The sequence below is a fragment of the Eretmochelys imbricata genome, chromosome 1, assembly GCF_965152235.1.
Source record: "Eretmochelys imbricata isolate rEreImb1 chromosome 1, rEreImb1.hap1, whole genome shotgun sequence".
Taxonomy (NCBI): Eukaryota; Metazoa; Chordata; order Testudines; family Cheloniidae; genus Eretmochelys; species Eretmochelys imbricata.
The window spans coordinates 154,064,474-154,208,652 of NC_135572.1; the positions used below are offsets into that span (position 1 = coordinate 154,064,474).

A 144,179-nucleotide genomic window follows, 5' to 3' on the forward strand; every position below is an offset into this window, starting at 1 on the left:
ATAAATGTCCTTCCTTCAACCTCTGATAAGCAGCATTATTCTTCTTTTTGCCCAGCTCTAAATTTTGATCATTATTGGCTGAAATGTTTTTTCATTGGTTTGTATGTTGTATGTGCGGTGAAATAGATGTTTATTAGCATTTACCAGTAAAAATTTAATCCTTCCCAGCCTATTTATAAAGCATGTTTGGATGAAGGCTATGGTAGACGATATTACTGTATTATTACTAATCAAGCTATGAGATATCTTTAAAAGAAATTAGGATATTTAATAAATAAGGAACTACCTTCCTCCTTTAGTGGATTAAGGTGCACTATTCACGAGGTTTCCACATTGATACTACATAATCATAGTCTAAGTCATTTAATGCCTATCCCTAGTTTGTAAATAAATCTGATTTTAATTACATGGATTTTTGATTTAGGTATTTGTATTTGATCAGTCAACAATGTTGCAAAACTGATGGCATGGTAAATAAGACACTTCATCCATTGTATGTGTTCCTAACGCTCCCATCCCGAGGAGCCACATGTGAACGTTCTTTTTTTAACTTCACGGTATCCAGAAAACCCTAAGCCCATCCCCAGTTCCCGCTTCTGACTTCAGAAAACAGTCTAAATTGTATTCGCACAAAGAACAGGAGGACTTGTGGCACCTTAGAGACTAGCAAATTTATTTGGGCATAAGCTTCAGCTCACTTCATCGGACGCATTTAGCCGACTAACCAACTTATTTGAGAATAAGCTTTCATGAGCTGCAGCTCACTTCATCGGATGCTGTAGCTCACGAAAGCTTATGCTCAAATAAATTGGTTAGTCTCTAAGGTGCCACAAGTCCTCCTGTTCTTTTTGTGACTACAGACTAACACGGCTGCTACTCTGAAACCTAAAATGTACAGTGAAGTGCTAATGTGGACCTGTTTACAATAGCATTATTGTCAACTTTTACTTTCACAGGTCTTGTATATCATGCCAGCCCACAGAGATATGTGTAAAATGCACTGTTAAAATGAATACCTGGAATCTGTAGCTGTTGCCTTGAAGTTACCGGGGATACATCATTAAACCTGTAGCACTGGGGTTAGGATTTGTGGACTCTGTCTGCTATGGTTAGTAACTCTAAGAGTCTACATTTTAAGGTTAGTACCAGGAAATCAACTCTCCTGGTGTCATGGGGTTAAACAAATACCTGATAAGTAAATTTATTTGACAGGTTTATTTCTTTTACAGAGAGGCCTGGCACTGGAGGAGTCTTCACTGTGTATTTTAAAAGTATATCTTCCATGTTCACTCACAGAAACCGACTGAGATGCTGAATCACTTTGGGGGTTTGAGTGAATAGTGACAAAAAAGGTGAAGAATTAAGATAAGTAATAAACTAGCCCTTTTTTGTGATTAAATAATAACTATTGGGCAGGGACTATCTTTTGCACTATGGCAGCAGTGCCTAACACACTTTGGGTGTTTCTGAAGTATCAGTAATAATATTGCAAATGTTGTGCTGCAACACACCATAACCTTGTTAAAAAGCAACTTGCCCCTCAAAACTCCACTGAATTTATATATATATATTACACACACACACACACACCTGGAAAGGGCGGATTAGTGTGTTTTAGCCATGAACACTCATCTCAGAAGTAAGCCCTTGCTGGAACTGGGCTTTTTTCGGGGCGCAGTCTTGTTTCGTTTTCATTGAAACTCCTTATATATTCTGGAAATAATGAAAATATGAACATTTCAACAGCCTGATGCCCAAATGGGTAGATTTTCTCTACTTCAAACAGCAGTTGTGTGCTATGAAATAACCTTGGTGACAGATAAACTGTTTTGTCTACATCAAGATAAGATCTGTTCTGAATCGCCAGTGTCTCCCAAATAACACACCCTTTCCTTTTCTGTGCTTTCCAGCACCAACAATCACTGCTTGCCTCGAGGAAGGGCATTTACTTTGAAAATAACAATGTGCCTTTATAATGCATTGTATTGACATCTATTTATTGACTTTGCTAATCAAACTTACTTTTAAGGCTTTGAAAGCAATGATAATCAAAGGCCCTTTGTTCTCTGGACACAGCTGCCATTTCAGTCACTGCAGAGACTGCAGGCCTTGCACCACTGCAGCTCTGACAATTTACACCAGCTCAAGCCCCTGCAACACTCAATGTCTAGAGTCACTTGTGACATGGTTCTGTTTTGGTCCCTTGGTGTTGACAATGGCCATCCCCTGGTAAATTGCCTTTAATGGTGAGGAAAACGACATGAAGCCAGCTAGTGTTTGATGTCACGGGTGAAGTGGCTGTGCTTAACTCTATCCCTAGAGTTAAGGATGTGAATTTTGAAATGGTTCTAATAACATCCAGGGTGAGGCTGAACTGTAGTTGTAGTTCTCCACCATGATGAGTAGGTTAATGAGACCAGCTGACAACTTGCCAACTCCACCTACATAAAGAACTCAAATAAGACCCCCCCACACCACAATTTACCAGGAACTTAGAGATATCATCAAATCCTTCCCCAAACAACTGGAAGAGAAACTCTACAAACTCATTCCCCACGAACCCACCCCAGGGACTTTCTACATGCTTCCCAAGATACACAAACAAGGGAACCCAGGCTGACCCATCATATCAGCCATGACACTCTTACTGAAGGAATATCAGGACTCATAGAAATCATCCTCAAACCACTCACCACACAAAGGGTCAGTTTCCCCAGGACACAACTGACTTCCTCCACAAACTCCTCAACATTAACAACCTCCCTCAGAACACCAGCCACACCACCATGAATGTCACCTCCCTATACACCGACATCCCTCACAATGACGGCATAGCTGCCAGCTTCAAATATTTACAAGACAATGGACAATCTTCAGATATCCACCCCAAACACATCACCAAACTCATCCATTTCATCCTCACCCACAACAATTTTACATTCAAGAACAAACACTTTGTCCAAACCCTAGGAACAGCCATGGGTACTAAGATGGCTCCCCAATATGCCAACCTCTTCATAGGCCACCTTGAAGAAGAATCTCTGGACAAATGCACCATAAAACCAATGATCTACCTGAGATACGTGGATGATATTTTTATCTTCTGGATGGACGGCTTAAACGCTCTCATAAATTTCCACCACAATCAGCTCCACAATGGAGCCCTACAAACAACTGTATAAAAGAAACCCACAGATCACCACATCTACCTGGATAGATTCAGTAACCACCCCAAGCACACCGAGAAATCTGTGATCTACAGCCAGCCACTCAGAGACCATACCACAGAATATGCTTCGAGCAGAAAGTCTGGGATATACACCTTAACACATGTAAAACTGTCTTCACCAAACAAGGGCACGCCACCAGAGAAGTAGATCACACCATGGAACGGGCCACTCAAATACCCTGAGAGAACCCTGCTTCAACACAGAAATAAAACCTTTTCCGATTGCATACCCCTAGTTGTCTCCTATCACCCCACACTGGAACCCCCACGGAGTAGCATCAAACAACTACCTACCCAATGGGGGCCCCATCCTGAAATAAATCTTTCCTGAATCCCCTCCTCTGGCCTTCAAACAATCCTCCCCCCTAACCTCTCCAAGCTCATCCTCAGAGGCAAGCTGCACACAGCCCAGGATGCACCAACTCATAAATGCACCAGCTCCTGCCAGAACAACAGATGCGAAACCTGCAGACATCTTTCCACTGCTACAACAGCCCCCACAACACACCTTTCAGGACCCATGAGTCCTACACATACCTGTCACAACATGTAGGGTACCGCATCCAGTGCACCAAATGCCCCAATAACAACTATGTGGGTAAAACCAGACAATCACAACGCTCTTGAATGAACTCACAGTAAAATGATAAAAGACAAAAACCCTCTGGCCTGTCTTTGAACACTAGTCACAATGCGATCACGCTATATCTGACCCATTATTCCTCAGCCTCAAAGGAAACCTGCACAGCATTTTTGAAAGATGAACCTGTGAGTTTGAATTCATAACTTTGCTAGACACTAGAAATCATGGGCTGCACATGGACACTGGATTTATGGCTTATTACAACAATCTGTCATCCCAACCCCTACTTTTTGTCCTAGAATTTCAGTGGTGTTAAGGGGCCCCTCTACCTTGAATGGGCTCTTAGGCTATGTGCTAACTACTTACACTAAACAATCTGCTACGCCTTGCATATAGCTGTGACACTGTCTTGAAGAAGAGCTGTGTGTGGCTCAGAAGTTTGTCTCTCTCACCAACAGAAGGTGATCCAGTAAAACATATTACTGCCTGGATCTTTGTTTCTCTAATATCCTGGGACTGACACAGCTCCGACGCCACTGCATACTGTAATCACATAAGGCAGTGTCAATCATCTGCTGAAACCTTGCGGCTGTATCTACAAACTCATCACTGGCATTGTGACTGAGAAGAATAAATAAAATATGAATAACTCAAAGCCTCACTTTGGTTCAATTTTTGTACTTTACTGTACAATGTCCTGTGGTAATATGACCAAGGGCAATATAGGAGAGGTGAAGTGGTACGCGTAGCTGTGATCTTGGACCTAGCCATTGGTGGACCAAGTGTTGAGAAGCAGGATTTTGGGGGCTAAACACAAACGTATTTGGAACTGATAATCTCAGGGCGGGGGGAGGGAGGGAAAGGGGTGTCATGTGATGTCTCAAACAGTTTAAAGCCAGGTTTATGTCTTTGTAGTGTTATAGTGATTTCCAGCCACTGATCTCAATGCAAACCGTCATCATCACCATTTTACAGAAGGGGTATCGGCAGGACAGAGATGTTACATGATTTGCCCAAGATCACACAACAAATCTGTGGCAAAGTTAGGCTTAGCAACTAGGTCTCCTGACTCCCAACGCCATGCTCTATCAATAAAAACATAGATGCCCTTTACCTAGACTATTTAAGAGCTATTCAAGACTAAGCCAGACTATTTAAGAGCCTCATCTTTTGAGCATTCTAGCTATGGAGTTACATTTGCATAGTATATTTGCCAAGGGTTATTAATGTTGATGAGTTGTTAAATAATCTGCCCTTTTCATTTCAGAAGGCTCTCAGGACAGGCCTTCATGTAAATTGTACATCAACAACGGTTTTACGGCACACAGGCACAGGGCTTTCATTACAGAAATGTCTACAGCTACAAACACTGAACTGTAGCTCTGACACCGTGAGTGTCTGGTCCCTGTGTTGACTAGCTCTACATCGACACCCACAGTACATTAAAATGGCTCCAACCAAGGAGCCCAGGAATCAGCCCTTAGAACCACTGACACGGAACAGTCCCGAGGAAGAGCTCTGTGTCAGCTCGAAAGCTTGTCTCTCACCAACAGAAGTTGGTCCAATAAAAGCTATTACCTCACCCACCTTGTCTTTCTAATAAACACGCTGGAATTCCTACCTCTACTGGAGAAAAACCTTACAGATTAGATGAAGATAAAACCATCCGCACTTGAAAACAGAATTATTCTCCTTTAGAGAAAGAGCATGGAGATGTAAAGGTTGAAAATGTTCTTTAAAACTGTCCCACCTTGCACCATGCCCCCAGGGATACAACCTCTGAGGGAATGCCTGCACTACAGCAGCATCCTAGACACTTCCTACATAGATGGAAGGGTTTTTTTCCATCAGCATAGTTAATCCACGTCTCTGAAAGGTGGTAGCTAGATCAATGAAAGCATTCTTCCATTGCCCTGGCCTCATCTACACTGCAGGTTAGGTTAACCCAAATAGAGTGATTAGTATGTACAATTTTTCACAGCCCTGAGTGATGTAGCTAAATAGATCTAATTTTTAAGTGTAGGGGAGACCTGAGATTACAGTTCTAGTATATGTTCTTCACAGAGGGTGAAACTACATCCCACCATGGCCATAAAGTCCTTGGGTATCTTGAGATTAGTCAGCAATAGAAAACCTCAAACTTGAAAGATTTGGGAGTGCAGACTGGGCTTGGTTTCATGTCCAAAAGAGACTTCACTTCAGCCTTTGACCTGTGACCGGTACAAAAATGGTGGGGGCTAAGTCAGAGGGCACCAGAAAAAGGAAGAGCTGTAGGGACCACTTTCCAGTCGAATAGTTGGATAGCTCTGCAAAATCATCTGGAAATTCTAAAGAGAGAAAAACAACATGTGACAATTGAGCAGAACTTTGCAGTAACCGATGTGTTCCCATGTGCCCAGTAATATTCATTACCTTATCAAAGTCACAAAGCCAGAAAGAAACTCAAATACAGGTTTAATGAGGCAATGGTGAATTTAGAGTTAGTGGGGCCCTGTGCTCAGCTTCATTTTTGGGGCCCCTCCTTGGGACCTATCCAAGAAAAAGAACATTCTCTCATCTCTCCCCAGCCCCCGTTTTTCATTCTTTTTTTCTTCATCCTCCTCCTATAAGTAATAGCAAATAAATTAAAATAAAGTGAGGTACCTCGATTGTTCTTGTAGTCTAACTTATTTTTCCACAGACCACTTGAAAATCGCAGAGGGTCTCGCTGGACCACTTAATGATCTTTCCAAATATTGTCTGTACCTTTAGCTAATGATTGTAAAGCACTTTGGATAAGAGTGCTTGATAAAAACAATGTAAAAAGACACTGGGGTACGGGGTCTGGCCAGGAGTTAGCATGCAGGAGGGGGCTCAGGACTGGGGGTTGGGGTGTGGAGCACTTACCTGGGGCAGCTCCCATTTGGTGTGAGGGATGCAGGTTGGGATGGGGGGGTGCAGGAGTCAGGGAGCTGGGGGTGTGGGCTGGGGTCTTCGGGATGCTCCCACCTCTCTGCCCAGAGTGGCTCACGGCAGAGGGCGGGGAGGGTATGTGTAGGGGGTATGTGGGGGCCCTGCCTTTGCTCTGCCCTGCCCCGATTCCTTCCCCAAGGCCCAGCCCCCGCTTCTTCTCTGCCTCCTTTCCGAGCGCGCTATGACCCCGCTCCTCCCTCTCCCTCTCCCTCCCAGAGTGACCTGAGCACTGGCAAACAGCTGTTCGGCAGTGGAAGTGTGGGGAGGGAACGTGGCATGCTCTGGGGAGGAGGCGGGGAGCTTGGCTGTCGGTGGGGGCAGAGCCTGCAGCAGGAGCCCCAGGACCAAGCTTCTGTCCCTGCAGCTGCCCGGCCCTGGGGCCTCCTGTCATTGGGGGGGCCCATGCCAGGGCACCCTGTGTTTTACTGTAAATCCGCCTCTGTAATGAGGTATTTAAGAGGGATTTCAATATGCACTGGGGCAATGAAGGAACCATCCCATCACCCTCATTTCTCAACCTCAGCTGAGTCAATTTTGTTCTTCTTTCTCTGCTTCTAAAATGCTGGCCATGCTCAGGGGAAAAGAAAGCTCGTGTTTTTCTGTGTTTAAATCGGCCCACAGACAAAAAAAGTGTAAGTAAGCTGAAAGTGACTACCACAGATTACTAGCTGATGAACCACAATACAACTATTCAATACGTAGCCCTTCATACGCATCCCATCTCCTCTCCCCCAGCATGGGCCAGTAGAGTTCAAGTGGCTATTGAATTTCTGAGTTTTTAAATTGATTTTCTGCAGAGCATAAAATAATAGTGGTGCTTTAATAGCATATTCTTTGCACATGGGCATTTTCCCTTATTTCGCTCACCGTCCCTGCTTGGCATGTTATCAATGGTCAGGGATGAACCACAATTACCCAGCGCCCTGTGAGTTAGACGGGACACTGCAGTTAGCACCATCTCCCCAGTCCTGACTGGTGTATAGGCCTAAGATCCTACCTTTGGCTGAACCTGAATTTCTGAATGGCCAGCCACTCTAAAATGCAGAGCTTTATTTTACACTGAATACATTGCCACCACCATAATGGTGGTCTAGTCATATGTACCGCTCTCCCTGTGTGGGACTGACTTAACAGAACACTAGTAAATGTCAACAGGTTCCATGGGGGGAGTGCCTGACTGCAGAGATACGGGTGAGTGGTGCAGGTCCCTGCATAGCTGTGAGTGAAACGGTTCCCCATGCCAGCAAAGGACAGGCTATGGTGAAGCGAGAGTAAGGGTATGTCTACACTATGGAATTAGGTCGAATTTATAGAAGTCGTTTTTTTAGAAATCGGTTTTATACATTCAAGTGTGTGTGTCCCCACAGAAAATGCTCTAAGTGCATTAAGCGCATTAACTCGGCGGAGTGCTTCCACAGTACCGAGGCTAGAGTCAACTTCCGGAGCGTTGCACTGTGGGTAGCTATCCCACAGTTCCCGCAGTCTCCGCTGCCCACTGGAATTCTGGGTTGAGATCCCAATGCCTGATGGGGCTAAAACATTGTCGCGGGTGGTTCTGGGTACATATCGTCAGGCCCCCGTTCCCTCCCTCCCTCCCTCCATGAAAGCAAGGGCAGACAATTGTTTCACGCCTTTTTTCCTGAGTTACCTATGCAGACGCCATACCACGGCAAGCATGGAGCCCGCTCAGGTAACCGTCACCCTATGTCTCCTGGGTGCTGGCAGACACGATACGGCATTGCTACACAGTAGCAGCAACCCATTGCCTTCTGGTAGCAGACGGTGCAATACGACTGGTAGCCGTCATTGTCATGTCCAAGGTGCTCCTGGCCACATCTGCTGGGAGCGCCTGGGCAGACATGGGCGCAGGGACTAAATTTGGAGTGACTTGACCAGGTCATTCTCTTTAGTCCTGCAGTCAGTCCTATTGAACCACCTTATGGTGAGCAGGCAGGCGATATGGATTGCTAGCACTCATACTGTACCATCTTCTGCCAGGCAGGCAAGAGATGAGGATGGCTAGCAGTCATATTGCACCATCTTCTGCCGATCAGGCAAGAGATGAGGATGGCTAGCAGTTGTATTGCACCATCTTCTGCCGAGCAGCCATGAGATGTGGATGGCATGCAGTCCTTCTGCACCGTCTGCTGCTAGCCAAAGATGTAAAAGATAGATGGAGTGGATCAAAACAAGAAATAGACCAGATTTGTTTTGTACTCATTTCCTTCCCCCCTCCCCCCGCCGTCTAAGGGACTCATTCCTCTAGGTCACACTGCAGTCACTCACAGAGAAGGTGCAGCAAGGTAAATCTAGCCATGTATCAATCAGAGGCCAGACTAACCTCCTTGTTCCAATAAGAACAATAACTTAGGTGCACCATTTCATAGAATCATAGAATATCAGGGTTGGAAGGGACCCCAGAAGGTCATCTAGTCCAACCCCCTGCTCGAAGCAGGACCAATTCCCAGTTAAATCATCCCAGCCAGGGCTTTGTCAAGCCTGACCTTAAAAACCTCTAAGGAAGGAGATTCTACCACCTCCCTAGGTAACGCATTCCAGTGTTTCACCACCCTCTTAGTGAAAAAGTTTTTCCTAATATCCAATCTAAACCTCCCCCACTGCAACTTGAGACCATTACTCCTCGTTCTGTCATCTGCTACCATTGAGAACAGTCTAGAGCCATCCTCTTTGGAACCCCCTTTCAGGTAGTTGAAAGCAGCTATCAAATCCCCCCTCATTCTTCTCTTCTGCAGGCTAAACAATCCCAGCTCCCTCAGCCTCTCCTCATAAGTCATGTGTTCTAGACCCCTAATCATTTTTGTTGCCCTTCGCTGGACTCTCTCCAATTTATCCACATCCTTCTTGTAGTGTGGGGCCCAAAACTGGACACAGTACTCCAGATGAGGCCTCACCAATGTCGAATAGAGGGGAATGATCACGTCCCTCGATCTGCTCGCTATGCCCCTACTTATACATCCCAAAATGCCATTGGCCTTCTTGGCAACAAGGGCACACTGCTGACTCATATCCAGCTTCTCGTCCACTGTCACCCCTAGGTCCTTTTCCGCAGAACTGCTGCCTAGCCATTCGGTCCCTAGTCTGTAGCGGTGCATTGGATTCTTCCATCCTAAGTGCAGGACCCTGCACTTATCCTTATTGAACCTCATCAGATTTCTTTTGGCCCAATCCTCCAATTTGTCTAGGTCCTTCTGCAGCCTATCCCTCCCCTCCAGCGTATCTACCACTCCTCCCAGTTTAGTATCATCCGCAAATTTGCTGAGAGTGCAATCCACACCATCCTCCAGATCATTGATGAAGATATTGAACAAAACCGGCCCCAGGACCGACCCTTGGGGCACTCCACTTGATACCGGCTGCCAACTAGACATGGAGCCATTGATCACTACCCGTTGAGCCCGACAATCTAGCCAGCTTTCTACCCACCTTATAGTGCATTCATCCAGCCCATACTTCCTTAACTTGCTGACAAGAATACTGTGGGAGACCGTGTCAAAAGCTTTGCTAAAGTCAAGAAACGATACATCCACTGCTTTCCCTTCATCCACAGAACCAGTAATCTCATCATAAAAGGTGATTAGATTAGTCAGGCATGACCTTCCCTTGGTGAATCCACGCTGGCTGTTCCTGATCACTTTCCTCTCATGCAAGTGCTTCAGGATTGATTCTTTGAGGACCTGCTCCATGATTTTTCCAGGGACTGAGGTGAGGCTGACTGGCCTGTAGTTCCCAGGATCCTCCTTCTTCCCTTTTTTAAAGATTGGCACTACATTAGCCTTTTTCCAGTCAGGACTTCCCCGGTTCGCCACAAGTTTTCAAAGATAATGGCCAATGGCTCTGCAATCACAGCCGCCAATTCCTTCAGCACTCTCGGATGCAACTCGTCCGGCCCCATGGACTTGTGCACATCCAGCTTTTCTAAATAGTCCCTAACCACCTCTATCTCCACAGAGGGCTGGCCATCTCTTCCCCATTTTGTGATGCCCAGCGCAGCAGTCTGGGAGCTGACCTTGTTAGTGAAAACAGAGGCAAAAAAAGCATTGAGTACATTAGCTTTTTCCACATCCTCTGTCACTAGGTTGCCTCCCTCATTCAGAAAGGGGCCCACACTTTCCTTGGCTTTCTTCTTGTTGCCAACATACCTGAAGAAACCCTTCTTGTTACTCTTAACATCTCTTGCTAGCTGCAGCTCCAGGTGCGATTTGGCCCTCCTGATATGATTCCTACATGCCTGAGCAATATTTTCCAATATTTCTTATTAGAACCCTCCGTGAAGTCCTGCCTGAAATGCTCCTTGATGTAAAGCCACCCCCTTTGTTGATTTTAACTCCCTGAAGCCAACCCTTTAAGCCATGTCATCAGTCACCCCTCCCTCCATCAGAGCAACGGCAGACAATCGTTCCGCGCCTTTTTTCTTATGTGCGGACGCCATACCAAGGCAAGCATGGAGGCCGCTCAGCTCACTTTGGCAATTAGGAGCACATTAAACATCACACGCATTATCCAGCAGTATATGCGGCACCAGAACCTGGCAGAGCGATACCGGGCTAGGAGGCGACGTCAGCGCAGTCACGTGAGTGATCAGGACATGGACACAGATTTCTCTGAAAGCATGGGCCCTGGCAATGCATGCATCCTGGTGCTAACGGGGCAGGTTCATGCTGTGGAACACCGATTCTGGGCTCAGGAAACAAGCACAGACTGGTGGGACCGCATAGTGTTGCAGGTCTGGGATGATTCCCAGTGTCTGCGAAACTTTCGCGTGCGTAAGGGCACTTTCATGGAACTTTGTGACTTGCTTTCCCCTGCCCTGAAGCGCATGAATACCAAGATGAGAGCAGCCCTCACAGTTGAGAAGCGAGTGGCGATAGCCCTGTGGAAGCGTGCAACGCCAGACAGCTACCGGTCCGTTGGGAATCAATTTGGAATGGGCAAATCTACTGTGGGGGCTGCTGTGATGCAAGTAGCCCACGCAATCAAAGATCTGCTGATATCAAGGGTAGTGACCCTGGGAAATGGGCAGGTCATAGTGGATGGCTTTGCTGCAATGGGATTCCCTAACTGTGGTGGGGCCATAGACAGAACCCATATCCCTATCTTGGCACCGGAGCCCCAAGCCGGCGAGTACATAAACAGCAAAGGGGTACTTTTCAATAGTGCTGCAAGCTCTGGTGGATCACAAGGGACGTTTCACCAACATCAACGTGGGATGGCCGGGAAAGGTACATGACGCTCACATCTTCAGGAACTCTGGTCTGTTTCAAAAGCTGCAGGAAGGGACTTTATTCCCAGACCAGAAAATAACTGTTGGGGACGTTGAAATGCCTATATGTATCCTTGGGGACCCAGCCTACCCCTTAATGCCATGGCTCATGAAGCCGTACACAGGCAGCCTGGACAGTAGTCAGGAGCTGTTCAACTACAGGCTGAGCAAGTGCAGAATGGTGGTAGAATGTGCATTTGGATGTTTAAAGGCACGCTGGCGCAGTTTACTGACTCACTTAGACCTCAGCGAAACCAATATTCCCACTGTTATTACTGCTTGCTGTGTGCTCCACAATATCTGTGAGAGTAAGGGGGAGACGTTTATGGCGGGGTGGGAGGTTGAGGCAAATCGCCTGGCTGCTGGTTACACGCAGCCAGACACCAGGGCGGTTAGAAGAGCACAGAAGGGCGCGGTACGCATCAGAGAAGCTTTGAAAACCAGTTTCATGACTGGCCAGGCTACGGTGTGAAAGTTCTCTTTGTTTCTCCTTGATGAAACCCCCTGCCTCTTGGTTCACTCTACTTCCCTGCAAGCTAACCACCCTCCCCTCCTCCCTTTAATCATTGCTTGCAGAGGCAATAAAGTCATTGTTGCTTCACATTCATGCATTCTTTATTCATTCATCACACAAATAGGGGGACGACTACCAAGGTAGCCCAGGAGGGGTGGTGGAGGAGGGAAGGAAAATGCCACACAGCACTTTAAAAGTTTACAACTTTAAAATTTATTGAATGCCAGCCCTCTTTTCTTTGGGCAATCCTCTGTGGCGGAGTGGCTGGTTGGCCGGTGGCCCCCCCGACCGCGTTCTTGGGCGTCTGGGTGTGGAGGCTATGGAACTTGGGGAGGAGGGCAGTTGGTTACACAGGGGCTGTAGTGGCAGTCTGTGCTCCAGCTGCCTTTGCTGCAGCTCAACCATACACTGGAGCATACTGGTTTGGTCCTCCAGCAGCCTCAGCATTGAATCCTGCCTCCTCTCATCACGCTGCCGCCACATTTGAGCTTCAGCCCTGTCTTCAGCCCGCCACTTACTCTCTTCAGCCCGCCACCTCTTCTCCCGGTCATTTTGTGCTTTCCTGCACTCTGACATTATTTGCCTCCACACATTCGTCTGTGCTCTGTCAGTGTGGGAGGACAGCATGAGCTCAGAGAACATTTCATCACGAGTGCGTTTTTTTTTTCTTTCTAATCTTCACTAGCCTCTGGGAAGGAGAAGATCCTGTGATCATTGAAACACATGCAGCTGGTGGAGAAAAAAAAAGGGACAGCGGTATTTAAAAAGACACATTTTATAAAACAGTGGCTACAGTCTTTCAGGTTAAACCTTGCTGTTAACATTGCATACATAGCACATGTGCTTTCGTTACAAGGTCGCATTTTGCCTCCCCCTCAATCCTTCCCCCTCCCCATGGCTAACAGCGGGGAACATTTCTGTTCAGCCGCAGGCAAACAGCTCAGCAGGAACGGGCTCCTCTGAATGTCCCCGGAAGAAAAGCACCCTATTTCAACCAGGAGACCATGAATGATATCTCACTCTCCTGAGGATAACACAGAGATAAAGAACGGATGTTGGTTGAACGCCAGCAAACATACACTGCAATGCTTTGTTGTACAATGATTCCCGAGTACGTGTTACTGGCCTGGAGTGGTAAAGTGTCCTACCATGAAGGACGCAATAAGGCTGCCCTCCCCAGAAACCTTTTGCAAAGGCTTTGTGAGTACATCCAAGAGAGGCACGAATGCCAGGGCAAATTAATCCTTTCACATGCTTGCTTTTAAACCATGTATAGTATTTTAAAAGGTACACTCACCAGAGGTCCCTCCTCCGCCTACCGGGTCCAGGAAGCAGCCTTGGGTAGGTTCAGGGTGTACTGGCTCCAGGTCCAGGGTGAGAAACAGTTCCCAGCTGTCGGGAAAACCGGTTTCTCCGCTTGCTTGCTGTGAGCTATCTACAACCTAATCATCATCATCTTCGTCCCCAAAACCTGCTTCCATGTTGCCTCCATCTCCATTGAAGGAGTCAAACAACACAGCTGGGGTAGTGGTGGCTGAACCCCCTAAAATGGCACGCAGCTCATCATAGAAGTGGCATGTTTGGGGCTCTGACCCAGAGCGGCCGTTCGCCCCTCTGGTTTTCTGGTAGGCTTGCCTCAGCTCCTTAAGTTTCACGCGGCACTGCTTTGGATCCCTGTTATGGCCTCTGTCCTTCATGCCCTGGGAGATTTTGACAAAGGTTTTGGCATTTCGAAAACTGGAACGGAGTTCTGATAGCACGGATTCCTCTCCCCATACAGCGATCAGATCCCATACCTCCCGTTCGGTCCATGCTGGAGCTCTTTTGCGATTCTGGGACTCCATCATGGTCACCTCTGCTGATGAGCTCTGCATGGTCACCTGCAGCTTGCCACGCTGGCCAAACAGGAAATGAGATTCAAAAGTTCGCAGTTCTTTTCCTGTCTACCTGGCCAGTGCATCTGAGTTGAGACTGCTGTCCAGAGCGGTCACAGTGGAACACTCTGGGATAGCTCCCGGCGGCCAATACCATCGAATTGTGTCCACAGTACCCCAAATTCGACCCGGCAAGGCCGATTCAAGTGCTAATCCACTTGTCAGGGGTGGAGTACGGAAATCGATTTTAAGAGCCCGTTAAGTTGAAATAAAAGGGCTTCATCGTGTGGACAGGTGCAGGTTTACATCAATTTAACGCTGCTAAATTCAACCTAAAGTCCTAGTGTAGACCAGGGCTTAGATGAAACTGTGGAAACACACAGTGCCTGCTGAGCCAGTCAGTTCAGTGGTGAGTAGCTTCTCATCAGCGGCGCTGCATGCTGCAGTCAGGCTCCTGGATGGGTGTATCTTTCTCTCTCCATTTTAAAAACAAACACCACACTGAACATCTGTGAGAACCCTGACAATTGTTTGACAAGCGAGATGGACATGTTACACTTCTCTTCCTCTGCCCTCCCAGCACTGATGTATATTTTAACCACCCTGGACAGGGCAAAAGCAATACCAAACTTTTGATAGTAAGTTCAGTTTGCTTGTCTGAACCATACAGTCCAGTAGCAACTAATCTGCCTATTGCTCACCCTACTGTTGAAGAAATTCTGCTGTACTCTTGCTGATGTTGCCTGTATAATATTCATTAGCCAAAGTTAAAAGGTATAAATTGATTCTTGTATTAAATAGATATTCCTGTTCAATTATTGACAATTTTGTGAATGGCTTAGTATTTCCGTTATTCTGAATTTTTAATATTACATTGTTTTATAAATGCATATTTACTTTAAAAAAACCACACACAACTGCATCTATTAACATATTTAAGAGAAAAATAAACCATCCAGGCTGGTGTAATGTACTGTGTAGCATTACTTTGGGTGCTTCCTAAGCTAGGAAAATCTTGTTTAATAATAATTTCCTCATGAATATGTAAATCTGCATCAGTGCAATACTTCACTTCTGTCACTATTAATGAGTTGCAAATTAATGTGACAACAAAAGGAAAATCTATTTAGTGGCAGAACTGTACTGCATACCTGGTGAAAGAGAGCAGCCGATTCCCATCACTTCAATCTCATGGAGTGTGTGTGTGGGGGGAAAGTTAACATCTAGACTAACACCATACTACACTATTTACCCAACTGTGAGTTAACACTTGTATAGCACTTTTCATCATTTTCAGAGCCCTTTACAAAGCATTATCATTCCCATTTTACAGATCAGGGAAACTGAGGCACAGACATTGCTGGGAGGAGAACAAAGAAATGTACCATGTAGAATGAGGTAAGAACTGTAGCCGTATAAAGCATCAGAAGTAGCAAAAGGTTTCTAAGAGACTTCTGAGTGAAATCAAAGTTGAAAGGCAATACTTCTTGTACCAGTTCATCATGGTTGTTACTTGCAAGAAGATACAATCTCTCCACTCTGCAGTCAAAGTGAACCAGTTTGGAAAACAAAACTAGCATGATTAACCTAGGAGTGAACATATACACACACACACACACAAACACACTGAGAAGCATTACATGCAACAATTCTTTTAGATCTGTTGGGGTGTTTTTCATCACCTAATGAGCCAACCTAATCTCATGGTGTGTGTCCGGTCTGATTCCTCCCCGAAGCAGGTGTATCTCCAGAATATGTAGAAATGAAATAGTGTAAATACAAATCTGTTCCCATAAAATATCAAATATTATATCAACATATTTGTGGCATCAAATCTTTTACCATAAATTCCCCTTTTCTGCCTGTGAATCAACACCGACGTAAAAAGATAGTGCTCACAGACATAATTTTAAACAGACACTTTTAAAAACTACTTTACATTGTACAAGTTAAAAATAGTAATGCCTTCAGTTTTCTTTTATAAACTGAAATAATCTGAGTGTTTAAAGACTGTTTCATCAAGTATTACAGAATCTGTAGGGGACTAGAGCTACTGCTGTCTATATTTACCTTACTCTGACTTGCTGATCAGTTCACATTAATGCTTAGTCCACAGATCAGTCCTCAAGTACATCTTGTGCTTGGCAAAGAAATGAAGGGGGGTAGCCATCTTCATACTTTCTCTATTGTAGGATCAGCATGGCCCCTAGTAATGGTTAGAGCAGACTCAGGGCTGCTCTATTTTACCCTCTGCTTCCTGTGGCCCTGTCTCCTACACTGGGAGCTACTACAGGACTGCTTCAATAGCTGTGTTGTGTGGGTACTCCCTTACATGGAGTGCACTCCCCAAGGGCCATTTTCACCACCATGAAAGGTTTCTTTTGTGCCAGTTACTATGTCTATAGTTAGAAGTGTTGCTTTCAAAACTCTTTGGAACAGGGCTTCCTTCAGCCAGGCGGCAGGATTCTGGAGTGCGTACGGATGAAACAAAACCCCAAGCCAGCACTCTTTTAGGGGAGAAAGGCCCCAAATGGAAGATTGCATGTGTAGCTGGGGACCTAAATAAATATTCAGCCCTGTTGGGAATCGGAGGGAGCAAAAGGTAGGTTTAAGCATCACAGAGCTGAGCTTTTTGCATCACTCGAAGGAACCATTTCCAAGATCAGGCTTGCTCCCCACCTAGCCTGGAGCAGGGTGTTTTCTAGACTTCCTCAGCTATCACCAAGTAAATGCCAACCAAAATAAACTGTACATTGAGAGAGCTGTGAGAGCAAAAGTAGCCACAGGCACCACCACAGTTCCCACCTGGTTTGTAAGCAGCTGAATCTGACTAATTACTGATGGGAATTGAGGGAAACTGTCATGGGCAATGCCAGATTCTGAGCAACATGATTCCAGACAAGCTGGTGGGCAGACTCACAACTAGAGAGCAGCTCCACTGCCTCCGAAAGATGTTGATCGAAGACAACTGGGCCAGCAAGGTCACCACAGCACATTCTGGCAGGTGTTTGGAAAGGAAGTAGTCCTACATGCTGCATCATAAAAGAGAACAACTATTTTTTTTTAAACCGCATCAGGGATAAATGTTGTAAGGAACTCCCCTACCATTGCTGTATTTACATAGCGTAGACAGGTCCTTAATGTGCACAAAACACTTTGTAACAACAGTGCAGGTTTCTAACTGAAATTGAAAAAGTCCTGATGTGGACAAGGCGTGGGTGTATACTGAGCATTATGAAAGGACTCCATTGGCTGATGCTGAAGGTTCTGACTAGGCAGATATTTATTCTGAGCACATTTCAGACCATTCCGAAGGAGGTGGTTCAGAAAAGGAAATATACTTCCATTTCCTGTTTACCCACTGAACATGAAACCCACAGAGGTTTCCCTCCTTTACGCTCCATGCCCAGAGATATGGTTTCTGCCAATACACCATAAAGTGGTATACTGCTGATACATACCCAGAAATCACCAGCCAATCAGCAAGCAGCTGACCAGAGAAAACAGGTCCAAGAAACATGTGTTTTTAATACTTGCACACAACTTAATTTCTATGCTTAAACCCTACTCTTGCCATGGAAATGAGAAGAAATGCAACCAGCAATTAAGAACAAGAACTTGCCACTTTCAGTTGCTGGCAGACAGCTGAGCAAAGCAAAATGCCTGTTTCCAAAATCCAGCTGCAGACTATGCATTCAAAAGAGGAGCTCTAAAACGTGTACTTTTTTTTTTAATTAAACAGGGGAACTTGCATTTTAAATTTAATTTGCTTTCGTGCAAATACTGTAAAACTGCTTCAGTGAGTGCGTTTCTGCTCTGACCTTCTACAAGCATCTTGGCTTCCGCCACATGTGGGTGTTGGGCCTATTTCTGATCTCACATTGTCATAACTCCTCTGGCGGGAGGTAGTCTAGATTTAAATTCGTGCCCAGATCAGAACCTGCCCATTATGAGTAACACCACTCCTCGTTGGGTGGGAGGAGTCAATGGGGGAAGGTGCCAGAAGACGCTTTAACCCTAATGCTTCATGTATTCTGGGCCCTTTTAGGAGTCAGCCAACCTCTAGCATCAGTTAGTGCAACCTCACAGATGCACTAACTTCACTGCTTCTCAGGGACCAGTGGGCCCTAGGAAGCAGATTTCATTTGCACACAGTGAGCCAGTCACAGCTCCTGCATGCCCCTAGTCCTTCTTCCCTGTAGATCTGGGGCTGACACTGAGCTCTGTGGCAATTGGAGAGAACACTCAAGGGCATAGGAGGTATTCTCAGGGATCCATTTCTGACCCCCTTTACAGTCCTCATGCATTTGGAGAAATTTAGGTATTCTTTTACAGGAAAAACACTCAGTTATAACTTGCAGCTGGCACAATATGAATCTTTGCTGTATTTCCCCAAATCTTAATACAATGGAGGAAGTGTCACAGTGCAAAAGAGAGAAAACAACCCAAGAAAAAATAAAAACCTTACTGTGTCTATAGAAAGTCAGATGTTTGTATGACAGCCCTCAACCGTTCCTTTAGATTTCAGTCCTGTAGACATTTTACTTTGGCTAACTGCATTGCTTCTAAATCTATTTAAGCACATGATGGTAGTACTGGTCAGAGAGAACATCCAATATATTGCAAAACTGACGTATAAGGAGGTTTAAGTGTTTGGTTTTCACACAGGGCACACTTTAATATTAGAGATGGATCTGAAACAAAAAACTCAGGATCTGGTTCACAATGGGAACCTGTTCATCTAATGTATCAAACTTGAACACTGAATCAAAAGACCTAGACAATTAGGAAGGTTAGATCCACATTTGGAGGCCAAAACCCCCGGATCTGGAAGGATTTGGTTTCAGGATATTTTGGTAAGGCACTTTATAAAGGTATGAAGTTTAAAACCAGGAATTTGGTTCAAGGCTGTCTCTTATGTAACAGGAGAGCACACACGAAGTGCCCACAGTGTGCCCACATACTCGATGCCTCTATACAGAAATTATCTAACAGAACATCTACCCTCTCTCTTATTTTTTTCCCATTAGGAACCACTGAGAAAAAAAATTCAAATCAGTCCAACTTTAAAGATGACAAGTCGGAAAAACATAGTAAATGGATTCACCGTTCTTTAACGAAAAGGTACTCCAGAAAGTCTTGTGACTACTGTTTTTTTAAACGTCTGTCCCTGTAAAAGGCTCATGAGATATTTTTCTTTTGACCTTGACCATAGAAGGCTAATATAGATTCAACATCATATTTTATAAATGGCTCCCCAGCACCTGAGCCATTCCTGCTTGGCTCCAGTAAATGATATCAGATCCTTCTTTTACAAACTTTAATAAGCTAGTTTGTTTTATAATCGTGCACAGAATAAAACTCATTTCAACATCTTCATTTTCTCAACAGTTTTATTGCCTTTAAGAAAATTTTTGTAAAATATAAATACAAAGGCAGGAGAATTTACTTACAAAGTTAAAACACAGATTTCAAACGTAAACACACAATTCAGAAAATTTTAGTTTATGTACAGTTTCAAGCAACTTCAACATATGTTAGTTTTTCAATATTTTACAAGATACAGAAAAAATAGTTCAAAGTCTTCTTTAAATAAAGAGCATAAAATGTTTAAACATATATAAACAATCCGGTTTGATGTGTGAAAACTAAATTTCACAGCTTTTAAATTAGGATATAAAAGTTCATACAATTAGTTGGTGTATATGGATATGGTTTTAATTTATATTACAAGCTATTGAATTATATTCAATAGTGCTTACCTGGCCGAAGCAGGTAATTCTGTAAACAAAAATAATATCATGAAGTGCCTTACCAAATTCTATCTCCCAAACAAGCCACATGACTTTGATCACATCACCTATAAAAGTATGTTCTGTGTAATCAGTGCTTTGTATGAAACAAAGTCAATGTGTGGGTGTGTTATATTTTTTAAATGTGTTCCAAGTAAAAACAAAAAGTATCCCAAAGCCTGTGTGCATTTAAAGAAACATTATATAACAATTTTGTAAAAACTGATTAAAGTTCTTAAAAAAAAAAAAAAAGTCCCAAAGTCCATCAAAATGGAATTCAAATCTCTTATATAAAGGAAAGATATTTTAATATTTAATAGTGTCCTTTCTTTACAGAAACAATTGCATTTTTAACACATATACATAAAGAATTAACTTTATATGGTACTATACATTAAATATCCTGGTGGCTCACCAATGGATATCAGAGAGATCATCATCATCTGGATGCAACCACTCAAGTGAAGATCCAAGTAAAGTCTGAAGTTCACTTGTAAACTCTACTAAGTCCAAGAGTTCCTTGCTTTCTGGATTGAAAGCTTCAAGGTCCTTAGCACAAGAGAACAACTGACTCAAAGACGTCTGTTTGTAAAACTCTGCCTCGGTGATTGTGACAACTTCTACATTAGGGAAGTTGCAACGGAATATGCGGGATGACATTTTCAGCCTCTTTACTATGTCCGACAGCAATAGCCAGTTTCGTGGTCTGCAGAACAAAAAAAAGGGCTTAAATAATTGACATGAAGTTATAATCCTCCTGCTTATGTAAGCAGTAGCTTTACATCGTATGTCAAATCCTGCTCACCATACTCCTGCAAACACTTTTACTTGCATCAGTGAGACTAGCTGTGGGATTAGAATTTAGCAGTGTCCAGCTGCATGTAGATAGACATACATGAATACTAATGTCATCCACGGCTTTTGTGCGACAGGCTAGTCATATGATATCTCAACACAGGCCTTGACCCCGTAAATTGTGGTTCATAATTTTACACAGGTGAACAGTCACAATGACCACTACTCACATGTGTAAATGTTTACACAATGAAGCCTTGCCTTTTATTTAGCAATCAAGAGTTAGCTTACAGTTAAATAATCAGTATCTTGGGCAGCTATGAATTCTAAAAAAGCAATTAATGGGAAAAAACAATGGATTTTTCAGATTAATATTAAATACTAAATATTAAATTCAATTTTTATATTTGTCAAATTTTGATTAACGAGCATTATTTAACCACAGTCAAAAAAAGCTAGTCCGACATGGCTTATAAACTCTTCAGAAATAATAGGTTGTGAAGAAACACTGTAGTTTTAAGTTCTGCAACTGTTGCAAACTATGAACAGTTGTTTACTGAGCTGATTCACATTTAGGAGATATTACACAACTAAAACAGTCCAGGTTTCTGCTTGTGATTAACAGTGTTCCTATATCTGTATACAACCAATATGCTATAAGCCATTTCTCGATGTGTTTGATCCAATGCATTATTCATGGGTCAAATCCAGCTTTGCACTGGAGCATTAAAACTGTAGTAACGCTGCCATGTTGTCACTCATGAAGTGTCTATTAAGTGATAAAGAGATGCAAATTCACAAGGAAAAATTTCAAGATAAAATGTTAAATTACTTAATATTAAACTGCCAGAAGCAAATGTGTTATTTTGGGACCATCAAGATCCTTTTTTGGGTGGTGGGAGGACGTTTGATATATCTTGGGTTAAAACAGTAATTCACTCTTTTCTGGGATGTAAAACCAGCTATCTATGCTAACAGCATTTTGTAAAGCACTTTATACTATGGCAAATACAGTCAGCACAAGCAGAATGTTTAGACTGCAATTTCTTTGCGTACCCTTACGCTTTTGGAACTCCACCCTAGAACTGACATATCAGCTTTCTTCCCTACCACCTCACACAGTGGCACATGGTATGAATAACTGTACAGAAATACAACGTAGAGTTTAAATAGTGCCTGAATGCTGCTTTTAGAATAGCACAGACTCCTGCTACCCCAAACAGATTATTTCATAAATCGGTATCAGTTCTTACCCCTGAGAGAGAGACACTTGGATATTGTAACATGGCAAGAGAGGCCCATCTGAAAATTCAAATTCAAACACATCGCTAAACCCATCTTCATCCTCATCACTTGGGCCAGGGGGATTTGCCAGGATGTCAAAACCAGATTCATCTTTTGGATCTAGTTTAAAAAAAAAAAAAAAAAAAAAGGCGGGTCCAATCAGCATTAGGTGTATATTGCAAGTCTTGCTTTATCATCCTGTAACTGACGCAGTAAATAAAACTAGACACTTCCCTTCAAAACTTCCTCTGGCATATAGCAAAAGAAACTCCCCCACATGCTAGATAATGTTTTGAAACTTCTTCACATACAAAAAATAAAGGATAACATTTGCTCACCACACACAGAGCTGCCACAGAAATCCCAGTACAAACCAGGGTCATCCACACTTCGACCTTGCAGGTCAGTTAAATACTCTAGAGAGGGAAACAACAACAAAAACAAACTAATCAGAATGGAAAGCTGTATGATACACTGCCCGCTAAGCTTGCCAGAGTCACAATATGCATTCTTCATACCTCCCATCTAAAATCCACAACATATTCTTGATGCACGTACTATGAAGAATACCATTCTTGTGACTATTCCTGGAATACACTTTTCTCATCTCCCCCTAAGCCCCAGGGGTCCCTCCCACCCCCCTCAAAATCCTCAACAAAACCCAACTCTTTGCAGAGACAAATTTTGACCCATGAATTCCTGAGCTTTACACTGCAGCACCTTAATTTTCTGAGAGATGCAATCTTGAGCCCTTGAAAAAAAATCAAATTTTTCCATTCTCCACAATTTTCAAAGATAAGGAATTTGGGAGGTAAGTAGCAGACATGAGAAGGGAAAAGGTTTTCACACTACGGGCTGGTCTTCACTGGGGATCCAGGCTGCTGAGATCGATGCAGAGGCGGTTGATTTAGCAAGTCTAGTGAAGACCCCCTAAATCGATGGCAGAGCACTCCCCGGTCAACTCCAGTACTCCAGCTCCCCGAGAAGAGTAAGGTAAGTCGATGGGAGAGCATCTCCCATCGACGCAGTGCAATGAAAACACCAGGGTAAGACGACCTAGGCTATGTCGACTCCAGCTATGTTATTCACATAGCTGGAGTAGCGTAACTTAGATCGACTTACCCCAGTAGAGAACACAAGTCCTAAGGTTACATAACTGTGAGGCAGTATTTAGTTTGTGAATAGCCTTAAATTTTGGGGCATTTACCAGTGAATAAGATGGAAGTACATTAGGATTAATTTGGGAACGCCAACCCATTGGACTCCAATACAGACCTAAAGCAACTAACGATTCCGCAAACAGTACCATTTTGTATTTATACACAAGTATTTAAACTCGTTTGTTACAAACAATAAAAGAATAGGATATTTTTCAGTTGTGAGCCAATGAAATGACAAAAGGATTTTCAATTGTGTTTACCTTAACAGGGAAAGTGAAGGTATTAAAATAATTCCACACCCACCCACCCTATTTACATATTCAACTCCTTCATATCATAGTTTTTTTAAAAATAAAATGGTAGGTTGAACTTTTATAAAGGTGAAAACTAAGGGGAGGAATAAAAAAAATTCTCTAAAACTTGACACTAAAAGGTAAAAAATCTGTATCACCTGAATAGCTGTAACTAATTATACTTAACATACTGCTATAACATTTGGTAATTTTATTTTAGTTTCAAGCAAAATTTTATGTACCAATAGAAACTACACTGATCAATGTCCAATTAGCTGGTCTCCAAACCATAAAATCTGATGGCAGCATATCACACATCCCACATAGCATATAAGACGATAGTATCCATAGACATGCTTCTAATTTCTACCACTCAGTGTTTTCTTGGCAGGCAAAATATAAAGTCTGTTAAGTGTGTTCTAGTAATTGTTATTTACATTGAACAATAAAACTTTGGTTGTTTGGCGCCTAGGAGGCAGAGACAGGAAATGTCACATTACATTCACAATAGCAGACAGAGTATAGAGTTACTCACCGGTTAGAAACGTTTCCATCAGTTCACTATGTGTCATTTTCACAATAGTTCTACCTGAGTAGGTAGCAAGCGTTGGATCAGCGCCATAAGAAAGTAACAAGCGGACAATTTCTAAGTGATCGTTTTCTACTGCATCATGGATCGGCCTAGGAAAAGATGTCTTAGTGTTAAAATTTTAGAAACAGTGGGCCAAGTTTACCCCCTTTCCCCAGTGTAAATAAGGAGTGACTCCACTGACTTCAGATTATATATGGTACACACACACACACACACACTTTATATATACACACAAGACAAATTAAAAAATCAACACAGAACTATCAAGAGATCTACCAGTCACTACCTTGCACCGTTTGCTTGTGCATCATCATTTCATCTTTCCCCACTGTTTCTTTTCAGAGCAAAAGCAATTTGGAAAAAGGCACTTTTGCTATATGCCTGTACATTGCCTAGCACCTCTCAGTTGTTACTGTAATAATTACACTGATATAATGAAGTGCAGAATTTGAACAAATTTGTATCACCACAATATACTTCACTATAGGCAAAGCACAATAACATTCCAAATTTCAGCCAATTTAACTTAATTGGATGTGCTGGGGAGGACACACATATCTACCCAGAGGATAGCTGAAAGTCAAAGTTACCCAAGTTTCAGAGTAACAGCCGTGTTAGTCTGTATTCGCAAAAAGAAAAGGAGTACTTGTGGCACCTTAGAGACTAACCAATTTATTTGAGCATAAGCTTTCGTGAGCTACAGCTCACTTCATCGGGTGCATACTGTGGAAACTGCAGAAGACATTATATACACAGAGACCATGAAACAATACCTCCTCCCACCCCACTCTCCTGCTGGTAATAGCTTATCTAAAGTGATCACTCTCCTTACAATGTGTATGATAATCAAGTTGGGCCATTTCCAGCACAAATCCAGGTTCTCTCAATGGCCCAACTTGATTATCATACACATTGTAAGGAGAGTGATCACTTTAGATAAGCTATTACCAGCAGGAGAGTGGGGTGGGAGGAGGTATTGTTTCATGGTCTCTGTGTATATAATGTCTTCTGCAGTTTCCACAGTATGCACCCGATGAAGTGAGCTGTAGCTCACGAAAGCTTATGCTCAAATAAACTGGTTAGTCTCTAAGGTGCCACAAGTACTCCTTTTCTTTTAAAGTTACCCAAAGGTTCTAACTTAAGTACATAGGAGCCATCTGTGAAAACTTGCCATGAATTAAAATGTCACAGTGTATTTATTTAAGTGGTAGTTTATATATATTCACAGCATGATTAATAAATTCCACTTGCAGAATACTATTAATCTAAAAACCAAAAATGCTGCATTAAGATTAATATATAGTGTAAAGTTACATAATAAAGTTAGAAGTTTTACAGCAACAAACATTAAGAATGTGAAAAAAAACCTAAAAGTATCCTTTGAGCCTACAGAAGCAGTAAACTATTGTGCATGCCTATAATTCTAAGTTAAGACACCTCCCCCAAAATTGTAATTAATATCTGTCTTTAAAAATACAGAGTCAATGTAACTGGAGTTATTTGAAAGTCAACATACTACACCATTGATCTAATGAGCAATAGGTCTTAAAATCCCAGCTTTTAGAAGGAAGTGAGTAGAGGAGGCATGTAGATCCAGAAGAGGTGTTTACATTCAACAGACTCTAAAGCAGAGTAAATTCACTTTCTCCAAGAGGTAAGAGTCCTTTTATAGGCTTCCACTTTTAGGCTACCAAATAGGAGCATTGTTACCGCTAAACATGACACACAAGGGAACTTAAGCTTTCAAACTCAAGTATTTCCAGACACAAGAAAAAGTAAGATACTGTTTACAATTACAGGTTTCAGAGTAGCAGCCGTGTTAGTCTGTATTCGCAAAAAGAAAAGGAGTACTTGCAGCACCTTAGAGACTAACAAATTTATTTGAGCATAAGCTTTCGTGAGCTACAACTCACTTCATCGGATGCATTTAGAGTGTAACTATCAAAACTGTGTGCGCTTTTTATTCAATTCTACACTATACAGTGTCTTATACTGCCCTCATCACGGTAGCATCCAAGTACCTTCCAGAAGCAAACGATGCAATGTGACCAACATCCGTCATACGTGATTCTGTCTCGGTCTCATTCCCCAAATAGAAAATCGTGTTAGTGTGGTATCTTACTTTTATAAATTTTATGAACACGATTCTGTGTGTTGATATTAGACAAGCAAGTGGAAGATGCGTACCTTGCACTTTTGTAGAAGTTGGTGAGGTTTGAGGTGGTTCTTGGTTCCTGTGGAAGCTTGTCCCCCAGTTTTTCCACAGGCCACTGAGAAAACTCTGCCTCTACTATACAAACAAATTTACCCTTTCAATGGACAGCTCGACTGTGCTGGAGGAATGGAGTTGTCACATCTGGTCCTCATCCCACAGCTTTATGAGAACTTTTAGATATCCTGGCCCCAAACCAATGAATGCCTTGAAAATGAGGATTAAGACCATGAAGTTGATATGGTATTTTAGGTCATATCATAGATTTTTAAAGCCAGAAGGGACCATTATGATCATCAACTCTGACCTGCATAACACAGGCCACAGAACATCACCCAGTAATTCCTGCTTCAAGCCCGTAGTGTAGCGAGCACAGAACCAGTTCAATCTGCTTCTGGTGGCCCATGCAGCTGAGGCTGTTATGGACAAGAAGAAATTTTGGAGTTCCTTGCTTCTACACTCCTCTGGCACAACAGAACTCTGTACAATAAGGGCAAAGCCTGTCTGTGCTGGAGACAGAACTTTCTCAAGGGCTGGTCTGAGACAGTGGAGTGAACTCCCCCAGAAAGCAAGGATCACCACAAACCTCACCACTTTCCACTCCAAATGCAAGGCGCATTTCTTTGACCTTGCCTTCTCCAACACAAAACACATAGCACCATGCATTAAAAAGAGACAACCAAATATAAAACCCTACCAAAACAGGACACTCCATTACCCACGCCTTTCCTGCTGGGGAGGACAAGAGAACAAACAACATGTGAAAGATGTGTAGCCAAGTGGCTTAATGTACTACTGGAAGGCATTCCAATACTATGGTGATGAACATGGTGTAAGAACGTACATAGAAAGAAGAGAAGCTGAAGTCTGAGTCACTGGCCCATATTTGATTGCTGAGCTATTGTATATATTTGTATTGATAATAGCAGAAGGGACAACCTCTGAACTATGTTGAAAATGCACACAAGGTCTGGTACCTGTAGGGGACTAAAGCAGATACTTGCTGGCTAGATGGGATGAACACTGATAGCAGGTCAGAGTTAGACTGTTTGCAGACATTAAGTACAAATTTTCTATTAGTGACATTTATTGGAGCCTTAAACTTTGAATTCTTTGGCTTTCAGTGTCTTATTATGATTTTCTAACAATTATTTTTATTGATATTTATTTACAATCTTAACTATGTTTTAAAGAAGTGGTTTGTCTGAGATGTTCCTCAAAGCCTTTCTATACAAGGAACATTGTGCAGAAGTTGCACTAATGTTACTAAATCAATGTAGTTGCCCTGAGGGGGCCTCCTCAGGGGAAGCAGTATCGGATCTGCTGTACTCTTCTATGGAGGCATGCTGCTCCTGCTCCATGGGTCACCCAGATTGTGAAGAGGTCTGTCACAGCAGGTCTGACTGAGCATAGGAGATCAGAACACCTGCTGCATTCAGTGTCACTCCTCTGGGGGCAGGCTTGGCTGAGGCTATGAGCCATGGGCTCAGAGGGCCATCCCTGCTCCTCTATCTCCTCCCCCCTACTGGCCTGTGATGATTACAGCTTGCTGTGCAGAGCAGCTGTCTAACTCACCTCCCCTCCCCTCCCCTCCCCCCGCAGCAAGTGACCTGGAGGAACTGCTTCCCCTACTTTAGTGCAGCAGGAAGCCTGCACAGGAAGCAGCTGCTCTTCAGGGCCTCAGAGCCCTATCTTCTTTGCGCGCACACACCCCAGTGGCAAGCAGAACTGCCTGAGCTTCCTTACCCACCCTCCATCCCTCCCTGCCACGGAGAAGCGCCTCTTTTTTGTCTCCCTCGGCTGTCCGCAGTTGGGTGAGAGAGGGGGAGGTGAGGAGGCTGCTTTTTTAAAAAAGTAGCAGGAGTGACAAGTTAAGGTGGCTTGAGGAAAAAAAAATGGGATACACAAGACCATGAAGAAGGGAAGGGAACAACACAGGGAAAGGTTGAGAGAGAGACAGCAGGAGGAGGAAATGAGAAAAGGAAAGAGTACACCACTCAGAACAAGAGGAAAAATATATCTAGAGATAGGGTAGATAAAGAGGAGGAAAGATGGGAGAATAAAACATAGACAGTCGTCGCACTGTAAGCATACGGGGCTAGCAAATGAAGTCCCTACCAAAACAGTGTAAAGGCACAAGCAGGTACTAATATTTATACTGATGAAGAGGAGATATAAGGAGATTTCCTGTTTCAAGTGGTGTTTATTGCCCTCTCTGTAAGCTGCTAAAGTACTTCTGCCAGGGATGACAACTTTTACCTCTGGTCCATAAAGATACACCAGAATGCATGAAATAATAGTTATTTTACAAAAAGTTCCCTTGGAATCCCCATTCAGGGCTTTATTCACTACCACCTCCCACAAAGTATTTATTTTATGGGAATTTCAAAAGGAATTGCTACCTATACCTACGGGTACAATTAAAGTGGTACAACCTGTGTGTAGACAGGCCCTTACAAAAGCAGGAGGTCCCTCCTTGGGAACAGGGGTGGGCTGCCAAAGCAGTAGCATCCTACACAAAAGCATGGATTCAGATTCTCTCCCGTGTATCACCTCTTCTTATCTCCTCTTAAATTAGGAAAATTTGCAAGCAGAGGTTTATAATTCCATCACTGGGTGCTAGCAATACACATGCCATTCAAGTTTTGTGCTCAGTCTTTATGACGCCATCAGAATTCCCTTGCTGCAACGGTAGCCCTGTAATTTAGTAGTTTGTTGTTTTATTAGGCACTGTAGTGTCTCCGTGCCAGATTTTTATTTAAATACATACCTTTATATAAGGGGCTACCCTATAAGAGCATATGAGGTGCAACCTGCTTGGAGGGTGGCTACTCCAGTTGAAGTTCCTCTAGTAAAATTAGCTGTTACAGGAGATCATCTTGTCAAGGTTAACACAGGAAAAAACATAGGAGGACACCAGTTTTGGCTTGGTCCTTAGGAAGGGGACTGACTAAATTCAGCTGCTAAAAGAACAAAAAGCTGACCGTGAAGAGTGAGTCTAATGTCCTAGTGAACTGACCACAGAATCTGTGACAAGAGAGAGAGCCTGGTAATAGAAATGTATGGTTGCAATGTGCATCAGACTTCAGCATCCCCAGCGTAAAAACTTTTAGGTTTAAAACAGCCTGCATCTCAGCTGAAGAATGTCTGCTCATCATGAAAAAATGGAAAGGTGCACATTCGTTGTTACAAATAAGAAGGAAGAGATAAGGCCCAACATGCCAATAATGGTACTTGCAAATATCAGATGGCTGTCTTACACCCGTTGTTGAAACGGAATACAGTTAAGAGCATCTTTGAGACACAACTTAAAGATCTCAATCTTTTCTACAATAATCTTTGATTAGCCAATAGTTTAGCAACAAAATAGACACATATTCGCAAAGGCTGACACTACAGCAATAACTAAGTATTCTAGTGAACATCCACCTAGTACTGGATTTCTAAAACCACATTTGACACCCAAGATCACTGTATTCAATACCGGCTGGATTCCGTCACCTTTGTTCTCACTGAATTAAACTTTAATCCACAAGTAGTATCACTGGTTTAAATTATTACTCAGTGGGAGTATGGGTAACATGACTGTGCCCTACTCATGACACCAAAATGCAGTTGCACCCTCTAATTTCTTCTGTTACTCAGGTTTTTTTTTTTTTTTTTTTAGTTCAGCAATATTTCATAGGATTTGGACCCTTCAAAAAATATAAAAAGGTAAGTAATAAACAAGAACACCCAAATATTACTCAGGAAACTTTCTTCCATTCATGTACTTTGCCTTATTTTCTATCTTAAATATGCATATCTAAAAACGCCAGAGACAAGAGGAGACCACCCAGTGACTTATCAAACCAAAGTTATTTTTTGAAGTACACACCACTACAGTACCCAGGCACTCAACATGAGGAAAATTATATGCATGACAATTATACATAGCAGACTTTACAGTGATTTCATAAAACCCTCAGATTTCAGGAAGCCACAAAGACAGCGTCATATCGTTCAGACTCCAGCAATAACCTCAGCTGTCACATCTTTTCATTGACAGAGCCAACCAACAGAGCTGACCAAAGGTAGAATGCAATACAATTCAGATCCTAAATTTGGTTAACTGGGATCAATTTGAAAGCCAAGACAGGCAGACCAGAGAAACAGATAGTGCACGTAGATGTGTCACTGTGGGTTGGCCTTAAACTCACTTCAGCAATCTGATGGAACTCTGAGAATCATTGGTTGGCAACATCAGCGTTCCCCATCAGAGGGCAATAATGTATATTTACTTCAGTAAAAAATAAAGCAGTCAACATTTTGTATTTGACTACTGTTCCTTTGATCTGATAAGTGGAGAACATACTTGGTAGCAGAAGAGATGAAAAACACAAGGTGGCTGAGAAAACCCCTCCCCCCCCTTTTTTTTTTGGGGGGGGGCGCACATACAAGCTTACAGGAGAAAATACAGTTCAGGCTCCAAGGGAGAAACGGTATTTGTCTTATGACCAGCACTATCTTATACTCGGATACAAGCTTGGCTATAGAAGCCAAAACAGAGGAGGAGATGATCCTCCTTAAGGAATCCTTCACAGAAACTTGTGCTCTGTATCCTGCTGAACTCCAAGAAACAACCCAGGCAGATCTGATTTGGAATAAGCTGTCCTACTCAGAAGCCTTTGAAACAGCTAAGAGAATCTGCCACCAGGAAGCAAAGGGAACCACAGGATGATTTCTGAGGGCAACACCTATGAGTGAGCTGTTGAACAGACAAGATGATGATAAATTGTATTTTAAGACACATTTTTTCCAAAACACGTCAAAGAAATATGACTAGCTCCTGAGTGCATACGTACTAATATTTCTTCCCTGGCATAACTGGAATAATCTCCATTTGTGAATTTGAACTTATACATACTAACAACTGTTTGGAAACTTTCTTAAGTCATTTTTCTATACGGATTATTCTGGCAAGTGAGCTAGAAGCCATTTAGGATTCTTTTTTATAGCAACCTTACTTATGCGTGACTGATTTAGGGAGTCCCAGAGATGATATCCAAACAAAAAACCCTCCACCAAACTGTTTTCTGTTTAAGATCTCTCTCCTTTGTATTTTTAAGAGGTGGGTCATGGGAGAGGAATTTTTTACTATTCAGCCCTAGATTAAATGTTTCTCCAGAAACATCTTTCCAAACTGATGGGCTGGTAATGACAGACCATCATGGACTTCTAATGGACCATCTCTAGCAGGACTCTTGGAGCTTTGTTTTTCTGAATCCTCCCACCAACTATTTCAAGCTGATATGCAAAAACTTTTAAAACAAAAAAGAGACAGAGTCATAGTTATGCTAATTTTATGTCCTGGGTAGAAGGTGGGATATCTGATAAAACATTCAAGTTAACTAACTGCAGGAGCACCTTCCCCCTAGGATTTTTAAAAGAAGTAGAATATAAAATAACCTGCCCCCAAGAAATCATGCTCCTTAATATATTTAAGAAAAGTTGTCACCAGATCAGAGGATGAACCATTTACAATTAAATTAGATAAAGAACTTTCTTAGCACAAAGAGATATACATCAAAGCTTGAGAAATCATGCATGGCAACTTCCTCAACCCCCACTTACAGAAAAAGGCTCAGCATCTACTCAAAACAGGAACTAAATGCATATGGGGATTCTGAGGAAGGCAAAATATGCCAGCAGAGGAACCATCAACTCAAAACACCAAAGGAACAGATCTACTTTAAAAATTATCTTGTTTGCTGAATTAAAAGGAATTTGTTTTAGATTAAAAATAAATCAAATTAGAGTATCAAGACACACAAATATAGCTAATGCAAGAGAGGCTCTCAATTAGAGTGTTGCTGGGCACAAATTTTAATGGAGCAAAAACACAACTTTAGCAAAAATAAAGGATGTGGAACGTATAAAGAGGATCATAGCCTTCAGGTATCGTTTCCTCTGGATGTTCAATAAGAAACTCCATAAAACTCCAGAGAACCAAGTATACTATTTCCTAGAAAAATACCAGTATATCAAACACTATTAAAATTCATAGGTAAAACAAGCGGTAAATCAAACAACCCACAATACAAAAATGTGTCTCCCACAGTGGAAAAGAAAGTGACAGGAGTGTGAAGATTCTCTCACATCAGTTTTGGACAACAGAAAAAAAAAAATGAATTGGCGGTTAGAGGCCAGATGTGCTAAAGAAACATGAAAAGGAGTACTTGTGGCACCTGTAGCTCACGAAAGCTCATGCTCAAATAAATTGGTTAGTCTCTAAGGCGCCACAAGTACTCCTTTTCTTTTTGCGAATACAGACTAACACGGCTGCTACTCTAAAGAAACATGGTGTAACTACTTCACAGGAGTTCTAAATTTTCCAGTGTATAAACTTTAGCTAACTCCAGAATTTACAAGACCAAAGAGTGATAGATCTAGAAAGCACACCAACTTTTGGAGAAATTAATTTTCTTTAATCATTCTTTCAAAACAGCTAATACCATGTATGTGACATTTATCCCATCATGTGTTATTTCATTAATGTGCCACAAAGTACTAGTTATTTTATCTTAGTAACTATAACATTGCTAACCTGGTTCCATCCTGAGCGCTGCAGTTAACATCAGCCCCATACTCTAGGAGATGTCGCACAATGCTCAGCCAGCCTCTGGCGCAGGCCTCATGGAGGGCACAATAACCTGCATTGTCACGATGATTTACATCACAGACCTTGTTTTCCAAACAATACAGAACCACTTCCTGAAAATAGAGAAGGGGGGGAGAATAGATAGGTCATGTTATTTGTTGCTGTGGAGATGTGCATACCTTTAACATGTTTGGGTTATCTCTCTTTGAATGGGCAGTCTCAGGTTGGAAAGAAGTGGGGGGCGGGAGGAGGAAAGAATCATGTGGTTCTCATCCCCATAGAAGTAAAATTTTAAAAGTCAAAGACCGCTGTTTTTTCACAAGCAAGGCAGCATTTTATTGCGCAGCACTAAGATCTCTATGCACACCAGTGGGATTTTCTGCATTAACTAATGGTAGAAAACACAGAGAAAGGATGTACCCATTTCACACTAAATTATGGCTTCTGTTTCCTCAGAATTTGCTTGATGTAAACTGTTAGAAAGGTTATTAATCTTATCCCCTTGTATTAAAATATGTATATGAAAATGTTCCAAGCACAGCAGCCATGTATTCAATGTTAGCTTGATAAAGAAAGTTTGTAAAGACATGAAGGACAATGGTTTCCATTAGAAAACTAATCATAAGAAAATCCTAGCTCCAATGAAGTCAATGGAGCCAGAATTTCACCCATAGTGATTTTCTTCATTCAGAACTAGAGCCAGATGCTCGTTTCCAATAAATAACCTATCACTGTGGGAAGCCATGTGGATTTAACACAATTCATCTTGCAGTCAAATTTACCATGGTTGAAGGCCTAGGCCATCCTCAGCTCTGTGCTCTCATGCAACCTTGAATCAATGACTGCTCCATCAGTCAACCAAAAATTTGGGAATAGTGCAAGTTTCATTTATTTTTGTGGGAGGCACAAACAAATGATGCAGTAAGTAAAACAGCTCATGTGCTCTAAGATTAGCTGCAATCCATTAATTTTGCATTCTCTACCTTTAAAGGTCAAGCAGTGAACTATCCGCATGTTTATTTGGAAGCAATGTGGGGTAGTTTCCTTTCTCAGACAGGAAGAAATAAAATGCTGGGCTCAATGCATAATATTCTTTCAGTTTCAAAATCTACGAGAAACCCTACAATAATCTGTGCTCTTGGTATACCTGACCTGAGAATTGGTATCTAGGATACAGCATGAAGCTGTTCTTTTAGCAGGCCCTCACTAACCAAACTAAAGTGGATAGCAGTAAGCTAATGAGCTTGTCTATCCCAGCCAAGGAAAGAAACCCAGTCACATGACATTGGGATCAAGTGCATCAGCCACTTACTGCTGGTGCACTGATCAATTTACCTCGATCTCAGCAGTCTGGTGTCTCACCAACCAAAAGGTTTATTGTTCCTATTAATAATTCTGAAGGCCAAAATCAAAGAACTATGGTCTTTACCTGAATTCCCCCATGCCTACCTGAAAGGGTCTGTATAATTAATTCTGGAACCTGAATTTGCTTTAAACATAAAAAATGTTGATTGAAAATTTTCAGACTAAGGGATTTTTACTTTGGTAGAAATTCATGTGTGCGTGCAGACACACATTTTAAGGGACATCATAAAAGGGACTGATTAAAAGAAAATGGTTTGTTGTAGCATTTTAGTAATTTTTCACTGCAACAGGAAAATAGTAATGTTGGTTTCAAATATAATACTGCTCAACTGTATATAGTTAAACACAATGGGCCAAATTATGCACTCAGATTTGCATTTGCTTATTCGAAGGTGGAATGTGGCACAATCCTCTTTAAAAGATGAGTAGCATGTAGCCCACTTACTGGACTAAGTATGAAGCCCTTATTGGTTGCAAACTAGCTGACTTTTAGCTAACAGCAGTTCCTATAATATTGAGCTGTAGTTTTAAAATGCAGTTACCCTTTAAAACAATTTTAAGCCTCCAAATTTAGTTATTATTAATTTTATTTTTTTTTTTTTGTAAAAAGGAAAGACTTTCTAGGACAAAACATTTACTGGACCAAAAGCTAATTTTGTTGGACAAGTTCATCTTAAGAGGCAACAAGAAGAAGGTTATTAACCACAAAATGTAAGCATGAAGACCATAAAACTCTACATTGTTAATTAATTATATGCCTCATTAACATTTTTTTAAGATGATTTACTCAACTCGTAGAAATTTAACCATCACTGCTGAATGTATGAACATGTGGCAGCACAAACATTTTGGATTCATAAGCCTCCTTCTCTTTAACCTTAGAGAAAGGTTGTGAAGCTCGCATGGGCTAATTTAGATATATTCATGTGGCCCATTTAAACCAGTGATCTGAACATCACAAGCTTAATAAATCCAAAGAACCAGCTAGCTTGCCACCAGCAAAAGCTATACCATAGCTGTTTTCACTGCCTGCAGTTTCTTTAGCTAAATAGTAAATAGTAATGTTAAGGAAAACACCACATATTTAAAAAGCTTTAAGTTTTAATTCTATCCTCATTATAAAATGTAACATGCCCGCCACAACTTTAACATATTTAAAATAAAGAGGGCAGATCTTCCCCCCACTCCCAGATCTTAATGGGAATCTCTCCCTTTCCACATGAAAATGGAGGTCAGCTTTCTCTGTGCAACATGTTCTCTCGCCCTAGACCCACAGATGGCTATATGGATTATCCTCCACCCAATCTAGTGTGGAAACCGCTGGATAAGATAACACAGCTGAAGTCTGTATTCTCTTTTCTGCTGAGCCACTCTGCACCATGCAGGTAGCCTCTTCTCGACCTTACGGGGGGGGTGGGGGGGGGGGAAACCCAGGGAAAGCGGCCGGCGCAGCTCCAATGCAGCCTCGTGAAAAGGGGACTAGGGAAGAACAACATGTGGCTGGGAGGTGGCACAGAAGCACAAGGCTTTGGGAAAATGGTCCTAGCCTGCAGGGCATCCTGGGAATCCATGGATTGTTCAGGCCAAGCCTCCTGCATGATCCATAATGAGGCAAACCCCATCCTCGATCTCCACTGAAACAATGGGGAGAGTCCCTGAGGGAATTTCAGTCCTCTTCTCCCAGGCTCCTCCTGCATTTATTGCCCTCCCCTCATCAGCTATCAGAGGTCTCCCTAATGCCGCTGCCTTTCCTAGCATGATGTAATCCTGAATTGACTTAGGAAGAAGACTGTTGAAAACTTTCAGGTACAAACACTAACTAAAAGCACCACGCAGAATGAAAAGGAGTATTTGAGCTCAAATCAAATACAGTACGTAAGCCTTTAGTGTGTGGCTTTCTGCTCCCTACAGGCAACAACGAACAACAACAACAAAAGAGTGTACTTAAAATTGTACTTAAGTCATTTAAATAAATATTTATTTAATGGATCTGGTACAGAATGTACTTATAATACTAATATCCTAGTTAACTAAGGGCCTGATCCAAACCGCCTTGAAGTCAATGGAAAGACTCCCATCAGTGTGCTTTGGATCAGACCCTAAAGACATATAGGGCCAAAGACTACTCCTCCCTACTTGCTTACGTAGCCCTATTGGCTGCAGCCAGGCTACACATCTGCCCAGATGAGAGCCAGATTTATCACTAGATACTTTATCCCTGTTTCACACACACTCACATAAACAAATACTCCAATCTAGGGTAAGTGACAGTCAGTCATCTACACTGTACTACGCAAGAATTAGAACTGAAAATGTTCAAATATGGTCAAGGAGGTAAAGTAAGCCTTCATTTGAAGACAAGTAAGTGGACAATCTGGGTAGGGGCTTGCAGAGATTCTAGAGCTTCCAGTGCTACTCGGCCCTATTGCAAAAAGAGACCCCTTTGCTGCCAAACATAAACCACTAAACTTTCTGAAATTCCAGGCATGTTCTTTACACTAGTCATCTACAACAGGGTCTGATGGCAGGATTATAAATCATCATTCAGAATGGGAAGGTGTTGTGGGAGAGGGGAGACAAAAGCACATTACCTGCTAAGAAAGCATAGAGGGAGAGAATAGTTTTATCAAAGGCTTGTAAGCAGTGTCAAATACATTGCCTTCATTTAAAACATTGCATCAGTGTTGTACCCCCCTTCAGTATTATTTGGATGTGTCCACACTGCAGTAAAAAAAACCTACCACATGGCCACGGCCGGCCTGGGTCAGGTGAATGGGGCTTGTGAAGCTCAGGCTGTGGGGCTATAAAACTGGACATTTGGGTTTGGGCTGAAGCCTGGGCTCAGAGACCCTATAAGGGAAAGAGGGTCTCTGGAGCCCAGGCACTAATGTCTGCACTTCTCTTTTTAGCCCTGCAACCCAAGTCCGAGTCAGCTGACCCAGGCTCTGAGATCCGATGCCACAGGTTTATCATCGCAATGTAGACATACCATTATAAACCTGAAGAAGTCCTCCCCATTTTCAATTCATGTGGCTGTGCAGAACTGGCAAGGGAATGAGTAATGACAACTGAGAGCCTCTATCTACAAGGACACTGAAAAGGGAGTTCCAGTAATTTTTCTGGATGAAGCTAAATTCTGATTTTCCAGTGAGCTTCTCCCACTGTTTCACTGAGTACAAAGAGCAAATGAGAGTTAGATGTAACATAAGCATAATGGGGTTCTTAGACTTATGCTATGCATCATTCAACTATACGTCTACTGAAGGCTCCCTGCATGCACATATAATTTATTTCAGCAGATGCAGCCCCAGAACATAGACTACGAAAGGAGGACCTGGTCCTAGGTGGAGAGAAAGCTAAAAAGGGGCCTCATTGTCTTGCTTTGCACAGAGCTCTGCAAATCACACAGCTAGTCTTGCATAGAGAGACAGATGAAGTGTCTTTTAAATATATATTTGGAGTTATTTGCTGGGGACCTACAGAATGATACACTGAGCTCTCTCAGTATACTTGGATATATGCGCTCTAGATCAGGGGTGGGCAAACTACAGACCGCAGGCCAGATCCTGCCCGCCAGCCATTTTAATCTGGCCCTTGAGCTCCAGCTGGGGAGCGGGGCCTGGGGCTTGCCCCGCTCCGGCACTTCAGCCGGGAGCAGGGTCGGGGGCTGCTCTGCGCAGCTCCCTGAAGCAGCAGCATGTCCCCCTTTCAGCTGCTATGCATAGGGGCAGCCAAGGGGCTCCACTCCGCACGATACCCCTGCCCCAGCGTCGCCCCCGCAGCTCCCATTGGCCGAGAACCATCTGGCCTCGCCTCCACATAGGAGCTGGAAGCGGCGGGACATGCCACTGCTTCCGGGAGCCACTTGAGAAAAGCGCTACCTGGAGCCCTTTCACCTTACTATGGGAGAGAGTTTTAGGCTCTGATTCAGGGCCATCCTTACCCATACGCAAAGTATGTAGCTGTGTAGGGCACTAGGAAATTTGGTGCACCAAATTTCCTGGTGCCTTGCGCAGCTGCATGCTGCTCCAGCCCCTACTCTGACCCAGCCCCCCTCCCCTGAGCTTGGCAGCTGGGCTAGGCCAGCACTCACCGGCAGCCAGAGTACAGCGACCCGGCCTCAGCCGCACTGCCGGTGAGTGCTGGTGGGTGGTTCCTCCCTGCCCCCCAAGCCAGCCCCGCCCCACGGAGACCTGGAGCCAGCCCCCTCGCTTCCACCCCCCCACGGCGGCCTGAAGCCCCAACCCCGCAGCTGGGCTGCATTGGGCCCCAGAATTGCTAGGGACGGCTCTGCCCTGTTTCTACCCAGACTTATGCATGTTCTTAACCTTATGCACTGTGTGTAGTCCCATTGGCTTCAATGAGACGACTCAGAGCGCTCACGAGCATTACACAGCAGTATGACATGGGAACTGTGGTTCAGAGACTCAGCTACTGCAAGAGCAAGAAAGACTCTGGAGCATTAAAAAAACCCTATGTTTAAATTTCAGGTCCCATGGGAACAGAAATAATGCAAATTATGAAGATTCCCACAGCAACTTCATAATAACATAACTTCTAGCTAAAGGAAGAAAACCCAGAACTAGAATACGTGTTTGTCTAGGCTAAACGAAAGATTTTCCAGACTCAATTCAGCCTTCCAAAGTTGGAACAGGCTTCTACCTAAACAAAGGTTCCAAACAAGACAAAATCTTTATGGGCTAGAGCAAATCTTTCAAGCTGGACAGGCCTCTGCTGAAACCTGGCTTCCAGGCTGACTCAATCTTCAAAACTGGAGCAAGCCTCTGTCTAACCCAAGCTCCCAGGCCAAACTGCCTCTTTCAAAGCGAGGGCAAGTTTTATAGCTCCTTATCCCTGCTCTGACGAATACCATCAAGTCAGTAATCACACACTTGTGATGAACCACTTTTGTCACAGCAATACTTTGTAAGATTGAGACCCTAATAGGCTATTACAAAATGCCACTATATTTCCCCCTCCCCCAATAAATAAAACCATGTTTCTGAGACGTCAGAAATGGTGGATTCAGCAACTGATTTTTGTAGAAGCCAGGTCTGTTTGTTTAGAGACATATGGACGCTTCTCAGCATCTAACTCTAAAAACATTCAGAACACTTTCTGCAATATATCCAAACACACAAGTGGACATACCAAACATTACGTTCTGGCTCAAACATCAAAACTGTCCATTTTCTTTTGTAAATTACATGTCCAAGGAAAGCAAAACCACAGCTCCTTAAAGCTCTCCATACACCACACGGAACATTAATTTGTGATTTTATACAGTGTCAGACAATATAGCGGTGGGGTTTCAACCCCTTATAAAACCTTCTTATGTAGGAGTCCAGTTCTCAAGGCACTGCATGCCCTCCACTCCCAGCAGCTATGACAGGAGTTCAGGGTGCACAGCACCATAGGTTTAGGCCTGACTTGAACACCCTATGTCCAAGAGAGTTATCCAGTTTTGCCCCTCACCATCACTGTAAACATTCAAATGAAATGATGCTTTAATGCACAATAATAACCCCTCAAAGAGTAGAAATGCATAAACTACAAATCTGTTTGTAGCTACCTCATCAGTGCACCAGGATTACAAAAACTAGAATCACAAAGTGACTTTAGTCCTGTGTACAAAAAAAGAGTTTTTTTTAAAACAAAGCAAACAGCTCCCGCATCTCAATTCAGAGTATTTAAAAGGGATTCTTGCCTCATATCCCAGACGAGCTGCCCTCTGTAGAAGAGTTTCGCCAGCATTCTTATTGACAATAAGTCTTCGTGCTTCAGGCGGCATGGGACGACTTGGGGTGGTCTCCTGAGGGGTGCTTGCAATCTGCAACTGCGAGGGCTGAGAGACAGGTAATAATGAGGAAGTCTGCTGCAGGCGATCATACAGCTTCTGCTCATATGATTTGGCTGGTGAAGAGTCACAGTCTGAAGTAGGCTCTGGTCGCTTTCTGAATCTTCTTGTTACTGTGACCTGTCAAAATCATTATTGGATTTTTCCCCCCTTTTTTTAACAATACACTGATGGGAATATATTTGGCCAGTTAAGAATTACATTTCTGTTCTCATTACAAAAATCTACTACTGTTACTAAATGTACAACTGCTCAGTCTTTATGCCCGCACTAGGCTTTATCTCAGATAGACAAAGAGAACAAATTCGTAATATGCAAAGAGTAAAAAGGGGGAGGAGTTTGAATAAAATTACAGTCCACCTTCGCTAGAACATCCTTCATAATAATGACCCTTTGGCTAGAACGACCCCAATCCCTAGATCCACCTCGACCCCTGCCGCTGCGGCGAGGGCTGACAGCATAGCTGGAGGAAATGTCAGCCGCCCTCCTGCCCCGGAGGCAGGACTTTTTCGCTATAAAGAACGCCTAGTTCTAATGAACAAATGATTTGGATCCCAATGGGTTTGTTACAGTGAGGGTGTCCTATATTTGTACATGGCACCATAACACGTTAGCTCAAGTAGGCTGGCTCTGCTGTACACTCTGTGTGGTTAGTGGATGATTAAGTCTAAATAAAGATACCTTATCTTCAGCGTTTTCAATATCTGTGGTGTCATCGCCTGTCAGGGATGACCTCCTTCTCCTCTCCTGTAGTGCCAAGTGTTTTGTTTTACACTGACGTTTCCCTGATGGCTTCTCGCACTCAGAATCTCTCTGCAGCAGGGATGTAGCTTGGAAATCCTCCTCTTCATCTGTGCACAGCACATCTGTATTCTGGATCTCTTTAATTTTCTGCTGTTTGGCAGCCAACCTCGAGGCTGGAGTACAGCTTGGCTGAGTCTGCCTTTTGCTGTTTGCATTGGTGGATGAAAGGCTCTTCACTGGCGGAGAGACCATGAATAAAGGCAGTCCTAAATGGGAGGAAAGGCATTACATGTTGCATGGTGTGTTGAGAGGAAAATGCATAGTTAACACTTAACACTAACTCCTTTCCTGTTTAAGAGATTCACCAATTACATTTTCAAGTCATTAATATTTTAAATTTCCACATTCAAAATGTAAAGATGCTAAGTTTAAAATAGTTGTAATTGTCTGATAAAACCACTACAGGAAATTCTCTATCACTATTGTGCCTAGGTACTGCAGAGGCCTATCAGTGCACTGATATGCAACCTACACACTGGAACCTCTAGCCCGAAAGGGCAAAACAAGGAGCAGAAAGTCTCAGCTGTGAATTTCCTGGCTTTGGTGGGTGTAAATGACAAAATTAGTTTCCTTACCTGTAATTGTCTTATCTGAATGGGAACTCACCTTCTTCATCAGGCTGGGAACTGCTGGGCTTTTCTGCCTTTTCCAAGTTTAAGTGGCAGGCAAGAGGTTTGTTGTTTGGTTTGGGGGGGGCGGGGGGAAGGTTGGGAGGGGAAGATATTTTGTGTTCTAGTTAAAGAAAATAAGAATGGGCATACTTGGTCAGACCAATGGTCCATCTAGCCCAGTACCAATACCAGATGCTTGAAAAGGAATGAACAGAACAATTATCAAGCGATACATCCCATCATCTAGTCCAAGCATCTGACAGTCAGAGAGGGTCTTTGGCGGAGACCACTGAGGGAAGACTCAAAGGACTCTATCCTCAAAGACAACAAAGGATGAAGAAAGCAGCATGTCAGTGTTTTAGCGCTTTCAAAATAATTCTGAAATAGGCTTGCTGTGACTTTCTGCCTACAAAGTAGATGGATTCCTAGTGGAGTGAGCAACTAGATCTTCAAGACAACTTTGATTAGATGCCCTGTAAAACTGGAAGAGGAATTAAATAAACTATCTACATACAAAATATTGTGATGCTTTATCCCCTTTCTACATTTCCCAGAGCATTGGGCTTCCTCAGGCTTTAGTTCTACAGAAGTAGAATTTCACATGTAAAGTGTGTAGTTTTTCTAGGGCGCAAGGGGGTCTAGGATAAAGTGAGGGCAAAGAACATGATAATTTTAAACAGAAATCTGAATTTCTCTTAGGAACAGAATTGGGGCTGACCTCTGAACCACCTTCTTTGGAAAAAATTAAAGCAAAGCCGTCTGATGAAAGGGGACAAAAGTTTCCCATCCTAATGGCTACAAAGAAGGAAAACTTCAGTCAGATTTTATTGAACCACATTCTGAATCACTGGGGGAAGTGAGAGAGATTGCTGTTTTTCTTCCTAGATCCACAGGTTCTAAGACCATAAATGACCATCGTGATCATCTACTCTGACCAACTGTATAGCACCGGGCACAGAACTTCCCCAAAATAATCCCTATAGCATCTCTTTTAGAAAAACATCTAACCTTGAATTAAAATTTTTCCGTGACAGAGAAGCCACCACAACCCTTGGTATATCGTTCCAATGGTTAATTTCTCTCATGATTAAAAATTTACACCTTATTTCCAGTCTGAATTTGCTTAGTTTAAACTTCCAGCCATTGGATTGTGTTATAACTTTCTCTGCTAGTCTGACGAGTCCATTATTAAATGTTTGTTCCCCATGCAGGTACTTACAAACTGTAATCAAGTCACCCTTTAACCTTCTCTTTGTAAACTAAATAGATTGAGCTCTGAGTCTATCACTATAAGGCATGTTTTCTAATCCTTTAATCATTCTTGTGGCTCATCTCTGAACCCTCTCCAATTTATCAGCATACTTCTTGAATTGTGAACACCAGACCTGGACACAATATTCCAGCAGCGGTCACACCAGTGCCAAATACGGAGGCAAAATAACCTCGCTACTCCTACTCAAGATTCCTGTTTATGCATTCCAGGACTGCATTAGCTCTTTTGGCCATGGCATCACACTGGGAGCTCATGTTCAGCTGTATCTTCCATGACCCCCAAATCTTTTTCAGAGTCACTGCTTCCCAGGATAGAATCCCCCATCCTGTAAGTATGGCCTGTGTTCTTTGTTCCTAGATACATTTATCCATATTAAAAACATGTTTGCCTGCACCCAGTTTACCAAGTGATCCAGATGGTTCTGAATTAGCAACCTGTCCTCTTCATTATTTACCACTTCCTCAATTTTTGGGTCATCTACAAACATTATCAGTGATGATTTTATATTTTCTTCCGAGCCATTGATAAAAACATTAAATAGCATAGGGCCTAGAACCGATCCCTGAAGTTCCCCACTGGAAACAGACCCACTGGATGATGATTAGGGCGCTACCAAATTCACAGCCATGAAAAACATGTCACGGACAGTGAAATCTGGTCTCCCACCATGAAAGCTGGTCTTTTGTGTGCTTTTACCCTATACTATACAGATTTCACACGGGAGACCAGCATTTCTCAAATTGGGCATCCTAACCCAAAAGGGAGTTGCCCGGGGAAGGGGAGTGGGGGGTGTCCTGCAAGGTTATTTTAGGGGGGTTGTGGTATTGCCCCCCCTTACTTCTGCACTGCCTTCAGAGCTGGGTGGCCGAAGACTGACTGATGCTGACTGAAGCCCCAGCTTTGCAGGCAGCAGCGCAGAAGTAAGGGGGGCAATACAATGCCATGCCATCCTTACTTCTGTGCTGCTGCTGACTCTGGTTCTGCCTTCAAAGCTGGGCTCCCAGGCAGCAGCCGCCGCTCTCCAGCTGCCCTGCTCTGAAGAAAGAGCAGCACAGAAGTAAGGGTGGCAGTACTGCAAAGCCCTAGCACCACAGCTCCTTTTTGGATCAAGCTCCCTACAATTACAACACTGTGAAATTTCAGACTGAAATCATGAAATTTACGATTGTTAAAATCCTATGACTGTGAAATTGACCAAAATGGACGGTGAATTTGGTAGGGCCCTAATGAGGAGTCCCCATTTACAGTTACATTTTGAGACCTAACAGCTAGCCAGTTTTTAATCCATATATGCCATGTTAATTTTATATTGTTCTAATAAAAATGTCATGAGGTATCAAGTCAAACGCCTTACAGAAGGCTAAGTCTATTGCATCAACACTAATACCTTTATTAGCCAAACTTGTAACCTCATCTAAAAAAGATATCCTGTCAAACTAACAATGTTGATTAGCATCAATTACATTGCTCTTGTTTAGTTCTCTATTAAAACAAATCTTGTATCAACATAATGGAGGGGCTGTCTGGGTTCAATGTTGTTATTTTTACTGGGTCATCCGATGACTGAGGCTCTGTTGTTCCCAAGGGCCTCAGACCAGGGCTCTCTGAAGTGATGATGCTTTCAGAAAGGGAAATGTGGATGAAGCAAGCTGGAACTCGAATAGAGAGGACATGTGGCACCCAGGACAGAGACCTGCACTTCAATCTAGAGTCTTAGGAGAACCATCTAGTAGGATGTTCAGAATCTCTTTTGGGATTTGTCTTCTTTCAGTTACCCATATAAGATCAATTTGCACAGGGCTTTCTGGATTTGAGAAAAGTCAACCAGCTCTTTAGAGTAAATGGCCAAACATGTGTGTCAAACATATGGCCCGGGGCCAGATCTGGCCTACCTGATGTATTTATTGGCCCATATGATGCAAAAATCTACGCTTTAAAAAAAAAAAAAAATCATCGAAGTTTTTAGGTTTCTGGGCCATGAAAACCTTCCAAACATGAACAGCACATAACCAATGTGGTGTTGTTTTCCTGAATTTGCATACAGACTGAAACTGTAACTTAGGTACAAACTCACCTTCCCCTAAATAGTTTCATTGGTGTAACGTGTAAAGCCCAATAACATCCTTCAATGTCATCATTATCTATTTAATCACCAGTTGTTTTAATAGGGGAAAGAGGGCGAGAATAAAACTGAATAGGGATGCAGTGGGAAAATGGTGGAATTAGGAGTTGCTGCAGATAAATAAATAGAGATAGAAGAATAGAGAAGACTCTAAGAGATGGGGAAGAGGGAGAGAAACACAAAAAGGGAGGACAGGAAAGGAAAAGAGACAGAGGCTGAAAAAGCAGTGGTCCCAAAGAACAGAAGGTCTTCCCACTGAGTGATGCTGAATGCAACAATAAGGTGCTGATCAAATAAAGTTTAGTTACTACATAAAGGCTAGGTTCTACTCTTTAACTTGCTTGAGATCTATGAATCATGAGAAAAGTTGGGGGACTATTGGATCAGAAGAGCTAAGGCCAACTTCCTCCTCATGCAACTTCTGAGCATGGAGAGGCCTATCTAGATAATGATGGGGAAGAATTTCCAAGTCCTGGTAAATGGAGAAAAACCAAATCAAAGAATTTACAGTTCAGTGGGGATGGAAGTAACAGTTACGACAAAATGACTTGAAAGCCCTTAAGTGTCTCTTGAGAATGGGTGGGCCGGGCATAATTTAAATGTCTAAGGTGCTATTAAGGGCTTATTCTTGCTTCACATTGTCAAAGGGTGCCAGGATGCCTCTGGAAATAGCACTGGAATCTAAAACCACATATTTCTTCAAGCCAAAATGTTAAAAAGAGAAGAGAAGATCTGGCAATATCATATCAGGCATTGCAAAGGAAAGCTAGCATCAACATTACAGAATCCAGCTTTCTGGCCTCCCCTTTTTGGGGTCCTATAAGACCTCTTCTTCTGAGAGCACAAGAAGGAGCAGAAGATGGACAGGTCTGTCTGAGCCAGTGCCACACACACCTTGGTAGCTCACAAAGTAATAGAAAAGAGGTTTTGACTCTTCTAAGACAGCTATCGATCTTCAGGTCCACTAAAACCTACCCCATCGATTAACATCAAGATCTCCATCCCCACCATGAACAATCCTGACTGAAATGAAGGATAGACAAGGTAATTTTTGGGACAATTTGGTAATTTTATGCAATCGGACTGGATACCATTTTAGAGATCTTATTGACTGGACTTCTTTTTGTTGGGGTTGGACCACCTGGCCTCAGCAATTCTCAAGAGATTCGGTATGGGGCAAGTGGAGCAGCTTTTCCTATGCCTCATCATGACGGGGTCCTGGCTGAAGGTTGGATGAGTTGCAGGTTTTTGGCTATCTTGAGGGTGAAATGTATCAAATCAACCAAGTCTGTTAGTGAACAAGCAACCTGGGACATCTGATTCAGAGTGCTCAGAGCAGGTGGGAAGCTCCTCTTCATCCTCCAAGAACTGGGGCAAATATTAGAGCTTGTCTACGTTTAAAACACTGCAGCTGTAGCACTTCTGTGAAGACTCTACTGACGGCAATGGTAGGGATTCTCCCATCGCCGTAGGTAATCTGCCCCCTGAGAGGCAGTAAGTACTTAGGTCAGTGGCAGAATTCTCCTGTCGACATAGTGCTGTCTACACTAGAGGTTAGGCCAGTTTCACACCCCTGAGTGATGTAGTTAAAAATCCACACCCCTGAGCAACGTAGTTATATAGACCTAATTTCCTCATGTAGACCAGGCCTTAGTTACATCTAGGAGAGTCCTCAAAAAAAACAGACTAGATTTGCTTGGGGGCGGAAGGAGGAAGGAGACAATACTTACAGCCTTTGATCTGCATATCCTGAAAGGGAGAAGGAGAGCTTCATCCTCTACTTTTAAGTGTGGGATGGAGGAAGAAGGAAGAGCTATGTGAGAAGATGTGGAGGGTCTGAAATAGCCACATGGTTTGGGTTTGCAGGATGCCAGTCAAGACAGCACAAAGCATGTTGAGGATATGTAAGTGCAGCTGAGATTTTAAGTTGTTTAGGTTTGTGGGAGCAATGCCTCCTCAAATTACTGAGGTAACTAATCACCTGAGGTTTGACAGCCAGGGAAGGGGAGAGAGAAGACAAAAATGAAGCAGTAGGTGAATGGTGGGAGGGAGGGGCAGTAAAACAGGGAAAGAGCCGTAGTGCTTGGCCCCTCCCTGGAATACTGTGGGCAGCTGGAGCTGGCCACTGTGACAGTTCAGGGGAGGTCTCTGGGAGCACACCTCTTCCACCCATTGGCTCAACACTTGCTGGCTGCCATGGTGATGGAGCAGAAATAAGAAGCGAGCAAGCTCCAGACTGGAGTAAGTGGGGAGACAGTCCTGCTTAGGAGAAGTCCCCAGAATGAAGTAATAGAACATCAGGAGAAGACTGCCAGCATGTGGAGCTAAATACAGGAACAGAAGCCTTTGATGCTGCTGGTTGGGCCTTGCTCAGCTATTGAAGCAGTTGTGGGGGTGGGGAGGAATCATACTGTTAGTCAAGGGGAATCCCTAGATTCGCTCAAACCCCCCTTCCTCCCACCACAACCTCCCGGGAGCCCTCTGATGGCAGGTCTACACTTAAAATGCTTCAGTGATACAGTTGTAGCGCTTCAGTGAAGAGCTTCTCCCGCCGGCGTACTTAATCCACCTCCCTGAGAGGCCAGTAGCTATGTCGACAGGAAAAGCCCTCCCATCAACATAGCGCTGAGGTCAATATAATTGCATCACTCAGGGGTGTGGATTTTCCATACCCTGAGTGACGTAGTTATGCTGATGTAAGTTTACAGCATGGACCTGGCCTGAGATGCACAGTGAACTAGAGGAGCAGGAGAGAGAGAGAACCTAGCAAGATATCCTGAAGAACAGAGCCCTCAGCGCGTGGCTGAGGGAAGCTCAGCGCGTGCGCATGGAAGAATACTGGGGAGCAATGTCAGGGCAGTTCATCAGGCGTGTCTGTAGAGAAAGCAAACAGGCAGACTGCACTAAGGGAAAAAAACAGGGGTAACCTCTTGACTGCCTCTAAGCCTATGAGAAAGCAGAAAAACTCAGCAGTTCTTAACCTGATGGAACAGCAGATTCCCAAGATAGAGAATCAGAGTCTTCATGGTACTCATACTGCACTTCTTGTTTGTTTTTAATTATACCCAAAAAGCACTAATCCATTTAGCTATACATGCAGTAAGTATTTTTACATGGACTAACAACCTGAGATTTTTTTTTTTCTAAATCAGAACTATTCCTGAATTATAAGAATGCCAAAAGATCTGCAGACACAAAGCTTCAATTTTAAAGTCATTTAAACCACAATTTAAAACAAACACACACACACCACACACACACCCCCGCCTGACAAATTTTAGCTAGTGATCTTTTTATAGTGGAGCTGTAAGTCCTTATACATGTGGACTTCTATAAAAACTGCTGACGATTCCTTAACAGTGGTGGCAGCATGCATCACTACTAATGCTATGCCAGCTGATGTTTCCCTAGTAGTCTCTGCATACCTTGTTCATTGTCACTTGTTTTGAGGGACTCTTCAGACCAACTTCTATTGCTTTTGACCTCTGACCTTTTCCTGGTGTGCCTTTCTTCTGTGCAGTCTTTGACCTTTGCAGTGGCCTCTGGCTGAACAGCCTCAGCTAAATCTTTCCTGCTTTGCCGGCCCAACTTGCCGGACGGGGATCTCTCTGGTGACACCTGCTGCTCCCATAGTTCCCTAAGATGCTGCAGGTGACGCTGCTTTTTGGGATGGAGCCCTGTTAATTCAATGCACACCTTCAGGTTGGTCACCTCATTACAATTGGGCTCTTCTAAGTGGTTAGAGGAATTGTTTGTCATTTCCCTCTCAGGCCAGTCATCTAATGGAAAAATAACTAAAAATTAATCAAAAAGCCCCCTCAACTTAAAACAAAAACTACATTTCACTTGCGGGGCATATAGTCTCAGCTTTACCACCACACTATGCATTTTAAAAGGTTTGGTCATTAAGGGTCACATGCACTAGGGTCATTTGCATTGCTATGGCTACAGTGTCCAATCACTAGTGCTTTACCCTCAGATACCAAGAGGTTATTTTAAGTGAAATGACAGTGCTCAGATTGGTAACTATCAAGTTCATAAATGGAGACGTTAATTCATAGGGATACTCCTTTCACAAGAAATTCCTTAAGGGAGACCAAAGCAATGGGGTTACCTTTGGAGCTCCTCCTCTTTTTTGCCTTTGACACAGCTTCATCCTGCAGTTCATCCACATAGTTTTCGTTTTGGCTGGCCCCATTCTGTACTTTCTCGCCAGAGGGTTTACGCTTTCTATCCAGACGTGGGCATGGATGCTGACCGATATAGTCTGTTGACTGGTCCCCTATATTTTCATAGAGGGAATGTCTCTCCAGATAATATTTCTCAGTTGGAGGGTCTCTTTCCTCTGAGGTTTCAAGAAAACGATCTTGGCTGTTTTCTGCACTATTAAAATCACCTAAAAATAATTAAAAAACAAAACTGAGTCTATTGTGAAATAACTCATTTCTGATCTCTTCAATTTCAATCTCCTAATAATATATCCTTATGATTTCTGAACCAAAACAAGAAATAGTTTATTTTAGATCAAATTTTGCTACAGTCAGCTGTAAAACAGCAACTTTCCCAGCAGTCAAGTTGAAAACCAAGCACGTCTTCAAATTTTCGGCCTTCAATTTTTAGCCAGCATCCAATCAGGCACTTCACCATACAAGTAGCCATAGAAATGCCACAGTATACTTACCTTTCTCTTTAATTCAGGGTTTTTCCAGGACTTTAAAGAATCACCTTTAGATATCAAAAGCACATACTCTTTCAAAAGAGTAACCTTAAAAATCAGATAGCAATGCAAGCTTCATTTCTGCAATGGCTTTTATAAAATTAATTTCAGCAGCTCTGATACTTTAAGTCAATGCAAGACTAATCATGCCAGACTGCAGAGCCTGATTACAAGAATTCAACCCCGCTACTGCGTGTCCTTGGATGTACAAATGGAAAACAAGTGAATGCACATTCTAGCACTCACTCTTTGATAGGAAAAACACTTCAAGAATAGCTATGAAATGATAAGACACTACCTGAATTTATTTTAAGGTTATATGAAGCCCTGTACACCCGTAATAATCTCCCAGTCACCGTATAGCAAGTTCCCTCCATCTCTTCCTTCAAAAAAATCCAGCACTCACTTATTCCATGAAACTTTGCAGCTACAGTGACCATATAAGCCTTGAAAAATTTACCTGATGCTACCTGAATAAGCAAGACTAACAGACTGTTAGTCTAGAAGGTGCCACAGGACTCTTTTTGCCACTTTTACAGATCCAGACTAACATGGCTACCCCTCTGATACTTGAGTAAGATTACTAGCCAAGGAGAAAAACCCTATGCTACCATGTCCCTTCAAACTTAAGAACCTGATTCAGGATCTTAAGCGCATGCTTAATTTCAAGGGGACTTAAACATTGTACAGGGATTCTTTGACTAGAGATTATTTCCTGAAACAGAACCCAAACAAAATAGGTGCATACTACTTATTATGCACTATAGAATTATAGACGGTTAGGGTTGGAAAGGACCTCAGGAAGTTATCTAGTCCAACCCCCTGCTTGAAGAAGGGCCAATCCCCAATTTTTCCCCCAGATGGCCCCCTCAAGGATTGAACTCACAACCCTGGGTTTAGCAGGCCAATGCTCAAACCACTGAGCTATCCCTCACTTGAGTAACACATCCATCAACTTTGAATTTTTAATATTATATATACACACACTTTTATATATTAGAGTTTACATCTCTCATAAGTCTTACCCTTCCTGGCTCGCTCTTCTGTTGTCTTTCCCCCCTGCCCAAGTATTGTTTACAGTCCATTTCCTCTTTTCTTTCTCCCCATCTCCCAACATTTCAAATCTCTTTTGCTTCCATATACATTGTCATGTCTTCCTCAGCCCCTCTCCCCTCAAAACTGCTCTCACATACACACACAAAGTCCACTTAGTTTCTCATTTATCCCATCAATCTCTTCTCTTCAACCACATCTGCTCACCCACTACCCTCTTCCTTTCACTCACCCTGGCCCCATTTACTCATCTCCACCCATCCCATCTACTTAGTCATGCTTGTCCCTTCTTACACAGGGCTTGACACATTTTCCAGAACCCCAACTATCTGTGAACTATATTAAGGGTCCCCACTCTCCTTTTGGCAATGCCCGGGCAAGAAGCAAAGCCAATCCCCATTGACTGGGAAAGGCAAAGGGTAAATTGAGCTGGCTCACCACCATTCCATTCGCCAGTACTTCTCCTCGGTGCCTACCTCCTCTGCTCCTTGAACTTAAAGACAACCTTCAAAATGTGAATCAGCTACAAACCAATGCAATTACGTCTGCATGAATCTGCAGACAGAATGAAATAATTATGTGTAGTGCACAGTATTTCCTTAAATAGGTGCTGGTTCTGAAGTCTCATGTTGACATTTACATTGTCTTCATTATTTTCTATTTTACTGCTGTTCAAAGCACACAAAGGAGGACTATCCTATTATGAAAATCTCAAAAGTCTTCTACAAGCAGCATCTCATTGTTCAGGGGTAGTCAATTTGTGTGTGTCAAGGTCCAAATTTCTTGGTCAACATATAGTCAAGGTCCAGATTCCAGAAAAAAATAATAAAAAACCCCAACGATAATAAATAATAAATAAATAAAATAATAATAAATGAGTAAATAAGGATTTCAGGCTCTGTTCAGTCTGGGGGTCTGGACTTTGCCCACGGTGTATCTATTGACTACCCCATCATAGTGTGTCATAAGTGACTAGAGCTTGAGAAAGGTTTTCTCCCCCCGAGGACTTCATGCTAGTTTTCCTACCAGAACCTGGACCCTGCTTGGGGCATCATCTTTTGTAGCCTTGAGCGAATAGGTTCCTGACAAAGCCAAGCACCCAAATAGTCTGGCTGTTGGAAGGAAGGGGGTGGGGGGTGAAAAGTGAGCGTGTTTCCCAAACCTCTCCTCAGACTTCTCTAACTACTATAAGGATGGTATCAAGTCCTTCCTTAGGCTTTGTCTATGTTCTGCCACACCACAGAGCAGCTCCAAAACTACCACCATCCCCTGCTGACCACAGTACTTCCCAGCTGAAGCAAAGCTAAATTGACCTCATGTCTGTCAGTTTTACTGCTGCCCTTACGGTTTCCTTTAGCAGCAGCGATAGTGAAGCAGCCTCTGGTCAGTTTCCACTTACTGCAACCTGGAAAAGCTCTAAGCAGCAGTTAAGGCATTTCAGCTGTCTGCAGGCTCCAGAAAAAACACTGCATAAAAGTTTAAACTCCATTTAGAAGCTTACAAACTCAACCAATAAAAGGACAAGAGGTAAAAGCCAGAGGCTCTTTCTCAAGAAAGCACTATATTTGTCCTGTAGAATGTTCATGCCCTGACCATACTTCTCTGTGGCTGTTTGGTACTGTGTGAACCCATTTTTTAGATTGTTCATCTTATACATAACACTGATATGTCTTTTTCTTTTTTTAAAAAGAATACAAAGATTGGAAGACTGGAGCAGCGACCTTAATTTATTATACTCTTTCTCCAAAAAGTTACTGTCCAAAATCAAAATGCACTTGTAAATATTAGACACCTGCACATCTGATAACAATGTACTAAGAGTATCCAGCCTCATATAACATCAGCACATCAGATTTGTTCTGCACAAATTTAAAAGAAGTTGGACCGGCAACACTTTAAGTTATCACTTCAAAAATGTCTCTAAAAACATAAAATAAAATCTGATAAAGTGATCTACACACTCTTTCTCATCATTTTGTGTTTAACTCCCTGAACAGACAAGGTCAAAGGGTATTTCATCACATTTCTAGTAGTTACATTTTTTAGGTGTTCACCCATACCAGAAATTATGTAGCGTCTTTCAGATTGAAAATCACTGTTGTGGAACGGTCTCCCTGTTGATAATGCACTTTGGAATGAGAAAGGGCAGGAACACCCTGATTACCTCCTAGAGATCCCTTGTAAGGACCTGGAGGAGGAGCAGTCCTTATTGTGACCATCCAGAGACTGCAGATGGGATCTGCAGGGAACAGCCATTTAGCACCCCCTCGTTACTAATGAAAAAGTGACATCAAATTATTGTGACATCCCTAAAAGTGACATCCCTAATTCTTTTATTTCCAATCAGGATCTGACCTAGAAACCCAGAATGCCTTGCAAAGAATAGCCCCAAGAATGAAGAAGTGGCGATGTTCACTTTAGTCTCATTATCATCAGTCCTTCATTCACATAGTTTTTCTGATGCATTGTTTCTAGAGAGAAGAGCAAAACCACCACCAATGCCAGTCCACATGTCTGTGGCAAATAGCTGATGGGAGTAGTTCCACTCATTCATGTCCTCTGAGTCTACCACATAGGCAGTAGGAAACTCAGTGATGCCCCCATGATGGCAGCATGATAACCTATTACTGTCAAGCTAGCAGGCCAGTTCTTTACTAACCCATTTTAAAAGATTAGGAACATTAGATGCTCAACGTATATAAAACGTGACACATTATAATCTGCCTATGCCAATGCTGCAAAGTGAAGGAAGAGATATTCAGGCAGAATTGTAAAGTTATTAAAATATTTTGGGAAGCATACTGACTATACTGTATTTGCAGACTATCAAAAATACACTTTTCTACAATTTCACTGGTAATGCCCTTAAAAACTAAAGACTCATTTCTGTTCAGCAAAGTTCTACAAGTGCCTAAGTGAATGACAAATCCACAGGAAAAACCAGAAACAAAAAGTCTGGGCTTTCAGATGGCCCATAGTTTGGCACTGTCTTCTCAGGCATGTGCCCTACATCAAAGCATTATCGTTATGGAGTCTAGTTATGCCAAATGCCAAGAAGTTGTTAGTTTTTTTGTTTTTTGCTCAGAACAACTGCAGTATTTTCACAGAACACAACTCCTGTGAACTCTAATATTTTACCACCAGATTCCACTCTGTCCTGAATCTGGTTTGGAAAGCCATCTGGACCAAAGACACAGGACTCCCAAAATCCAGGTATGAATATCAAAGAAAAGTGCATTAGCACAAGGATAGTCTCCCCTCTTTGGGCCCATACGCAGAGTTTGGTCTTCCTCAGGCACTCATGCCTCCCCTGTACCTTTTACTCTGCTAAGAAAGCAAACTGAAAACGCACTTTGGAGTTTTCAAATCACCACTACTATTCAAATAATAAGCAGCAGAAAGAGACTAATATAATAGTAAATGCTAGTTTTCATATCAAACACATCACATAAGAAGGTTAACTCTAAAACAGCAAATGCTGCTACAGTGAAGGGCAACACATTCCTGACATCATTTGCTAACCTCAGTCCAGTCATACTAACTCTGCAACAAAAGCCACCTTTTACTATCCTTTAAAATTGGAAACTGTAAAGAATGACGACTCTACACGTATTGTTTTCCACTTGAAGGAGTATCCCCAGTGCACTGGTCACACTTTGTGAGAAAGAAATGATTATTAAAAACTTTTCTTCATTTTCTTCTCCATCTTCCTTTTCTTGCCAGCACAAATTCTATTTAACAACACATCTCCCATACAATGTGAACAGAAAACACATACCTTAGTTTTTAAACTGCAGTTCTTTCTTTATAGATAAAGTGGCAACTAGAACCAGTTTTTCCTCTCCTCTTCAGTGACTTCTCACTGCAGGCATTTAAGTAAGATGCCTTTTAGTCCTCATCCCAACTTTTCACAGGACATTTTATCTGAACATGAACTAGCATTCATCACCAAGATCACAACAAAAATAGAATTCATTCAGCCAAGTCACTTGTCAAGATAAAGCAAGCCATATTCTGACTATCCCATGGGGGGGAAAAAATTCACATTTTCCCCTCTCTGGATGTCTTTTCCCGGATATTTTCCATCCTTGTTCCCTTCACCTAAATCCATTATATTCAGAATCATGAGGCTTTTTTGCACCACTGCCAGTCATTGCAAGGTAATGCTGACCAAGCCAAATGGCAACAACAGAATGTTTGCTGTTTTGATCTTTCATTACTCAGCATGCATACAAGCAAGAAACTGAAGGATTACCCATGCTGTGTGCTAAGAAACAGACACCTAGCAAAGAGGCTGCAGATCAGTTCTTAACATCTGAATTTTAACCTCCTTGCAAATAAAAGGCATTATACTTCCATGCACAGAATTGCCATAATCTCCTCCTCACACCCACATTCCCCAAAATCTCTGAACATACTGTTTAATCCTTAATAGAGAAAAATAAAAACTGGTATCTCTCTACTGTAATATCAGAGGAGCAAAACTACCAGTTTGTCTATCAAGACATTTGCAGCTTGTAGAATTTTATTTACTCTTACATATTTTTGTATGATTTTAGTACTGCTCAAAAATTGTGGTGGTTTACCAACATGCTTGTGTCACATGACCTACACTGAAGTAAATGTACCTATCTGTATGCTTAAATCACTTGATCACTGAACATTTCTATGACTCACGACACACGCATCCCATAATTTATTGTGTTTGTGCTATGGAAATGCTCTATAGAAGCATTGCCACAGCAACATTTACTAGTCACCTTAGCAACAAAGCAGCTTCACTACTGTTCGCATATTTCCCACTGAGTCCTAAACAAGATAGAAGAGTATTAAGACACTTACAGTTTATCCCTCTATTTAACCAAGTTTCAATCTTTGTACTCTTCTGCAGAGAGAGAGAGAGAGAGAGAGAGAGCGCCTATTCCTAGCAACAGTCTGCATTCTAAACACTGAAGAAACATCTTAGAAGTCATTAGACAATGTGAACCAGTTTATTACGTTATCATGGAGTTTTTGGGGATGGCAAGGCTTTACCCATGTGCCACTTGACTAAACCCCCAAGACAGCCCAGAAAAAAAACTGGGGCTGTCAGATGGCTGTACGAATTCATTTAAAAAAAAAAAAAAAAAGGCAGAGTGGCAAAAATATTCATTATACCATTATTATTGCTGTAGGAGGCAAGAGTTATAGAAGTAGTGTCTGAAACTCCCACTAGATCTTAAGGCAATGATCCTGTATTATGTTCTATGCACAGACTACTGAACCCTGCACAGGGCCCCACTGACATGACTGGGGCCTTGCAAGGTCACAGCAGTTGAGCTGCATACCACATTACAGGATCAGGCTTTAAATTGTATTTGTTTTTCTTTCAAATTCAGGTTAGCCAGCTGAAGGTTCACAGCAGGGCTCAAATTTAACATTTTACCAAAAATTACTGATTAATCAAATAATTTTGTTCGTGCATTTCCTGCTAGCATCTGGAAGGCCTACTGCTGTAATATTAGATAGAAATTTATGAACATTATATAAAACAAAATGTAGCATCTTTTCAGCATCAAGATCCAACATAGGAGGCAGAGCATAAGCTAGGAGAAGTTCTGAAATACAGTTGTTTAAAGTTCTATTCAATTTTTAACCTTTCAGCAGAGATTAGGAATTGGATGGGGGGGGGGGGAGGAATGAGAGTATTTACATTTTCTCCTGTGAGCATGGTTGTTGAAAGCCACAGCTGGTAAATTGAGGAGAACACTAGGCAAAGTTTATCACATCTTTGCCAGTTGTTATTCGGTTAGAGAGATGGGTCAGGATTCCCAGCAATTCAAGCTGCACCAGAGCACCAAAAATACTATGCTAGAGGCATTCAAGAAGTGCAAAATTCATATCCCTGATTTAATCAGATGCTATACCAAGGAGCAGAAGGTGAAACAGGGCCGTAAAAAATTTTTACTGAGACCAGGTCTATACTATAAACTTACACCGGTATCACTAAGTCACTCAGGGGTATGAAAAATCCACATCCTTGAGCAATGCAGTTATACTGACCTAACCCCCACTATAGATAGTGCTATATTCTCCCATCAACATAGCTACTGCCTCTTCCGGAGGTGCATTAACTACACCAATGGTAGAAACTCTCACGTCGGCTAGTAACATCTTCACTGAAGCTCTACAACGGTGCAGCTATGCCGCTGCAGCACTTTAAGGGTATGTCCCACTACAAAAATGATGTTGACTTAAGTTACATTGATGTACAGCCAATGAGTAATTAAATCATTTTTGCATAGCCACACTATGCTCCTTGTGTCGGCAGCACACAACCTCACCAGGAGCACTTGTGCCGATTGTACTGTCAGTGTGGGGCACTGTGGGATGGCTTCAGAACAGTGTAAGCAATGCACTGACACTGTGTCAACCTAATTGCTACGCCTCTCACAGAGGTGGAGTTATTAAGTTGGCATAGCGGACCGAGTTACATCGGCAGGAGCAACATTTTAATTAAGATGCTTACAGAGTTAGGTCAACGTAAGCTGCCTCGCATCGACCTAACCCTGCAGCGTAGACCAGGGCTAAGTGCAGACCTGCCTTGGGAACCAAATTAGTATCTGCAAGCATAGTTGCTGCAAAGCCCATCACGTGCAAGAGAAACTTGCTAAAAGAAAGCTGCATTTTTAAAAGTTTATAGATTTTGCAATTTTAGCAAGCCTATAAAACTTCCCATTAATTCATAGCTAATTAATTGCGCACAGGAACATACTCACAAAACGTCATAATACCCTCCCCCACACCCAGCAATTCTTTACTAGTTCCAAATGCATTTCATCCAATGGAGTCTCATGAGCCAGAACACTGCTAAGTTATGGATTTGAGACAACTGCAATTGTACGGTTTGGTTTTATTTTTTTGCTATTTTCTGCATCTTCAAAAGTGTAATTAAGATTACATTTATAATAGTGAGGGATAATTCTCAAACAAGTGAGATGTGCATCTGAAGAAACTTCTCTCTCTCCTTCCCTCACCCTCCGGACTATTCCCTGTTTTCTCTCTCATTAATCAACTCCGGCTTGATCTACTTTTGGCAATAGCCTGTTCTTCCCTTCAGCCTACCTCTGTGAGAGCTTAGGTGACCTGCCCTCCCTCCAACAGTGGCATCCAGGTGGCACGACCCAGATGCTGCTGCTCTTACACCACTTTGATGTTTCAGAATGTGTGTGGGATTTAATGGAGGCCATTACAAGTGTGCAGTGCACTCTGAGGTGTGAGTAGTGCTGGGAACTGAAAGCTCTGGCAGTAGCACCCTGTAGAAAGTCTATCATGCTTATGACCAGGCAATGGGATACTGTAGAACAACAAGGCCTCATTGCTCCTGAAAACTCACTCAATAGACCTCAGGGAATAGGAGGCTGAGTTTCTAGAAGCTAAGCTTGGTTGCCATTTTGATATTAGCTGTAGATTAAAAATGAAATCTTCACTGTTACTTTGCCAAGCTACTTTTTTGTTCACATATTTTATTTTAGTGGCCGCAACACCACAGTAACTTGACTTAGGTGAGGAACTGAGCAGGTGCAGATCATCATCCTGTCCACCAAAATTATTAAACAAAGACCAGGACAATAACTCACAATTATTAAATCGCTTAGATGACATTTTCTGCCAGCCCTACTCATAAGTTCCCGACTATGCACATCAACCCAACAAATTATACATATACTACAGACCATCCAGTGTTCTACTAACGTTTTTCTTGAATTGCAACTTTGAATTTTCTGCAAATATGGAATAAAACAGCGATCAGCTCCTTAATTACCTTGTTACAAGCTGTTGCAAGGAAAACGGTTTGGACACTGATGGAACCCACACCACTTGCTATGAATTAGAACTAATTTTACAAATATACATTAAAAAATTAATATGACTTACGAAAAAAAGTGCTTTGTGCTTTTTGCAATAGAGCTCAATGACAGTACTTCCATACACTGTCCCATGCTACTGCAAAGTCTCTTTCCCTTGGTCCAAACAACAATGGCATCAGCAACAGACAGTTTCACAGCATGGTGACTGCCCTTGAGGACTTCTGATGGTCTAACACATACATACCCTGCCACAGTAATAAGTGGAGGGGATGAGATAGTTACACATGCATTTTCAATTTCACAGCTACAGTTTATTTATAAATAAAGTAGATGCGGTAGATTATATACTTGACTTCCCCTGCCACCCTTCCATTTTGCCTACCCCCATATAGTGAAGGAAAGCTACATTACTGGAACTTAACGGTGCCACCCGTTTTTAAAAAGAACGTCACAAAAGGGAAAATCGGAAAGTTCTTAAAAACTTAAAAACTGATGGTGCAATAAGAGCCTGGGTTTTTAGTTTAATCTGTTAAGGTACTAGTTCATCTACTGCAAAGTAGATCCATTTAGAGCGAGAACTACTATGACAATAACCTGCCGAAAGGTGCAACTTTCAACCGACATTCATAGATCAAAAAACATGCATGAAAAACGGCAGAGGTCACAACTCTATATACGAAAAGGTGACTAGATACGGTTATGTAAATTTGTATTAGTTACTGCTGTCACTATTAATCACTCTTTTATTTACAACATTCTGTAGTGATAAAAATTCTACTAGTTTCCATATACTATGTAGTTTTAGGACAAACTGCTACAGTATACATACATACACATACACACACACACTTCAAAAAGCCTTCTAAATGTGCTTACATCTATCATTGTCATTTTGATCAGCAATGGCATCTTCCAGAGTGACAGACTTTGGCTTCTTTTCATTATTTCCTTTCAAGTTTTCCCAGTCTGCCTGGTTGAATCTGCAGACCTCTGAGTCTTTGGTTGCTGTGTGGCCTTCTCTCTCTTTCATCTCCAACTCTGAGAAGCGCATCATTGCACGCTAGAAAGAGAATTGATATGAAAAAAAATCTCACAATAAAAGCTACTCCATTTACCTTACCTTATATGAAAGTATTTCCAAAGAAAAATCTGCTCAAAACCAAGGTTTGAGATATATATCTAATATATAAAAGTTTAAAATATCTCAGTTGTATAAAAATATTCAAAATTTCTAGTATCTATATGTAAAAATCCACACAATTCTTTCATATATAAAGATATACTGTATATAAACAAAAACATTCTGTTTTGGAGGTATAAGAAACAAAACAAAAACATAAAAACAGAAACTGCACAATGAATAAAGACGACCATGGCCCACAAACTTCCCTTTGTGTATTTGGAAATGAAATTTAACTCAAAGGTTTATGTAAGATTCTAGTAATAAAAATTTGAAGAACTGACCTCACAGTAAGCAGCAGGTAGACATAAAATACTGTCCTCTTGTAATCCTTCCATCTATGTAATTAAAATGGGCACTCAATGGATCATTTAAATAATTTCATCCATTTTTATAAGCATAACCAATTCTTTTCTTAACAATGCACAACAATTTGGTTTAACTCATCTTTTAATTAAAAGTAAAGTATCTTAAGGAAATTCCTATACAATATCTGTCATCGCTCAACATCAAATTCAATACTGCTTCTATTCTTTTACTACATTCTTGATTGGTGAAAAGGTTGCATAAAAGTTGCATAACACCCACCAACACATGGCTGCTACTCCTCTCCATCAAATGTCACGTATGGTATACTAATCAGAACTTCTGGATACCCTTTGCTATCTTACAGTACAAGCCTACTGAGAAGCTAAAGCAACCACGAGTCTAACATATCATGCATTCTTCAGCTTCCCTAACTGCAGAATATTTAATACTTATGTTATCAGCACTTTATCAGTTCTCATTTAAAGCATTTTTTAAACTGACTAGTGAATACATATAGTTCACATCTACTACTATTCACATAACCTGGCTTCACAGTTTTATAAACAAAAAGTTATTGTTACCATTTCTGGCAACATCTAGACCAAATAACATATTCCCCACCTGTGTAGGATATATCAAATTTAATACTTGACTGTGACTTTATAAACAAAAAAACACAAACAAATGCTTTGGTAGTTAAACCTCACAGACTCACCTGCAGTGCCCGCTGCTCTCGGCTGAGTTGACTAGAATCTGCATACAGTTCAGTTGTAACACACTTGAATCGATCACCTACATAGCCAGCAGAGTTTGCAATTCTTTTTGCCAATTTAGACGGCTTGGGTTTCAAAATTTTGCCATCAGTAGCTTCTAGATCATCAGTTCCATCTTTGGTATATGTCTGATTAGATTCAATATTTGACTGTATATTTCCCATACAAAGTTGTTTTGCACCATCCTGTACTTTGCCAAAACACATAGCTGGACCATCACTCCCATGAGTATTCTCTAAGAAAGCAGAGGAAGGCTGAACTGGTAATCTTTCTTTATTTTGGCTTCCTGATACATCCTCTTTCCTTAAATTGAACAGTGATGAATTCTGAGCCTGTTTAAAATTATAGGTTTCGTGGAAATCATTATTTCTTCCAAACTCTTCTCTCATTACAATAAAATCTCTGTGCTGCAACACTTGTTCTACCTTGCGCTTTGTGGAGTCACTAGTCTGATTACTGCTTTCAGTAGTAAAGCCAGTTTTTGCTACATTTGTTTCACTTTTCACATCTTGTTCATCTCGCAGAAGATCTGAAAAGAGGTGTTTGTCACTTTTGGCCGCGTTCTTACTATGACTTGAACTTTGGTGTGATTTTGTGTTCTTATCAATAGGTACTTCATAATGTGTCTTTGTACTGGTTTCCAGCATCTCTGGCAATCTGTTTCTTGTAGCAGGATCCTCATAGCGGAGCCTTTCATGTGACCTAGATCTTCTTTCTGATTTTTCATCCTTATTTATTTCCAAAACTGAATGCTGTAACAACATAGGATGTACCATCCCCATCCCCAGGGCATCCTGATAGGTCATAAACTCTCCTCTAGCAGCTGGCAGGGTGTATGGAATGCCAGGTTTTGGTGCCAGATGCCCAGGGAAAAGACTGCCATTGGGTAACAAAAGTGGATGAGGATACACAGGTCCTTTTCCATGTAAAGATAAAGGGCTTATAGCTATACCCTCTGGAACAGGAAACGGGAGATAACTTCTTGGATACGGCAATGGTGGAGATCGGAATGCCTCATTTGGAGGTAAAAACATGGAACTTGATGCAAGGGCATTCTCATTTGCTTTGAAACTAGATTCTTGATTATTGGATTTAGTCACTTTACTGTTATGTTTTGCAGATGTTGCTAAAGGTTGTCCTATATGCTGTATGACAGACGCAGTACTTTCCACAGCACTCCTGTTTGTCTTGGTGCAGTCTACATTGGCGTTTGGAGCTGGTGAAGCAGATGCGGGCCGACCTCCACTTGACACAGACCCTGAAATATTACTGACTACTGCTTCTGTTCCACCCATCCGAGGGCAAGAAGAGCTTCGCTGTTGTGGTATCACCCAGTCTAATGTTTTGTTTTTCAACTGCATGTTTTTACCACTGGTATCTTCGTTCGGACTTGGACCAGGAACAACCCAGGATGAGGGTGCGGTGCTAATTATTTCAGGTCTATAAAGAGGACAACCATTTCCTGAAGGAAAAATAGTTTCTTTCTGAACATCGCTTCCAGGTAAAACTAATCCACTTCCACCTCGGCTATGAACTAAAACAGTTGGTGCCATTTTTTTAATAAGGTCAGATTTGGTTGTCTCTGCATCAACCACTTTTGATGACAAGTCTAGTGGTTTGTCTATGACATCTTTGGCAGTTGTTTGTTTTTCTAGTGGCAGAGGTGACCGGCTGTCCTTTCTATCGTGACCTGTTTTTCTTACATGTGTTGTAGCTTGCTGTGAAATTTCACCAGTGTCATGTGTTTTGGGAACTTTTCCATTAGACAGTCGGGAAGGAGGAAATTCATTACTTACACTCACATATGGCTTTGGGAGCGTAACTGAAGAAGGAGACGTCGAAATTCTGGAAAACTGTTTGTGATACTCTGAGTAGGTATCCCCAACTTGTGTGGGCAGATGAACTCTAGGAGATGGTCTCGGCGAATGAGATAACAAGATAGCAGGGTCTGTTGACATATTACCTGCAGCTGACTTTGCAGATGGGACTCTGGGCTGTTTGCTGTTCTGAATATGTGGATAGGCATGAGAGTCAACAGGATTTCCAGGACTGACTCCCATCTTCCAAGACAAGCTTTTATCTGGACAGTGTACTAGTGGGGGAATTGCTGGAGATGCTGAAGCAGCCGAGATCCTCATTGGTGAAGCTAAAGATGATGGAATGTGGGGAGTAACGTAGTGAGAAGGCGGCAGGTATAAAAAACGTTCACCATTTGTACATACAGGTGAATACGTCAGATGTTGTGGTAAGCTGTATGTGGACTGCTGAGGTAGCAATGCCTTATACATGTTCAATGAATACTTATTTGGTGAGTCAAGAAAAGGATATAGAGCGGGTGTTGCACCCTCCATATAAGGATTTACCCAGGGAAGCCTTAGGTAACTAGCACCATTGACAGTAAGAGGACTTTGTTTGTCACTTGAAGTTCTGTCCAAGCCTAGCGTTTCCCCTGTTGGAACAGAATTTTTTTGTATTCCAGGTGGTGTTTTATATATAGCACTGAAGCCATTTGGGGGTTTTCCAGAGACAGATGCACTTTCTATTGCTTCAGAGGGATTCGATTTGAACTGTATCTCTGGATTTCTTTCAGGAGTAAATCCAAGACCAGCTATAGAACTTGTAGCATCCCGTGCTTTCTCTGAGCCAAGTCCACATAAACTGGAATAGACAATACTGCTGGGGACTCTAAGTCCTTCCCGCATAAGTCCAGACCTGTCCATGCTCAGAGCTGCAAGACTGTCAATGCGATGTGCTGTGGTTGCATCCACCTTTGTAGAATAAGAAATGTGTTATTTTTGCATGTTGTTAAAACAACATTACTCAAGACTATAGATACATCTTTAATGTTGAAGAGAAACAATACTAATACAAATACATTGTTCATTGTTAAAATGTATGTAGGTTGATTGAACTGGTGAACACAACTGCTGGAAATAAAACTCATTAATTAAGATGTTGGCTGCTTCGTTTTTGTCTTGGAGATCCTGACTAGCTGTAAAGGGGCACCATTTACTAAAACAAGTTTTTAAAATGAATAATTTGACAGATGTGTTGAACCTTTTACACTTGGAACCTAACTTCGTTAATGCTGCCTTTAAATAATCATCTCCTTAAATTTCCACTGCTCAGCAGAAACCCTTTCTACAAGGCAGATGACAGCAACTATGTCATCCCAAAATGCAATCCCTTCAGGGGCACAAGCCTTTTGAAATATCCAACAGGCATCATTTTTATAAGTCTGTCTGCAAGGGAAAATCCAAGATAGGAGGCTACGTGTGCTCCACACCCAAACTCGCCACCCCTTTTCTACAACAGTAATAGTGGGAGAAAACAAACAAACAATCTTAACAAATTTATTAACAGAATTATATAAAGGGGTTGCCAGTGATAGCAAGGGGCTGGACTCGATAATCCAGGAGGTCTCTTCCAGTACTATATCCCTATGAAAAGTACATCAATGAAACATTGCTGAAATTTTTTGATTTTCACTTCCAACTTTTTAAACAGATAAATCAAAACACCAGCTATTTGGCTATTTAGTGACTTTATAAACTAATCCTGCTAGAATCACAAGTGTGCCACAACACATTATTCCTAATGGCTTAGAAATAACAGTGTTGGTGTTGTACCACTCTGCATAAAAAAGAATTAACAAGATAACAGAACAGAATGAAATTATTTCTACCATGAGGCCTTCTTCACACCTTTGAAAAATAAAAAATAACCTTTTACCACAGCTTGAAGAAGGCCTCTTACCTGAAGGAACTTGTGTCTTAACTGTAGTCCTTGCTGCACTTAAAATATTTTAATCATTTATTTAAATGAAACGTCTCACAAAAATGAAATAAAAAAAAACAAACAGATGTTATTTCAGTCTAAAGCTATTAATCTCTTACCACACTGTGATTCAGATGATTTTCTTCCCTTAATTCCAGTCTGCTTTTCGGAGCATCGCCATCATTTACTGGAATTTTCCTATTAAAAATGTAAGCTTACTATTTGAAAATATTCCTTGCATATAATATTAATAAAAGATTGTAAGGCTCCATATTTCAATTTCCCCATAACAATCCCATATGAAATTGTCTCTATCCTCTACATTAACTCACAAAAAATAATGATATTTAAATACTGCCTGAGAACAGATTCAAGGTAAAAAAAGGTTTTGACATTACATTAAGAAAATGTTTCAGTCCACTTCAAAAGAACGTATCCCAGAAGGCAGGTGACTTGTTAGTTTTTTTTTCTTTAAAAAAAAAAAAACAAACTACTTCATATCTAGTGATAATTATGTCATTTAACGTACCATATTCACATACCATCTCTAAGTGTTAGCAAAGAGAAAATTAAATACACATTAATGTCATACAAGTGTCACCTATTCCATGCTAAAGAGGAAGCTCCACATCTGCGCCATACCAGTGTTACAGGGCTGGGACTTTTTATCACGGAAAGCACTGATAAAGAATATACTTTAGTGCCAACTTTCAAATCCCATGAATAAAACAGCTGACATGAAGCAGAAGGAAAGTTTCATCATTACCCAGAAGAAACAGTTTCAACCATCTGATATTTAAAGAGCTAACAACTACTTGAAAAAAACTGAAGTTACACTTCTGATTTTTTTTAAATCGGTTACTGATACAAATAACCCCTAACATTACTATACCTGGAAGCAATTAGGAAAAACAATAGCAAAACTTTTTTCCCCAGTTTGTTTACTGTGTGTTTGCACAGAGCTGGCAAATAGTCACTTTCACTGTTTCCCCCTGCATAGATTGCAAACCCCCTGCTTCTGAGGGGCTGTCAGTCAGCAACAAAGAAGAAAGTCGTTTAAAAACAGAGGAGGAGTGGGGAAGAAACAGGAAAATGTTATTGTTTAAAAAAAAAAAAATCACAAAACTTGGCTGGGCTACTCAAAGCTAAGTGTAGTCTCTGAAAGTACTGTTGAGGCTTATTGTTTTTAAATAAACTAGATTTCAAGTTAGTGGTGTCCCTTTAGCCATAGAGTCCACTTGGAAAATACGTATTAAGAAGCATAACAGATTCTTGAATTAATAGTAGTAGGAGAAAAAATATAACATATGGGATGACAATAAGGAATCCAGTACCTAGATAAAAAGGACATTGTTTCGATTTTTAATCACTGGGCAAGCCATTTGTTTTAAGGCACTGAGAGGTAAATCAGATGGGACTGGCATGCCTAGCATTTAGAGTTAAAAAAAAGAGTATGTATTTGGATTAATACTCCTTCATACGAATGAAAAAATAAATTAAGTGTAAAAGTGCATTTAAAGGCTGCTTAGGGGAGTAATATTTTTTTAAAAGGACACTACTGCTTCACTGAACCAGGTGCCTGTTAAACAGTAAATCACGGACTGGTCTACTGCTGTCACGCACGTGTCTATTTTCCCTCCTAATGCTGGCCTGATCTCGATGCAAGAAGGCAGCTATCTGCTCCGGCATTAGGAAAGCGAATGAACTCTGAAATCTCACATCACAGAATCTCAGCGTGGTTTAACTTGCCAGAAGCTTAAATATTTACCTGTCTTCATTAATTCCACACATGCGGACCCTTTCATTGCTCATCCAGCTATGAACGTTGCCATACAGGGGAGTTGCAGAAAGCATGTCGTCGTCTTAAAAGCGCTGCTTTTTCTTCAGGGTTTTATATTCTATTAAAACAAAAGTTAAGAAGATTAGTCTAGGAGGAAGTGCAAACAGCACAGTGGAGCAGCCAGCCAGCCAGCCTCCCTCCGTGTAATTAATAATGAATGCAGGATTGGTGTGGGGAGTGAGCTGCCTACGCTAAACGCTAAGGGACAGCTACCCTGCAATAAAGGAGCAAATTGAGGGCATTTATAGGTCAGAGGAGATGGATCTTTTCCCTCATGCACAGCCACAAAATTAAGAATCATTTCAGGCTATCGACAATTTAAAAAAAAAAAAAAGTTTCTCCAATGCATTTAATTTGAACTGAGAAACAATTGGACTGGCAAAGTCAACACTGTTCCCCAAAAGTGCTCCATGCACCTTATGTACACCCAAATAAGGAGAGATTCTGCGCGCTGGATAGTACGTTTTAAACTGGGGAGAAAAAAAAAATCTACGTTAGGAATACACAAGAGCAGAAAGTGCATTACAACAACAAGTATATACCTTCTATATCACCCACCCTGCTAACTACTGAGAAAGCTCGTACGGTACGAGTTAAACTGAAGAGGCGCTTCTGCGGAACAGAGCTAAAGGAAAACTCCCTTCTAACGTTTGCACATGGGTTAAAAATAGCAAGTGGGTTGCTGAGCTCCCCACCCCTTGATTTGATTAAGCACCAAACCCTGATGGCTTTTGCATTGGAGCTGCTGCGAGTGCTTTCAGTAATTCAAATGACGCCTGCTTACTCCAGAGAAAGGAATCATTAGCAGGCTCGCTGGAGGAGTATTAGCAGCCCGAGAGGATAGGCGCGGTGTGGTGCAGCAGCAAAGGCAGGTGAAAGGTAACCGGATTGTCGCGTCTAGCGACGGAGGGGGAATGCCTTTTCTTCCCTTTCTAATGCCATCGCCACCCCCATTAAATTCTAGTTTGCTGCATGAGTGAAGTGTCAGGACAAGCTGCGTTTTATTAACAGGATTATCGCGGCGCATGATTTATTCCAGTGCAGGATTTTAATTGCTCTTTGGAGGTTGAGTCGTTTCTTTTGACTGAGCTTCAGCCTGCATCCTGCTGTTAAATGCTGGGTTAATAAGTAGGGGGAGACTGTAATGCACAGGATATCCCTCAGCTCTTCCTCTCTTACAAAAATAGAGTCCTTCAAACGGGAGGCACGACATTCTTTTTACACATGCAGACAAGCCAGTAATGGATGGTTGACCATGGGGAATTTAATCCATAACGTTTCCCAGAGCATATATGCTTCTCGAGTAAACTCATTTCCTTTGTCCGAGTCCACGATATGCAAATGATTACTTTGCTATTTAATGGGGAAGAACTCCAGATTATGTGTTTAACACACCACTTCACACCCGTTCAGAGAGATTCAGGAAATAAAACGGCAGGAAAGCCCCGTGTTCTCAAACATTTTTTTTCCTCCTTTCCTTAGAGAAGTCTTTTGTGTAAAGCCCTATGCCTGGAACAAATGTATATTAATGAAATAGCATGTTTCCCCTCCTCCCTCCAGAACTGTTAGCTTTCAATAATGAAGTCCACAAAACCTGCAGTGAGGACACAAAAATCTGTAGAGATTAGATAGCGCACTATCATTCAAAAGGAGTTATTTCACTGGAAAGACGGTTTCTGGACAGATTTACTGGTTTCCAGATGCACGGCTCGTAATGTTTTCAATAGAGCAGCAGCATGGAGAGAGTGATTTAGGGTTTTACAGACGGTTAGTAGCCGCCCCGTGCGCTGCCTCATCTGTAAGGAATGGACACAAAGTCCAAATAGATATGGCTGTGTGTAAAGGGGCCCACTGCTCTCCCTTTTTTAAACGGAGGGCACGAAAGGCAGACTGATATTACTCATTAGCGGAACTGCTAATGCTCCTCGTTTCCTCACTGGAAGTGTATCATTAACATCAGCTGCGGTGCCTGAATTAAAGCCTGTCAAGCCCCTGCCATTTGCAAAGAATGAAATACTAAAAATTACGTTCGCGGCTTCAAGGTTCACTCGCTGGATCCGGCAAGACAAGAGATCAAACTCAAAGGGCCCAATAATAAAGCAGCCAACGCCCGAAGTATTTAAAAAACACACCCTACTTTTCGACTGCAAGCCAAGAACCACCCCTCATCCCCCAGCTGCACGAAGTTTGCCTGAGGCCGAGGTGTCTGTGCCGGCAGGCTGCGTGCGGCTGGAAGCACAGACCTGCTACTGAGCGCTTGCAAAGAAATATGTTGCAATCCTCTCTCCAAAGCACCACTGCAATCCCCTGAGTGAGCGAAGACACGTCCCCCGCGCGCGCACACACTCGTTTCGCGTGTGCAGCTGAGCAGCTTCTAGAGGGCGTGCAATATTAATGCCCTCTAACAGGGCTACACTGATCCCAGTTATCCTTTCGGAGCGGAGGGGGGAGGCGGTGGCTTGGCGATCGCTTTCGGGGTCGCGCTGTGCTGTGGATACGTACGTGTGTATGTATTTATAATCGCCGCCCTGATGAACTTTTTGTGAACTGTTTAAAAGTGGAGGTCTGTTGAACAAACAGCGGCGCCACTGCCAGCCATAATTTCATTGCAACAAGCAAGAGACTTTAACTCTTCCGACTCCTTTTTTCCCTCTGCGGACAAGGGGTCGCAAGATGAAGGAGGGTGACCCACCGCCCTCGGGGATGGCTCCCCTCAGCGTTACAAATAATCCACCTCCCCCCAGCACCCCCTTGTCAGCAGGCAAATCCCTCTGTCGCTTCCACCAACCTTGAAGCATTTAATACGCAAGGGGGGAGAGGGGGCTCCCGCCCTCCATTTACAGCGGGTCCGCCACCCTCCCCGCAGGGAGAGGGAGAAACGCGGCTCCTTGGGTATTTTCCTCCGCGGATCGCCCCGATCTCTGGGCTGGAGCGTTCGCGGCCGCGCTCCAGAACACAGAACTGTGCGGGTGTGACTACGGCCAGGGCAATAAAGGACGCGTTTAAACCCTTGCCCGCCCAACTCGGATCCAGTTTCCCGAAACATCCACACCACGGCCGGCTACTTCCAAGCTGGTTTATCCAGTCCGGAGTCAGTCGGTGCGAGACCCCGCCGCCTCCGCACGAGAGTCAACGCTGCAGCTGCTGCCGTGCAGCTCTCGCGTACGTACCAGCACGGACTGGAAAGCCCGTTCCCCTCGGGGGCAGGAATTACCGATCGCTGCTCCGCCAACTCCTCGGAAACTAGCCTGCTACCGGGGTTGCCCAGCAGAATTCAGCCTCCTGTGAGACAGGGTGGAATTTCCTCCTGGAGGTGTCTGGCGGGTCGAGCCCTTTGGCGCTATATATAGAGCGTGATACACACGCAATGTCAGAGCACTGCCGGCGTGTTAAAAGCACTTAAAAACACTAACCTGGCTCCTTTTTTCTCTTGCCCCCTTCCCCTCACTGCCAGGCAGCCTGAGACGGCAGCGCTGGTGCCCGGAACACCCAGTCCTCGGCGCTCTCCGCACGCAGCCAGAGCTCCGCGATGCAGAGACAGGCACACACAGCGCGGTTTGGGCATTTGATTAAAAAAGGGAAACGTTTGGGTCTCCCTCGCAACGTCAACAGACTTTTGGCAGCCATTGACGCCAGCAGCAGCAGCAGCAGCAGCAAAGTTTTGTTAACACACTCCTGGCTTGGAAACTAGAAAAACCCGATGCCGGGGGCCAGGGGACGCCGCCGCTCATTCTTGCCTCTTGGGCAGGGAAGCCAGTGTATAAAGTGGTAGCGCCTTGCCCCTCCCCCCACTTCCCTTGAGTCACTATTGTGAGGACGTCTTCTTGATTAGGAACAAGTGGAAAAGGTGAAAGCAGGGTAAGGAGAGGAGAGGACGCCCGGCTGGGGACTGGCAGCTGCAGAGAGCCAGGAAGGGGAGAGAATGCAGCGGCGCACGAGTTCCCTTTTGGCGCCTTTACTCTTTCCACCTCCAGCTCCTTCTGGCAGCTCGCCAGTTTCCACTGCAAAAGCCACAGACCCACCCTCAATGGGACTGCAGGCGGCTAGAAAGCTTCATGGGTTAAAGTCTGCAAGTAATGTAGTAAGCAAGTGGCACCGACAGAGCAAGAGGTAGTCAAACAAACAATCTGACCTTCGGAAATGAAAATAGTGCAATAAATTACCCCGTCCTGATTGTCTCCAGGCCACTGGAATGATCCTTTCTAGGTCTGTGAAAATCCCTAAGAGAAGTGAAAAGGGACTGGGGATTCATAGCAATCGACTTCGATTAGACCAAACTGTTCAGCCGGACTTTGATTTATAGAGCAGGACTCCTACAGTATTTAGAAGCCTAAATACGGACAGCTGCTTGTAAACGTGTTTAGCCACCTCGTTTCTCTTATACCTATGGCTAACATATTTACAAGTTATACAATTACCGACACCGGTGTTAGAAATTACTTTAAAGACACCATATTGCAAGTTTGATACCGAGTGTACAGCTTTGGCAGCGGCGGTCCAATATTAGACCAGCGGTTAAAGGGGAGGGTTTTTTAAACTAAAAAATACCCGAGGTATATTTTGAAAGATCTACACAGCATCACTGATTTGACACACATTTTGCAAGCCAGGCTAGGAAGCAGCAGGCTAAGTAGCCGCCGCATGGATCTGGGGATTAGAAAAAGAAGTTTGACCTTTACCCGTGACGTGTGGCATTTCATTTAACCATAAAGCTAAGTACAAATGTGCCAGCTAGGTCTCTAAACCGATTTAAAATACATATTGAGTCATGCATAACACTAGTGCATTTCGGTTTAAGAAACACACACACGAGGGTCGGTGTCTATTTTAAGATTTTAAAACAACCTCTTTCCTCTGCGTGTTGACTCCTCTTTCCTGCCGAGGCTCCCACACAGTCACGTGTAGCGAGGCTATCAGGACTTTCTACAGTGTAAACAAAACGCGGCGGAGCCATCTGAGGGCAGTCAGAGCTGCTGCTCGGCATCAGCTACATTGGGAAGAGGACGGGGACAAGGGTGCGCCCAGAGGGACTCCACCCACAGACAGACAGACAGACGCTGCAGCCGCGGGAGGGGGAAGTGGGGAGGCAGAGATGACTGTGGCCTCTGTCTGCGGCTCTCCAGCTGCCAGCGATTGGATTCGCGGGGGAGGGCCGCAAAGGGCAAGCCCCCGGCCCTGGGGCCGACAGAGAGGATCAAAGGGGGGGGGAGGGGGAGGAGGCATTAGACACTAGGGGGCCGAGGAGGGTGTTTCCCACTGGGGCGAAGGATACGAGGGCCTCCCGGGGGCCGGGGACACGGGGCAGGAAGGCAACGAGGACTTCAGTCCCTCCCCATTCACGGCCAAGCACTGTCCCTCCATGCCTGGCCCAGTGACGATTCCCTGCCCCGTGTGGGAGCCCTCCCGCACGCACCCCTTTCTCCGCCTCGGTGCGTGATCAGGGGCGCGGGCAGGGGACGCTTCACCGCCAGACGCTCCCGGGAGGAGGCAGAGCAGCAGCGCTCGGTTCACGTGCGGCGGCTCCGCTCGGTCTCTCTCGCGCGTCTGAGCCTGCCACAGAAAGTAACTCCGCGGCGCGGCGCGGCCCCGCTCTCTCCCCCAGTCCAGCCCCCAGCAGCTGCCTACGCTACCAGGCGAAGCGGTGCCGCGCTCTCACCGCCATTTGCAAACAAAAGTTTTAAATTAATGATAAACCTGGGATCGGAGGAAGGGCGGCGGAGAGGAGGCCAACGAGGGAAAGTTAAAATGGCTGGCGAGCCTTCAAATAACCCTGGCCGTCTCGCCCACGTACGCGACAGAGTCCCAGCCTTCCCTGCCAGCGCTGATCCGCTGGGGAACCACCCCACCTATTTTAGGGAGAACCCCCCCGGCACATGGGGCTGGGAAGGGAGCACCCGGCTCACTTTGGTGAGTTCACAGAGGTGCCGGCGTCTGCAGGTTAATTAGATCTGCTTCAGCGTGGGGCACATGCTTGACCCGACCCCCCCTCCCCCCCCCCCACACACACACACACAGAAATACATCGAGGAGGTGGGGGGAAAGGAGGATATTTTATTTCCTGAAGCAGAGACACGGCTGGCACCCAAGCTGGGGTTGCTTAGGGTGAAGAGGGGCCTTGACACAGGGGAGCTGACCCTCCCCGGGCCACCCTGGGAGAGTGTTAGAAGGGTCACCGCTGAAACGTGTACTTGGCAAGCGGTGAGTGGCGACACCAGTTCCATTGCGCTTCTGCGTCTCTCCGCCCGCCACACATTTCCCTTGTGTGAATGGCGGAGCTGAAGCGGAAAAGGCTTCGGCTCCACGGGGGGCGGGGGGGGGGGGGTGTTCTAGAGTATAAATCGCGAAGGGCAGCTTCGCATTTCATCCTGCCACTTCTCCAGCAGCGACATTAATAACGCCCCCTCCTCCTCCTCCGGGGAGGAGATGAGCGGGGGGGAGAGGTAGCTAGGCGGACATGCTTGCCAGAGAAGGCAGCTCCTGCACCATACGCCACAGAGCCACTAGATCTAAACCCCTTTTATCGATGGCCCTTAGCCACAGTCTTGACCCCCTTTCCAAGCGATAGTTTAGGCTCCCTCTGTCACCGATCCCCTCGTCTGCATCTCTCACTTCCTAGACCGTCCGCGCCATTTTAGAGACACACAGAGGAGCGAGGGTTTCCGCCGTTGCTGCCGCCAGAGACAACAGGCAGCAGCCGAGCCTGAGCTGCGCAGAAGGAGCAGCAGGAGAGAGATAGATACAGCCGGCCTGGCACAAATGTGCATTTCAGGTAATTAAGCGAACATTGCATCCGCCGAGCGGAGTCTCGGGGAGAAGGGAGAGCGCGCAGGGCCGGGCTCCCTCACCCCATTAACCCTTCAGAGTCCTTACACCTCAGGAGCTTTCCATGTTGGGTTGATTTAGTATGGCTATTGCTTTTAAGAACAAACAAACACACACCTTTAGCCACCTTTCCCTCCACACACACGGCTGGCTTTGGCCACGCTCGCTGTGCACATCTAACTCAGCTCCCTGAACAAACGCGTTTTCCATCCCACCCTTCCCACTTATTTTGCCGACAGGAAACTTCAGGTTGGAAAAAAAAATACCCCTACACATTGAATAGATAAGTCCGCCTGTTTCTGTGAGAACCGAGCGAAATGGTGCACTCATTTCCGCAGCATTATCTGGCTATAAATACCACCGTTCCGGGCCCCTTCTCCTCCCCACACGGCACCCCCTGCTAGAATGATTAATGGGACATACGCCCTTGGTTTTCCTCTGACCGCCCCGATCCACGTTGCTTTCTCTCGCAGTCAGCTGCTCACGCTGTACCGTACGGTGGGGGAGCACCCCTCCGACCCCCCGCAGTATCCACAGGGGACGTTAGCAGATATTGATCACGGACGAGTTGATTTTGCATAATTGTGGCTGACAGTGCCTGTGGTTCCCTCATTTACGGAGCAACAGCTTTGAGATGCTGATTGATTAGGAGCAGCCCCCTCCCCCCCTTTCCCCAGACAGACACACAACCTATCACCAGGAGGAGGCAGTTTGAAGGCGATTCTCTCCGGAGAGTAAAGCAGCTACTCATTATACAGCAAATGGCCGGCGCGCCGGCAGCGAGATATTAAACTTGCTCCTCTGTCTAACGTTTTATCTAGCTTAACTAGCCTGAGATCCTTCTGCTCCCCGCAGGACTTTGTCTATGCAGCAAGGTTTGTTTGGAGGGAGAGGGGCGGGGGACTCAACTGCACCGTTTTAGACACAAGATGGACAGTTATATTCAGCGATCATTTAAGAAAAGCGCTTGGGAAGTTGGAGCGGCTTACAAACAACTCAGTCGGCGTATGCTTAGCAATACTTGAAGAGTACCACCCCGCCTCAAAATATATATAGTGTTTACAATGCGAATGTTTCCCCCTCTTGGGAAATACTTTCCGAGTACTTCTGAAAAATCACGGAACATTTTAGACAGCAGTTATAAACAAGCAGCTGCGCGCACGTCTATAGGTTTCTACATAACTACTGGTCCCAAACCCTCACATCATCTTCTTCAGACCGTTTAAAGAAACAGTTATCCTATAGAGAGCAGGTAGGCATGTGCCAGTCATCTGATTTTAAGACTCTTCTTCAAACAGCAGAATCGTACGTTTATTACGTGAATCCGAAAGTTACTGTAAAAGCAAAGCCAGGCTTTCTGTACAAACTTTTGCGATGTTCCTCTGCGTTAATACCCCACAGTTGTAGGAAGACTCACTCAGACATCGGTCGTACAGGGAAACACTAAGGACCATTGCAATCTCTGCTTTTTCGTCTTAGAACTCGGCACCAAAACAAAACACTGAAGCAACTGCTATGCAGATGGGCGGCTATGAATTTTTGCTGCTGCTTAGAGCTTTAATTACTCGCTCTTGATCCGTGGGACTACAGCACTACACCGCCAAGGTTAAAATGCCCTGAACAGCTCTGAGCAGATGTGAGCGAGTTGGCAGACGCGCAAATGAGGTCTGCCTCTAAGCACGATAACAAGTGACTAATACATTGCATATCTCTGAAAGAAAATTATTTTTCTCTAATTTGCATTAGCTTTTTTTAAAGCCAGCGACAGTCCCTCCGCAGAGGCAACACTATAATCCTGGAAATACTGCTCCGTGACTTTAAAAGATTTGGAAGAAGGAAGAGAGTGCCAGTATTTTGGCGACGTAGACTTGTTTATCTTTCCGCCTTAGCTTCAAGGCGAAACTAGTTTCGCAAGCAATGTTCCTACAGAAATGGCATACGTCATATGAAAGATTAATTTATAGCATTGACGCTAAGATTATTGAATTACTATTGGAGTAATTTCCACCGTCAATAGCACAGCGTTATTCATAAAGACTCAACAGCATAAGAAGAAAAAAAAAGGGAGACCGAAGAAAGATAATAAAGGTAGTCACCCTTAAACAAAAATTATACTCACTGTGTGAAATAAAGTCTTTCTAGAGAGTTCCAGGCCAAAGAAAAATAGATTTTAGAGGTTACTTTGTGTGTAAAAACATAAGGATTCTCTGTTGCAGTTAAAACTACCTAATTTGAAAATACAGGCCAGATCCTACAGTTCTTAATCATACAAAACTCCATCTGACTTTTGGGAGACTTCCATAAAGGCTGTGGGCTGAGTTTGGATACATAAGGAAACCTGAAGGACAGACAGAAATAGGTAGTGAATTTTCTCTTTAAGTTTCAAAGGCCTTTGTTTTAAGAGCGATAGCCTGATCAATTACTGTCTCATTTTTACTTGTTTGGAGCTGTTTTTGACCCAGAATCTTACACACCTTCCTGACAACATACAGTCTAGTTGAGCTGAGAATGCCTACAACTGATCTCAGAATAACAACTTTGTTTTACAGCAGCACCTGCATTAAAAACAAACAATGCAATTCAGCATATTGTTTTTGAGAAATGCTATCCAAGTTGGAGTCATCTCACATCCTCAGCTCAGTCTATGGGAAATTCAGAACATCATCCTCCCATGTGTACAATCCCCTGCACCACAGGGCCTGCTTTTCTTCTCAGGGAATGCAACGGGAACTTTGCTATTGCCTTCAATAGGATCTGGCCCGGTATATGCAAATTTCAGCACTTCCAGGAAAGGGAGCACGGCTTAGTAGACAACATATTTTTTTGCCAAATTCCGAGCTGGTTTAGACTCCAAAGCAGCCTGCTGTTGTCAGTGCGTTTGCCCTTGCTGACGGCCAGGGCAGAATCTGACCTTTAGACTCTCTCTCAAGTCTAACAAAAGGAATTGAAGTCATATCTATATAGAGTCTCTTGTTTTAGAGAGACCCTCCACTCCAGGAAGAGCTTTTCCCCTACAGGTGTATTACTCAACTGCGATATCTGGGGGTCTGTCTGAAATTTAGCCCAGGTCCGTGCACACAAGTTGTGATGAGAAAAATCACACCTCTCGCGAATTATTACATTAAAAAGCAACTCTCTTCCCCCCCCCCCCAGCTCATTAGTTCTTAATCTGCGCGGCCGCTATCTGTGCGAGCGCTCTGCCGTGCTACTGCTGCCTGCATAGTGAGAGCTTTGTTGTAGGTGCCGAAGAGGCGCGGGCTACTCGCGCTCCAACAGCTGTCACATTATTTGCACTAGCTGTAAACAGCCTTCACATCCCCCCCACACACACCGCATAGTTAAATCCAGACTAACAATCCACAGTTCGAGATCAAACCAACAACAGCAGCATTGTGTCTGCCTTCAGTGCTGTAGCATCAACTACTGCAGCTGGTTTAGTCCAAACAAGGAACCCCCTCTACCCCACTCCTACTGTGGAGAGAACTCTGTTTGTTTCATCCGATTTTTCGAACAGAATCTTGCTGCTGTCCGATACAGTGGAGTTCCTTTTATTAATTTCCCCACCAGAGGATATTTCAGTTTTTCTCCAAACTCGAGACAGACCAAGCACGCGCGCGCGCGCACACACTTTTCCTTGATAATAAAGTTTTGTCACAACTTCAATTGTTTCTGATTTCCCGTCACAAGAAGCCCCAAAGCTGCAGCTTTGACTTTCTCGTGTAAAGTACGCCGTGCCCCTCACTATGTCTCGGTCATTGTAGCGTTTGGAAGCTTAAGGCCCCTTGTTCTGCTGCAGAAATGTCACGACTGAATGGATACCAGTAACTGCCCCCATAGGGGTGAGGACAAGTTTCCTTTATTTTGTATTAAACTGACTTTCCATAATCGTCAGTATCGGTGCAAATTGCACCCCAGTTCCTCTTTAAGTATAAACCTCACTTTATGACTTAAGATATTTTTGTTATAAAGTTTCCCCATCATTAAGGCCTATAGTAAGGAGCAATCCGCTTTAGCTGCATTACAATACCGAATCTCCATAATGGACCATTCCAGATGGCTTTGCTCAGGTTGATATCCCCAGTGACTTTTTGGAGTGAGTAAAGTAACTACGATTAGATTTTAAGATATTGAGTCAAATCTGTTTGCCTCTAGTTTGACATAGCAAATGAAACGGGCTGTGCGTCATACTTACATGACTACCCTTGGGTTTCCTGCACCCTTCCACCTCCCTCTTGCTTTGAGCTCTGCACATTTATTGATTATCCCACAATGGACATCCCTTATTGTCCCAAACACTTGAACAGAAGTAGTACTTTATTTTCTATCTCCATATATCCAGTTAAAATAAACGGTCACTTCTATTGATTCCACTCAAGTCTTAAGAATGTTTCTAAACTGAACCTTAAATCATGCACGTGCAGTTTCTCTTTTCCTACTTTAAAAATCTACTATTCTGATGGAAATCAAACTTTCCTTGTGAAATACTCTGTACAATAATTAAACAGCAGCTTAGCTATAAGTTGCCTGCTCTTTCATTGATTACACTTGTGCTAGTATCTCTCCCATTCTGTGCAAATTTTCTGTTGCGAAGGGAAAGGTGGAGATTTCGCTAGAACTGACTGATTTAATTTATTCTTGGCTAAATTATGTATGATTAATTGGAATGTATATCTTTACAGAAATGTTTAACAGTAAGCGTATTCGCCTAAGAGTTTTAAAATAGATTAAATTTGATAAAGAGACTATGAGAGCCGGCACGCAGATGCACAATATATAGCTTTGTGACTGGCTGCAAGAAAAGACTGACGATTTTTTGTTTTGTTTTAAAAGAGCATTTTCATCTGGGCCCAAGTATTGCTAAAGGTTAACGTTTCTCAAGGCAGGCACAGTGGCTACTGCTGACATGGTAGGTCTGCACTGAACTTCCCAACCAGCTTCCCCTGTAAATTATTCCAGTAGGTATTTGCAGGTTGGTGGCATCGACTATTCATTGCCTGTACGGAGCTAAGAATCTGCTTGCCTGGTAAAACCCATTGCTAACAAAACAATGTCAGCAAAGGCTGCAACACATTCTTGTGAGAGACCAGCGATTCGTGCCTACTGAAGCTCTTTCAGCACAAAGGCTTTTAGAGGAAGAAGAGAGAGAGAGGGAGGGAGGGAGGGAGAGCTCTCGTGTTTCAGGGCTGCTGTCCCCTGGGAACGAAGAACCAAGTGTAGCTTCAATCAAATGCTCACTTCTCCTCCGGGAGCTCAGTCGGAAACCTGATCTCACTAGCTTATGCCTGCCTCCATGCATATAGGCTTGCTTTCCTTTCATACCAGCAATTTGTATAAAGAGGAGAGCCAATACAGTTTATTGAATATGCGATCTCATAGTAACGGGTTCTTTCTATAGCTAAAATAAAACAACCTTGAAATGTCTGCTCAGGAGGGCCCGCTCCTCTCTCCCCACCTCACTAACTTATGGGGAAAGTGATCGTTTAAAACTTACATTTCACATATTTTCTTCCCGACTGGATCTTCCGACTTCAGCTACCAACAGCTATTTTTTAATGGGCCCTTTTAACGTCAAGTCACATAGCCATTATACTGTTTACCATTAAAACACATTACAGCTCTTTTTTTAAAAAAAGGCGGATGTATTTTGGGTCAGCATTAGCTGAAGTCTACCTCAAACATGCCTATGCCAACCTTCCACTCAGGCCCTCTGGCCAAGCTGCGGGAGCTCAGGCCTTGCCCATCCTCCCAAAAGATGTAGGCCTTGGGGAGGATGTGCTAAAACGGCTGAAGCAAATGTTGGCCACACATATGGTAGGTCACAATTCACTGGACCAGAAGAAGTGGAGAAATGAGGGGAGGACTACTTCCTGCTGCATAGTACTGTTCTGAGCTACCGAATTGCTTTGGCTGGAATTGGGACGTCTTATTTCCCCTGATTTTACATCCAGGCCGACCTTGGAAAGGGAAAGTATATGGGGCTGTTTTGAGTACCAGATGGATACCTCTATGGTTAATTGTGCTAATGAAGCCCCTACATAAACCTGTGAAGTGTTTTGATTGATATATTTGGGGATGTACGTAAAAGGTATGGCTTCCTGAGGGGCCAATTAAATTTGACCCTAACAATGTATAATGGCTGGGAGTGACATGTTAAAAGTAGTTCCCACAATGAGGGCTAATACATTTGGATACAGGGCTGAATGAGGCAGGGAGATTCAGAGTGCAGTTTGAGTGCAGGCGCACACACTTCTGTTCACAACTATTTTAGCAGGCACACTATGGTACCCAGAGTATCGGTGATTTTAAATACCCTCCTAAATGTTCAATAGTATGACTCTAAAAACATGTTACTGTCTGTCTTAGCAATAATATGTGCATTAAAAGGTCCCTGCTTCTATGAATTTAGATTCTATAGCACCAGTGGGTGGATTAAGGAACCCTGGTGGTACCTATCCAAAGTCCTAAACTATCATGTGGAAGATGTTTGGGTCACAGCAGCAGCAGCAGCAGATCTTCCAGTGAAAATGGATTTCTCTCTGTCCCTTCTAATACCACTCAAAAGTTTTCTGAGAATTCAAAGCAATACTGAGAATCTGCCTCTCAATCCTTAATTCACTTCCGTGTGTCTATATGCTGCAGCATTAAAAAAAAAAACAGATTAACATCAGCTAATATCCGACCTTAGCAGAGGAAGTACAACTAACCAAATACAAAACTGGATGAATTTAATTCTTTCCTCCTTCCCTTTGGTGCACAAAAGAAACCCACACACAGGTAGTGTTTTTGTTTGGGTATTAGTTCTAACACAAAGCATGAACCTAGATGTAATTTTAATATTTTCTTAGTTATTTAGGTAAAATGTCTATACGGTTTAGCTCCTATGCTATAGAACTACTGAGTGGTTGGACTTATACAAAAATATGAAAACAGTCCTGATAATGTGTGAATGCAAACATCAATTACTTTGGAGTACTCATTTGTTCAATTGTCCCATTGTCTGGACTTTTAAAACTAAGAACACAAGCCTAAGTATTTTGTGGTATGAAGCTATTTAAAGGCAAGGGTCACTAGGTGATACATTCCAGAGTATTTTAAATGAACACTTAGGGTAAGAGTTTAATCTGTTTTAAAAATTGTGACAGAACTCTTACAAGTAACTGCTAAATGGAAGTACTGACATACTTATACCATACTAAAATACATTGAGACATCTGTAAAGTGAATGATAGCATATAGCTTTGTTATGTTATTGCAGTTTTCAGTGACATGGGAGTTCTACATGTTTGCTAAGCATAGTTTAAAGGAAAAGTTAATTTGTGGCCTACTAGATAGGCCACTGGACCTAGGCTCTAATCTTGTCTCTTCCATTAATCTGCTGGGTGAGCTTGGGCAAACCACTTCACCTCTCTCCTACCTCAGTTTCCCCAACTGTAAAATGGGGATAAGGATGCTGACTTTTTTGTAAAGCGCTTTGAGATCTACTTATAAAACACACTATATAAGAGCTAGATATTATTAAAAGTGATCTTGCTGATATTAAATTAAGGTGATAAAACTTGCATGAAGTACTTATTGGTGTGAGTGCTGAGGTAGAGTGGAACTTTTAACCTACTCTCTTTCCTAAGGGTCACACTCAACTCTATACAAAGAATTTCCAGTGTAGTTGGTGGAGTCTGTACTTTCTACTTCAATTGTCCTATCCAAATAAAGCTTGTGTGTGTGTGTTTACTGTCACACTAACAAAACAAAATCACAAAAGGGTTTGGGGGAGGAGATTAAAAAAAAGCAAGGATTTTATTATACTTTTTTTTTTTTTAAAAAAAGTAACAATCCTTAAGTGAAATAGAATTGGCATATATACTTTCACTCGGAACTGGGCATTTACATTCCACTTTCTAAGAATATGTATTTTTTAAAGGGACTAGCAATGTAAATATCTTTCCCCTCCAAGTTTCAGATTCTTAAACTCTACCTTACACTTTAACAGGTCTTTTAGTTTGTACCTAGACAATAAATTTAGTTTAATTTAGCTTCCGGTCTTTAATTTTAACAGGTCTCCTCTCTGCATGCAAATCAATATGGCAATTACCATCTAAAAGCTCGCCCAGCCCCAGGTCAATGTAAATTGATCATTGTCCGCCTTCCACAAAATAACACCAGGAGTCTGTGGTGCATAATGAGATTATACTGGAAACTGTCTTTCAGATCACAAATTATATTTTATGTTGTCAGGGTCTTCTCTAAGCGGACTTCCTTGCATGCCTAATCACAGGGCACCAAATCTATTAACGTATAAAGGTAAATTTCATACAGAAAAATAGCACCAAAATAAGTCCTACATCATCTTAGTATGCTAGTTTGCTATTTCTAAATATATATGTGGGCAGGTAGTAATGAAAGAATATTAACTTGTCCCACTGGTAAAAAATAGTTTGAAAAATCTTAATACTAGTTGAAGGTTGTTTTGTTGTCCGGCAAAAAGAAAAAATAGAAGCGCCTCCTGCAAATTAACAGAACTTCTCTCAGGGAAATATTTTCTGTGAGCTGGTGGCCTTCTTGCTTTCTCTCCCTAACTAGTCAACTCATCCATTAAAAGGTGCTACACATGACAGAGAAACTCTTGTGAAACATTCATTAACTTCTGCTTGAAAGATCGTTGGAGCTAAAGGTTCAAGTCCTGACAGCCGAACAGGTCTGAGGGAAAGGTCGATTCAGAGTAATACTCCATATCAGCCTCTTCGGTGAAAGGACACAAGGATTACATGTAGCCAGTGCTGCTCACGGACAAGGGAACTCCCCCTGTCTGCAGATGAGGCCTCCTCTGCCTCTCATTATACACACAGGGCGAGAGCTTTTCGATGTAGTTAAAAGGGGTTAGTCTGGCTCGCTGGAAGGAATCTACTTGATCTCTGAGTGGTTAGATTACTGCAAAAAGCAAGAAGCATAACATTCATTCTAGCTACCATTCATTTTTAAACAACATCAGTTTAAGGAGGAAGTATTAAGCCTGCTGTTCCTATCCTGTGCACTGCTGTTTAAAGGCCCACACTAAAATGTGCTATAGATGTAGACGTAAGAGACAGTATCACATGTCATCCGTGTAATGAAGTGTATTGCACTATCCAAGTCCTACAAACAGATAGCTGAGTGGCCTTTTGTGTACATCAGCCAACATTAAAGGGCTTGAGTAAAACAGGAATTAACTCCCTTGTCAATGGAATTACAATATTTTACACCCCCACTACCAGGAGCAAGATGAGGCCTTTAGACTGAATTAGTCCTTTAACCACTCAATTTTCAAAGTCTTATGGTTCTTTGGAAGACAAAAAAGTCACAGATTTTCATTCCTATAATTTAGACTTTAGTGTGGGTATTGTTTAATTTTTTAAATGGCAGCCTTACATTTTTTATGTCCACAAATTACGGACCAATGTGATTTAAACCTTGTGTATTGTTTTTCAGTCCTAGGACTAACCAAAATTCTCCATCGGTGATTCTACCGAATCCTCTAAACACTAGCTTAGAATGGCTATGAACCGTCCTGATTTTTTAAAAAGCCCCTGTTTATGAAGAAAGTGAACTGTTTTGGGCAGGGTTGTTATGAAATTTGCCAAATCGCAAGGCGTCTATAGATGAGGATCTCATCCTGGTACTGAAGGATAGGGACTCAGTGTGCACAGCACTCTAGCCTGTGTCCACCAGGCTAGTACAGACCCCAGAAATATATTATTAACCACTCAGTACACTGCAGTTTGGGCCCTCAGTTCTCATATGTTAAGTACTTCTTTAACATTAGAATAACCTCAGAAGAGATCTGTGTGGTTTATTACGAGGTTATTTCAGTTCAGTCTCCAGATTCTTGGCTTGGTTTTCATGGGCTCTTTTTGTGGTGGTGGGCGGAGGGGAGGGGGAGGGGAGAAGAAGGAAATTCTGTAGGGTCTATTGGTACTCGTCTCTATTAGATATGCAACCAATCTACCGTTTCCGGTGTTCCTTCTATCTAATTAAAGATGTATTTAGATGTGAAGTGTAAATAAACGCTGAGCTGCCTGCTGCCCTGGCTCCGCGCTGACTCCTCGGGAATATTTCCAATAAGGCTGGAGCGCCCTGAGCCAGGGCTCAAACAAAGAGGAATGAGGATGGTCTGCGCTGCAGGCAAATCCAACACAAACCAGCTTTTATCTACGGCTCTGGAGCCTTAACTCCTTTTAATCTGCACCGCATAGGCTTACACAACACGGTCGCCTGTATTCCACTGACAACGTCTTATTACAAAAGGAAAACCCATACGCCACTCAAAGTAACCCAAACAGGAACGCAAGCCTTAGTCCCTGTTTGCCTTTTCGGGCCACGAGGTATGACCCTCCCTGTGAAGTCCGCTGTGCTTCAAAACAACCTGAGGTAGGTTTGCCTGCCTTTCCGTGTATACATTAAACAAACCGAGGGCAGCCCGGTGCTATAAAACAAAGTCGACTCCCTCCCCACCCCCAGGTCATTAGGGCTCCGGGGTGGGAGGGGAGAAGTTGATCCGATCTGAAAAGCTCTCGCGGAAACTCGCTTTCCTTTCGGTATTCGCCCGGAGTGGTTGTGAATCTCCGCTGTGGGTTTTCCATCGTGACCCGGGGGAGGGGGGCGGAGAGAAGAGATGGGGAAACACGAACTGCGTGCTCCGCTCGCTCGCTCGCTCTCTCGCGGGGCCCCTTGCACGCCAGGCTCAGCCTTTGTGCGCCCCTCTGTGTTTGTCTGGCCCCGCACCAATCTGACACGGGGTTAACGCGCTCCTCAGAGTTTCTAAACAGAGGAAACTTCTGGGAACGAAATAATCTGGCACTCGCCTCGTAAACTCTTTTCCTGTTGTGGGAAACAGCTCTTAAAATGCAATTAGATGCATGGGGTAAGCCCACGATCCACAGCGCTGCCCCTTTTCCCTCCGGGCTCCTTCCAATCGCTTCTCGGGTTCTGTTAACTACTCCAGCCATCTAGATTTTCCTCATCTTTAAGGGTTAACAAAAAATACCGCCGTGACCTTTTCCTCTCGGTCCCCCCACTCTCCCTTTCAGGCTCCGGTTCTTGAGCTCGCAGGGAGCCTGAACGGCTGTCTAGACCGATCTATCACAGACGGACAAACAATACCAGGAGAAGCCCTTTCCCGGTCCCTCAGCCTCCGCCACTCACCTTAGAAATGGCGAAGGAAATAAAGAAACAGTGTCCGCAACATAATCCTTCACTGTACATGTGTAGCCTTCAAAACAGCCCACCTTCATGCCTGACAAATAGGATTTTGTCTGCTCTTTTAGCGTTTGCTACGATACACACTTTTTCTATTCCACGACCATAACACTTAGCTCAAAGTGCCAGGGCCTTCCCCGCCCTTCGAGAAAGACAGGGTCAGTGTGGAAGGCAGAACAAGAACAACCCCCTCCCCCAGTGAACAAACCTATTAACCTGAAAATTTAAATGTTTCTTAATCACGCCCTTTCACACCCATCTATAGTCAACCGAAGTGTTGCTCTGTCTCTAGCTCTCCCTAAGAGTTGCGTATTCAAGAGGGACGGTACTAGAGGTGGAGGTCCAATCCTGCAAAAAGCTGCGAAATAGCTAATGAGCTATGCAACTCATTGATCCAGAGCATACTCTCAGTCACATATTTGTGACAGCAATTCAAAGAGCGGAACTGCAACCCCTGCCTGAACGCCCCCCGCCCCCATACACCCGCCTTCCTAATCCCCCCAAAAGCAGTTAAGGTGCCCGTTGCCTTGTCTTCCTCTCAGAAAAACCGACGGCTTCCACTTAAAAACTGAAAGGAAAATTAATCCGTGTGTACAAATGCAATTGCACCGAATCCTAGACAAATATATAAGCACCAACGTCTCAGTGAAGAAGCTACATTAATGGACTCGCGTGACAGAAGCAGCCAGACACGATTCTCCAAGGTTAACAGAATGTAAATGTTCTGCGATGGGGGGGGGGGGGGAAATGCAATTCTGTTGGCAAAGCTGAATTAAACACCCAGTAACAATTGATTTCGGTGTCTGGTGTCTGTTTCCAACGCCATGGCAATAAATACTCAAGACTGTACTTAACACCACCTTATGGAGAGGTTTCCTCCTTTTTATCTTTGTTCCCAGATCGTACTAGTAGGGTCGGCTACACAGCCCTTTGCCAATCCCCACTTTATAGGGAGCGATGACCTCTTCACCACGGAAAAGTTAATAAAGCCTTGAAACAACCAGGCTTCGCTACCACATTGTAGGCGGGCTAGGCTCTTTTCGTTTTTAATACAAAACACGAATGCAAAGCTGCAGGCTCCGAGGAGCAGATGAAAGCAATGAGCGGACTTTCTGCAAAAGATTCATTAGAAGAAATTAATGCTGCAACAAGCTCTGAGGCGAGACCATTAAACACAATCCCACAGTTCGTCAGTGTTACACCAGTCATTGGTTCCCCCCTCCCCTCCTCCCGCCCGCCCGCAACCTCGGATCCTACACACATCGCGGAAAGAAGAAAGGAAGGAAGAGAGAGAAAAAAAAGAGGAACGTGAAACCTTCGCAAATATCGCCCCCGGACTCGCCTCACGAACATCAAATACATGCCCCATATGCTGCGCAGACCAGCCTCAGAGTTGGCGAGGGCTTGCAGAAAATAGACCTGTCTATCCTTCCCTGATCAGCCTTTGATAGCAAGTTCCTATCGTCCCTGTAGTTTTTTTTCCACTAAAAACTAGATTTAAAATGAATAAACTTCTACATCAGACCGGACCCCATACCAGCAATGATCTTTGAATGGGTAACCACGGTGACTGGCTCCCTTTCCTCCCCCCCCCCCCGCCGCCCCCAGCTTCAAAGAACAAAACCCCTTTGCATTCGCAAATCAACGAGAAAACCTCACGCAGCAGCTCCTTTAAAAACAGCGTTAAAAGTCCACCCTTTACCTGGCCCTGGAACAACCAGCGCCCGAAAGCCCCAGCCTCTTCCCCATGAATGTGGCTCTTCTCGCTTGGGCTTCTCCACCAGATGCACTGGCGTGGAGGGGAAGCCGAGTACGTGCCCTCCCTCTCCCCTGATTTAAAAGTGTCCCCCACCCCCTTCCCTTGGGAGCAAGCCGTGGCGGCTGCCAGAGGTGGGGCTTTCACAGCCCTTTCCAGATCGGAAAGCGAGACACGACGGGAACCCCCCACCTCCTCTTTCCTGCTGGGGCGCAGACAGAGCGCGACCGGCAGCTTCCCCTTTGCTTACCCCACCCTGCCTCCCTGGGGGCATCTTTACCAGCCAACTGCCGACAAACTTCCACTCCGCGGCACCCACGCCCGCGAGGCTCGCCCCAGGAGGCCCCACCGCCCCCAGGCGGCCAGCGACGGCTACCTGCCACCCCCTCGCCCCGCTGGGCTCGCTGCCCATTTCAGCCCTTTTGGCCCCGCCACACAGCGAGCCCTCGCCCCACGTCCCCCAGGGGAGCGTTAGGGCGGACCGGGCCGCTCCCCAGAGCCCCGCCGCCCCGCCGGCCGCGGGGAAGGGACGCTCCGGACTCCGCGCAGCAGCGAGGTTTCGCGCAGCACTGACCTTGTGCTCCGGCAGGGAGAGCAGCAGCGCCGAGTGCGGCCGCCCGGGTCCCGGGGCTGTAGTCCCCTCCTCTCCCCGGAAGGGAAGCTCGGGCTGGGTGGATGCAAAAAGTTTGCTGCTCCCCTCCCCCTCTCTCGGGGCGTGTGTCCGCGCTGCGGCGCTGGGCGGGGGCGCTCCGTGCCGCGCGGGGGGCAGCAGCAGAGGCTGGCGGGGCAGGTGGCCGCGGCGAGGGCTACGCTGCTGCTGCTGCCTGGGCTCCGCAGCCCGCCAGGCTCACTCGGGCTGCGGGCGCTGGGCTGGCAGCGCCATGTTGCTGGCTGCTCCGGGCTGAGTGTCCCCTGCCGGCGCCGGCTGCCCTCCTACATCGCGCTCCCGCCGCGGGGCCGGCGTCTCCAGTGGCCTGGCCGCGGCTTTGTGTGTGTGGCTGGGGATTTAATCCCCCTCCGCCGGGAAAGCCGCTCTTCCTCCCCTTGCCGCTGGGAGCCCGGGCTCCGTGTGCTGCACGCCGCGCTCCCCTCACATCCCCCCCCCCCCTTCCTCCTCCTCTCCTCCTCCAGCCGCCGCCCCCGCCTCCCCCCAGCGGGCGGGCGCTGCGCTGAGGGAGCCGCCGCCAGCAGCAGCAGCGCCGCCGCCGCGCTCTCCCGGAGCAAGTTACCCCCCGCCCGCGTTTCCCTTCGGAGCCTTTTCTCGTCCCTTAATTGATTCTCTCCCTGCCCCCAGCCGGCCGCACCTCGGGGCTGGCTCCCCCTTCCCGTCCCAGCGGGCGGGCGGGCACGCGGCCCCGCTCCCCCCGCCCCAAAGCTGAGGGCGTCCCGGGGAGACTCCGCGCTCTCCTCAGCCAGCAGCGGCTGAGGGGAAAGTGTCTCCCCCGCCCGCTGCTCCCCTGCTCGCTACCCAGAAGGCCAGTGGAGAACCGCAATTACCATAAAGCTCCGCTCACTCCGCTCCGCCAAGCTGTCAAAGCCCGGCGGCGGCGGCAGCAGCTCGCTCAGCCAGACAGCCCGCCGGACGCCGCTCAGCCCCAGCACGCTGCCGCCGGGGAGCGCCCGGCCAGCCCGGCCCGGCCCGGCCCGGCTCCGCGCGCGCTTCCCGGGCTCAGCCCCGCTCCCGCTCCCGCGCGTGGCGTGGGCTCTCGGGCCCTGTCTGAGCAGCCCCCGGCTCGCCGGTCTGCCTCCATCCGCTCGCAGCAGCCCCCTTCCGAGGGGCTGTGTTGGGGCGGGGGGGAAGCTCTTTATTCCCCCTTGCCAGTCTTACTCCGAATCGCCCCCGCTTGCTCAGGTGAGGGGACTCCCCCTCCCCCGCCGGCGAAGCGCTCTCTTTCTTCCGCCCCTCAGCCCCACCCGCAGCACCCCTTCCCCAGCTGGAAGTGCCCCTTTGTTCCCTCCCGCTCGCTCTCCTTGGCACTCCCGAAGTACACGGTTTCCTTATCAAGCCCGCCGCTGCCCCATCAGACTCTCCATTCTCAGTCACACGCCCCCACCCCCCGGCTTTCCCGGCCCTCCCCAGCTTTTCCGTCCCAAGTGCTTTCCCCACCTCCCCCCACGCCACAACATAGGCCCTTTTTAAATTCTCATTGACAATCGTCCTCCAGTGGAAGATTGCCTTTATCCCCCCCCCTCTCCAAAACACACTTTCTACTTCGCTCCCCCCCCGCCCCCTTCCCGTACTGCGTCCCTCGCCCGGCAGCCCTTGCCCCAAAAATGTCTTTCTCCACATCGCAACGCTCAGCTTCTCCTTCTCATCACACGCACCCCTCCACTGGACTGCTCTACTTCTCCCCACATTTCCCCTCTGATCCCTTTTTTTAAAAAGCACCGTATCTCAACGGCTTCCCTTTCGGCGTGGAAACGCCACCCTGATTATAAATCTGTTGCCTGATCCAAGTCGGAGACTCCTTAACACATTTTCATGGCGTGTGAATTGTTTGGAAATAGTGGGGTGGCGCTTGGAGAACGCAGTTCTCCTTCCTGGATTTTCTACTGCTGATTTAAGATTTCTGCATAGGTTTTGGAGCCCTTTAATCGCTGGGTTGTTGGTTATCTACTGCATCTATTTACTTTGGCAGAGCAGCTTTTGGCTCAGGCAGCTCAGCTGGTAAATTTCATGTTCTTAACGCCCGATTTGACAGATACTCATACATTTGGTTGCTCTGCGTTAGCGGTATAGGTATACAAAGTGCTCCGTCATTTTTCATAGTGTTAGTAGCTGAAATTAACAGCAGAAGAGAGATTACAGCATAACCCTACCCCCATTTAAGGATGCTGAGGGGGAAATGCTGCTCGCTTTACTCACACAAGTAATCTTTGGATCCCGATACTGGTCCCATAGAAGTGACTTGGAGTTTTGCCATTGCATCTAATGGGAGCAGAAGCGGGCCTTTATTAGTACTGTTCTTTGTTAATTCTGTCCAGATAGAGCACGGTTAACGTAGGCAATTTAACCCATTGTATTTTTCATCTCTACGTGGAGGATTCAGTGTGAGAAATTGAATAACGTGTTCACCTTAGTACTTTTACAAACCCTTAATCTTGACTAAAAAAGGTGTCTATTCAATAGGGGGAACAAAAGGTATTGGTTCATAAAGGTGTATTCTGTAATGACAGGAGTGACTTGTCTTTAAAGGTGGAAAAACAGAAGTTCCCTAAAGAAGACTGGACTAAAAAACAACTGAAGTCGTGAATCTTAGAAACCAACAGCGTTTTACCAGGCAGATAAAAAATTAAAAAGTTCTGACAATAGAGTTGGTATTCTGTGAGATTTTATTCATACTGTTTTAGCTTTCGGTATGTGTCTATTTAAAAATATCGTCCCTTTCAAAGCAGAAGTGAAATATCAACTGTTTGAAACCCGAAACTCTAGACACACAACTGAATTGCCTTGCCTTCAAGCCTCTAAAAACAGCTGATGCAAATGAAATGGGATTTTTAAGCAGTAGGTAGATATCTAGGCTTAAGAAAAGAGTTGCAAGTGCCTTAGGCATATACTGAGCATCTGAGATGTTTTCCACTGTGATGATACCAAGGGTTCACATTCAAACACTGAAAAAAGTTTCTATATTTTATTCCAGGTTTATTGGGTTTACATCTGAAAACTATCACACAGGTTTTTTAATCTCGGATAACAAGCAGAAGGACACCTGGCCTATTACCTTGTAAAGCTATTTTTTTTTATAAAGACGTTTTAGGGCTAGACATTAAAAGTTATTAGACTGAACATACGTGAGTTACAGACACAGAGCTGGAGGAAAGGCCTCTGGTATTTTTGTTCCCCTGGGGAAAAACCTAATTAAATTGCTTTTTTTTTTGTACTTGAAAGGTAGAACTATAGGTTCCCCTCTCCTTGTGGGTAAAGTCTGCAATTGGATTGAGTTAATTCTCTGTAAAAAATATTTTCTTCTTTACATTTCCTGATTCACAGTGTATATGAAATCTACATGTTGTAATGAAACAGTTACCCCGTCCCTAGTTTAAAAAGGGCCCTGTTTCACACGTATTTTTAGAACTATTCCTGTTCAAATTATCTTGAGAAAAGACCAAACTGATCACTCTTTTATTTTTTAAAACTACTTTCTTTAACTTTGTTCGTTGTTCGGAGGAACAGAAACGTATTTGTTCTTCTGTCTGCTTTATTGTTGTTTTCACGTCCCAAAGCTTTGCAATTGGAGAGTGGCAGATGTGATCCACACTTCCCTGTGAAGCCATTGGAGCTGCAGTTCAATCCCTCAACCGGGTTGGCTCGGTTCTTCTGAACGCACAGGGCTGCATTTCCTTCAAGCCGATGAAGGCAACGCCTCGGTAAATTCAGAGCCTAGTGTTGCCTACAGACTATCAGGCCGCCTTCCCCCTCCCACGAGCCCTTAAGGGAGCTGACCCGGAGGTCACGCCGCTGTACACTGCACTCAGTGAAGGAAGGATTTCAATGAAAGCTTAGAGAGAGCGCCGCCGTACACAGACGCTGGGGTCGTTGCGCTGATGTTTTTATAAAGTATGGTGAGAATGCGTTCACAAACACAACTGTTCCAATAACGTTAAGCACTTAACAACCTCGTAAAGACAAATCCATTGTTAACGGTAGAATGGGACTTCTAACATGAGGCCTGAAAAAGGAGGTTATTTCACTCCGTCTTTCATTTACCTGCCATTCCATGAATCACAATAGTACAAATAATACCTTATTCTGAAATTTGTGTGTACCTCCGTTATCACTCTTACTTCTAGACTAGAAGGTGACAGTTAAATCCCAGACCAGCCCTCAAAGAAAATCTTATGGCTAGTGCACTAGATTGGGACTTTAATCTTTGTGTGCCTCAGTTCTCCATCTGCAAAATGGTAATAATAATACTTCCCCACCTTACAGAGGTACTGTGGGATACATTAAATAATGCATTTGTGGTGCTCAGAAACTATGATGATTAGTGCCATGAAAAAGCCTACAAATGACCGATCACTATCCTGAGCTTTGAATTGTCCTGCCAGTGTGTGTCTTAAACCAGACCTTTATCCTTGCAAATTGTAAGTCTGTTTTTAATGGACGTGGAGAAATCTGAATAACAAAGCAAGACAAGCTTCAGTCAGCCTTATGCAGGGTCTGTACAGTAGTTCTTTCAGGCCTGACACAATGCCAGCATATTGTTACAAAATCCTACAGACTCCCCTTGAAATCAAAGTGAGTTTTCATATTACAACTCCTATAATTGTATTTTGTAGCACAGGGCAATTCTGTTCATATTAGATCCAGTTTTAGTTCCTTATGGCTACTGTCTGAGATTGTTTCCAAAGGGAAATGACCAAAATATTGCTTCACATCCTTCCCCCACTCAATAAAACAGTATCGGTGGTTTTGATATCTCCCAACTATGTTTTAAACCACCTTAACTAACAACAAAAGATTCAGTTTTATAATTTGTGTTCCAGGTTTAGGTCTGATTACTTGGTACCTCACAGTTAAAAACCCTGAATAATAACTATTATAATGGAAAAGTCTATGGCTTGTACAGATCAGCATCATTCAATAACCAAATAGGAAAAATATGTTTAGGTTTTATCAAAGTTGTGACACTCATCTGCATCAGAGAGAAAATTCAAAGTTGAGGCTGTTTTTCAATCCTTAATTTATAATATTAAGGAAACAAACCCAGCAAAAGCGTTAAGGATAGTGTGTCAGCCTTGTTTGTCTGTTTCCTGGCTGTTTTTGGTACATGGCAGAAACCACACAAAATTGTAACAAACTAATTTAATAATTCCCACCTTCCTGAAATACTCTGTAGTCACCAGACTAGTACACTTATCCCTCCATTCTCTCTACTTAGGCAGTTTTATGTATCATGTACCTGATCAGCTCCTTGAATAGGTAAATTACATAAAGATACATGCTTCCTGGACAAAGAAGGCTGTCCCTTCGAGTTCGTCTTTTGGGAAGCATATTGGGAAAACCATGATTAATATCTCCAAAACAAAACCATATATAGCGAGTGAACAGTAGCCACCTCTTGAAGTTTAATATTTCAGCCATTTTGATTGTTTGTTGGTTCAAAACACTAGAAATAGTTAGGGAAGGCACTGGTGAGCAAAGAGTAGCTTTTTCTGCTGGCACACTGGAGAGCAGAGTTGTGTTATCAGACTCTGCCTGTCACTTCTGGGGTGCCGGGGAAGCAGCAGCATGCCCATCCCGAGGGGGAGGGTTCGCCTCCCAGTGCTCTGACAACCAATCAAGGAGCGATGCTGACAGGTTCTGAAAGGACTACTGTCTGAAATCCTGTCCAGTTTTCCTAGCAGGAAGATGCAGCTGCGAAGCAGGGGGCTGAAGGGAGGCGGGGGAGGAGAATTCTTAAAGGGAATAAAAAATAGAATACACTATTTTGGTTTTACAGCCCTTTTTATACTCTAGGTCGCAACGCAATGATCTAAATATTGGTAGCATACACGGACTGTGCATGCAGACACTGAAACTACTACGGAGAGAATCTGAGCTCTGAACAGAGCAATTCAATCTCTGTGCGCCCTAATCGCTTGCTAAATTCGTGTTTAAATTAAAGCCCTTTGCGTCTGAGTCTACAGCTAATTTTTGCAGTTGATTTATAAACCCTCCATGATGGGGTTTTATACTGAAAACACTGATCAGACCCTTCAGTATGTACCAGGCATCTCTGTAATGCGCAATACACAGCGCCTGGAATCCCAGCCATTAGCGGCCTGCATGTGACACAGACAAACGACCAAATATCCACCAAGCTCCAGAGTTTAAATATCATACAATGGAAGGGGGAAACGCCATTATTTTAAAGCGTGTTTTTGCAGACACTAGCTTATATGTTAATAATTTGATACAATCGGTGAATCACCTCCAGCTACCTTATTTTAAAGGGGGAGTAAAGCCATGAGCTAATCCTGTTTCTGAAGAGCCAGTACAATTCTGCTATTGGTTTGATAAACAGGGATTTTATTCTATCTATTTTAGAGGTGACTGTAAGTTCATACTTTAGAATTAAACGTGAAAACGACAGAATGTACCAATGACTCGTCCTTGTGGGCTGACTGGTATTAAGTGACTGGATTTTCAGTTCAGCTGCAAGCCCAGCAGCAGCGGTTTTCCTAACTTGAATGCATACGTTTGAGATGGATATGTGCAGCCTTAAAGCACGGCCGAGGGAAAGCATAGGAGGGTTTCTGTGTTTGTACAGAGAACATCTCCAAATTTTTAAACATAATTATTTTCATGGAAGACACCGAGAGATTCCTTAGTCCTGTACTTAACACTTCGCAGTGTTTTTAGCAATTAAGGCAAGAGGGGGGTGGGTACAAAGATAAGCCACTTTTTTCGCCCTGCAAGTGTGAAAGATAAGATATCAGTAAGCTGGGGCAAAACGTCCGTTTACAACCTCCCCCCAGCGATTTGGATCTGTCACCTCTTATCTCTGAAATGTTCATTTCGAAAACAGCTTCAAAAAGCCAAAGGAAAATAAAAGTATTTTCAGTTTAAAAAAGGCATTCACAACCAAGTTCCCTTCCACCGGTTTCTATAACTAAAACAAAGCAGTAGCTCAGTCACTAAAGGTTTTCTTCTAAATGTGGCTGTTGGAAGCCAGAATTATTCACGTAATTGATTAAATTAAATAAAACTAGGAATAATTAAGATTTACTGTGCATCAGAGCTTTTGTTCTCACTCACTACACTGAGCTACTAGCCAGGCTTTTATTTTAGTAGTTAAGGGACTTGTCTTTGTTTTACTAACCACTCACTGAGTTGAAACTAAACAGGTAGCTGTATCTGGGAGGGTCACATAACAGTGTCAACATATGGTGATTGTTAATATAAAATAAGAGCCTCTACTGACTTTTTACAGGCCTTTTTAGAGTTAAAAACGGGGGAAATGCCATAGGACTGGCTGCAGATTGAACTAGTGCAGAAGTAGATTTTTTAAAAAAAAGTCGTTCACAAAAGAGAGGGCTTTCTCAGATTTATACATCTAGTTAAGTTCTACAATTTCACCCTATTTTATATGCTATCTGCTTCTCATTGGAGCTAAAACAAGGCGGCTTCTTCCCATCCCCTGTTGTAGGCACATCCCCAGACACCACGGTCTGGAATAGAAGTAAAAGGACATGCAGCCCCTTTCTCCAGCCGGACAGGCCCAGACACACAATTTCTCCAATGTAACTTTTGGAGACATTCAGCACCTCTGAACTCGGAAGACAGTGCGGAAAAACGCAGGATATACAGCCCCCACCACCAGACACATAGGCATAGGACAACCAGCCTGGAATATGAAGTGACACTCCTCTGAGCACAACCACCCCCATTCCATCTTTCCACCAGGACAGAATCGGGACATGTTTATCCCTTCACTCATCCCCTACGACCAGACTTTAAATCCAGGAAGAGCCAGGAATCTCCTCCACCTCCTCCCCTTCCCACACATGCTGAGAAGAGGGCCCAGGCATGAAGACACCCTCTCCCACCACTCCAAGAAACCGAGGCCACAGGGCCTGGTCCTGCTGAGTCTCCGCCCTCGGCAGCTCCTCTTCACTTCTCTCCCTCCGGTCATGCCCCGCAGGGTGCAGCTCGCAAACCCTGGCTCAGCCTAGACAGACAGCGCAGCCCTCCGCCATAACACACCCTCCCCACACCCCGTCCCCTCCTAGTTGGGAGCGCACACACTGATGCACGCCGGGCCCGGCCGGCTTAGCAGCCCCGCCGAGGCAGTTGCTGAGGGCGCAGAGCTGATCTCCATGCGGGGAGAGGGGAGTTCCCTGAGGCCAGGCGCAGCCCCAGGCTCCTTCTCAGAAACCCGCCGCAGTTATTTTCTCGTAGCGAGTGGGTCAGCAGCTGATGACAAAAAACCACCTCGCTAAGCCCTAGCCCTAGGCGATTAGTCATCCCCAGAGTTCCCCTAAGTCACAGCAACTTGGCAAGTCCCCAAGCCCAGCCGTTAGCAGGGTCTGCGTCTCCTGGCTCCCCAGGCACCCTCAGCTACTGAGTCTGGGGCGACTGCAACAGAGGATGGGGGGGGGGCTCCCCGGGGGGCAGGAGGGGGTGTTGGGCTCCTTCCCAGGCGTTTCTCGCTCTCAAATGATTGCGAAGCGTTTTCTCTTCACAGTCACATCAGCAGCTAACGAAGCTCGGCGGCTGCAACCCACACGACTCTTGTTCCCTGCATTTATCCTTCAATAAAAGCCGGCTCCTTTATTAGAAACAGGAGACTTGTCTCCTACCCGCCTCTATCAAATCCCAACCAGCAAGGCGCAGCCGACACCTCCCCACCCCCTGACTCACACACACAGCCCCTGGCCAGGGGCAGCCCGCACTCCCCATCAACTCCCCAACCTGGGGCAGCCCACACTACCCCCATCAGGGCCAGCCAACCCTCCCCCCATCAAATCCCGACCACCAGGGCCAACCAACCCTCCCCCATCAAGCCCTCCCCTGCAATCAGGGCCAGCCAACCCCCCCATCAACCCCCCCCCCCCGCAATCAGGGCCAGCCAACCCTCCCCCATCAAGCCCCCCAGCCCAGCAATCAGGGCCAGCCAACCCTCCCCCCATCATATCCCGACCACCAGGATCAGCCATCCCTGCCCCCACCAAATCCCCCCTCACCAAGGGTAGTGGCTGCCCCCGTCTAATCCCCCCCTCACCAGACGCAACCCACACTACTTTCGTTCCCTGCATTTATCCTTCAATAAAAGTCCTTTCCTTTATTAGAAACAAGGAGCTGTCTCTCCCACCTCCTATCAAATACCCCTCGGCAGGCGCAATCAACACCCCCACACCACATCCCCCCTCCCGCTCAGGCGCAGCCCTCCCCTCAGAAAAATTCCCCAGCATGAGCGGCAGCCGCCCCCCCATCCCCCTTCACCAAGCGCAGCCAACACCTCCCTCCCCTTCTCTCTCGCTCTCAAATCCCCCATCACTAAGCGCAGCCAACCCAACCCCCTCCTTCCCCCGGCTCAGCCAACCACCCATCAAATCCCCCTCACCAGGCTCAGCCCCCCCCCCCGCCCCGTTTAAATTCCCCACCCACCCCCAGGCAGCAGCAGGTCCGCGAGGCGGCCGCGCGCTTGGCTTGTGTGGGACTCGTCGGAGCCAGAGCCGCGGCTGCCTGACCAGGCTTCCCGGGGCGAGCCAGTGTGCGGGGCGCCCGCGAGCTGCCTGCCCCTCCTCCCGCGCCCCGGGGAGAGCCGAGCCGAGCCGGGCCGGGCCGGCGCGAGCTCCATATGGCCCCGGCTGCCGCGCCCGGCTCCAGCGGAGGCAGGTGATTCTGCCAAGCACAATGAGGGGTTTGAGCGCTGGATAATAAAGCGCTATTCAGGGGGCTGTGGGCTGCTGTGCCGGCTCAGGGGCGGTAGCTCTCGCCCGGAGAGGACCCCCCCAGCCCCCCACACACACAGGGTCGGGCCCCAGAAGCGGAGAACTGGGAGCGCACCCCACCCTCGCCCCGCGGGGGAGGAGGCAGCAGCCGGAGCGGGGCCTCGGCTCCCCCTCCCCTAGGAGGGAGCGTAAAGCTCTAGGGTTGCAACGCCGGCTCCTCCTTTCCCTGCTGCCTGGCTGGCGGGCGGGCGGGGATCGCCCAGCTGCTTCCCCGCGATAAGGTGCAGGGTGTGAAAAGCGAGAGGAATCGGGCCTTGGCTCTCCGCCCCCGCTGTCGGAAGCGGTGACCGCGCAGCCCACCCCTGGGTACGGCAGGGCTAGGGCTCGCCCCCCGGGGCCAGCTGCGCAAAGCAGGGGGCGCGGAGCTCCCGCTCCAGGGGCGAGTGCCCACTCGCAGCAGCGCTGTGACACGCAGGGAGGTCGGGCCCGCAGCTGCCCCCCACCCCGGGGCCTGGCTGGCCGCGCTCAGGCTGGGGCAGGCGTTGTTTTGCGATCTGGCTTTGCAGCGAGAGGCTGCGCGCCGGGATCACGCGGAGGGAGGGGGGGAGCGAGCTGCGGGCTGTGTGGGCGCGGGGCTGGGAGGGCGGCTCCGCCTGGCTGCCTGCTAATCGCACGTTTTCCGCTGCTAAAAAGAAACCGAGAGGCACCGTGGCCGAGCCGAGCGCTGGCTGTGTGGCTGTGCCAGGAAAAGATGGCGCTGTCTCCCCTCCCCCCCTCGCTCGCTGGCTCTCTCGCTCGGCTTCCTCTTCCTCCCCGCCAGGCCAGCTGAGCAGGGCAGGTTTCCGAGCCCCCTCGGTCGGCCGGACCCCACTAGCCTCCCAGCCGCGCGGCGCGTCCCCGCCTTTCCCAGCCGGGTATTGGCGGGTCCCCTTTTCTCTGCAAGGCTCGCCTTTGTCTGGCGCTGCTGCTCTCTGGCCGGGGAGGCAGTTTGGACCGGGGGGGGGACTCCCCCAGCAGCTTCTTCCCTCCCCCCATTTCCTTCCTCTCCCCACGGGCAACAGGGAAGGGGAACCTTTGGCGGGGGATCTGGCTGGGTCTGAGACACAACGTGACCTCGCTGGGCTCCAGCTGGCTGCTGCTGCTGCCCTGGGCTTTGGTACGTGACGGGGCTCCCCCTCCTCCGGTCTCCATGGTCTCCAACACCTTTCTTGACGGGGGAAAGATCTAGTGTGCGTGGGTGCGCGCCTGGGGGGGGAGTGGGCAGGAGGTGCGCAGCGCTGGTGGCCTGCTAGTGCAAGAGGCACGCCAGGCTCGGAGGAGTTTTACCTGCCTGGAGTTGTTTTATGGGGCTGCACACAAAAGGCGGCCCTGGCGCTTTGCATTTGGCCCGGTTAAACCTGCTCTGCTGGGCGGACTCGCGGCAGGATGGTGTCAGCCTCCCGGGCAGACGGGCACGTTGATCTAACAGTTCTGGGATCTCTCTCCCCCCTCTGCGGCGCCCTCAGAGTTGCCCAAGTGCTAACTTTTTTTTTTTTTTTTTAAGTCTGCACATTCAATTCAGCGTTGCTCTCTCCGAGTCCTTTTCTGTTAATTGCACATGGCATTGGGGCGCTGCTCGCCAGGGAGGCATGAAGGCCTCGGAGATTAGTTGCAGGCTAGTTCCAGCCCTTCCTAATCGGACTTTTCTTAAAACAGCCCTGAGTTGTGACTGATTTTTCAAGGCGTTTTCACGGATAATATCTGCTCTAGGGACATGGGTTTTGGGTTAGCCGCTTGCCCAAGCTTATAGCTACGAACTATGTAGGGAGAGGTCAGGTCTGCGGGGGCTTTGTGAGCCTGCAAATCTATTTGTGTAAAGATGATTTGCATTAAAGGAGCACATATTCCCTCCCCCCCCTTAAATGTAAAATGCACAATCAGTGCTGGTGTTTCTGGGCAGAGGCTTTGACCACAGTGTGATCTCACTGAGGGTGTCTATTTTGCCTTCTGTATACAAAGAGAAATAAGACACTTTATCAATTATTTCTGGCGCCATTATCGTAGCTAATTGTGTTTTATTGTCGTGTAAATCTGGATAGCTTGTGATCGTTCTCACATTCCCTAGTCTGACCAAAGGTTTTTTATTTTTTGTGCGTGGTCAGTTGTGACTTTAAAATTAGCCTGTCTAAATCGACGGCAATGAAAGGGTTTGCATGTGGCCTTTTCAAATGTTTCCGTTAGCGGACGCCTACTTCATCTATTTGGTGATCAAGAAATTGTTGTGTGGAGTGACTGAACCTAGTAACTTGTCCACTTGTTCATTTCAGGGACATTGGTTTCTGGTTCCAAGGCACTCTGTTTTAGCACTGGCTACAGCTGCGGGGCATTTTACAGATGGCCTTTAGCCTAGATAAATATAAGCAACAATGTGAAAGTTATTAGCCAAATAAATAAATCATTAATTTATGCACAATGTTATTTTAGCATAATTTCCAAAGAGAAATTATACCCAAGTGGCAGAAGGAAAAGCAGCACTCCGGGATACTTTGTCCTATGTGTTGGGTTTTTACTTCCTCCATTTTAAATTTTGCCAAGAGCCTGACTGGCAAACTCAGTTGCTAAACGAAGGGAAATTCTACATCGTCTAATCATGCGCTGTTTAGAAAAATCTCGAGGCGTTTCACTAACCTGGTCTCTCATTCAAGATTGAACATTAACAAATCTCGACCCCCTGCGGCACACCCGGAGGCCTTGCCTTTCAGACCTTTGTCTGCTTTTGGCAAGGCAGACACCAAGCCCTTTCCTCCTTAAATGCAGTTGGGCTAATACGATTACAGTAGGGCTAGTTTTAGATATTTTTTGAGATTAAAAATCATGCGGGCTGACCCTCGGAGCCATATTACTGAACCGATACGCTCGCAGGGGCAAGTGCCTTGTCTGTTGACTCAGTTAAATGTTCAAAATCCCATTTGCATTTGCTTCTCGGCATATCGTAAAGGTTTGATCAAACTCCCTGCGCCTAAGGAAACGGGCAGTAAATAGCAGAAGTTTACACAGCTAAACAAGCACAGGATAGGCAGGTTTTGCCTGCAAAGTGGAAGGAGAAAGAGTCGCCCAGACCTTCACTTAACTACGCTGCACCCTGCTCAAAAGTCTCCAGAGAGCTGCAGTAAAACCATGATTTGGGAGGATTACCAAGCCGATCTCACTTTGATACTCCTCGCCGTGGGGGTTCCTCAACTGATTTGTACCAGGAAAATGGGAGCTGCTCTACGCTCACCATCAAACAGCGAACGCATTTCTGCGGGCTCCCAGAGTAAATATTGCATAGAAAACAGACTGTGTTGGAAAGCAGAAATCTTCCACTTCTTAGCAACCGAGGGAAGCGTTGTACGCTCTCCCTTGAGCCAGGCTCGATGTGATTTACTTTCTGGTTGTGAGGCAGATATTCACTTGTCAGTTCAAGGGCAGGACAGAAACGGTGCGAGCGGAGTTTTCTGAACAGGAATCTCTCCTTTCCAAGGCTCTGCTCTAGCCCCAAAAGTCATTCTCCGTCTCCAGCACCTTTTTCTGCGCGCAGCTGCCTTTTGTTTCCCTCCCTCCTCAGAAGGGTTCAGGGGGCTGGGGGGGGGGGTTGATTATAAATGACAGGGGAAATGATAAGAGCTGAAGCTACAGCGAGCAAACAGAAGCGGGCTCTGCTCTCTGAGGGCCCAACCCCCTTTTTTGCCATGGCAGTTTTGCCTGTGTCATGAAAGCAGGATGGGGCTCTACACGCAGACTGGATTTCCCAAGCAAGAATAAACATATTTAAGTCACTTGGCCTGGCAATTCGGTGCCAGGTTTATCTTTGTGTTACAGGGCTGCTTCTAAAAAAAAATGTCGAAATAAGTGCATAATGACTTATCTGTAGGGCCCTACCAAATTCATGCTCCATTTTAGTCAATTTCAGGGACATAAGATTTTAAACATCATACAGTTCATGATTTCAGCCATTTAAATCTGAATTTTCAGGGTGTTGTAATTGTAGGAGTCCTGACCCAAAAATGAGTTGTGGGGGGGGGGGTCACAAGGTTATTGTAGGGGGAGTTGTAGTACTCCCACCCTTATTTCTGCGCTGCTGCTGGTGGCAGCCTTGGTTCAGAGCTGGGCAGCTGGAGAGCGGGGGCTGCTGGCCAGGATCCCAGGTCTGAAGGCAGCGCCCCCGCCACCAGCAGCACAGAAGGAAAGATGATATGGTATGGTACTGCCACCCTTACTTCTGCACTGCTGCCTTCAGAGATGGGTGCCCAACTAGCAGCTGCCACTCTCCAGTTGCCCAGCTCTGAAAGCAGCACAGAAGTAAGGGTGGCAATACCATGACCCTCCCCCCAAAAAAAGAATAACCTTGCAACCCCCTGCAACTCCCTTTTGGGTCAGGACCTCCAATTTAAGAAATGCTGGTCTCCCCCTGTGAAATCTGTATAGTATAGGGTAAAAGCACACAAAAGACCAGATTTCACGGGAGGAGACCAGATTTCACGGTCTGTGAGACGTTTTTCATGGCCTTGAATTTGGTAGGTCCCTACTTATCTGGTATCACAGTCACTTCAGGGCTTGTGCTAAATCTGAATAGAAGAGCGCCCTTTAAAGAACACTAAGGTTATGGCAAAAGCCAAGGAGCTAACATTTAGGACTTAACCTCCTTATCTCATGCACTGTTGTCTTTAAAAAAAAGTCTGCTTCCAAAATGTTGAGAAATTAAAATTGTTGGGATTTTTGCCTGAATAAGGTCTGCAGGAGGGACTAATTATTTAGGGACTGACTCCAGCTTGAGAGAAATAGTATAAGGCTTCCCAGTACACTCATTGGCTTGAATGGGACTAATCACAGACTAAAGTACTAGTTCAGCAATGAGTAGGGCAGAATCACAAATCTTCAGCAAGGCTGGGCTTTAGCTACCAGAGTATGACTTCTTCCAACTTTTACATAAATTTCTTCTTGGGAAAGCATGCAAGGTTGAAATGTCTCTGCAACAAGTACATAGACATAGGCCAAAACCACACTTTTAAATAATGGCTAAGGAGCTATTATTGGCTGTTCATCTTTATTTCATGGGTTGTTTTGTTCTTTTGACATCTGTAATATGGCTGAATGGATTCTAAGAGCTACATCTGGGGTGCAGAGGCACATATAAACACACCTGGTAGGAAACACCCTTTTGAAGGAAAACCTTCAACTCAAACTGTTTTTTTCCAGCTATGCTTCTGAACAGGCGAGTTTGTTAGGAATACAATGACCCGTTAACTGTAGCAGGGAAATCGGGATTACATCAAATATCTGTTCTGGGGTGAAAAGAACAGGAGTACTTGTGGCACCTCAGAGACTAACAAATTTGATAGGCACTAACTTTATTTATAAAGCGATGCTCAAAGACCAGTTATGGGACCGTTCCTTAGTAGATTGTTACAGACGAGCTTAAAGAAGGTGGCAGTGTGACGCTGAGCTAGCAGAGCTCCTTGGGTGAAGTATTTCTCTGCACTAATGCGAACCTGCTATTTAATCCATTTATACAAGTCTTCGTGTGATTGTGTCAGCAAAGTGGTTGGTGAGGACTGGGAGGCTCTGAGCACTGGCTAGGAGGAGGCTATGTTAGCAATGTGTTTGCTACGTGACGCATATGTCACCTAGTAAGAGCACAGAGTAATCCACAGAGGTACCAAATGGATAGTGACAGCTGGGGGGGAATGTGCTCCAGTGTCCTTTCAGCACCGGTAGCCTTCGCTGGCTTGGCAGCGATGTGTCTTGCAGCAGGGTGGTAGGTATATAGCTAGCTCTCACTCTGCGGCAGGAGGCTCTGACTGGCATTTGCCTCAGTCTTCGCTGAAAAGGGAGGACTCAGCTGGCATCCCAGAGATGACACACTCAGACTTCTAGACTTTTGTCGAGTAGTTCTAGAAACACGGCGCCTTAACGAATCGACTCTTTGGAGCCCCCCTTGTTGGACCCTGAAACTAGAGGTTCTCGCCTACTTCTTGCACCATTGAGTTCTGAGAGAAACGTTTGACTAATTCTATGGTGCCCCACGGGGCGACTCTTGGGGGAAATGATCTGCCTTGTTTAAACTGCATTTGTTGCCGCATAAACACGAGATGTTGCTGACTACCCCGCCCTCTGCTATCAGCAGCTAATTCAAACTATGTGCATTTAACCTGGAGCCTTTTTCCTGAGCACCCTGATTATGGTTTGGCATTCCAAGTCATTAGCAACAAATGGAGCTGGTTCTTCAACAAGGCAATGGCCCTCAATGATCTAGCCGTCCTGCATTTTCTGGGGCTCCAAACGCTAATCCCTGCATAAGGCTTGCAGTTCTCCCAGTCAGGCCTGGAGTGCTTCGGAGTAGGAACAGCTAGCTAAGCTAATCTATTTTTAATTCTTTTTGTCCCATGAGGTCAAAGTTATTTTTATAGCCACATCTCCAGATCTCCCTCTCTGGCCTCCAAGGAGGTCTTAGACCAAGTAAGTAAACATACACCACTAGCCCCAGATGTTAAGTCCAGTTGAAGGCCTATGTCAGGCCCAGGTTCTTTAGCAGCAGGCTTGTCTTATTATTCTCCAAATCCTGCAATTATGCAAATGTTCAGGATGTTTTCCCCTTTGATGTGAACTTCCTCAAAATTATCCCTTCTCATTATGGAGCATGAAAATGCCTCTTGGACATGTAAAATGAACTGCAGAGCTCCTTTCATCCTCTTGTGTTGTGTTCCTAACAATAGTCTCTCAAGCCCTGCAATCTCAAATTCTTTGAAATTGAATGAAATAAGCTTCCCCAAGACTTCTCTGCCATAACTCTGTTAGGGGCCACTCTGTGCAGCCTGGAGGTTTTGTTTGGGGAAGTACTGAAGGATCGTGTCCTGACCTAGGTCATTGACTTGGATGTAAATTTTACTTCCTGCTTACTCCTCCAGTTCCCAAAGGGCGTGGACTCTTGCATTGTTATTCTGAGAGCAGCATAGATTTATGGTAGTATGTTATGACAAGTTGATCTGTGATCTCAAATTATGTACAACTAATGGGTTTACGCCCCTATCCAGCTAGGAATTCACATTTGCTTGTGCTGTTTTCCATCACCATTGACCTCCCTATCTCTCTTATGTGCAGTGAGTGTAAGTTGATACCCTCTTATCTACTAAGAGAAGCTCATGAACAAGTCACTAGAGAGCATGAAGCTGACCAGAAGTTGGTGGTCAGTCATATTAATTTTATTCAAAGTGGACAATTTGCTTGGTCTGCCTGCCTGGTGAATTTGCAAGGCTTCCCTGACATCATTCCCTACTTCACTGTTTGCACATGAAACACTCCAGTGTGTGTTTAAGACATCAAATCACAGAGCTCAGTCTCTGAGACACTTTTAACTCAGTGTTTTGTTGCACCAATTACAATCTCTGGTTCCATTTCTGATTAGGAAGATTAACAAGGCACTGAATGTACCTTATATTTAGTATCTCCACAGAACAACAGGTAGGATTTACAAGACCCCTGAAAGTCATAGCAGGTTTTCTTCATATAAGGGACTAGAAACCAAGCTGTGCCTTGAAAACTTACCTCCTTCCTCCCTCTTGAGAAAAATATTGTGGTTTAGTAAAGACAATTGGCTGGAGGTGTTTTTATGAAACCTCAGGAAAGTTAATAGCTTAAATAATCTCAAGAATATCTAGTTTCAGAGTAACAGCCGTGTTAGTCTGTATTCGCAAAAAGAAAAGGAGTACTTGTGGCACCTTAGAGACTAACCAATTTATTTAAGCATGAGCTTTCGTGAGCTACAGCTCACTTCATCAGATGTATACCGTGGAAACTGCAGCAGACTTTATATATACACAGAGAATATCTAGGTGTCTCTCTAAACCCCCTTACCCTTTCCCCTGCCGTTCATTCAGACAAGTTGCAGGGCTCTCCTGTGAGAGAATGGATTTCTATCTTTAAAACAGGTCCCATTGCCTTTTGCCTTTTTCTGCTTCTTTGTGATGTATAAAGAAGGGCCGGAAGGAGATTTTATGGGGCAAAGGGGTGGCATTCAGGGGTGTTGGCTGCTTATTTATTTATTTATTTTCATGAACATATCAGCTCTTACGTAACCTGTAATATGGCAGTTAGAGAACTAGTAAAATTGTGGCATCACAAGACAAAGCTGCACAACTGGGAAGTGGTTTTTGTCAGACCGTTCTAGAATTCTTTGTCCTGTTTGTTAACCACTATTTAACTCCATTGCCCAATTAATGTTTGAAAGAGAAGTCTATTTTAAACAGATGTAACACCCTTGCCTATTTACAATTAAGATCTGAGTGTTCACAATACACATCTTTGAGACCTTTGGAAATATCAGGGATTAAGAGACTTGAAATAGCTAATTCACAGATATTAAGGCCAGGAAGGACCATTATGATCATCTAGTCTGATCTCCTGCATAACATAGGCCAGTGAATTTCACCCAGTCATCCGGCCCATAACTTTTGCCTGAACTTTTAGGAAGACATGCAATCTTGATTTAAAGACTTTAAGCACCAGAGAATCCACCATATCCTTAGGTACATTGTTCCAATTGTTATGTACCATCATTGTTTAAAACGTGCCTCTTATTCCTAGTCTGAATTCATATCATCAGCTTCTAACCAGTTTATCTAATTATGCCTTTCTCTGCTAGAGTAAAGAGCTCTCTAGTATCAGAAATCTCCACCTCTAGATACTTGTAAATACCATGTCAAATCAGCTCGTATCCTTCTCTTGTGTAAACTAAATAGATTGAGTTTCTTTAGTTTGTCACCCTAAAACAGGTTTTCCAGACCCCAAATCATTTTTGTAGCTCTCTTCTGAACCCATACTAATTTCTCAACATCCATTTTAACATGCAGACACCAGAACTGGTCACAGTATTCCAGTAATGGTCTCATTAATGCTGGAAGCAGAAACAAAGGCACTTTCTATATCTACTCTATATTCTCCTGCTGACACACCCAAAGAGCTGTAGCCCACGAAAGCTTACACTCAAATACATTGGTTAGTCGCTAAGGTGCCACAAGTCCTCCTTTTCTTTTTTCCAAAAGTAGTGTTCGTCTGTTAGCCATGCTATCACACTAGGAGTTAACGTTCATTTGTTTTCCAGCATGGCCTCTAAAGTCCTTTTCAGAGTCGCTGCTTTCCAAAATACAGTTCCTCCATGCTGGAAATGAAACCTACATTTTTTTGTCCCTTACTGTATGGCACTGCATTTGGCTGTATTGAAACATGTCATTCAAAGTGAGTCCAGTGTACCAAGTAATCCAGATCGCTGTGTAGAACAGACCCATCCTTACTATAATTTATCACGCTGCCAATTTTTGTATCATCTGCAAACTTTGCCAGCAAATTATTTTATATTTCCTTTCTGATATTACTAAGATTTAAAAAAAAACACAGAAAACAATGAAACAGAAAAAAAGCCTTGTTTTGAGAAATAAAGATAAAAAGAAAAGGAGTACCTGGGGCACCTTAGAGACTAACAAATTTATTAGTCTCTAGGGTGCCACAAGTACTCCTTTTCTTTTTACGGATACAGACTAACACGGCTGCAAGTAAAGATGTCATTCAGACCTTCTTTCCCCAGGATAAAGAAGCAAATGAGTCCAAATCCATGTTTAAAATCCTGTAGAGATCACCTTTAATAGTTGTTCTCTGCAATATAGTCTATTAAAAACACTGACTTTGTTTATAAGTCACCCATCTGCATGCAGGATATTGTTTTCAGCATATTGGGCACCAGTTGATCAAACTAAGGAGCATTTGTTTTGTGAGGTAGGCATTACTTTGCACAGGTTGACCACCATAAACTTTCACAGTGGCTGCAGAAGTCTTACAGACAGAGTGAAGTGCTTTTTCCTCAAAACTAGCTATTTACAGGGCTTTCAGATTAGTGCTAACCCATGAGATCCGTTAATCTATTGAAGCACAAAGAAGCGACTGCAGAACTCCTGCATTTTCTGCCTTTCCTCATCAGTAACACCTGAATCCAGCTGTAACTGTAAATTATAAACATGAGAAAAGAAGTGATAGTTGACATTACTCAACAAACCCTCGTTATGTTCATCCTTTTTACATTCTGGGTCATCTTCTGGACCTAAGGATGACCTTATCTAGGGGCTCAGCTTGCCTGTCCAAGTATGTGAGAATATCAGTCAAAGGTTCCCGGAGGATAGATGTCTTAACTTCACAGCACCTACTTCCCTACTCCCCTCTTTATTCTCAAGCTACACCTGCAGTTTTAACTCAAAGACGGCTGAATGGATGCCAAAAGATTAGATTCACCTACATAAAATAAATTATGATTGAACGCCAGCTTCCTCTTATTATTTGTGTAACAGTATTTCCTAGACACTCTTATCAAAAATCAAGGCCACATTGTGCTAGGCACTGTACGAACATACATTGAGAGAGTCTCTGACCTGAAGAGCTTTCTTATAAATTACTGTCCTGAGCCTCATAAACAGGCTTCCTCTCTGCCCTCATCCAAATGTTGCTTCTTTAGCATACACAGCTTGGACATGCATTAATATTTATATTACCCTTTCTACCAAATATGATGGAGACTAATTTTTGTTCTAGATTGGTTCTTTAGATCTTTTTAGAAAAAGTACCCATTCAGGGAATGAGTATACACTCTTATATCATGGTCATACACCATCCTAGAGAGATGATTACAATCAATACTAACCTTATTGGCGTAGGAATTGCAATCTAGACCAAGAGTTCATATATTCACAATGGACCAATAATGCATATATACTATGTCAGAGGTCATAGTACAGATTGGAGACTTTGGCCAGATCAGTTGGTGTGGTGTGGCTGCACCACTCACACGGTCTGGGGGTAAAGCTGGTTTAGCGGGCACAGGAAAGCTCACCCTACATAAGGGTGATCATCCAGCGGCTCAGAACTAGGGTCTCCTCTGCAACTCATCTTCCCTGCTGCTTGTGTATCCATGTAAATGGATGTGGCTACAGGAGAGGGGACATGGCACTGATACACCTGCATTATGCAAATCCCCAGATGCATCTTTGCCCCCTGGTGTAAAGTGGAGGAGCCTCAGGCTTCTGTAACACAGCACAGGGGGATCAGCCAGCACCGGGCAGCACCAGGATCAGGGCAGTGCAAATGTGAGGTTTAAGCCACCTTTTTGTACACACACCTGATATATGCTCTGTGCAGCATAACTACCCCAGAGGTTCTAGGCCCTTATATTTGAGCATGTAGGGGAAATTACTTTTGCAATGACACATGGTACAACTTTCAGCTCCTAACAGCACCAATCATTCAGATACCCACAGTTTACGATGACTGAGACATATAGGTTTGGTCTTTCTACATACAGCCCAAACTTTCCTAGCTAAGAGAAAGGTTGTGTCTATAGATATATTGTCTATCCTGATCATGGACATCCTCTCACACAGTTGTTATCACTGCCCTCTAAATCAGTGCTGCTCAAAGTGGTGGTCCATGGACCGGTGCCAGTCCGCAAGCCATTGGCTGCCGGTCTGCGCGCACATTGGAAAAAAAAATGCCAGTCCCCCACATCAGATAGCTTGAGAAGCACTGCTCTAAATGACTGTTATGTAGACCTCACATTCAAAGTCGGTTCTTAGTTTGCCCTCTCTATAGAAAGTGAACATGGAGTAGTCACCTTTGTTATAAAGCATCACTGGGTTGGAGGTAAGTCACATGGGCTCCACATTAATTTCAATGCATCAAAATGCAATTTGTAATTTTATAAAGCTAAATAGCTAAAAACTAGAAGACGTGCAGTTTTGGGTCACTGTATGCTCAGGATCATTTCTATCCTTTCTAGTTTACCTATCGCTGCACATAGCAAAACGACTCATTACAACATGTTCTTTCTTCCATTCAGCTATGAGGAAAGTTATTCTAGTTTGATGTACTGTTTCTGGGCCTGCTCCTGCTCCCATCTGACTCTCTGGAGGTTTTGTCAGTTTCAAGGAGAACAGGATTGGGATACATGTGTCTAAAGCCAATATTAACATACCCTTGTTTAAATATCTTACATCAGAGGGGACCACAGGTACCTAGGCCAGGAGAACTGTTCCCCTACAAGCTATTGTTTCCTTTTTAAAAACACTGGAGACCCAACAGTCTCTATGAGGTCTCACTCATCCAACACAGATCTGTACTGTTCTCTGCAAGCTGTTGGCTGGCTGATGTAGGTGCCATGTAGCCAGTACAACTTTGCAGAACTTGAGCCTTCACTGTGAGTGAAGCTCACCCCTGAAGGCTAGCACTAGGCCTATGCCTCACTTAAGACCTGTTTTGAAGGTGTAAGTGGATCTTAAGAGATGCATAGGCCATGTGCTTTCTCTCTGAACAAAAGTGAGTTTCACCCTGTCTTTATTTTTAAAAATGTTCAGTGTTCTCCTATTAAGTATGGTATAAATAAATAGCACTCCAATTTATCTTAAAAATTAATTAAGATACACATCAACAAGTTCAAAGTTTTTCTGTGCCTATGGAGGTGTCTGAGCTTAAGCCAGTCACCTCATAAGAGAAATTAGGCCAGAAAGAAACGAATCCTCCATTTAAATACATGGGGAAGCATTGGTCTTTGAACACCTCTACTGAGACTGGTTGTACTTTAAGTTGTTTTTCTTTAATTTAGGGCCAGACAATGTCCACAGGCTTCAGAAGAAGATAGTCTGTTCCTCAAAATGGTGTACATCTGATCTCCATGCTTCTTCCCTTCTGTTTTCTCCCTGTACTGTGAGATCAGACCACTTCAGCATGAGGGTAGGTGGGGCCTCAGCTGAGATCAGGTTTTCAAGTGGAGGAAACAATGGGCTGGGCTGGGAGGAGTGGGCAGAAGAATCAGAGAAAGGGGAAGGAGATAAGAAGCACATGTTTCTTGGTGTGGGGATGACTGCAGAGTGTCTGTCTTCATCTGAAACTCCTGACTGGATCTGGCATTAAAATGAAGGTAATAGCCCACAGTTCCTGGCACAGATCTCAGAAGAACCTCAAGGGAGATTTGAAAATGCCACCAGGGTATCATGGGACAGTAGTGGAGGACTATATGAGCCACTCCATTCTGAACCATTGTAGTACAATCTGCACGGGCATTAAACCAGTGCAGGCTGCATTGGATCAGATTGAACTGGCACCCTGTTGAAAGCATGTTTAATCCAGGGATTTGGAGCTGTGCTCCAGCTCCACGCAAAAACCTGCAGCTCCACTGCTCTGGAGCTGCTCCATGCTCCAGCTCCGGGCTCTGCTCCAAAACCCTGGTTTAATCCATCTAAAGCATGCATATAAACCAGGTGGATCTGATGTGTTTTACAAGTGTGCTAAAAGGACCACGTGATTCTTGGCAAGGTAAATTTCTCTAGAGTAGTCAAGGCCCAAACTCGTGGTATAGGCTAGGGTAGTTAGGTTGGACTGTTAAGGCCGGGGCAAGAATTTTGAAAATTTTCTGCCTCTTAGTCTGCCATTTTCTTTCTAAATGCTACTTCTTTATGATAATCATCATATTTAAAAAGAAAATAGACAATTTTTATTGTATTGGTGCAACCCTAGTTATTTCTGATGATGATGATGATGTTGAATGTCCATGGCAAAATAACAGCTCTCTTCAGGAGGCCAGCACAAGGTGCATAGACCCTAGAGGTGAATTTCAGCTGTAGCCCTTTTCATTACATTCAAATGTTCAGCTACTGTCTTATCAGTGAACACTGAGACTTGGAGTGGACACTGCCAAGAACAAGAAAGAGGGGCGCTGCCTTCTACCATCTTGAAGAAGGTTCACTGCCAGGGACATGCTCTGTTGCTCGTTTACTGTACCTCCAAATTCCTCATGTGCTCCCTTGCTCAGGGGTGTGTGTTCTCACACTCTAATATACACACATATATTTCCATGTCAACATACACACGTTTGTTTCCATGTCATAGATTACATTGCATTTTATCCCAGATAAAGTTGTTTTAACACCTTTTTTGTGTTTATGGCTCTATCTTAAATTGATGCACATAGTCTCTTCCAGTCAGTGGCAGCAACATACGATCAAGGATCAACTGTTCTTGCAACCGGTTCAGTTACATTGCACACCTGGTCTTTGTGCTTTGGACAAGTCAGTTTCCTCTCCCATTACAGCTATTTCTACAGCTCTGGCACAAGACACATCTGTGGCACAAGCGCTAACCTGGGGTGCAACAAGGGCCCTTGAGTCATTTGTCTCTTAGCCAGCGCTGTCTGTTCTGCTCTGCTGAGGATGACCCACTCTTGCTAGGTGTTCTTAAGCAATGTACAGAGATATGGGGCTGGATATAGATTTTTGCCTCTCTCTCTGCTCTCTTAGGTTTAGTAGCTGTACTCATAAGGCCCTTTTGTTTGTTTGTTTGCAATGGCTGATGTCTTCCTTGCCTACAACCCATAAATACCCTCTATTCTTTAAACGGGACCCTCTGTTATATAGGTAGCCTCATATGAAGAGGCAGGGATTTCTCCCCTTCCTAGAAAAGGGCTCTGAAACACAGGAAGGAGAGAATCCTCCTCGCAGCACGGTAACTGCTGGGGTGCCAGCCGGCAGAGAATGTTGTCCATTCACAGCTAATGATCGCCCCAGGCGCTTGGTGATGGAAAATCCGGGAAGGCTGCAGAACTTGCCCAGCGCTGCCCAAAATAATTGTACGGACCAGTTCCACGTGTCCAATTTGTGCAAGAACGTTCTCTCCCCCCCCCCCCCTCACTCTCCCCCCGGCCAGGAGAGTTTTTAATGCCTTTATGTGGTTCAGCAAAACTAGGAATTTTAAACAGGATTATTTGTAACAAGTGCGAAGCTAACCAGCGAGCTCCTCCAATGTGCTAGGCAGGCATGAGAAGTCACTTTGCAAGGAACAGATAATTCACACGTTCTGCGCTTTCCCCCTGAACCTTCGCATATGGAAAGAGAGAGGAGCGCGGATAAAACTGTAATCGACTGAAAGATGGGAGCGGGGAGCGACGTTAGCAGGAACACTTGGGTGCCAGACAAAAAGGCTGATGGCAACTCTCTGACGATGTTCAAGTGAAATCATAAGGCTAAATCTTGCCCGCGTTACTGCAGTCAATGTGATTCTTTGCAGTCCTGGAGCCAGCTGAATTTGGTCCTGAGTCTATTTCCCCCGATATTTTTCTTCTGTCCAGTTTCTTTAAGCCTCAGCAAGTTAACATTACAAATTAGAAGACCCACCCCCCACCCTATAGCACTTTCCTGAAATGATCCAGTGGCCTAGTTTTTTTCCATCATAATCCTTAAAACCATTAGATTTTCAGTGATGCCCTATCGAGATAATCAATCAACAACCAGAGAAGTTCGGTTTGTGGCCATTATATCTGCTTGCCTGAGTTTCATAGCAATAAGCCGCTAAAGGAACATGCTGTTATCCTTTGATGTGTGACACTGTCTATGAGAAAAGCCAAACTACTGTCTGTGCATGGAGTCTTTTCAAAGGAAGCCTTTTGATTGTACTAGTTCCTTATTTAGGTAGCTAAGAGTAGGAAGTAGCAAGCTTGGGCTACCTCAAAGGTGTTTATTTTAATTATCTTTTGGCTGTAGCTTCCATCCTTCTTCTTTGTATTATCACTGCTAAAGTTTATTTGCAGAACTAACTCGAATTATTTTTTGTTTTTGTTCTCCACCGTGTGCTTGTGTTACTTTTGTACCATGTGCCTTTGTCAGTGACCACCCCTCCTATTGCTGTATTTACTTTAGCTTAAATTAATTCTTAGTTCAAGAGGACAATGTGTACATTAACCCTCTGGGTGTTTGTCTTTTTTTTTTTTTTTTAGCCAGGAGACCCTTCTGATCATGTAGAAATTCACAGATGTTTAGGTCAGAGTGACCATTCAGTCTGACTCCTATCCACAAGCTGATTTCACCCAGTGATTTCTGCAACCAGTTCAACACTTTGTAGTCAGATGGGGTCTGATTCTCCTCTTAGAGATCTAAATCCGAGTGACATCATTCAAGGCAATGGAGTCACTCCAGTGTAGAAATTGGTATGAAGAGATTCAGGCCTTCAATCTCACAGGAACTCTTCTCCAGTTTGGCTAGTTTAAATTCTACATGAGGTTGAGAACGTTTACAGATTTGAAACAGCTGCTGGTCTTGCTTTGGCTTGCCTGCTAAAATATGCCGATCTCCTTTTAATCTGTTTCATATTCACAAATTAAGCACTTAGTTTAGGCAATAAATCATTAGGCAGTTTACGAGACTAGCATGAGACAAACAAGTGAAAAGGGAAAACAATCACCTACAAGTATATTAAAGGTAACTGGAAAGACGCGTTTGGAAAACCCTGCCTGCATTCCCGTGGGTATATAATGCACAGAGCAAATCCTGTAAATTCTGACATCCTGCCAAGAAACACTTTCCCGCGCCCCTTGGACGGCGCTCGTCCTAAGAAAACTGCAAGCAAAGAAAATGTGGCTGTTCCAGACAGTTGTCCCCCCGCTTCACGCAGGCTCCATAAATTTAGAAGATTCCAGTCTCCTGCTTTGTTTGCCCAGGTATTGTCTCCCCGGGATTGTTATACCTGAAATGTGCTATCCAAGCAGCAGGCTGGAAACAATGACTCACTCGAAATGCGCAGATAACCTTGCATGACACATTCACATCAGACCGGCCTTATTCGTTTTTTTTCTTCTCTGCAAAAGTGCAGATTTTTCTCAATATTTCAAGACATTGCTGCATATTCCCCTCTGTGGTTTGCATCCGAGGTGCTTCCTGATGCCCAGGGACCCCTGTACAGCAATTGTCGAATCGATTAGCTCCACTCTTAAAGGAACCCGAGAGGAGACAGAAACCGAAGAGCAAATTTCTCTCCGGAAAGAGACCTCCTTTTGAGCCTGCTTGCCGGTATCGCAGCGCGTCTTCTGGACTTCTCAAAGTTCTCTGCGCAGGAAAAGCCTTGAGGCAGAGATGTGGCTTACTCCGGGAGCCAGCCTCACGTTTGGCTGCCTGGCCACAACACAAAGGCTGCCAGCAAATGTGCTGGGAGGAGGACTTGGAAGCAGCACAAACCAGGAAAGGGGTCAGATTTTCATCTCAGTACATTTGCTTCCATTATCCGATTCAAACCCGCACTGTACAGACTGGGGCGCCCCTTTTACACCGCAACATTGTGTAGAAAGACGGGATCTCAAGCCGAAAGGCAGCCTCGGATGGTGAGTGCGATCTCCCACAGGCTGCGTGATTTCCCCGAACCGCAGAACAGACCCTCCCTTCCAAGGGGAGTCCGGGCAGCCTGCTTTGCCTGGCCGAGGTGAGGAGCTGTCAGGCTCTAGTTTACCTGAGCCAGAATCCGGCATGGGGAGAGATGCGCACTAGGCCGGGCTCAGCCTCGCTCCATTTCCACGTAACCCCGTGGTCTCCCCCCGGCGCCGACGGCAAATGTGAAGGGCAGGCGCCCAGCACCATTCGGTTTGGAAAGCTGAACGCTGATTGCCCTTTGCAATCAAATACGTGCCTGAGCTATCCGCCCGCAGTAACTCCAGGGTTTGCGTGGACCTGTGACTTACTCCTAATCAGCCGGTTTCAAGGTGTGAACAAGTCTAATCCTATGTACCTATCGGAGCCACCTGAAATAACAACCCCCTCCCCCACCGCAAGAGCCATGAGAACAGCCTCATGCCATACTTTTTAAATATTTATGACATCGTTCCACGGTAACGTTATCCCATCTAGCTCAAGGACGGGCATTTCCAGAAATCTGCCAATGACCAGGGATCCCTGCCCTTCGGCCCCAGACAAAAGACCAGTGGCAATGCTCGGGTTGCGGAAACTATTTCAACAGAGACCTGTTTTTTTGGTTTTTTTTAAAGGGCTCCGTGCTGGGTTAGCCTTTTAACCCCGCATTTCCTAGTTCAATCCGGACTCCAGCACGCCAAGCACTCCGAAGGCAAATACTGTACATCGTTCCCAGCCCCGACGGAAAAACATTAAAGGGAGGGATGAAGAGATCCGGGGGGGGGGGGGTCGGCACAACAGAGAGGGAGCGGGAGGGGAGAGAATGGCGATTTAAAGGGACGCACATGAAAGAGAGCAACACAGACCTGTGACCGTCCGCCGTGTGAAATTCGATGAGATCTCTTTGCGGAGAGGCGCTGTCACAGACTATTTATCTCTCGCCAGAGTGGAGGCTCCGGTTCCCACATCGCCTGTGAGTAACAATGGCAGCGATCGGCAGCTTTTCACGCGCTTCACTGAATGAATGGATTGCGGAAGATGCCTGTGCTCCGCTCAGATGGCTTGACTGATTCATCCCTTTCGTACAGCGCCCGCTCGCTCCTGCCTCTCTGCCAAGGGGTCTGACCCGTTTGCCTGAACAACCCCCCGTCCCAATTTTCCAATTTCTTTGACTTTGGAAGTCTGCCAGAAATGTCGGTGTGGCTGAAGCTAGACACAGCGATCGCAGTCCGGAGTGCTTTCCCCCCCTCACCCGCCTCCACCTCCCAGCCCGATCGCCTAAATTAACTTTAAGCTAGTTTGGCCATTTTTCAGTTTGAAAAGAAGGGGAAAGTGCAGGTCATTGGAGCATATTGGGGATGGGTGGGGGGTTTTTTTTAATTGGAAACGACAGGTCTTGGGGCTTGAAAAGCATTTGCTGCACAGTGCACTTGGGCTGCTTTCCCCCCAGTCATTATTTCTTTAATTCGTGTGTTTGTTGTCTGTGTGCACTGGAAAGCGAAGAGTTATACCGACTGTTTTGTAGTTGGGGGTATGCATAACCCAATGGACAACAAGGGTCTTAGAAGCCCTTCCAAACTTTGTCGTCAATAATCCACAAACCAAAGATTCGACAATACACACGGACCCACTGTGGTCTATAGCGGTGGTCCTCGGCTCTAAAATACTCTTAATACGCTGTCAATGTACAATAAATATTTTTTCTTTACATAACATTAATTAGTTGGTGCCTTTAAGGTAATCTGAGCATTCATTTCCTCTGGGAAATGGGATCTGACTTAAACCAACTACATCAATAAAAGTAAATTGCTATGGAGCCCCATCATTCCCATTAAAGGCGGAAGGTACATGACAAGGTGGGTGAGGTAATATCTTGTATTGGACCAACTTTTGTTGGGGAAAGAGACAAGCTTTGGAGCTTACACAGTGAGGGCAGACAATGGAAGATCCCAGCAATACCTAGGCTCAGAGGACAGTAGATGAAATCCTAAACCTCTACCCAGTGGTTATTAGCTTGGATGGATTTAAAAGAGGCCCCCCCCTTTATATTCAGATCGCATGTTCATTTAATTCACCATCAAAACTTGGGGTTCCCTTTCTAAGCCCAGCATAACACTTTCAAACGTCCTGTCCATTTTCTGCTGAGTTTTATCATCCGGTGGGCTTCTGGCTGGCTAAAGCAGTATACAGTGATTAGGCCCCTATGGTGGGAGTACGATGATCAAATGCTGTCTGTTTAATTAAACGGAATCCTCTGTCGACACAGATTGAGTTGTATTTCACTTTGACATTCCTGTGACACTCCTGTAGCCGCCTTTCCCCCGCCCTTTCTTGATCTGGGGGGGGGGGGCGGGGCGGGGGACGAAGTGGAGTAGCAGATGAAAAAGAGACAAATCGAGACCTGAAGCCAGGAATAGGGGATCAGTTACAACCGTGAAATAAGGACGCCACAGCACTTTTTCTATTCTGCGTTTCCAGCACAAGGAAAGCTAAATCCTCCGCTGAGGGCCTCAGTCCAGCATTTATTTGACACACATGATGCATGGAAGACCAAACACTATTCTCAGCGCAGCCATTAGTTTTCGGCTGGCAAAGGTTTTGATCCAGGTGAATTATGCTGATTTCCGAATTTCTCAAGTTCAGAAGAAAAAAAAAAAAAGGAGGGGAGGGGGTTGTAACTTTTTCAGACCGATCTCCGATACAACTCTCCTGCTGGAAGCTCTATCTAACGTCTCCCCCTTCCCCCCCCCCCGGCACACACTTTGCCAGAGACCCCCTCCTCCTCCTCCTCCTCCTCTTGTTTCCTTCCTCTCTGCCCCCTCCTCCACTCCCCGCTTTGTGTTTCCCTGCGGCGCCGCTCCGCATGTGCTGGTGGCCACAGAGTGAAACTGACTAAAATCTGGAGCTCGGCAGCGCTCTGCGGCAGGCGCTAGCTTCACCGATCGCAACGCTAGTCACTTTCACTGGCGGCTAGCAGCGCCGAGCGAGCGAGCGAGCGAGCGAGCCCGCCAGCCACGCAGCCTCGGCAGGAGGGAAACACTACCTAGCGGGTGAGAGACATAACATGGAGAGGGGAGAGTCACCGAGACAACATGGAGGGGGGGAGGAGGGAAGAGACCATATGGAGCAGGAGGGGGAGGGAGGCGACATGGAGAGAGCGAGAAAGAGAGCACGGGAACGGAACGGGGAGCGAGGCAACATGGAGGGAAGGGGGCGAGCGGAGCGACAGCACCCGGGTTAGAGAGCGGAGCACGAATTGCCAGGGAGAGCGTCAGGTTCAGGAAAGTTTGAGAAGTAGCCTACGTGCCCCCTGAGCTTGGGAGGATGGTGACTCTGGTTGCGCGGTGGTGGCTGCAGATTTAAAATGGTCTGGGGGCCTCAGCCAAGGCTCACTATTCTCAGTGAGGAGGAGTGCTTTTGTCTCGTTCCCCCCCCTCCCCGCTGTTCCCCAAATACAGCCTTTCATCCCCCCCATGGAGAATTTTTCACTTCCTGGCCTGTTTCCAACTGTTGTTTCGTGACGGAAACATAACAGTCAAGTGATAGTCTTGACTTGTGATTTGCACAATATCTTCTAGCCCAGGAGTTCAATTTTACAGCACATTTAATACAAACATTAAAAAATCAATACATCAAGGGAATTGTTAATGAAATAGTGTGCAGTCATCGGATAGAAGTTCTGCAGGAAAAGTGTCTCATGTAGTAAAGCTGAATAGAGTGTTGTTTTTTAATGACAGGTTTCAGAGCAGCAGCCGTGTTAGTCTGTATTCGCAAAAAGAAAAGGAGGACTTGTGGCACCTGAGAGACTAACCAATTTATTTGAGAGTAAGCTTTCATGAGCTAGGGCGTACTTCACTGGATGCATAATTGTTCTCTTAAAACAAATCATATCAAATCAAAATATATTGATATGTCCTTACAGCAGAACAGGAATCTGAATAACTTGACTTATCCTTGCACAGGAAAGTGACATTAGAACAGGAATCAGAACATATTGAAAAATCAGAATGCTGCTCTAAATCACAATACAGGGATTAGGCAGTATTTACATAATTTTACAAGAAAAAGAAGTGTAGAATCCTGCTACATTGGCATACATGGACACCAGAGGAGGAATCTAGATTTTATAAAAGATAATCACATAAAATCTCTGTGTATGGTCTTTCTTTCCCTCTCATCCAGAATTTCATCATCTGCCATTTCACTGCTGCAACATCCTATACTCTGGCCTTGACAAGCTCAATAATATCCCTTGCTCAAATCCATTCAAAATGCTGCAAATGATCATTTCTTTAGCTCTAGCTTAGACCATGTCTGCCCTCTCTTTGCATCTCTCCATTCTCACCTTTCTCCATCCCATCAGCCATAAACTATTTTCACTTTCAAAGTCTACCGTTGGCCTATTCCCACCAAATATCATCTCTCATACCCTATGGAGATTTTCTCCAATACCCTCATGATAGCAGCCTTCATCTCCCACTTCTTAAATTTTCAAACAAGCAACTTTGTGTTTTCTCCCATGCTACCCTTCTCCCTTGGGAAGAGCTCCCTCTAAACATCTGCAAGGCTATCTCTTCATTTTCTTTCAAAGCCCTCCTTACAACTCTCCTTTGCCAGTGATGCCAACAAAATACTTGACAACAGTTTAGGCTACTGATGAGCAGTGACTCCTGCCAACCATACTGACCAATATTGTTTTCTTGTGCTCTTCCTGACTGTTTTATCCAGCTGTTGTCTCCTCTTCTTACTTTGTAAACTCTTTGGGACAGGGACTATCTTTTGGTTCTGTGCTTATACAGCCCCTAGCAGAGTGAGGTTTTGTTCCCCGACTGGGAATCCTAGGTACTACTCCCATACAAATAATCAAATAATAACAACTAGGGTAATACTAAAGTCATGGGCTCCTAGCACACTTTTTAATAGTCCTTATGAGAGCCAAGGATACACAAGTTAGTGCTTTCCTGATCAGAACATTAAAACACTTTAAAAATAGCTGAATATTGAAATTGAAGGCATAATTTCGACAGCATAACTACAGACTATGGTATATCTGAAAGTGTAAGGCACAAGACATTTACCTTAAGATTGCACTTATCTTAACTTACCTTAAGATTCCAACTTCTGAGTACTTGTAAATAAACATGCGGCATTTTTCATCATAACACACTATGCCGCTATCAAACTATAATGCAATATATTAACAATCCGGCCAAGGTGCAGTATTCATGATAATAAACTTCACATCAATACTGATCGACATAGGAAATAACTTTCTAAAAACAAAAACACCAACACACGATTACGGGGTTTCTTCAGTAACTGCATCCGTCTGAATTTCTTTGCCCTCAGAACAAATGTTTCAAATGCTTCCTCAGCAACTTTGGAGCTTGATAAAACATGTTAGTAAAATGATTGCTACATTTCTAAAGTATTTACCAAACACAGGCACAGATCTTTGCAGTCTTGCAGTAGTTTCTCTCATTTTTTCCAAATGCAAAATAGAAACTTGTAAATGGAATGGTTATAATGTTATGGTTCTGGTGTGGTCCAAAAAGTGAAACACAAGGTTTATCGTGGCCACTACCGATTCAAATCCCCTGGGCTCACGGAACCAGATACCTCTACGGGCACAGCACACGGTAGTAAAACTGCTTTGGATCTCTTCTGATTCCATATTTACTGGTGTAATAAAGGACTACAGGAAGTTTTGAATGTGCATACGCATTAGAACAAGGGACACCTTATTTCCCGTTTGAGACAAATTCACTTCGGTTTAGCAGTCAGTTTCACATTGTGCCATGATGGAGCGAGATTCCGGAGCGAGATCGGCAGCTTGGTCAGCTAAGTAAACGATTCCAGCCCAGCAGTTCCTTGACAGCCGCAGTGCGCAGGCGCAAAATTGCCAAGGCAGAAGAAGGGAATTCTGTACCAGCTCCTTATCTCCAGTATCTTGCATTACGCTACAGACTTTCACTTCTGCTTTTCCTGCACTGTACAATCATTTCCCTCCCTGCATGAACACCCCTGCATGTGTAGGTCGCTAACTATATGAGATTGCCGACTCGGTGGGTAAGCGTGTTGTAACACCATGTCCGTTTGCTATACCAGGAACTATGGAGATAACCGGTTTGATGTAAAAGAAACTTTTATTCCGATCTTAACTTGCAACTGGTCGTGTCCCCCAGCCCAGCCCAGCCCAGCCCAGCCCAGCTCCCGGGGCCATGACAGAAGGCTGCCAAGCACACGGAGCTTTTCTTTTCTACAAAAAAAGCAATTTTTATTAAAGTAGTCGCAAGTATTTTCATTTCTTTTTGACACAGATTATCGAACATAATGTTGGCGAAACAGGAGCGATCGCTATGTTGCTGTTATAAACGTTACAGACACGGCTACTGTCATGTGCATGAAACCTTCTTCCCTGTTGTTCCATAACAAATCTCTCTGTTACGGCTCTAGATTTATAGCGTGGCTTTACCAGGTTATTTCCCCGACCAGTCAAATTATTTCCTGCCATTATGTTGTTGCCTTCTTGGTCCTTTTCGGGCTGGGGGCTGCAGCAGGGAACTGTGTGTGTGTGAGAGAGAGGGAGATTTGGTGGCTGTTTCTTCCCTTGAAAGGCATTGACGTTAGGAGCAGCTAACAAGTTGCTCATTATGGGCTGGGGGGAGGGGGCATATGCAAGACTAAATGATTGCGATCTGGAAAATTCAACAAGCAGCTGATCAATTAGCAGAGCCAACCAAGAAACAAGAGAAGCCCTCAGACAGAGGGTCAATGCCATCCTGCAGGAAAGGGGGGAGGAGTGGGAGGGGTGCCCGCAAAGCTGGGGGTGCAGCACCAGCTAAGAGTGCCGAGGCTTTGGGACATCCCCGTCGACTCTCCTCTCTGCCGGGTGCTCTGTGAAGCACTGCCAACGCCCGTCCAGAGAGAAGAGCTGCCGCCACCTTTGCCACCCCCTGCTTCTCAAGCCCACTGCTTGGCAAAGGCTCTGCTCCCGCTGAAAGCACCGCGGATAAAGCACAAAGCTTCACTGAGTCTAAGCGTCGTTAGTTGGCAGGTCTCTAATTCAACAGTGCCACAAAGTCACCCAGCGCCCTCCTCTCCCGAGGCAGCAAAGAGCATGGTCTGGGGGGGTCCCGGGGGAGGAGCAGGATTGGGAGGTGGGGGGAGAAAGCGTGTTGGGGGGGATGCGGGCGCGCTTCTGTAAAATGCAACGTATCCGCCCACTCGAGCGAGCACGCTGCCATCCAGCGAGAGAAGCATTAAATCAGACGTTTGCCTCAAGAGAAAGAGCCCAGGGCGATGGCCTTTGACCTGCTGTACTCTGGCTACCTGACCCTTGTCATTTCCCGCTACAGCCAGAGCTCTGCCAGCTCCGGCCAAGGCTCCCGGGTCAGATGTGACCTCTTTCAGCGGGGCTCGCCTCGGCTAATGCCGACGGCGGCCTCCTCTCCCTCTGGGGGGGGGGGGGATTTAAAAGCCGACCAAACCAAGCTGCCTTTCCAGCAAATACAATAATAAGGTATCTTGAAATAACCCTGCGGTTGGTGAGTTTCCAGCAATACCTCCTAATGGCCCTCCCAGTGCACAGCCTCTCTGTGTGCGCCAGCTGGGAAAGTCACCCAGACACAAGCACATTCCTCCCTTTTTAGGGCTCCCCGGCTGCTCCTACAGTTATTGCCTTCCTCTGGGGTAAGCCTGTTGGGGGTGACTAAGCTTCTCTTACAAAAAGCCCGCTGAGGAGCGCCCGGCTGAGAAGTTTCCTTCCCAGTAAGCCAAGCCTACCGCACGGCCAGTGCGATAAAGAGACCGCGGTATAGCCACCCCTCCGAAAGCAGGCTGTGTGGGCGGCCACTGGAAAACGCTTGAGCATCTATTTTGGAGAGTACAGCCCTGCCTTTAGCTGTCGCCCAGGGAAAGCTGCGGTGTGGCATGCGGCTCGCCTTGGGAGAACGCCGGCGAGAGATTTGTTGGGGCGGCGGGGACATAAGGCGCAGAAAGGGAGAGAAAGAGACGGAGTCCTTGAGCTGCCCACAAAGCGGCGCCTACCCAGCCAGCGTCCAGACGATAAGCTTCCTGCCCGCAGCAAAAGGGCAGACGTGGATACAACGGACAGGCTAGAATGGCCAGAAGAAAATTAAGACGGCAGACAATGGTATTGCACACCAATTTACAGAGGCGAACACACGCCTGCACCTCCTCCACCCAACACACGTACAGGTCCAGGTACATGCCACCCACACGTTCTCTATATCATACACCGCCATATACACACGTGTCCAGACACATAGCACGTCCATTCGCAGACCGCCCCCCCCCCCCACAGCGTACCATAGATACAGAACCTTATCCCCACCGGCCACACACACAGAGAAAAGCTGCCAGTTCCCACAATTAAAACAAATCGCTGCTCCGGGTCCCTTCGCAATATACTTGGCAGACTGGGAAAGAAAATTAAGGACTCAGCGGAAATCGCCATTTTAGCAAACAAATCCAAGGGCTTCGCTGCTTGGCACCCTATTGTATCCCAGGGGCAGGAATCCTCCTTCAGTTCTGCTAGTCGCTTGAGGTGTCTGAAGAGGCGATATGGTTGAATGGAATTTCCCCCATTAGAATGGCTAGGACTTAAAGTCCAATTTAAGATGTATTTACTTTGTCCCCCCCCCACGTGCTTGCTTGAGCCACATAAGTGCGCTTTTAAAAAATGAAAAGCAGTGCGCTGTAACTGTTCCTGCTTTCTCCCTGGCTTCTCTTTCGAGCTGGCAATACCATTGTGAGCGAGCAGCGAGGCCAGCTAGCCGGGTGTAAGTAATTAGTATGATATGTCCAACGTGGACCTTAGTGACATTGTTAAGGAGGTGAAAGCTTGATGCTTATAGGACCAAAACGCTGGCCTTTCGCTTTCACTCAGGATGTGTGTAACACAGAGAGTCCTTTCTCAGCTCGCCTGATTTTAACTTCCTCTAAATCTCTTTCTTGCTCAGAAAACAGCAACGAGAGACCGAGAGGAAACACGCTGCTGCTGTGCAAAATGTGGACCATGTGTGGGAACTATTTACTCAGAGCGTAACTGCAGGCACCAGGCGCGGGGGCTGGGACGTCTGTGGGTGGGGGTTCATTTTTTCCCTTCAGGCCAAAAATGCAGAGCGTGTGTAATCGTGCTTTTAAAATACTTCTCTTCGGATGCGTGTTGTTTTGTACCACAAGGACTTAGAGATCCGTCTTTGTGCTCCCCACGCGCTGTGGCGAAGGGTTCAAACAACAAAACGTTTCCAGTCCTGCAAGGTAGCAGCTGAGTTGCAGGACTGGAAGCTCCGCCGCTTGTCCAATTGGCAGCTGTGCAATACTAAAAATAAGTAATAACAATAACAATCCCCAGCCTTTCCTTTTCATAGATTTCATTTGGATGTAGCAGGAAGTGCCTCTGGCCTTGAAGCAGCCTATTGCCTGTCCTCCTCCCCCTCCCTTTCCCGGGGAGTGAGAGAAAAAGGTCTGCAGCTGACAAATATTATCCATTCTTTTCATCGATCGGAGCGTATACAGATGTGATAGCTCGATGCGCGCTGCAAAGCGGCTGATCCATCGTTTTCGCTTCTCCCGGAGACTCTGGTTCGTCCCCCCCTCCTCCCCCCTTTGTTCTCCTCCCCTTTCCCTCTCTTTAAATAGATTTCAAGGCGCTGCGCTGCCTGTTGGAGAGCAGCTGCTGAGCTCTCCAGAGAGAGAGCGAGAGCAAGAGCGAGCGAGCGCTTGCTTCCCTGTCAATAACCTCCCCCTTCTCCGATTTCCAAACAGAAAACAAGCCTCAGCGCTAGCAACCTGCGCTCTGCCTCCAGGAAGGAGTTAACCACAGCCACGCCAGGCGTTGCACCCCATCGTCCAACACAAGCTCACGTTAAAGGGGCAACTTCGTGGCACCCGCAGCCAGCGGCCTTTTAAAACGGTTATTTGTAGGTAGCAGCTTCGGGCTCAATGGCTACCGGAGGGAGCCAATGAACGGGCTGGCTGTGTGCAGCGAAAGGGTTAACCTCCTCTCTCGCTAGAGACTCCGCTCTCGCACGAAGCGTTTCTGGGGAGGAAGGATTTAACCAGGCCTCGCGCTATGGCTACCGCCACCCTGTCTGTCGCTTAAATTATGACCCTCCCTTGGTCCCCTGTGCGGGCAGTCCGACTGCTAACAGGCAGTTGCAATTAGTTTTCGAAAGGTTAGCCAAGGGCTCGGGCTCTGGCAGACGGGAGGCATTACGAAACCGTCTTTGTAGCTGCACTTACATACAAATTTTCCCTGAGCGCAGCAAGGCAGGACCAGGATCAGGGGCTCTTACTAGGAAAACGTGGAGAACCTGCACAGTAATTTCTGCTGAGTCAATGCAGGGCTTGCATTAAACGTGTTCCCTAGTTTGCTTTTTTTTTTTTTTTTTTTTTGGGGGGGGGGGAGGGTTAAAAATCACCTGCTCCTCCAGGTCCCTCCCAGGTGTCGGCCGCTGTGTGAGAGACAGAAGGGTGCAACCCCTCCTCGGAGCTGCTTGGGCGAAAACGCAGTGGGAGGAACGAGAAAGTGTTAACTGGAGAGATGTTGTGACAGATGCTTGTCCTACGCGTGCTTGTGAGGGAAGGAGTTAAAGGCAGGCTATATAGATCGAGCTGTTCCCTTCCCCGGCCGGCTGTCTGAAGGAGCCGCTGCTAGAAGCCGTCCATCAGCAACCAGTCCAACCTGCCAGTGATAATGTGCGATCAACACCAAATCACCCCCGCCAGGCACGATCCATCATCGCTGCAATGCAACGGGCCCTTGTATGGATGTGCCTGCACCGGGGCGGGGACAGGAGGCTGCAGCATACACCAGAATTGAAATTGCAACAACCTCCTGCTCTCTGCTTGCACAGGCCTGCGAGCAGCCCCCCAGCTCCCAAAGTTACCCGGCCAGGGAGCGCGCGGGGCTCATCCACCAGCCCTGCACACACACCCCCCCCCCGCGGCTAACTCCGGCTGCCAGCCAGGGCTCCCCTCCCCCCGCTCCTCCCGGGCGAGCCTGACTGGCGTAAAATTAATAATTAATCGGGTGAAATTGATTAAAGGGCTCGGAGCGTGGGGGCTTGGGCAGGAGAATGATAATAGTTATTTCTACAGCTCCGGATCCGCCTCCCCCGAGGAGCCCCCACCCCTGCAAGGGCCCGGGGCTGCGGTGCCTGCTCCGCGCTCGGCCAGGGGCAGACCCGCCACGTCCCCTCGCCCCCCAGGAAGGGGGAGGCGGCGGCGGCTGCGGCTGGCTCCCGACGCTCCCAGCCCCGAAAGCATGGCTGCGCCGAGAGCCGCCGCAGCAGCAGCAGCAGCAGGGGGCGGAGGCTGGCCCCGGGTCTGGCTCGCGTGTGTGCGAAGCCGGGTCATCACCGGAGCTGCCCGAGGGCGGCGCTCAGCCCCACAAGGCCGGCCCCTCTCCGCCCCGTGTCAGCAGGGGACGCGGCGGGCCCAGGCACGGCCCCAGCCCGGCCGAGCCGGCGGCGGAAAGGGTTAAGCGGAGGAGGGGGCCCGGCTGTGTCGGAGCGAAACCGCGCCGCGCACCTGGGCTCAGCTCGGGAGCCAGCCGCCGCCGGCCTCCCCCTCCTGCCGCTCGGTGCCTGCCTGCCTGCCCCGTATCTCGGCTCCATCCCTGCAGCGGCGGCGAGAGCCGGCACTTCCCCTTCCCTCCGCGCGGCTCCTGCGCGCCCTCTAACCCCAGTGACCCAGATAAGAGCCTCCCCCGCCCCCTGCCACCTCAGTCCGGCTCCCCGCCAGCCCGGCTCCCCGCCAGCCCGCCTCGCCCGAGCGCCGCGGCCGCTCTTCGCACACCATGTGCGGCTGGAGCTTTTGTCTGCGGCCCGGGGGCTGGGGACGGGCTATGTTCAGAGCCAGGACAGGAGTCTCCGGGCCCTGTCCGCTCGATGGCAGCCTAGGCGTTGGTCCTGTTCGCTTGTGTCTGTGTCAAACCGCCCTGGGCTTGCCAAGGGAGTGGAGCTTTCAACACTTGTGTTTGTTTTATGTAATAAACCATAACAGTAAATCGTGCCTTCCCTCGCCGGGTAGAGCAGAAATCCAGAGCAAGCCAACTCCGCCGTCAAAATATGTTTGATTAATGATCGTTCTATTGGAAATCTCCTTGACTCCGCCCCACGCAGCAGGCTGTCAGAGACTTCCCCTCCCTAGAGGCCCTTCCTAACCCCACTTTGTTTGCTCTTTTAGGTGCAAGTATTTATGGAGAATTTTCATCTTAATTTCTCTCCCGGATCCCTCCTCTCCCACAAGGTTTCAAGATGCCTCTAATCTTGTTACTGCATCCTCCGCTGACTGCCAATTCTAGACGACCCACGATAACCCTGAGTCAAGACTATTCACAGAGTGTCTGGGGGCAATTTGTGCACATATTTTATGATTTAAGATAAAAGGGACCCAGACAGGTATAATGCCTCTTACAGGGTCATGCAACCACATGGGGTGATGAAAATGGAGCAAGCAGGCCTCACCCAGAGGGGTTGTGAAGTCATCTTTGCTGATACTGTGAAATAAAATAATGGAGAACATTCTGAATATGAAGTACCTAGATGGTGAAAATCTTCCACACAATAAATAATACCGGAAGACCTTAACACAAGTGTTGGTGATAATGCTCAAACATCCTTTTTAAAAAGAAACCCTTAATCTCCGTGGTCAGACTGATAGTATTGAACTAACCCATTTCTAAGAAATGAAGACAGCCATACCTACAACTGGAACCAGTGACAAAACTAGCAGAAAAACCTAGAGTGTAAATCTGTCTCCCTAGTGGTATTTATAAGGGGGCTCACCTTAGTATGTAAATGCAGAGTAAAAGAATACATTGATATCACACTTGGTTAAATGGGAGTTGTGCGGTTTCCTGAGGAGTATATAACCAAGCACAGGAGGTCATCTTGGGAGATGCAGAACTACCTTTAATGTTACTGATCCTGCATTCCTTGCACAGGCAAAACTTCAGTTGAAAATTTGTTTGTTTTTCTTTGACAAAGGCAAACAGTCCATTGCACTATTTTCATACTTAGTCGAGTACCCCGCACAATCAGTACAGTCAAGGGGATGGGCTGCAGGATGACTCCTCCTACTCCCAGCTGCCTACCTTGGCTATTGGGGAAGTCGCACTTCCTATCTCCAGTTATCAAAAGGCAAGGCACTATTTCTGGTAGGATGGATTATTTTTGTCTCCTTTCCTCCTTGGTTCTCTTCCTGTTTTTCTATTTGTTTATTGATTCCCCTTATCTAATACATATTGTCTCATCACCCTTATCTCATTTCTTTTCTCTCCATCCCATCCTTTCCCCCACTCCTCAGTTAAACCAGTGCAAGTTTTGTATATAGCAAGGCCTGTTCTGGTGACCTTGCTCTCTCCTTCTGTGGCACACCCTTATATGGCACTAAGGTGACTGCTGGAGGCACCATCATCTCCAAGGGGAAGTGTTTCTCGTGGTTGGAGCCAGCACAGAACTGAGAGCCAGGAATCGCCTCTTCTGTTCCCAGCTCCATCACTGACTCCCTGTAGCCTGGCCACCTCTCTTGAACTCCTACCTCACTGTATTCATCTGTGTACAATTATAATAATTTACTTACCTCACAGGTTTGCTGTTAGCATAACTGATATTTGTTCAGAGCTTTGCAATCCTCCCAGCAGAGATGCTGTATGATTTAAAGGGTGGAAAAATGTTGTTTTGTGGCCTCTGCAAGGCACTTCCTCCTCTTGTGTAGGTAGTTTGTATGTGTGCAGCTGATTCAGTGCCACACCAAGGTGCCTCAGCCCTATGACTCTGTGACATGACAGGGGTGGGGAGAGGTGCCTCTGAATTTTTGATACCATACTGGCCATTTATTTAGATCTAAGGTAAGCTCTGTGGAAAGATGGGGCCCTGGGGTCACAGATCCCTAGTTACTCAAGTCCTGTATTCACTGGGAAATTTACCCAAGTCAGGTATTAGTGATCTAAACGTCGGGGGGCCACCAGCAAAGCAATATATAGATACCCCACCCCAACCAACTTCTTACCCAAATTGACTGGGCTCTTCCCACAAGAACATGTCTGTGAGACCTCCCCCGCAGCACTTTTTCCGCCTGCCTGCAGCTCCGGTCAGGCGGTGACAATCTCTCTCCCACATGCCTGCTTTGAAGGGGACTTCTGGCCAACCGCTCCCTTCCCCCATCGGGATCCCGAAGAGAGCAGGCAGAACCAAAGCCGAACTGTTCGCGTGAGAAATGAAGACAGGGCTATTGGGCTATTTATTGTGTGTCACATCCCTGCCGCTTGGCTTGAGGCCGGAGAATCTGGGTTGGCCCCTGGGGCCTTAACCCACCTCACAAGAGGCACCACCCTGTTATGGGCCTCTGCAGCAAAATAACGCCTTTCTATTGGGGGATGTCAGAGCCCCCTGGAATGATGTCCCTTGAGCCCCCCTCCAGAGAGGTAGGTCCACAAAGTGGCCTGGGACCTCGACCGATCCCCCTAGCTGAGCTCAGGAGAAACAAGTGAAAATGAGGAAAAGAACATAAGAAAAGTTCACGAAGTAAACAGCTATTTGGAAAAAAATAAATGAGCTGAGCGCTGGGTCTCTTCTGAAATCGACATAATTAAGGGCGCTACCATTGGGCTCCCTACAACTGATGTGACCTCCACAGAACAGTCCCAAACCTTCTCGTGTGGTCTCTGCGAAGAGATAAAACTTCACTGGTAAAGATGAGTGTCTGTGCTGGGTAAATGCAGTTCTTGGCTCTGCTCGAGAACCATGCCTGTTTTCCTTTTCCCTTCGCGATTTCATCCTTTCACGTTCTTCACCAGCTGCGTTTCCTAAAAGAAAACCCGTGCGTTTCTAGCTGCCCGCCTCAGTTTGCACTGTGCATACCTCAGACACAGCCAACGTGAATCCATTACGCCTCGATCCCATGACACAGGTTTATGCGGATACCCTCTGATTTACATTTTAAACACAGCAAATGCACTGTCTGCTAGCACGAGAAGAAAACCCAGCGTGTAACTTCAAAGGACCTTCAAGGAAATGCAATTAACTGCTCTAATTATCAGTACACGCCTTGTCGAAAAAGACACAGGTGCTCGCTGCAACGCGGTTCCACCTGGTTAAACAGAATCGTCCTACCAATGGATGGACTCTTTCTCCCTCAGTCTGGGACCTGCTACGATGCCTCTACATTTAGAAACCTCCTCACTTCCTCTATCCTCCTCTCCTCCCCCTTGGCTGAGGCAGGAGAGCGATCGCTCACGGCGGCTAGGCTTTGTCACACGAACACACACACATACACACAGAGACCACATTGCTCGCTGCTGCCTGGGAGAGATGCATAGTGTTTATTTCCCGGATCCCACAAAGCAGTCACCTTCTGACGCGTTTCTTCCCCTGCTCCCCCCACCTCCACTTCCCTTCCTGCAGTCTGAAGGGAAGGACCGTAGGCCACAATGATAATACAACATTTAGGTTAATAGGGCGTGTTCTGATCTGTTTCCCCCCTCCGCCCGCCCTTCACTCCCTAACGACATCGATCTGCTACATTTACTTCTGCCTTTATCTGCCCCCTGGCAGCCCCGCCAGGGCTCCGAGTCACTGTCTGAGCTACCGGATCTAATACAGATTCTGGAATAACCGAGCCAGGAGCAACCACTAGCCTCCAGCCCGGTTCCAGAGGAGCGAATCTTTGTCCACAAGTGGTTCGCTTCAGACAGTTGAACGTGCAATGTCATAATGGCTCCTATTGCTGGTAGACAAGGGAGGTGCTCTCGGCACATGCAGATATGGCAGGAGAGACAGGACCGAGAAGATAAGGACAACTCGGGCTCTTTAACGGTCCACTAGGAGGCGCTGCAGACGCCCCGTTGCCTTTTGCAAGAGGATGGAGTCATCTGGGATTCGGTGGCTTCTCATCTCATTACAGGGCATTAGGAGAAACAGGCAAATATACAGCTATTAAAATTAATCGCCTTGCGCCGTCAGATGAACATAATAGAAATTATTTATAGGCTGCCTACAATGCGTTTATCGTCATGGAGGCTGGAGGTGCTGGGTGCGGGTGTACAGAGAAGAATATGCGCAGGCTACAATAAAGGACAGCTGTACGGATCTGCGCTAGATGTTAAGGGAGCGCTGGAAAGCAATGAGCCCAGAGAGACTAACAGGAGCCCTTGTGGGAGCTACAGCAGCTCAGTTAGTGACAAAGGACTTAGCTTATACTGGCTACAAGTCCAACTTTAAAGTTTAGAGTCCAAACACTGCAGGTCAGCAAAGGTTGTGAGTAGGTGACCTCAACCAGTCAGGCGAAATGTAAACTGCAGACATTTTTCGGATGACTATAGGGAGATCTACATAAGCAAATACAAAACCTAGGCTTTGTGTTAAGTGGTCTCAAATATCCACTCTAGTGGATTTCTCTAGCAGGCAAAGTCCCGGCTTGCTGGCGTGCAGCAATGCAGAAACTAGGAGACTGTAAGCATCTAAGAAACAAATTGCGTCTTAAAATGGCTCTAAGTATTTTGTAATTACCGTACAGTGCAGAGAAGGTGTGCATGCAGGAAGGAATTCACTTTTCTGACTGCTGTAAACTCTGAATATTTGCAGATCTCAGATAACAGATTAAATGTTAATTGCTTGAGACGGCCAGGCATTTAGTTTAACACTCCTTAGAAAACTCTCTTACAGAATATATTTGCTGCGGCTTTATCTGGGGAAAAAAGTTCTCTCTCGCCTGAAGAATCTGTATTTTAGGTGCCAAGAGGGATTTATAATGTACTGCGTTTTTGAAGCAGGGAAAAGATGCCTATAGACCTCCCCTCCCCCTACCGTTCAGTGCTGGCGTTGGTGTTGTTTTGGCAAACAAAATTTATCTCGGTTTCGAAAGGGTAAACAGCTGTTAAATGAATCAAGGTCCTCTGGTGACAACATGAATGAATGCTGTTCCACGGGCGTCGGACAGCCTGTGTAGCAGAGTGTGGCTAGAGGAGTCAAAGTACAGCTAGCTCAGAGAAAGAAGCGAAAACAGTCCCAGTTTACAAAGGCTTGCGGAGAAGGTGCGAGAAAGCCCAAACAGACGGGAAGCCCTGCTCTGCCAAGCTCTAGAGGTTAATAAGTACACCGTCCCCTTTCCCCGGTCCGCCTGAGGCTAAAACTCGCAGCTCAGCGGGTAATTGACAGTCTCAATCCAAAACTGAAACATGTGTTAACAACGCCACGCATCCTAGGAGCTTCTCGGGAGATCGCCTTCTCATGGTCTTTATACATTACTTGAATCCAGCTGAGGAAAGTGTCACGAGGCTCTTACAGCACGTTTCTCGTCTACCTGTAAATCAACTCAACTGCTGTTTAGAAAGAAGCAGCCTCTCTATTTTGTAGCAAAAGTAGCAGGGCCATTTTTTTTTACTCTGTCCTCCCAGCGTTGGTTTCAATGAGGGCCCAGAGGCAAAGCATGCTGGTATTGCCCCCTCCCGGTCCACTCCTGTCCTCCCTATTAATTATGCCTTGGAATGTTGGCACAGATGCTAAACACTAAATCACATTAAATTGATTACGTTCTATTCTCCTTCTTTCAAAGCAAACAGACACGTTTTAAGCATAGCCCTTCGGCTGATGTAGATCGTTATACGTATCCTTTCAGGGCTTGTTTTTATTTCCAATGCATCCATTCTACAGGCTGGACAAAAAGTGATTGGAACGTGCTTTCTATGAGGCGTTGATCCACACGTAGGGCCCAATTCTGCAAAGGCTTTTTCCTGATGTGCCGTTAATTGACTCCAGTGGGATTACTGGCGTCAGTAAAGATTACTCCCTTAGGTAAACGTTCCTAAAAACCGGACTACTTTAATAACTACTTTATGGAGATGTCTCGTGAGCAGGATCGGGCTCATGGTATAGGTTATTAGAAGAACTCACTTGTTCCCCTGCATGTTTATTGAAGATCTTTGTATATACAAAGACTAATCAGTAAACAAACCCAGGCTTAGCAGAAATGAATTTAGTATACTAGCACCTCTGGGATCCTCATTCATTATCACTCATGCTACAGAATTCATGTTTTTCTTTTTCCTTTTCTCAGAGGAGAAAGGCCGCAGATTTTGCCGACGTTCTAACGTCCTTTATAAACAACAGTGACTGTCACGGGAAAGCAGGAGTGGTCGGAAGAAGAGAACAGGCTCAGAGGGACTTAGGCCTATACAGACAGCCGGGTTTCTAGGATTTTCAGGAAAGTGCAGACCCAAAGGGAGAGTTTCACCTCTCTTCCCAGTCAGTCACTCGGTGTTCTTTACATCTTCTCCTTTTAACACGCCATTTTCTAAAAGGAGAGACTCTATTCGCCAGCTAGAGGGAAATTCGGGGGCCCTATAAGCCCCCTAAAGTAGGAACTGATCAATTTTACTTTTGTTTTCAAGCTGCCCAGACACAGTACACAAAAGGTGATGATCAGCTGAAAAAAAGATGGACACCCCCCCCTCCCTCTTTCTGAACAGACCCCCAGTAATTAACACGGAAGTGACCCCACACTCTTTTGCACTATTCTGCTCGGCCCTTACGCGGCTGTGCAGCGCGGAGACACCCCGAGAGCCCACAGCCTCTGGAACTGCTGCAGCCAGGGCCGGCACCGGGCAGAAGAACAGCAGCTCCCGCGCCTCGAGCTTCCTCCCTTCTCCCCCAGGCGCCAGCAGCGATCCGCAGGGGCAGGAGGCGGAGCCATAGCGCTAGGCACCGGCGCGCAGGGGAGCCAACCGCCCCTCATTACCGCGGCCCCAGCGCGAGCCGCGATGCCTCTGCGCTCCCGGGAGCTCAGGGAGGGATTGCGCTGGAAGCGCCCCCTGGGGCTGGGCGGCTCCACACCGCCCGCAGCGCGAGGCTGTGACTGCGGAGCGCAAGCCAGCCCGGTCCGTGTGCGAGCTCTCGCCCTTCCACGGCAAGAATAATGCCGTTTTCGTGGGGGGGCGGACGCCGCGTAGCTTTTACCCGGGAATGAAAACACACCTTGGCTAAGCTGCTGCTCCGTTAACAGGGCAGCGGCTGGAGGGTGCAGGGAACAACACTGAGGCGTTTGCGATAAGAGCGGCTCCAAGCGCGGTTTAACTGCCCGGGGAAGAGGGTTGTACCCCGAGCACTTGCAATCGACTGTGCTGCTTATCGGAGCATCGCGCCGGGCCTCCTCCTGAGCCAGCCCCATCCCAGCGCAGGGCTGGGGGAAACCCGGGAACCTTGGCTAGGGCCTGCGCTTGAGGCCGTCACGCCCCGCTGCTCGGCCCGGTGGAGCTGCCTGCTGCCAGCCAGCACTGAGCGAATAAGTGTGTGCTGGGGAGGGGGGTGTGAGGCCGTAGTGAGCTGTAGCTCAGGAAAGCTCATGCTCAAATAAATTGGTTAGTCTCTAAGGTGCCACAAGTCCTCCTTTTCTTTTTGCGAATACAGACTAACAGGGCTGTTACTCTGAAGCCCTACAAAGAGCGGCTCACCCAGCGGGTTCCCTAGCCTGCCAAGGGAGCTCTTCCCCTCTCCTTCTCATGACTGTAAAGTTACAAGATTCTTAACAGAGGGGGCGTGCAGAATAGCCGACGGCACCCCCAGGACCTACTCCCGCTCGGCGACACACGTCCTTCCTCCCCTCCCCTTGGTTATTTACGCCCGGACTGCACACAGCGGATTATGCCTTCGGCGCTCAGATCCAAGCGGCTCCTGGCTCCGGCTCGCTCAGCCAATCCTTTATCCCTCGCGTTCCCTTGGCTGGCTGTGCCTCCGGCGAGAAGCGCGGGGAGACACGCCAGCAGCGCCCAAGGCGCAGCGGCTGAGCCCACGCACATATCTGAGGGTGGGTCTAAGGTCTGGTCACGTCGGCCGAGAGACCTGGCTGGGGCATTCCTCCCGGCAACCCCCTCCCCCCAACACATTCCTCACGGACCGTGCTGGGATGGACAACCTGCAGAGTGGCCGGGCAGCGGAGACACCGCGAAGCCCGCGGCTGACGGGAATGGGCTCCCCGGAACCGCAGACACGCACGATCCTGCTCCCACTCAGGCCCGCGGGGCTTTGGCCATTGATTAGGAGCAGGGTCTGTCCCGGAATCGGAGAGACGGATGTTCCCGGGCTCCGGCTCTGACGCGGGAGCGGCGCCTGCGGAGCCACTGGCTGAAGCAGCCCTTATTACCCTGCGCTGGAGACAGTCTCATGCAAAGCGCCGGCTGTTGTTTAGATTCAACCTGCGCTGAGACCTGTGATGCACGGTGCCTCTGGCGGGGCACTCGCTACTTTTTAAACGGCATTGTCTCGCCTAGAAGCATTGGACTGGTTGGTTTGTTTGTTTTGAACACAATGGTGTTTACTGAGCATTTATGCAGCCGTGTATGATCTCAGGGAATCGATCTCAGCGGAGAGCAATCTCCTTATAAAGCTGCAGGTTTATTTTTACTTGAGGCAAAAAGGGGCCCAAACCCACCTATAATTGTTTGTTTGGGGTGGTGAGTTTTCCTTGTAATCAAGCCTACGCAGAAGAACAGATTTCCCCCCTCCCCCCAAAAAACAATTTACAGAAGAAATCCCCTCCTGGCGCGAGGCCGTACGTGGCAAATGTTAGGCTGGAGAGAGATTTTATTGCAGAGTAATTATCCTCGATCCCCTTCCTGGTAGAGGTTTATAAGTAAAAACGCTGCCAGAACGCTATTTAGCGTAGCGAAGGCGAAACTGCAGTCAAGAGGCTGCTGGGTTTACACGCCCCCTGTTGGAAAAGACCGTGTAATTAGGAAGAACTCTCTCACCAGAGGAGGCTTGAGTTCAGGGCCTTGACGGCAGGGTGATCACTTACGAGGGAGAAGAAGAAATAGCTTCCCTCCTTCCTTAATGAAAACTAGTTAGAATTGAAATGACAAGACAGAAGATTGATACGCAGCGTGCAGCAGCCATGGTTTGCCTCGTGAGAAAAGCTAAGTAATGAACAGAAACTCCTCCCCTCACTGGCAAACACTTTGCTTTTTAAAAACCCCGTCCTTGCCTCATACACACTGGTACTAATAACAGTAATAAAGAGAGATGTAGTGGTATCGTTAGTAATATATTGCATGGTCATAGTCGCCTCCAAAGCCCTTTGCAAACATGAATTAAATACGCCCCACAATCCCAACTCTCGTTTATCAGTACTCCCATTTTACAAAAGAGGAGAGGGAGGTATGGAGCGAATCAGTGATTAGCTGCGATTCACACAGCGAGGCGGTGGCAGAGATGGAAGTAACGTTTAAAAACCCTGACTCCCCATCCCCTACTCTAATCACTAGCTACACTACGTTAGTTTTTCATCAAAACACATAAAAAATAGCGCATCTCTCTCGCACCTCTAACCTCAAGCCTTAGTATTTAAAGCCTCAGTATTTAATCTAAAGACGGGTCTGAATCTAATTTTTTTTTTTTTGCACTACACCAAAGGCACTCACATATTATTCAGGCAGGTTTCAGAGTAGCAGCCATGTTAGTCTGTATCCACACAGAGAACAGGAGGACTTGTGGCACCTTAGAGACTAACGAATTTATTTGAGCATAAGCTTTCCTGGGCTAAAGCTCACTTCAGCGGACGCATAGAATGGAACATAAAGTAAGAAGATCTATTTATAAATCCAGAGAACATGAAAAGGTGGAAGTAGCCATACCAACTGTAAGAGGCTAATTAATTAAGATGAGTCATTTAAACACCTTTTTCTTTTTATCCTTTTGGCGAATGCAATTAACAATCCCTGCATGAGGGATTTCAAAAGGCTGCTTACTCCTCTCTCTAACCTTATTCTGACACCTCATTGTTAGGGACAAAAGTGACTTATACTGGGGGCACCGGTGAAAACTTTCTTTTCAACGAGAATGTCGGTACTTCACAGCCACTTTGTGGTTTATTACGAAAGGAGGCGAGTGTTTATGGTCCAACAGCATTACATTGGGCTACCTCGATTTTTAAGCCGTACTCCCCATTGATTTAAGGCATGTAAATTGCAGCAGTCATGTTCCACGCATTCATCAGTGTTTAAATGATAAAACTAATAATCACTCTAAATAATAAAGTAATCTGTTAAGTGAGCTATGTGCTCATGATAACACCCCCTAAGTACTGTACATTAGCCAGGTTCCTTACATGTCTCACTGCATATTAAACTTTATGTTGGGTCCCTGTACTCGCAGTTGTTTCTTCAATTCATAGCCCTGTAGATGTCCTTAAGTTTGACTGTCTTTAAATTAATGCACTGAAGAAATATAACCCTACTTAATCATGGTTTCTGGTTCTTGGAGAGCAAACGGATAAGTCATCAAATTTTTTGTTATAAGAGAGAGACAAGAAAGTTGAAACTACGGACAACAGACTGGAAATTCCACACGTAAAAGAAGCAATGCACTGACGAAAGAGGAGACTGAATTAATCCCTGCAGTAGAGAGCAAATACCTAGCTTTGCGTTCTTGCATATTAATGTGCAGCTGTATTTAAGAATGCCAGAGCATAGCTGCCTGACACTTAAATATTGTCTAATCAGAAGCTGTAACCTCAGGCATATGCAAGAAGGATGTGTACACAAACACACAGACAGTGTTCCATTAAAATTATAAGCCCTGGTCACTGGGGTCTTGCATTATTTAAAAAAAAAACCCACCATGGATGTGAGGTTTATAACAACATAAGATAAACCAATACGTGGGGAGGGGAATTGCAATATAACCTGCATATGCCGGTGATGAACCTAGGAGTCCCAACACGAAAGAACAATTAAACAGAAGTGGCCTTTCTCGAAGAGGGAGTGAGCATAAACAAATATGCCCGGAGGAAACAGTCCAGTGATGACTCCACTTTTCCCACAAACACATAGTTAGTGATATGTCGAATACCCGAGACACACCATTGCTTTCCTCCACTGACAAAGCATTTTTGCGATATTCATCACTGATCTCTAAGCTGCCCGCTTGAAATACAAAATGTCAACAATGCTGTTTGAAATACACGTGAAGGAATGGCTGTAAGCGGGCGAAGCTAGCGCAGATATTTCAGCAGCTTTCTCTCGTCCTATTCCGAATTCACTTTCCCCAGTCCCAACATGTCTCGCAGGCAAACGCAACGCTTAAGGCTTCCCCCCTCTGCTGCCCCTTCAAGTAGGCTTCTTCCAGAATGCACCCGGCGTGTTCCTCCCCAGCAATACAGCTAAGCGCATTAATGGCAAGCAGTTTCATTTGTGCTACGAAGTTATTTGCTATCGCTTGGAGGAACGAGGTGTTTGTTTCATGGCTGGAAAATGAGCTGGGAGCTCACACACTGGCTGCAAGCCTGAGAGCGGCGGGATTTACACAGATCGTGGGGCTTAACTAACAAACTGTGTGCAAGAAAAGGCCTATTTGAACCAATGCCTTTGAGAATGATCCATCAGTACCATTAAGAGTAGCCAAGGCCAAAATCTACTCTGGGTTACAGGGGTGTATAAGGGAAGACAGAACTGAGCTCTCGGAATACAAAGTCTGATTGCAAAGTCAGAACAGGATTTAAAGGCCTCTCCCTCAAACGTGCCTCTTAACTCTGCCCTTCAGACCCCAGCTGGAGCACGCAAGTTTCTGCACAGAACAAGCGATCAGGTAGCAAAAACCAACCGCACACACGCACGGCGAAACCAAGGCACCTCTCCCGGGTCGCAGCCCTGCCTCGCTCCCAGCTGCAGAAAGGAAACCCGCCCGCTTTCTGCCTTTCGCTTCAGCTGCGCCCCCAGCTCCCCCCCCCCATCCCCTAGTCTGAGCCGAGTGTGTCTGTGGATGCAAATGGCGTCTCGCCGCCTCCCCACCCCCTCGCCCGACACCGCACAGATCTTCTGCCAGACGCAGATGTGCAAGCAAGCCGCCCGGGGGAAGGGAAGGGAAACTGCAGGAGCCACTTCCCCAGCCCAACCGCCTGCCATGGAGTAGCAGCCACCGGAGGGTGGCCGCCCGCACGGGCAGGCTGCAGAACTCGTGCTCAGCCGGCTGCAAGTGACAGAGCACACACCGCCTGTGTGCGCTGGGGTGGGTGGGGAGTGAGGGGCCCTAGCCCAGCGAGGTGGACACTGCCAGTCCTGATGCATTAACACTCCGGGACGGAAGAGGAAGGGCGCTGGGGAACAAAAGGGAAAGGGCGGGTGTCTCCGGATGCGTTGCTGGAGCGGCCTTGCCACCCGCGGGTACAGGCCATGTGTATTTGCAGAGTGTAATGTAATAGGAGCCCTCGGGTCAGTGGCAAGGCTTCAAACAGCAGCGATCGGCTGCGAAAGCGGTTTCACCTGCTCTCCCGTCCCCTCCTGGCTGCTGGCTGCATTGCAAACCTTACCGTCCCTCCCTGCCGGAGCCTGCAACACAGGCACCTTGCTTCGCTCCTTCTCGCCACGCAAAGGCGTGTGTGTGTGTGTGTGTGTGATAATCCCCTGCCACTGCCTGCCGTGTGCAGCTGTCACACACATGCCAACTGGCCCTGCCAAGGGAGGACAGCCCCGTTTGTTTGTTTTATTAAGCAAGCGCTCGCTGCGTTCTCCCCGCGGCCCTGCAGGAAGCTCCCCCGGCGCCGCGTATTACAATGCAGAAAGTGTGTGTGTTGGGGGGAGGGAAGCGGGATCTTTTCCGTGTCCCCCCCCCAGTTTAACCACCACCACAGGCGGCCGGCTCTCGCGGAGCAGCCCCTCATTTCGGCGACAGACCCTGGGAGCATGTTCCCCTTCGCAGGGAATCGCGGCTGGAAAATGAACCTCGGAGCCGGATGCAATTGAGACCCCCCCCCCCCGTGCTGGGGGGGGGGTCAGGGCCCGGGGGTGCGCGGGGGAGGGGCTGGAGCAGCCGCCGCCGCCCCGGGAACCCGCTTGCGCCGCGCGTCCCTTTGATCCGGAGGCGGGGCGCAGTCACGAAGGTAACCGCGGCGGCCCGCAGCCGTGGGCCGCCCTGGCGGCTGCCGCGGGAGCTCGGCCCTTCCGGCTGTGTCCCTGGGGAACGGGCCCTCCCCGCCCTGGGGCGCAGCTTGCCCGCGCCCCTGCCCCTCGGGGGCCCAGCAGAGCGCAGCCCCGCCCGGCCTCCTGCCGGCCCCACCCCGCCGCCGCCGCCGCCCGGCTCTGGCAGGGGCGCGGGGCTCGCGCTCTCCTGCCCGCTGCGGCACGTGACCCGCCCCGGCCTCGGCTCCTGCTGCCCGAGCGGCTGCCCGCCCCCCTCAGCCGCCCTCGCCCGGCCGCGGCAGGGGTTTGAAGGCGGGTGTCGGGGGCCGCTGCCTGCCCCGCTGTGTTCGCCTGGGCCCAGCGAGCCGCCCTCTGTGCCCCGCTCTGCACGGCCCTTGGGGTGGCGAGCCGGGGCCTCCTGCTCTCGCGCTGGAGCCCTGAACTTTTTACACCGGTGCTCTTGGCTGCAGGCAGGTGTGAGATCTACCCAACCCCCCCCCCCCCGCCTGCCCCTGTGTCCCTCCCCCTGGTTCCCAGGGCCTGCTGAAGAGGAGGGTGGGATCAAGCCTAACATTGAACGTAAGCACTTCCCACGCTTTGGTGGGGACGGGGCACCCACTTGGGCTGTCCTCTCTTCCTCCCGCCACGCTGCCCACGCCTGGAAGTTTTGTCCCCAAAAGACTTTTTGTCACGTTCCCTCTGAGTCACAACACCTTCCACTGCTGTTAACTGCCTGAGTCACCCCCAGTGCCCCTCCCACTGTGACGGGTGGGTGGCTGGGACCTACAGCTAGGAGTGAAAGGGTGGCACCTCTGCCAACTTCAAGTCATCGGAAATCAGGAGTCAGACCCCCCCCAAAGTCACGAGATTCTTTTAAAAAACGATAGTGTGGTTTTTTAGGTCAGTTTCTTGATTTTTTAACTCCCACCTGCCCATCCCCAGGGTGGGTGCCTGTGACAATTAGCATTGCCCGCTCTCCCACAAGTACTAGGTAAGGGGATTTTGGCGGCTGCTGCAGGAGCTCTCACCCTCACATCTGCCACTCTCCTGCCCAGCAATTAATCCTGTCCCTCAATCCCCCCGCCCCCATCAGTGCTGTTGCCACCCAACGCTCCTCAATTCAGCTCCCCCTCAGTTCAGTTCCCCTGCCCCCATCATCATCACTCCATCATGTCAGCCCCCTCCCCAGTTGACCCTCACCCTCCTTACTTCAGCTCCCCTGCAGTGGGCCATAGTTCAGCCCTCACAGCCTCACCTCTGCTCTCAGCTCTTCTTACTCTTCTTCACCCTCCCCAGGCCTGGGGGTGCTGCAGTAGGGCCCTCTCTTCTGCTTCCCAGGCTGACAGTGGGGAGCCCTGGCCACCAGGGGCTGATAGCAATTTCTAAATAAAGTTAAACCTCGCTCATGATCTCGTGCTAGAACTCTCAAATGTCAGTTTTGCTTTTGTTTTGTTTTCAGTCAGGGCTGAGTTCTGTTGGGAGATCATTGCATCTCTCACGTTAAAGTTGCGAGAGTTGGCATGTTTGCCTCAATGGCGCTGCTTGGGTGGACGGAGTGAGCAGCCCAGGATTTTCAGCCATATGATCAGCAGTGTTTGGTGGCAGTGGCAGTAAGATGATGGACCATCACTTCCAGGGGCCCAGCAGCCAAGCATCAAACGGCCTTTTCCGCAACATTGTCGCCTCTTCCGCTCTGGAGGGCCCACTCTAGAGGGGGATACTTGGGGTTGCAGCTCACAATACACTTTCCATAGAGGCACTCACCACCATTTTTAGTTGCAGTTTGTCCAGGGGTGAAAGTAAGATGGCCGGTACCGGCCCATACCGCTGACTTTAAAGCACTGCTGCTGGGGGGTGCAAAAGGAGCAGCTGCCCTGGGGCTGGTGATTTAAAAGGGCCTGGGGCTCCGTCCACTTCTGCTGCTACTATGGCAGCGGCCAGAGCCCCGGGCCCTTTAAATCGCCACTGGAACCCCAAGTGGCTCAGTAGAGGCAACGCGGATGGGCTGGCTGGGGGGACACTGACGCCCCGGCCCCGCCCCTTCCACCCAAGGTCCTGCCCCTTCTGGGGAGGCCGGAGTCGCCCCCCGTACCAGTAAGAGCTCAGTTTTACTTTCACCCCTGAGTTTGTCCCAGGTCATGGTTCGGCTAGGTGTTGACAACCCTCAATCTTCACTTGGGTCATTCACAAGTAACACACTATGATCTGATCAGGTAGGGAAGGGGACAGGATACGGGAAGGCCCAGTGCCTCTCCACTCTTACCTCCCACATTTCCAGGCACCAAAGCACAGCTGGTTGCTGATATTACAGTGCTGATTTCATAGAATCATAGAATATCAGGGTTGGAAGGGACCTCAGGAGGTCATCTAGTCCAATCCCCTGCTCAAAGCAGGACCAATCCCCAATTTTTGCCCCAGATCCCTATACTTGGTGCTCCAATTTTAAAACCCTTTCCAGCATGTGCCCAGACTTTTGTGTAAAGGATCTGACTTCAATCCACTGAATTGGCTCTGATGAGGAGAGTGAGTTTTTAAACAATCTAATAAGATCAGCTTATGCTCTAATATATTATGGAGGCCTGTACTAAAACTATTGCCTCTCCTATGACATTGCTTGACCAAAGGAAAGAGCTCCGCCTGCTGGAGAAACATTTTGGGCTGTGTGTGTGTCTCTTTCTCTCTCACCCACCATAAGTGAAAACACTTCACTGCTTTTTCAAATGCTCTTTGGTACTGGAAAGTGACCAGCATCATGATTCTGGTCCCAGTGAAAGCAAAGACATGTTCAAATGGTGAATATTTTAGAACCAGTCCTGCAGGTTGCTGAGCACCTTCTGTAAAGTGCTGAGGAACCTCAGCTCCCTTAAAGCCAGTGGTGAGCTGACAGTACTCAGTGCATTGTAGGATTAGGTTCTCAGGGCTTGATCCAGAGCCCATTAAAGTCAGCGTGAAGATTCCTATCAACTTGAATGGACTTTGTGTCAGGCCCTTAAAGAGGGTCATTTCTAATCTCTACGGCCCAGACGCACAAAGAAATGTAGACACCTAACTCCCACTGTAGGTGCCTAAATCCAAAGTTTACGTGCCACTGAGAGCCTCCAAACCCCTCCTATGCTGCCACCTAACGACACAGGCACCTACACTTTGGCCATGAGGGTCTCCCTGGCACCAAGTATCTGTTACTGGGGAGACCCACAAGGCCCCACTCTAGGTGTCCAAGCTCCGGCAGGTAAAGATAAGTGGGGCACTGCCTACCAGATCAGGCCCCATACCAAATCCAGCCAGAGGAATTACTGCCTCCCTTACACCATATTACCAAATGGCCAGAGCACTCAGCTAGGACCTGGGAGTCCCAGGTTCAATTTCTCCCTTTGCCCAATGGAGAGAAAGACCCCTGTTCAAATCGTTTCAGTTTTCAGGGGAGTGCGCTAGGCACTGAGCTATTGGAGTAGTATGCTGGGGGCGGGGGGGGGAGAGGGGGAGCTCCATCACTTTCTCTTGTTGAAGCTGTTCAACTTTGGCTAAATAATTAAAGAGTAATTGGAACAGGGAGACTGGGCCCCAGGTCTCCCATCTCCTAGGAGAGTGCCCTAACCACCAGGCAGTGGCCCGCTCACTCATGCCCCATGATGCCTAAGTACCTTTATGGATCTGGGCCTAGCTCACTAGTTCATACTGGATGTAGGTTGGCAGTAACTCAAGGCTTGTGTGAATGAGCTGGTGGACTTCAGCTAATTCAAAGTGGATAGGTGTCTGTCATAACTGACATCCTTTTGGGCAATCTTGGCAGAAATGCCAAGTGTTCAATAATGCATTGATAATAATGCATCGGATGCATCCGATGAAGTGAGCTGTAGCTCACGAAAGCTTTTGCTCTAATAAATTTCTTAATTCTGTGGATAGTTTCCAGTGTTACAAATTCAGCAACAATTGTGTACTCAGAGATCAACATTTTCAAAAGTGGTCACTGATTTTAGACACTTTGGTTTTTGGTATTCAGTCTGAGACCCTGAAATGTCACAAGTTGAATACTCACACACTGATGCACTCAAGCCACTTTTGAAAAATTTTTCCTAAATTTACTTAATAAATATAAGAGGAACAAAGTGGGGGAGAGGGGGATTGTTTTAAATTTTTCTTTATATCAGAAGTTTACACACTTAAAAATAATTTCCTTTGCTACTTTTGCTAGGTATGGATGATATTCATTGTTTAAACACTGATTTCACTCTCTCAAGCCATCTGCTCCTCCTACTGGATCCTGCCGTGTCATAATATCGCATGTTATATCACCGGCATTTCCTAGGCAACAGAGTGTGATGGCATAAATACAGCATTATGATTTCATACGAAAATGAGAAGCGAGATGGGAAGAGGAGAAAACCTCTCGTTGCAGATGTTGGCTTTACTAACACAGTACAAGCAAATAAAAACATGCAAAGGATTTTTAAAATAGTTACTTATGCTTGTGTTATGTTTGCCACAGTCACTAACTTTACTTTTGTTGTCTCTTAATATTTATTCCAACCAAAAACATTGTTAAAAACCAGTTAGGGTTCTTTAAATAAACATAGCTCTAACATAACCATAAAAAGCCATGATGTTGCTAGTTTAGCCCTCCTCTAACCCTTGCAATCAACAACTGTGTTTTCACCTTCTCCACATTACCTCACCCACAACCCGCATGCCTCCTCCCTTCACCCCCACACAGAACATGTAACCATAGACTAACCATGTGGAGTCATTAGAAAAGGATGCAGTTGTTCAGAATGATGAACTGGTGTTGTCTTGAAGTAGACAGAGTGGATGATGTAGGTTTTTAGATGATGGTTAAAAGTGTGCTGTGCTGGAGGATTGTGAATGGTAGGGAATTGTGATAAACATTATTGCAAACTGGGAAGTTATTGCCTGTAATATCTGTAGTAATGCAATTTAGATGCTGTAGTTAGGAAGTATGGTGTTGCATTTTGTTTCTTACCAGGTGATGTCAGGGGAACTGGAACAATTTGTATAGCGGGAGTGCTGAAAACTGTTGAACCAAACTATAAACCCTGTATATGATGGAAACCACTTCAAGCCAGGAGGTGTGGCAGCATCTGCAGCACCCCTAGTTCCAGCACCTATG

At 45.7% G+C, this 144,179-nt stretch overlaps 1 protein-coding gene across 7 annotated transcripts; it reads right to left on the reverse strand.

Moving 5' to 3' along the window:
- Nucleotides 1-19,808: 19,808 nt before the first annotated feature.
- BCOR (BCL6 corepressor) lies at nucleotides 19,809-87,617 on the reverse strand. Of its 7 annotated transcripts, none has more exons than XM_077817309.1 (15): nucleotides 87,114-87,617; nucleotides 66,661-66,790; nucleotides 65,012-65,090; nucleotides 61,058-63,883; nucleotides 60,318-60,371; nucleotides 59,730-59,913; nucleotides 49,348-49,629; nucleotides 48,659-48,910; nucleotides 41,105-41,433; nucleotides 40,274-40,543; nucleotides 33,148-33,314; nucleotides 24,293-24,438; nucleotides 22,643-22,720; nucleotides 22,274-22,424; nucleotides 19,809-20,931 (listed from the first exon to the last, which is right to left on the reverse strand). In XM_077817309.1, the coding sequence occupies exons 2-15, from the start codon at nucleotides 66,744-66,746 to the stop codon at nucleotides 20,637-20,639; spliced, it is 5,199 nt and encodes a 1,732-aa protein (XP_077673435.1). In that variant the 5' UTR covers nucleotides 66,747-66,790; nucleotides 87,114-87,617; the 3' UTR covers nucleotides 19,809-20,636. The 7 variants fall into 7 exon arrangements, with proteins under 7 accessions (XP_077673435.1, XP_077673443.1, XP_077673409.1 ...); XM_077817317.1 differs by having other exon boundaries at nucleotides 40,274-40,411; nucleotides 48,659-49,012; XM_077817283.1 differs by having other exon boundaries at nucleotides 48,659-49,012.
- Between the last annotated feature and the right edge of the window lie 56,562 nt (nucleotides 87,618-144,179).

Coding starts and splice junctions, on each gene's coding strand:
- BCOR (XM_077817283.1), bottom strand. CDS start 66,746: ATGCTTTCTGCAACTCCCCTGTATGGCAACGTTCATAGCTGGATGAGC. Junction 40,544..41,104: donor TTGAAAACGCTGAAGATAAG/GTATCTTTATTT, acceptor TGATTTTGACAG/GTCACAGTAACAAGAAGATT. Junction 33,315..40,273: donor CAGCTCGTCTGGGATATGAG/GCAAGAATCCCT, acceptor CTCTATTTTCAG/GAAGTGGTTCTGTATTGTTT.